The sequence below is a fragment of the Cornus florida genome, unplaced genomic scaffold (assembly GCF_030987335.1).
Source record: "Cornus florida cultivar Cherokee Brave unplaced genomic scaffold, ASM3098733v1 CherokeeBrave_3.0.0_Hap2_Chr11, whole genome shotgun sequence".
Taxonomy (NCBI): domain Eukaryota; kingdom Viridiplantae; phylum Streptophyta; class Magnoliopsida; order Cornales; family Cornaceae; genus Cornus; species Cornus florida.
In genome coordinates, this window is record NW_026775581.1 from 119976601 (window position 1) to 120087036 (window position 110436).

A 110436-nucleotide genomic window follows, 5' to 3' on the forward strand; every position below is an offset into this window, starting at 1 on the left:
GATCAGTTCCTTTGCGAAACAGAGATGTAATCTTGATCTGTACTCTTCCAATATGAAAATAACGGGAGAGAGGATTTTGCTGTCGCCATCATGCAACTTTGTCAGTATTGAGGATATTAAATCCACATCTGCCATACAAGGTGTAATCGATGGTAGTATCACCGCTGAATTGTTTAAGAATTCGTTTAGAAAAGATAAAGAATTTGGAAGTTTTGTAGACTTCTTCTTTCTTGAGCTTTTGGAGTTTAGCGAACTGAATGAGTTGTTCGTTTGTAAACTGGACTTCTTCACCAATAACACTACTTAATTTAATGTTAGAGGTTTCGTCAGGTTGCGAAGAAGTAAACTGCATCATACAGACATCTTCATCGCTATCACTGGAGTCAGAAGACTGACTAGATTGACTAGAAATTTCATAAAGAATGTCATCAGAATCGGAGAGATCACTGCCATAAACGACACAGAGATCTTCTGCGTTAAGGTGTTTGATAATTTTGGATGCACTTTTGCCTTTGTGTGTACAATTGGGTGCAATATGTCCAGGTTCATTACAAATATAACATTTGCAATCTTTTTTTATTTCGGGAGCTTTCTTGCTTTTGCGTCCTTTACGTTTAGCAGGAGAGGTAGAAGAAGATGTTGGTTTAACATACTTTTTGGATTTCTGAATAGGCTTTTTACCTTTCTTCCATTTGCGCCATTTAAACTGTTTGGGTTTCCTACGGCGTGAAGTGGTAGATCGGCTGGGTGCACAGCCAACTTTCCAAGTTTCTTAAAGAATCTTGTCACAACAACGATGTCCTTCTGGTGTATTGATGATTTGATTCTTAACCTGTTTTTTGGCTTTAGTTTCTAAACATTTTTCGTTAATCAGATGATAAATGAAATTAGTACGATAGCCAAGGTAATCAGTTCATTTGATACGGACAAGAAAGTCGAGATAGCCTTTAATGGCTAATTCATCCCAAGGACTTGGAAATTTATGGAAATATTGGGGTAACCAATGTTCCATAGCATTAGGAGGAAGACGTCTAAAATATTTACTGAATATCTTGACGTATTTTGGAAATTGGCAAATGTCGCATCATTCAATTTTTGAAAGAGCGAAATTAGCGTCATCGGAAAGAAGAAGTTCATCGGTATAGCCAACTAGTTCTTCTTTGAGGATTTTGACAAAACCACGTAAAACACCGTCTAGGTTGTCGAAGTTGTTAAGGAGCTCGTCTTTTTGTCGCTGACCTTGAGAAGTTTGATTCCATTGTCGTCGCCAGTCAAGAGCATCGCCTTGTAGGGTTGCTGAGATGTAATCGAGAAAACGATCCCGTTTCCAGCTGGCTTTTTGGTTATTAACCAGAATTGCCAATGATTGTGCCGTTCGGTCTCAATACTGCACCTCAGATATATCAAAGATGAATGGACAAAATCTTTAATGACCTTAAAGACTTTGTTGTTGTTTACATCGATGATATCTTGGTCTTCTCTAAAACAAGAGAAGAACATAAAAAACATCTCCATTATCTTTCAGAAAAACTGAGAAACCATGGAATCATCTTATCTCCAACAAAGATTTATGTTGAACAGGAATCTATTGATTTCCTTGGCTTAGTTTCAACCCAAAAAGAAATAAAACTACAGGACCATATCATTATTAAGATTCGTGATTTCCCTGATATCATTCAAGATAAAAAGCAACTACAGAGCTTTTTAGGAATCTTAAATTATGGTCACACCTTTATTAAAGATTTGTCTCAAAAGGAGCTCCATTTAATAAAGAAGCTACAAAAAGATAAAGTGTTTGATTGGACCAATAACGACACCACCGTTGTCCAACAAATCAAACGGGATTTAATCCATATTTCTGAAGTTTATTTTCCCCAAAATGGTGATAAACTTATTCTTGAAACAGACGCCTCTGACTTTTGTTGGGGTTGTGTGTTAAAAGCTATTCCACAGGACAAGTGGAAAGAAGATATTTTCACCGATCATCAGATAAGAGCACGCAAAACTCCTATCTCAAAAATACTTCAAAAGAAAGAATTGATTTGTAGATATAATTCTGGGAAATTTAAACCAAATGAACAGAATTATATTATTTATGAAAAAGAATTTCTGGCAATTAAATTAGCAATAAAAAGATTTCATATTTATCTTGCACCAGAAAATTTTATTATTCGAACTGATAATCAAGCAGTTAAAGATTTCTTTATAAACAAAAAGAATTGTTTAGATGGACGTCGATTAAAATGGTACAATGTAATTGCCCAATATTCATTTTCTATTGAACATATTAAAGGTACTAATAATTTTTTTGCAGATTTTTTGAGCAGAAATTACAATGAGATATCTAATCCAGATATGTCTGTGCCTACAGATGAGTAATCAAGGTAAAAAGCCTTGCCTTAACAAAGATGGCTGGATCACTATTGCTAAAAAGGCAATCGATACACCAACTCCATCACAGCCAAACAAATGGTTTGTAGTTTTTGCTGGTCACCAACCAGGAATTTATGCCGAATGGAACGACTGTCACAAACAGTTGCGATCTTTCCCTGGCTCATACTTCAAGGCTTATGACACACTTAAAAATGCTCATCATGTTTTCTATAACGTGGGTAAAGCCTCAAAAAAAATGTTTTCACAACTCCAGGAGCAAATAGAGATAAAAGACTTCTATGATCCCGGACTTCCAAACAATTTTTATAATGAAATTAATAATGTTTGGAAATGTCATAAAATCGGTGCTAATAAGAAATTCAGGCAACACCTGAATACTCTTACATCTCTTGTAGCTGAACAAACAGCCATGACTGATGAGCTTAAAAAACTTTGCATCCAAATCTGTCTCACAATCGACTAGGAAAAAGATTTTACTTTATCACAAATAAATTATTTTCTAAAACTTGCCCAGTTAGTTGGAGAATTAGATTTTCCACAAAATACGTTTGCAAAAATCAATTGTATATGTCTTCTTGAAAAAGTAAGAAACATTTTTCCTCCTGAACTTTTCCGAATCATCCTTTCCAAAGCATTGGATCATTCTGTCACAATAAAAAAAATTTATTTTGCAAACCATGAAGACATCAATACCTTTGATGTTATTTACAACAGGAAAAAAGTCCCAAAAATGACTTTTTTCATTGTCCCCAGTTTTCCCTGGTCAATGGAACCTGTCGATTAGGGAGTAATTAACAAAATTACTTTCTCATCTAGTGACTCTTACAAGGATTTTCCTACAATGATCAAATCAATGATCTACAAAGTCAGTTCTCAATGGCAGTACAGTCGAAATCTCACTTTTTGGATTTCTAGTACTATTGGATGGCGAGAAAAAACTCGATTCTTCCAACCCTATCAGATCTGGTTTCTGAAACTCACAGAAGCAGATGAATATGAACATACAAGGATTTTCAACTCAGAAGACATTGCCAATGGTATCCAGCCATATGAGCTTGCAATGCATAATCTTCTTGACATCCAAGACAAAGCTCGCAGAATCCTAAACGGAACCTTCAATAATTATAACCAGCTAGGTTATTGCTGTGATGAACGACGACTTTTCATCACCTCTCTGAATATGTATTATAAAGACTATTCAGAAAATAATATCTTAATCGCCCATGCACTTTTAAAAAAAATCGTGGCCAATACCATTGATATTCCTGAAGTTATCCGAAGTGGTGCTGATGATATCAATCTCGAATGGGATATCGCTGGTGCCCAATCTCCAGTTAGTACTCCTCCCCTTGTTGAAAATGAACTCCATAATCTCATCAATGCAATGGAAGGATAATCTGACGTGTCACTCTTCTTCTGATCAACTGCAGACCATCCAGCACACGATAAGAAGAGCTGTCACATCCACTATTCATCAATAGTGAAAAGTAACCGACAAACTATTCATCAACAGTGAAAGTTGCAGACCTCCACTTTAAGGAACAGTAAAAACAAAGATTTTTTCTTATTATCTCAAATACTGTTTACCTTTTGTATTGTTATTTAAACCGAGACTCCACTAAGGTTTCGGCATCTGAAGTTTTTATTTTCTGTCTTGTCTTCTCTCTCTCTTGTAAACATTCTCAGTTTTTATATTTCTTTGTAATCCGCATTTAATATCTGTAATTGGTATCAGAGCCGTACCTCGAGCTTGGACCACTATTGTAAGCTTTCCTTCTTATATTTCAGTACTATTACAGTGTTAGTATTGTGCTTTAATTACTGTTATAAATCTCATATGTTTGATTACTGTTTAAAGCCCATATCTCCCTGTTTAAGCTTATTTGTCTGTACGACTGTTCAAAAGCTTTGTCACAGGAACACACGGTTTTAGGCACCATAACAGGAATCAAATGGTCTTAAGAACCCTTAATTGTTTCTTATGGCACAAACTACCTCTGTAGGATGTCTCTGTAATATCGTAGGAAAAGACCCTAATAATTATAATCATATTCCACACTTTTTAACTTCAGAACCATCCAATTTTAACCAAATTGGAGCAGGAATGAACTTTTTAATAGACATGGTTAATGATTGGAAATACACATTTCAACTTAACCTTGACTCTACAAATTCTTAAATGAAAACCTCATTTGATAATTTGCAACAAGGAATGATTTCCTTAAATGATAAGCTTGAGACTCTTACAGAGATTAACTCGCTATCTGAAAATCAGGATACTCAAGATCTAAAAGATCAGATTCATCAGATGACTGTAGATCTGGCAAAATTTAAAAAAGCAAAGTTATCTGATCTCTACCCTCCTGATGATCCACCAGATAAGGATAAAGATAAACAATCTATTCCTCCTTCCTCCCACACAGAGGACGACAAACGATCAACTTCTACCCATACCATATATAAGGTAAAACCCCTTTTTTATGGTAATGTTGATATTAAAGTACTTAATGAGCAACCCTCATCAAGTTACAACAAAGCGGAATACGAAAGCATTGTAGATTATCTTAGTTGTCTACAAGAATTGTACATTAATCCTCAACTATCTATAGATGAAAGTACGCATATCATCAATCAGATCCGAGAAACTTCTACACAAAACGAAGCTCTCCTTACACATTTCGGATATAATTTTAATTTATCTGATAGTGATACAGAATCTGAAGAACAAATACATGTTTTCTCTGACCAATCCTCTGACTCTGAAGAATCAATAGATGAGGAAATACAAGTTGATCCACAGCCTTTTCCATCTACCTCTCAACAAAGAAAACGTGTTTCAGACACTATTCTCGATGAATCTTTTTACGGTGACTTTCCTCCAACCGAAGAAATGCATCCCGCCGAAGAAACTCATATTCCTGCCTCCGGCACACCTGCCAAAACTTCTCAAACTGCAGAACCTAAACCTACAGCTTCTGCCACTTCCTATAACTATGATTATATGACCTATCCGACCTTTATCAGGAATGATGACCTCAATAAGTTTCCGATTTCACAACACGGCACTTATCTTGATCTTACGAATGTACCTTACAAAGATCATCTCAAAACCATCGATGAATGGGCACAATCATTGGCAATTCTGGTTAATAACCAAAAAGCCAGCTGGAAACGGGATCGTTTTCTCGATTACATCTCAAAAACCCTACAAGGCGATGCTCTTAACTGGCTACAACAATGGGATCAAACTTCTCAAGGTTAGCGACAAAAAGACGAGCTCCTTAACAACTTCGACAACCTAGACGGTGTTTTACGTGGCTTTGTCAAAATCCTCAAAGAAGAACTAGTTGGCCATACCGGTGAACTTCTTCTTTCCGATGATACTAATTTCGCTCTTTCAAAAATTGAATGATGCGACATTTGCCAATTTCCAAAATACGTCAAGATATTCAGTAAATATTTTAGACGTCTTCCTCCTAATGCTATGGAACATTGGTTACCCCAATATTTCCATAAACTTCCAAGTCCTTGGGATAAATTAGCCATTAAAGGTTATCCCGACTTTGTTGTCCGTATCAAACAAACTGATAACCTTGGCTATCGTACTAATTTCATTTATCATCTGATTAACGAAAAATGTTTAGAAACTAAAGCCAAAAAATAGGTTAAGAACCAAATCAACAATACACCAGAAGGACAGCATTGTTGTGACAAGATTCTTTAAGAAACTTGGAAAGTTGGCTGTGCACCCAGCCGATCTACCACTTCACGCCGTAAGAAACCCAAACAGTTTAGATGGCGCAAATGGAAGAAAGGTAAAAAGCCTATTCAGAAATTCAAAAAGTATGTTAAACCAACATCTTTTTCAACCTCTCCTGCTAAACGTAAAAGACGCAAAAGCAAGAAAGCTCCCGAAATCAAAAAAGATTGCAAATGTTATATTTGTAATGAACCTGGACATATTGCACCCAATTGCCCACACAAAGGCAAAAGTGCATCCAAAATTATCAAACGCCTTAACGCAGAAGATCTCTGTGTCGTTTATGGCAGTGATCTCTCCGATTCTGATGACATTCTTTATGAAATTTCTAGTCAATCTAGTCAGTCTTCTGACTCCAGTGACAGCGATGAAGATGTCTGTATGATGCAGTTTACTTCTTCGCAACCTGACGAAACCTCTAACATTAAATTAAGTAGTGTTATTGGTGAAGAAGTCCAGTTTACGAACGAACAACTCATTCAGTTCGCTAAACTCCAAAAGCTCAAGAAAGAAGAAGTCTACAAAACTTCCAAATTCTCTATCTTTTCTAAACGAATTCTTGAACAATTCAGCGGTGATACTACCATCGATTACACCTCGAATGGCAGATGTGGATTTAATATCCTCAATACTGACAAAGTTGCACGATGGCGACAGCAAAATCCTCTCTCCCGTTATATTCATATTGGAAGAGTACAGATCAAGATTACATCTCTGTTTCGCAAAGGAACTGATCAACCGATCTTTGCTCTCGTTATAGATAATCGATTCCATAAACCTATTGACGCCCTCATCGGTGGCGTTCAATCCAATTTAGTCAATAACGTAATTTGGTTCAAAACCACACCAAATTATTTTGTCTCTCTCACTAATCCAAACATTGAGAAAGTTCTTCAAGTCAAACTCCAACTTTCTAATCTCAAAATGGATTTTGACTCTTCCAGCCTCGGCATACAGTGGAAAGTTCTCTATGAACTCACCCGAGAACCTGAAACAGCTACTGTTCCTACACTTGACTCTAAACTAGTCACTTTGTTTGAACCACGTCCTTTTGACTCAGTAATTGAACCAAAATTGCTCAACTGGACAGATCTTGAAATTCCTCGCAATTGGTTATTCGAAAATATCAATTCCAAACCAAAAATGAACATCACTGAGCCTATTATTACCACAATTCAGGCTTCTGGCTCAAATCTTTATATAACCAATAAAGAAAAACCACAGTTGCAAAGATCCGCCTCAGCTCGTATCACCAGCAACTCCTCTAGATGGGATAAGCTACTTCCTCCACGAACCTCTAATGTTCACCCTTCTGAGTTACCACCGCGTAGAAGGTATACATGGGCCGAAAAAGGAAAGGCTCCCATAGATGCACCTTTACTTCCTGGATCTACTCAATCCATGAAATCCGCCCGGTTTTTCCACTTTAGACAAAGAAATGACGAAATTCTTATCGCACCTTCTCAAGGAAAAAAGAGAAAGTATACCTACGTAAATGGTATACTCAACTTCAAAGGTTATAAACCATATAGCCTCTGTGTTCTCATAGATACTGGAGCAACAACCAGTTGTTGTCGTTACAACGCTATTCCAACCGAAAAATGGCGACAAATGAAACATCCCATTGGAGTACAAGGTATTGATGTTGAAGCTCCCATGAATGTCATTCAATTTAAAGCAAAAGATATTACTATCTGGTTAAATGATAAAAAATTCATCATCCCAAAATTACTATGTTTTCCATATATGTATGGTGATTTCATTCTAGGTTGTAACTTTATTTACAGTTATCTTCCTTTACAGTTAAAACAAAAAATAATTTCTTTAACTTTAAAAGACAACACAGTTGTTGAAATTTTAATTCAAGAAAATTTAGCTTCTGTTTGTAATGAAAAGTTTTCTCCCCCAAAAAGAGAAACAAATGATCTTTTTGTCTTAAACGAAACCCATTGGTTATATGCTATTTTAAGACAAAAATTTTCTGCTAATCCTTTACATCTATGGCAAAGAAGTCCTCGTTTTTACAGCCTAAAACTCAAAGACGATAAGGTCATCATTCGTGTCAAACCTATGATCTACCTTCGCAAAGATATCGACGAATTTGATGATCAACTTCAAGATCTTCTTGAAAAGAAGCTCATAGAACACACCAAAAGTCCTCATAGCAGTCCTGCTTTTATGGTCAGAAACCATAGTGAGGTAAAACGAGGTAAAGCCCGTATGGTAATAAACTATAAACGGCTAAATGAACATTTAATTTTTGATGGATATTTTATTCCTCGAAAAGATGTTCTCATTAATTAAACTCGCGGAGCAAAAATCTTCAGCAAGTTTGATTGCAAATCAGGTTTTTGGCAAATCAAATTACGAAAATATTCAAAGCCATTAACTGCTTTCAGCACCCCAAGAGGTCTTATCAGTGGACCGTAATGCCATTCGGTCTCAAAACTGTACCTCAGATATATCAAAGATGGACGGACAAAATCTTTAACGACCTTAAAGACTTTGTTGTTATTTACATCGATAATATCTTGGTCTTCTCTAAAATAAGAGAAGAACATAAAAAACATCTCCATTGTCTTTCAGAAAAACTGAAAAACCATGGAATCATCTTATCTCCAACAAAGATTGATGTTGAACAGGAATCTATTGATTTCCTTGACTTAGTTTTAACCCAAAAAGGAATAAAACTACAGGACCATATCATTATTAAGATTCGTGATTTCCCTGATATCATTCAAGATAAAAAGCAACTACAGAGCTTTTTAGGAATCTTGAATTATGGCCGCACCTTTATTAAAGATTTGTCTCAAAATGAGCTCCATTTAATAAAGAAGCTACAAAAAGATAAAGTGTTTGGTTGGACCAATAACGACACCACTGTTGCCCAACAAATCAAACGGGATTTAATCCATATTTCCGAAGTTTATTTTCCCCAAAATGGTGATAAACTTATTCTTGAAACAGACGCCTCTGACTTTTGTTGGGGTTGTGTGTTAAAAGCTATTCCACAGGACAAGTGGAAAGAAGATATTTTCGCCGATCATCAGATAAGAGCACGCAAAACTCCTATCTCAAAAATACTTCAAAAAGAATAATTGATTTGTGGATATAATTCTGGGAAATTTAAACCAAATGAACAGAATTATATTATTTATGAAAAAGAATTTCTGGCAATTAAATTAGCAATAAAAAGATTTCATATTTATCTTGCACCAGAAGATTTTATTATTCGAACTGATAATCAAGTAGTTAAAGATTTCCTTATAAACAAAAAAAATTGTTTAGATGGACGTCGATTAAAATGGTACAATGTAATTGCCCAATATTCCTTTTCTATTGAACATATTAAAGGTACTAATAATTTTATTGCAGATTTTTTGAGCAGAAATTACAATGAGATATCTAACCCAGATATGTCTTTGCCTACAGATGAGTAATCAAGGTACAAAGGCTTGCCCCGACAAAGATGGTTGGATCACTATTGCTAAAAAGGCAATCGATACACCAACTCCATCACAGCCAAACAAATGGTTTGTGGTTTTTGCTGGTCACCAACCAGGAATTTATGCCGAATGGAACGACTGTCACAAACAGTTGCGATCTTTCCCTGGCTCATGCTTCAAGGCTTATAACACACTTATAGATGCTCAACATGTTTTTTATAACGTGGGTAAAGCCCTCACAAAAAATGTTTTCACAACTCCAGGAGCAAATAGAGGTAAAAGACTTCTATGATCCCGGACTTCCAAACAATTTTTATAATGAAATTAATAATGTTTGGAAATGTCATAAAATCGGTGCTAATAAGAAATTCAGGGAACACCTGAGTACTCTTACATCTCTTGTAGCTGAACAAACAGCCATGACTGATGAGCTTAAAAAGCTTTGCATCCAAATCTGTCTCACAATCGACTGGGAAAAAGATTTTACTTTATCACAAATAAATTGTTTTTAAAAACTTGCCCAGTTAGTTGGAGACTTAGATTTTCCACAAAATACGTTTGCAAAAATCAATCGTATATGTCTTCTTGAAAAAACAAGAAACATTTTTCCTCCTGAACTTTTCCGAATCATTCTTTCCAAAGCATTGGATCATTCTGTCACAATAAAAAAAAATTATTTTGCAAACCATGAAGACATCAATACCTTTGATGTTATTTACAACAGGAAAAAAGTCTCAAAAATGACTCTTTTCATTGTCCCCGGTTTTCCCTGGTCAATGGAACCTGTCGATTGGGGAGTAATTAACAAAATTACTTTCTCATCTAGTGACTCTTACAAGGATTTTCCTGCAATGATCAAATCAATTATCTATAAAGTCAGTTCTCAATGGCAGTACAGTCGAAATCTCACTTTTTTGGATTTCTAGTACTATTGGATGGCGAGAAAAAACTCGATTCTTCCAACCCTATCAGATCTGGTTTCTGAAACTCACAGAAGTAGATGAATATGAACATACAAGGATTCTTAACTCAGAAGACATTGCCAATGGTATCCAGCCATATGAGCTTGCAATGCATAGTCTTCTTGACATCCAAGACAAAGCTCGCAGAATCCTAAACGGAACCTTCAATAATTATGACCAGTTCGGTTATTGCTGTGATGGACGACGACTTTTTATCACCTCTCTCAATATGTATTATGAAGACTATTCAGAAAATAATATCTTAATCGCCCAAGCATTTTTAAAAGAAATCGTGGCCAATACCATTGATATTCCTGAAGTTATCCGAAGTGGTACTGATGATATCAATCTCGAATGGGATATCGCTGATGCCCAATCTCCAGTCAGTGCTCCTCCCCTTGATGAAAATGAACTCCATAATCTCATCAATGCAATGGAAGGATAATCTGACGTGTCACTCTTCTTCTGATCGACTGCAGACCATCCAGCACACGATAAGAAGAGCTGTCACATCCACTATTCATCAACAGTGAAAAGTAACCGACAAACTATTCATCAACAGTGAAAGTTGCCGATCTCCACTTTAAGGAACAGTAAAAAGAAAGATTGCTTCTTATCTTCTCAAATACTGTTTACCTTTTGTATTGTTATTTAAATCGAAACTCCACTAAGGTTTCGGCATCTGAAGTTTTTATTTTCTCTGTCTTGTCTTCTCCCTCTCTTGTAAACATTCTCAGTTTTTATATTTCTTTGTAATCTGCATTTAGTATCTGTAATTGGTATCAGAGCCGTACCTCGAGCTTGGACCATTATTGTAAGCTTTCCTTCTTATATTTCAGTACTATTACAGTGTTAGTATTGTGCTTTAATTACTGTTATAAATCTCATTTATTTTATTACTGTTTAAAGCCCATATCTCCTTGTTTAAGCTTATTTGTCTGTACAATTGTTCAAAAGCTTTGTCACAGGAACACACGGTTTTAAGCACCATAACAGGAATCAAAAGGTCTTAAGAACCCTTAACTGTTTCTTATGGCACAAACTACCTCTGTAGGATGTCTTTGTAATATCGTAGGAAAAGACCCTAATAATTATAATCAGATTCCACACTTTTTCACTTCAGAACCATCCAATTTTAACCAAATTAGAGCAGGAATGAACTTCTTAATAGACATTGTTAATGATTGGAAATACATATTTCAACTTAACCTTGACTCTACAAATTCTCAAATGGAAACCTCATTTGATGATTTGCAACAAGGAATGATTTCCTTAAATGATAAGCTTGAGACTCTTACATAGATTATCTCGTTATCTGAAAATCAAGATACTCAAGATCTAAAAGATCAGATTCATCAGATGACTGTAGATCTGGCAAAATTAAAAAAAAATCAAAGTTATCTGATCTCTACCCTCCTGATGATCCACCAGATAAGGATAAAGATAAACAATCTATTCCTCCTTCCTTCCACACAGAGGACGACAAACGGTCAACTTCTACCCGTACCATATATAAGGTAAAACCCCTTTTTTATGGTAATGTTGATATTAAAGTACTTAATGAGCAACCCTCATCAAGTTACAACAAAGCGGAATACGAAAGCATTGTAGATTATCTTAGTTGTCTACAAGAATTGTACATTAATCCTCAACTATCTATCGATGAAAGTACGCATATCATCAATCAGATCCGAGAAACTTCTACACAAAACGAAGCTCTCCTTACACATTTCGGATATAATTTTAATTTATCTGATTGTGATACAGAATCAGAAGAACAAATACATGTTTTCTCTGACCAATCCTCTGACTCTGAAGAATCAATAGATGAGGAAATACAAGCTGATCCACAGCCTTTTCCATCTACCTCTCAACGAAGAAAACGTGTTTCAGACACTATCCTCGATGAATCTTTTTACGGTGACTTTCCTCCAACCGAAGAAATGCATCCCGCCGAAGAAACTCATATTCCTGCCTCCGGCACACCTGCCGAAACTTCTCAAACTGCAGAACCTAAACCTACAGCTTCTGCCACTTCCTATAACTATGATTATATGACCTATCTGACCTTTACCAGGAAGGATGACCTCAATAAGTTTCCGATTTCACAACACGGCACTTATCTTGATCTTACGAATGTAGCTTACAAAGATCATCTCAAAACCATTGATGAATGGGCACAATCATTGCCAATTAAATTAATGTTACGTCAAGCACTGAGGTTATATGTGAATCTCATGTTAACAATTATATTCTATTTCAGCACATCAAGAAAGCACTTAAACAATTATTACTTATGTTGGGTACGTTACATACATGATTTTAATTTGAGGACTGCTGCTTGTATATCAAATAAGATAACATTGGTTTGTTAAAGCTACTTGCACGGAAGCTTAGTATAAGGCAGTGGTGCGTGTATACGTGCACGTATGTGTTGCGGCCAGCACCCTACACACACAATACACCTATGCATGTGTGAGTTGAATAGTGTTAAACAAGAGATATACTGAGATTGAAAAGGAAGAAAAAAATAAATAGAAACAGAGAGGGTATTTCAGCCATAGAAGGAGAAAAGAGAGAGAACAAAGGAAAAATGAAGTGTAAGAAGAAAAGGAGTATAAAAAGAGAAGGATTTTTCCTCTCTAAAGTGTTAGTGAATTCAAGGATAGATAAGGGGTTGTATATTTAAATTATATATTGAAAGTTTGTTATTTAATCTTTTAGTAGTTAATTCAATTAACTGTTGCAGCATAGATACCATCTATTTATAGTTTTTGACTTGAATCAAAGGCTGCTTTACGTGAATTGATACCATGATTAGTTTATTGAAATTATGAAATTAGTAATTAAAGATTTGTGGTTAGAAGTGTAGTTACAATTATGTGTAAAGTGCGGGATTTAATATAATGGGTGATAATTATTATTTAATTATATTTAGAAATGAAAATAACTTGATTATAATATTGTTCAGACAAGGAGATTGAACGCACCGCATCGACAGTGCCGAAGGAAAAATAAATAATTTAAAAAGTAGTAAAGGTGAGTGTACTCACTGGAAGTTTATACTTGAATGGGTATGTTGAAGTATCGAAGATATTATTTTGATGTGAAAATGCTTATATATATTAAATAAGGTCTGTACTCTGGCCAAGAAGGAGAGTAATATATTAAATAAAGTCCATACTCTGACCAAGAAGGAGAATACTATATTATATGTGGTTCATACTCTGACCTAGAAAGAGAGTACTATTTTAAATAAGGTCCATACTCTGGCCAAGAAGGAGAGTATTATATTATATAAGGTTCATACTCTGGCTTAAAATGAGAGTACTATATTTTAATGTCTCTAAAGCTGGAAGTTATATTTGTTAATGAAGTTTAATTGAAGTTATCAGATAATATTTGTTTATATTACTCTGATGTAGTAGTGTTACATTCACTGGGTTTTAAGCTCACTCCTTCTATATCTATAATTTTGTAGGTACAAGGGTGGATAGTTACTGCCAGGTCTAGAGTCTGGAGTGTAAATGGAGAAAACAATAATGGAATGTCTTTTGTATAAAATGTAAATATTATAGTAGAATTGAATATTGTGACTTGTAATTAACGATTTAATTGATGGATTTATAGTTTTTTTTTTATTATTATTGTAAATTGTTAAGCAGGCACTCTGATATATGAAGAAATTACGTATGGATGAGGTTAATGTGGATGGTTAAATACATTTAATTGTTCAATTTATTAAATAGTATAAATTGAGTTAGAGTGTATCAGTTTAGTTTTTACCCTACTAACAATAACATCGTAATAATAATTCTATGTATGAGAAGAACCGTTAATTTGCATAAATGATGATCGCGTTTGGTTAAAAAGTTAGTGGCAAAAAACTACCGGGCGTGACTGAAGGCCTCGATCTAAGTCAGAATTTCGCAACTTCTTATTTTTAATAATCATTTTTAATTGAAATAATAACTACAACCTTTACCATTAGCTACAATAAGAGTTGAAAATGCATTAAAAGGTCGGTGCCTATAATTTCTTCATTCGGAGAAGAGGAAGGATTCAAGTCCACGTAGACAAAAGTGTATATTCTTATTTTACCATTCAAAAATAAATTAAAAATAAAAATAATGATTGAAAAGGCACGTATCAATTTTGTTAGAATTTTTAACAAATTTATTTAAATTTCACCATTTATAAATAAAAATAATAATATAAGTATTTTATAGATAGTTTGGACCAATATGAGGTCTTGTAATTGAATTTTAATTTAGGATCAATTTCATTGACACTGACCAAATTATGTAATTTAAGATTGTCATATAAAAAAAGTTTATCAAGATATATAGTATGAATTTTTCTTTGAATTTGATTTTATAAATAATAAATAATAATAATAATAAAATGACATTAAAACTATTTCTATAAGAAAGGGCAATTCTTTAAAAAAAAAAAAAAACAAGTATTACTGGAATTATGAACTCAATGAAATGTTTATTAGTAGTGGAACGCAGCTATCCGGACAGAATTTTGTCTGACTGACGAGCAATTTTTCCTTCTTTTATTAGGAAGTAAAAAATGTGATGCAAAAATGGGAGATCGAAATAGTTCACAACCAAGCTTTGTCTTAAACTACCTCGTACGAATTATTTTAAAGATTTTAAGCCCGATAAATAATTTATGACAAAACTTTCCTAATGCGAGCAACATGATAATATCATCCGTAATTTTTCATATTTGAAATGTGTGAACTTAAAAATCTCATGACACACAATTGCTCTGAGTCTCTGAGATTACTTTTGGTGAATCATGCGTGCCCGAAGCAATTGTTTCAATTTGGATGTCCATAATTTGTTTAGATTGAAAAGTATTAAAGCATCTTTTCATGGATATCTTTGAAATTTTTTTTAAAAAATTAACTTGATTATATATATATATATATTTGTAAAAATAAATATTTGATAATTTTAAACGCAGACAAAGCATTTTTTTATCTAATATTAGATAAAGCATTCACTGTTGGGTTCCTTTAAAGACTTCTACTCATCAAAAGAAACTACTAGTCTACTAGCCTACTAGTAGGAGACAAATAGTCTATATATATGTGTGTGTACAAGTTGTGATATGGCCTCGTAAAGTCAGAGATGAGTGTGGGCTCTTGGATTATGAAAGTTAGAGATGTCGTTTACATGGTACACTAATCTGCTGCACCTTTTATCTAATATTCAAATAAAATGATCAAATCCGGTAGAGGATCATCATAAAGCAGTCCAAATTAGAAAATGAATGTGATCCCAAGGAAACATATAAAAACTAAAATATGCTAGTGTCAGAATTATTATATTTCTATATATATATATATATTCGGTAAGTGGTCTAATATAATAATTCTGACACTATATATATATATTCTATATATCTATATATATTCGGTAAGTGGTCTAATATAATAATTCTGACACTAGCATATTTTAGTTTTTATATGTTTCCTTGGTGTATATATATATAGTACTCGTTATTAGAGTTCTTCATGGAGACATAATACAAGATTAAATTTTATGAATGTGGTCACTTCCAACATTTAGCAGAAACATGCACAATTAGTCATCATTGAACGCTCTTGCACGCTTTTATATCTAATCTTTTTGGTTGTTAAACGCAATTTAGAGAAATGTGGTCCCCCAAAATCATCCTGATTGATATTCTGATGTGCGAATGGATAATTAAATTCCTTATAATATTTGTCTCTTATATATATTCCTTGTAGTAATGTACATGGAAATGTAAAACTTGGGAAGTCCAAATAATCTTCATATTAAGAGAACCAAACACACACACACAATCAATTCACTATACCTCCCTTAGTACGTACACCTCAATGGTGCATGGAAGTGCAAAAATGGTTGTACATGGATGTCTACCTAGCTAGAAACACTACTCACCTGTTCAATTACCAATGAAGCCAAGTGAATCAACCAATATTACAACAATACCCAAAGAGAAAAAACATCATATCCTTACAAAGAAAATACTGAGTTCAGGTCCATTGTTCCCATCAGGGCTCAACATGTACAGTGTCTCCGAGTCCTTCGAACCCACCACCCGTTCGAAATAGGCTCGCATGTAGGCCAGCTCCCCGTCCGGTCCCTCCACCTCCGACTGCCCCGGCAGCACTCCGGCTCCCATGGACACCGCCCTGAGCAGCTCCATGATGTGCAAGTCCTCCTCGGATGCCTCCCTCTTCACACCATACCCACTCTTCTTCCCGTTACAAAACATGGTCCACAACGGCTCCTCCACCAGCTTGGTCTTGTCTTTGTCGGCCCTCTTTTCGCATTCCAACGCTATTCTCACCATCCCCATACTCATCTCCTTTTGCAATGCGTTTGTTTGCATGGCAAGTTCCAAGACCAATGTGGGAAAACATTTAGGGTTTTCCTGAATGGACAGGCTGACACGGCCTTTTCGGTACCCGAAGAGGGTTCCGGTGATTCGGGTGCCGCTGCTCCGGTGGTTGGACTCCGGGAATAAACCGCCCGCGTGGGAGGGGAGCCTGCAGGCGGGGGTGATGATGGGGAAGGACCGGAAAACGGATCGGAAGACTCGGAACACTTTGTTGGGTCTGTTTTTCTTCTTGTTGGGGGGCTGGATAAGGGAGGTAGTGTGGGCTGGTGGTGGTGACGATGAAGGAGGCCTTGGAGATGGTGGCGGTGTGGTGCTGCTGCTGGGTTGTGCCTCCCCCATTACTGGACCTTCTCAGAACCAGCAATGAGAGAGAGAGAGAGAGAGAGAGAGAGAGAGAGAGAGAGAGAGATAGTAGGGTTGGTTGTTGAGTTGAGAGTTGGTTGGAGGTATGGCTGGATCTACGAACCCTGAAATTTTGCTTGACAATTTGAGGGCAGGGCTGGGTCTTCGGACCCTGGAATTGTGGAACTCACGTAAATATGCAGTTTCATGGTTTACAATCTAGTTAATTACGTACCTAATGCTTTTACCATATATAATGTTGGAATTTCTTTATTAATGGTTTTGTTAATTGTTATAATATCTAGTGTCACTTTATATTTTTGCCCAATCTTTAAGAATGTGTTTGGATGGGATAATTTGGAGGGATAGGGAAAGAAAAGGAAAAAAAAGAATAGGGCTAAGTGTCAATAGTTTAAAATGAGATTAAGAAAAAGGATGGGGGAGATAGAGAATGATAACTATCCTCCTTATTCCTTATTTTCTTTCTATTCCTTAAAAAATGAGAAGATAAGAAGAGAAAGGTTAGCTTTTAAATAGTATTTTTATAATTCTAAAAATATCCTCAATAATTAAAAATAATAATTTATTATTTCACTCATATTCTTTCTATTTAAAATGACCTTCTTTTTTTCCCTCTATTATATTCAAATAAGAACACGGACATTTCATTTTATTTCATTTCATTTCTTTTCTATCTATTCAAATATAAATAAATATTAATGCTTTCATTTCTTTTCATTTCTCTCATAATTAATATTATCATTTTCTTTTCTTTTCTCTCTCATGTACCCACACAAAACCTAATATATATTTTTATCAATCAATTGAGATTGGCTGGCAATCTGGCATAGAAAAGTGACTTTAAATTTGATCTTTGTTGGGGGTTCATATTTCATACAACTATATACAAATTAAGTTTTGAAAGTTTTTATGAGTTTAATTTTATAAGTACTTGATTTATATATGTATAAATTTGTTTAGTACTAACTGAATTTTGAGTACTGAGTTAAGTTTATTAAAATCCTTTCATTAGTACAATATACTGTGTGTGTGTGTCTATATATATATATATATATATATATTGAATCTGAAAATCGTTTGCTTTTAATTAGCATTAATATGATTCTTATTAATTAATTACAAAATTATTTCAAACAATAGCAAATGAGAATTAATGTGAAACCAGCTTCATATAAAACCCATTTATACAATGTAAATTTTTGTGATGTGATCACATCTAGCAGAAACCTTAGCATATGCTAAGGAATAGAGAAATGATTGGAGAATAGATGGCAGTGAAGAAGAAAATTTGGAATTAAAGTGAGGGCATGATAGTCACTTTTTATTAAATGGTTTGTTTGGAGTTTTTTTTATTATTTATTATCAGAGAGTTAGGAATCAGTAGGACAAATAGGATGAGGACATTGAAGACCTCACCTTTTACCCTTCAAAGAACACCGTTACACTGTTTTTTTTTCCTCCTTCATTCATTTTGATATATAGTTTTGAGAGATTTAATTTCTAGATTTATACATGAACAACTTGTAATTTGGTGCCCGCAATTGAATATAATAGAATTAATGTCCTACTCATTTTAATTATTACTTTATTTGTTATGGCATTTAAAGTGACAATGACAATTCCTTAGGAAAAAATTCATTTCACATTTAAACCATGGAACCCACCACTGCCTTTCACTGATTATCATTCCATTCTCATTCCTCCATAGGAACCAAAATAGGCCTTAAAACTAAGTAGACCAAAATCGCAGAGTTCTTTTACTAAATATAGACTAAAAATGCTTTAAACCTATCTATAAACAATTTATAGATATAGGTAGAAACCGTAGAATTGTGACATATTTAAACACTTCCCCGATAGAATTGTGACACATTTATAGCTCTATGTGGGTGGGAAAAAAAAGTACTATATAAACAAAATTTTGCTGCATCTAAGTATCTAACCAATCTCTTTCACACCATTCTATTCATTGTCATGAATCCTTCTTTTGCAGCCAAATTCATATTTGACCAGAAATCTAAATCAAGCGAAGAACTAAGATTATAAATTAGCAAAATTTAAGATATTTTCATTCATTGACTACCGAATTAAAAATAAAATAAAAACAATTGGACACAAATCACCTTCTTTTTGTCCAATATACACATTTATATACAATCTAAAATCTTAAAACAGAGACTTGAAGAGACTTGATAAAACACAGATAGTAAATTTTCAAGCAGAGAAGAACCCATTAATGGCTGCGAGACCCATCTGGCTTTTGGGCTCCAAAACCCACTTGACCTGGTCAATCTTCTCTTCCCCAAATTTCATCTTGAACGCATCAACCCTTTGGGCAAACCCGGAAACAAAAGAGAACATGTCAATTGCTTCCCCTGAGTTCTTGACCCTCCTCTCATACTCCTCTGCAACCAACATAGCAATATCAGCCATTCTCACTTTCTCTCTCTACAATTCTTGGTGGTGGAATAATTTGTTGTGATGGACAAGACTACCTACGGAAGGATATTTATAGGAAGAGTGGATTGCTTATAGTTGTGGATAAGGTTGCACTATGATGCCCTTGTTTCGGATATTTTTGTATGGTGGTTTTTGCTGTTAGGCGGTTTTGGACATGCTTTTCCTGTGGGCTTATGGAGGAGTAGATATTAGAGTTTAGATTTATAATTTTTTTTTTTTTGAGGTATTATAATGACCAACAAGCACGTGCCCCCACCGATCTCTTGATATATATGAGTATATATATATTTTTTTAACAAAGGAGTCTCATTCATTAACATTGTTTGGTGTAGTGAAAAAGATTAAAAAAAATAACAGGAGAGAAAAAAAATTTCATTGCATCGCCTTTCCTTTCTTTTCATTTCATTACTCTCCAACCAAACTGATCTTATAAGACCCAAAAAAACTTGTAGTTTAGACAAATTGACCTAAGAAATAAGTTTAAGATTTTTTTTTTTTTTTTTTTTTTTTCTAGGGCTAAGCATTTAAAAGACCTTTAAAATTTAATTTTTGAGCAAATAACACTTCTCTCTCTTATTTTTGGTATATAACTCCCTCAATAATTTAAAAATGTTATAAAGAAGAACTTTTAGGCTGTTACCATTAAAAATGCATCGTTAAAAAAATATATGTTTGGCATATGACTAGTTAAATTTAATAAATATCAAAATTATCCTTTATTGATTCCTAAAACATCTTTTCTTTTTCTATATAAATCTCAAAAATAAATGATATAATAATAATTTTACATTAACTGAATTTTACTTTTTTATAATTGTAAGGAGGACATTTTAATATTTTTATTATTTCATTAATGGTCAATTGACGAAAATCCTTATACAAGTGTTAAATGATTGCGAACTTTTTTTTATAGTTTAATGTTTGGAGGTTAAATACTCTATACATGTCTTACAATTTTTCCTTTTCTTACAAACTAAGCTTCTATTCGTAAAATAAGAGATGAAAATAAGATTATTTTTTCTAGAAAGGGCCACTATAAGTTTAAAACTCTTCCTATAAAAAAAATTTTAAAAAAAATGCTATAACTTTATCTTAAATGTAGAAAGGGCCACTATAAGTTTAAAACTCTTCCTATAAAAAAAATTTTTAAAAAAATGCTATAACTTTATCTTAAATGGAAATTATATATGAACACTTACGAACCTATTGGTCCGGGCGGTATCTCCTTCACAAGTGAGGATTCAAGGATAGTCATTTGTAAATTGTGATTAGTTTATGAGTATGTATATAAATATAAAAACTAATAATAATAAATAAATAAAAATTACTCCGTATATTACAAGAGTATGGTCGGTGGCAACTATGGGCCATAGCAGCGGCCTCGGGCCCACAATTTACGCGCAAATGGGTAGTTTCGTAAGTCAACTGGCTATTGGACCCATTTAAGTTAGACAGCACACATGTTTTGAGCGTGGGGCAACAGGATTTTTTGGGTGACTTTAATAACTTCATAGGACACGCGTCACCTGAACATTGGTGAAGTTCGTCATCACTGAGCTCAGGTGGAAAGTAAAGCCTCTCGGTTTCTGTTAAGCAAATCATGTGTGTTGTTTTAGCCTCACGCACACGCTCACATGCAAGACGTTTGTGGACCATCTTATGCATTACAACACTTTAAAATGTTGCACTTAAAAGTATTTTTTTATTTTTTATTTTTTATTTTTAAACTATCGTACAAGTATTTTGTTCAATACTGTTGACCAGATTTGAGAATTAATGATTAGAATAAGCATCTATTTTTTTAAAAAAACATAAGAATTCTTGGACTCTATTTATTGAAATAATTACAAAAAATTCATTAATTTCTGTAATTGTACTCTGTTATTAATCAAACTTACTGGATGTCGCCCTAATTATAATTTTTTTAATTATAATTAGAAGTGTGATGTGTAACTTCAATCTGTCTTTAATAGTTGCACATGGGAGCACATGGTGGTCGGTCATTTGTGGCCAAATAACGACTGTAGTTTGATATCTTCCCTTTTGTTCTGTTTGGTTGTTGCGAAATTTGAGCAAAAGAAAGTTTATATAAAGTTTTGAATATTTACATTTTTTCCTTGTTTTAGGTGTCAAAAATGTAGGATTAACTCAAATTTTGGTTGACTTCATCTTTTTCCAGGTTTATTTAGACTTAATTGAGGTCTATAGTTTCTTAGAAGTCTCTAATGAAGTTACTTGTAAATAAATAAAAAACAGAAGTCTCTAATGAAGTCAAGGATCCAGCACTCAACTCATGATCTTAACTTTCTTCTCTAATATTCTAACAGTTCAGCCATATATAAGGCATAAAGCCCTCACGACACCCCATATCTCATTATACTAGTAATACCTTTCTTCTAATGAATTAATTATATTTTGTCTATTATATGAATTACAAAATAATTACAACTGCTCTTCTATTTATCAATACAAATTTTTTTTATATAATAGTTATATATATATATATATATATATATATATATATATATATATTAATGAATTATTTATGCTTCTTATTAATGGTCAAATAAAGACAATTTCATACCTTTTGAACTTCTTCTAATTTTTAAATTCTATTTCATATCAATACTTGTTCAAAATTTTCTACTTTTGTAATTTATTGACACTCTGTCTCGCAGATTTTCAGGCACAATTAAATTAGTATCTATTACGTTATAAGTAGTAAAAAAAAAAAATTCATTGGTATAAGTAGTAAATGGTGTCTTTATATTTCCTTGAACTTATTGCAAAAGGTAAATAGTATTTTTATATTTCATTGAGCTTATTGTATTAATCAGTGTGAGAACATCTTATCGATTTCACTTTAAGTCTCTGCATCAAACGGATCCTAACTAAAAGGAGTTGATCGATCACATGAATTAATTAAACTTTTATGTTTACTTTCTTTTGATTTTATTTGACCAAATTAAACTATCATCTTTATTCAACAAGATCATATAGTTTTGTTTTAAGATATTTTGAGTTAATTATTTTATGGTGAAACCATTTTAATGCGAGAAAATGTGATGATGTAAATTGTGTACTTTTGTACTAAATAGTAGACGTGCGAACATAAATATACACAATTACACATATAATTTTGTATATACTGGGGGTACAATTTAGACAAACTAACTATAGAACAACTTTATTTTTTACGAGCCTGGACAACCATTTTTACAAAGGTAAATTACACTCGCTCCCTGTATATATGCTTAATTACACATGGTGATTGAAAATGAGCCTAATATATCATCGTGTATCTTTCAGATTGTGCACATGCATAACAAGACCCTAGCATATATACATGCATCTCCAACATGTCTGAATTACACCCTTAGTATATATGTATATATGACACTCGTGGAATTTCCCTATCACACCTTTCTCACTCGGGGAAAGGGAAAGAAGACCATACAAAAACCATTTAAAAAAATGGGGGCTTAACGCGATGAAAGACTACGGTTAAATTCTACGAATAAGGCCAATTGAATTACAGAGTCACCACCTAACATGATTCATGGTGTGCGAGGTCACCTAAGGAACGTCTAAAAACTCATATGAATATGTCGCGACTATGTGTGCTCAAATATATGAGCCCTATATATATATGTGTGTGACTACTATCCAGTCTGTATGAACCAAATTAATGAATTGGGAAGTTTGGTTATGCAAAGTAATGTGTTTGGTTATGAATTGGGAAGTTTGATTATGAAAAGGGAGCCATTTAAAAGTGGTATGTTTGAACATAGAATTTTTTTGGAAATTTAAAGTTTTAAAATGGTACTCTCCCTATTCCAAAATAATTTGGTACTTAGGAATTGTGACTTACAAGACGGAGGGAGTATAACCAAGCCTAAGAATTACCTAGTTTGCTTACCAGAATCAAATCAAATGTAATTCAATGTGATGAATTTGGAAAGTTTTGAAAAGGAATATATGAGTTACTTGAAAAATAAAGTAGGAGTGTTTTAAGTTTATTTGAAAAAGAGATCGAGTTGAAGAGGATGGACTTATGAGCCTTGACCTCATTATGTTTAGCAATAAAAAATCTAATATTGTGTTTGGAGTACCGAGTTGGTTCTTTAAATTTGGGATTAAAATAAATTTGGTTAAAATTTGGGATTAAAATAAATTTAGTTAAAATTTTGAATTAAATTTTTTTAAATTCCAAATACAATATGCGGTGCTGCCAAACATAACATAAATGGATAGTTTGGCAACCGAGTTGTTTTGTGCTTTTGCTTTGACTGTTTTGTGCTTTTGTTTTGACCCGAAAACACTCAACTCATGATCTTAACTTTCTTCTCTAATATTCTAACAGTTCAGCCATATATAAGGCAATAAAGCCCTCAAGAGACCACATATCTCATTATATTAGTAATACATTTCTTTTAATGAATTAATTATATTTTGTCTATTATATGAATTACAAAATAATTACAACTGCTCTTCTATTTATCAATACAATTTTTTTTATATATATATTAGTTATATATATATTAATGAATTATTTATGCTTCTTATTAATTGTCAAATAAAGACAATTTCATACATTTTGAACTTCTTCTAATTTTTAAATTCTATTTCATATCAATACTTGTTCAAAATTTTATACTTTTGTAATTTATTGACACTCTTTCACGCAGATTTTCAGCACAATTAAATTACTATCTATTAAGTTATAAGTAGTAATTTTTTTTTTCATTGGTATAAGTAGTAAATATTGTCTTTATATTTCCCTGAACTTATTGCAAAAGGTAAATAGTATTTTTATATTTCATTGAGCTTATTGTATTATAATCAATGTGAGAAGGTTAGCGATTTCACTTTAGGTCTCTGCATCAAACCGATCCTAACTAAAAGCAGTTGATCGATCACATGAATCAATTAAACTTTAATGTTCACTTTCTTTTGATTTAATTTGACCAAATTAAACTATCATCTTTATTCAACAAGATCATATAGTTTTTGTTTTAAAATATTTTGAGTTAATTATTCTATCGCGAAACAGTTTTAATACGAGAAAATGTGATGATGTAAATTGTGTACTTTTGTACTAAATAGTAGACATGCCTACTTAAATATACACAATTACACGTATAATTTTGTATATACTAGGGGTACATTTTAGACGACCCAACTATAGAACAACTTTATTTTTTATAAGCTTGGACAACCATTTTTGCACAGTAAATTACACTCACTCCCTGTGTATATGCTTAATTACACACGGTGATTGAAAATAAGCCTAATATATCATCGTGTATCTTTCAGATTGTGCACATGCGTAACAAGACCCTAGCATATATACATGTATCTCCAACATGTCTGAATAACACCCTTAGTATATATGTATATATAACACTCGTGGATTTTCCCTAACGCACCTTTCTCACTCGGGAAAAAGGAAAGAAGACCATACAAAAACCATTTTAAAAAATAGTGGCTTAACATGATGAAAGACTACAGTTAGATTATACGAATAAAGCCAATTGAATTACGGAGTCACCACCTAACATGGATTTATGGTGTGCTAGGTCACCCAAGGAACGTCTAAAAACTCATATGAATATGTCTTGACTGTGTGTGCTCAAATATATGAGCCCTATAAATATATGTGACTACTATCTAGTCTGTATGAACAAAATTAAATGAATTGGAAGATTGGTTATGCAAAGTAATGTGTTAGGCATCGCACAACATTCGTGAGAATGTGAGATACAGTGATTTAATTTCTCTATGTTGTGTTATCATGCTACGAATGGGAAGTTCTCACTAAGCGTGTGATGGGTATGACCTTAATAGGGAAGTGGTTTTGAAAATGAGTATTCAAACCTAAGAGATGCGTGGTATGTTTGAATATAGAATTTTTTTGAAATTTTAAAGTTTTAAAAGGGTACTCTCTATTTTAAAATAATTGGATACTTTGAAAATTAGAACTCACAAGACTGAGTATGGATGGCAACGGGGGCGGGTTTGGCCAGGTGTACCCTCCCCCACCCCCGCAACCGTTTAAAATCCCCGCCCCCATCCCCGCCCAAAATCGCAAAGACGGGGGACTTTTCACCCGATCCCCGTAACCGTTTAACATTTTTACCCCCCGTGGGCACCCGCCCTGTGATACCCCTCGATTCTAAAGCCACGGGTGATCAAGTCCGAGCACAGATCCGAAGGATACCAAACAATTAATATGTTAAAGCGAACACAGATGACAAAATGGAATAAGAATAAATATTAAAAGCTGAAAAGAATACTAATATAAAATCTTTAACTGTTAAAACTTGATAAATCCAACTGCCAAAACCTCCATGGTTACAACTCGGAAATCCATCTCTAGTGGACCCCTAATAAAAAAATCCAGCCTGAAAAAAAAAACAACTGAAAGAAACATCCAGAAATAAATTATGGAGAGAATTCTACGTCATCAAAAGAGTGAGTAGTAGTCTCTGCTCAGCACGATCAGGTCTACGTCTGATACGGATGAGTACCTGAAAAATAGAAGTGCGTCAGACCCACGAACAAGTTCTAACCTTCTACAATCAAAGCAGATACTCGATACGCATATACATCCTAAGCTGTTTAACAATAGCTAATAGTCCTTACATAAGTATATTCACAATACAGGACTCTCACTGGACTACGGAGGGGGTCTTAACCTGAATAGAAGGCAACATGCGAAAACGCACCCAAAGGTGGGCATGAGTACCTAGACCTAATAGGGTATACCTCAACCTCTCATATCCAGCTATGCATCCTATTGCATATACGCTCCCTAACCGACGACTCTGAGACTCAAGCTTAGATCACAGTACCATAATATATATATTTAAAGTCCGTCATATCCATACAAAGTCCAGTTAGTCATTCAGCTTGTGCAGCTTCTTTGACTTAACATAACTTACGAGTAATCCGAGTAGTCATTCAGCTTATGCAACTTCTTTGACTTAATTATAAGTAGGATTTATGTTAATATCCATTCCCTTATTCCGTGTAGGTAGGATTCAGTATTTTAAAACTAATCTAAATCTAGGCATGTCACCGTCCCATACCAGTGCATGTCATCCAACATCCATCAGTTGACAATACAATTATATAAGTAATTACCAATTGTTCCAAACTATCCCGCAGTTGATGACATTAATAATGAAAAATAATTATCAACCAGTCCATAACACATACAACCAGAATTCATTACAAGTATAAAAATATGTATATGACATGCTAGTTGTCCTACTGATACATGGTTCTCCAATAACTTTAAATTACAGAGAATAGGTATAATCCATCCTATAATCCACTATGAGCATAAAATTAACAATATCAAGTTTAATATGCTCATTCAAAACCATTCCACAACATCCAGAAACTTTACATGATAAGTTACTGTGAAATTAGTAACAAAGGTCCCATTAAGCGTAATAGAGAGTTAACATACTTGTCATGCTTATTTTTCCATAATATTGTGATACGATTTAATCCATCAATTCCCCGAGGCACTTGCTAAATTAACCATGAGCAACTTGAATCATTCACCTCCATACCAATATTAACCTTTCTGAAAGGTCTCATACTGTGTCCTATATTTGCTTCCAATGGTGTGTTCTGTAATACCATACTTTCTGAGTCATTAATATGAGTCTAGACAATATTGAACCACCCCAGAACAACCCATAAACCAATCTGAAATTTTACAAAACCATCTGCAGTAGCCCAGAACCCGCAGAAAACATCAAAACTAGAAAATACACAAGGAGAGCAGGCTCCTACAAGGTGGAGCCGCCTCCACCTATCCTAGAGCAGGCTCCAAACCATGGTAGAGCCGGCTCCTAACCATGTAGAGCCGTCTCCACTTCTCCCAATCCTTTGTCTACTTGTTTCGTCTCCGTTTGACTGCACAACTTCCGTCCCTCTCTGTTACAGCTTCTAACACCTTTGTTTGTGCTCAAACCTACCCAGAGAAAACCCATCTACCCCCTTCATACATTGATTAACAGTACTTTAACAGAGCAGTTACATAGTTGAACACAAAATAAACAGTTTACAACAAGTTTCAATGCATACTGATATAATGAGTTCTAAACATACATAGTTAATTAATTCAGTCAATTAATTCCGTTTAATGTTTTCCTGGAACTACTTCGGCATACAAAGAACACGAGTAAAAAGGAAAAAGATGAGGTTCGAACTTGCCTTTAGCCTTTCCCCGTCTAAATTCTTCGGCGAAACCTTGGTTTATCTCTCTGTTTCCTCCCAGCCGTCTCTAAAACTTCTCACAACCTTACTGTGTCGTAATGGTATTCTAAAACCCTAGACAGACCCCTTAGATGAGTATTTATAGACCACCCTAACCCTAGGCTCAATTAAACCCTAATACAATTCACTCGCCCCATAAAACAACATAGGTTATAATCCAACGTCGACTGAACTGAAAACTGTAAACCTAATTTAACTATATGTGTACAACACTAAACAGACACATTACTGCAAAATAAATAATGAAATACAATTACATAAAGTCATAATTAAATAACAACTTAAACAATTAATACAATTAATTCAAATAATACTAAGTAATTCAAATAAAACAAATAATCACAATTAGGGCAACTACATAAAGCAAGTCAGGAAAATAACAATTAATCATTAAAAATTTCAAGTAAATAACAAATGAAATTCCAGGACTATCCTTTGTAAAATTAGGGGTATTATATTCTCTCTCTCTAACAAAAGGAATTCCGTCCTCGGAATTCGTTCTTACCTTCTTCCAAAATATCAGGAAACTGCGAGCGAATGCCATCCTTCCATTCCCAAGTGGACTCAGCCTCATTGTGGTGACTCCACTGAACACGAACTAATGGAATAACCTTGTTACGAAGGATGTGATCCCGACGGTCGACTATTCGACACGGCGATGCCAAATAAGTTACATCCGGCTGTAACGTAATCTCCCTCACATCGATATGCTGATACCGATCGTCATCTCGCAGAAATTTCTACAACATGGAAACATGAAACATGTTTTATACGCTATCTAAATTATCCGGAAGTGCCAACCGATAAGCGACAGCTCCAACTGGATCCGTAATCACGAATGGACCGACAACCCAGGGTGACAACTTCCCTGTCGTCCCAAAGCGCATCACACCCTTCATAGGTGACACTTTAAGTAGAACCTGATCCCCAACCTGTAACTCCAAAGCCCGAGTGCGACGATCAGCATAGCTCTTTTGCCTATTCTGAGCAATACGCATGCGATTCCTAATAAGAGTAATCTTCTCAGAAGTATCATTAATGAACTCAGAACCCAAGAATCTGCTCTCTCCAACCTCCATCAAACAAACAGGTGATCGATATGGTAAGCCGTATAAAGCCTCAAATGATGCCATCCCAATAGTCTTCTGGAAGCTATTGTTATAAACAAACTCCACAAGCGGTAAGTAATCCTCCCAGTGGCCCTTGAAATCAAGAACACACGACCGAATCATATCTTCCATGATCTGATTAACCCTCTCAGTCTGTCCATCAGTTTGAGGATGATAAGCAGGACTAAGGTGCAACTTTGTACCCAAAGCTTGCTGAAAACTCTTCCAGAATCCAGACACAAAGCTTGAATCCCTGTCCGATATAATAGACAATGGAATGCCGTGTAACTTCACAATCTTAGTAATGTAAAGTCTTGCCAACTGTTCCCAAGTGTAGTCAGTGCGAATAGGCAAGAAATGAGCTGATTTCGTCAGTCTGTCCACGATAACCCAAATGGAATTGTGATCCTTGAAGGAATTGGGCAACCCTTCCACAAAATCCATAGAAATACTCTCCCATTTCCACTCCGATATCGGTAGTGGCTATAGAGCTCCTGGCGGCCTCTGATGATCAATCTTGACCATCTGACAAGTACTACATCGTGAGACAAAAAGAGTAATATCCCTCTTCATACCTGCCCACCAAAACTGCCGCTTCATATCCTGATACATCTTGTCGCCTCCTGGATGAACAGAAAACTCAGAGTGGTGAGTCTCAGTTATCACATCCTTCCTCAAATCATCAGCAAAAGGTACCATTAACCGTCCCGTGTACCTTAAACCCCCATCAGCCCCAACATAGTAGAATGGAACCTCTCCAGAAGCTATCTCTGCAACCTTGTCAATGCACCGTTGATCTGTGAGTTGTGCCTTCAAAACCTTGTGAATGATAGAAGGTGTAACTACCATACAAGCCATAAAAGCATCCGACAACTTATCCACCGTCCTCAAAACATTCCACTCAGTAGCAAACCGAGTAGAAAAACTACTAACAGGTCGGCGATTGAGTGTATCTGCCACCACATTCGCTTTCCCTGGATGATACTGTATAAAGAAGTGATAGTCTTTCACGAATTCCAACCACCTGCGCTGTCTCATATTCAGCTCCTGCTGAGTGAACAAATACTACAAACTCTTGTGGTCGCTAAACAATCTGAAGGATTCACCCAACAGATAATGCCTCCAAATGCGTAAGGCAAAGACCACAGCTGCCAACTCCAAATCATATGTTGGATAATTAAGCTCATGAGGCTTAAGCTTCCGAGATCTATACGAAATCGGTCGCTCTTCCTGCATCAAAACATATCCAAGACCCTGCAACGAAGCATCCGTGTAGACCAGATACTCTATCCCGCTCTGTGGGGTAAACAAAACCGGTGCAGAAGTCCACTTAGTCTTCAGCTTATCAAAAGCTTTCTGACAATGTTTATCCCACACGAACCATACACCCTTCTTAGTCAGATGAGTGAGTGGTCCTGCTATCTTTGAGAACCTCTGGATAAACCCCCTGTAATATCCTGCCAGACCGAGAAACTCCGAATCTCAGTAGGTGATGTAGGCTGTCCCCACTCAACCACCGCTGAAAACTTTGGCTGGATCCACTACTATTCCTCTTTCTGACACCACGTAACCCAGAAACTTCACTTCCCGCTGCCAAAATTCACACTTCTTGAACTTGGCATACAACTGGTGCTCACGAAGCGTCTGCAAGACTATCCGAAGATGTCTGGCATGATCGTCTTCTGACCTCGAGTATATCAAAATGTCATCTATGAAGACAATGACAAATTGATCTAAGTACGCCCTAAAGACTCTATTCATCAAATCCATAAAAACCGCTGGTGCATTAGTCAACCCAAACGGCATCACCCGAAACTCATAAGATCTATGTCTAGTAAGAAACGCTGTCCTCGGAACATCCTGCTCCCGAACCCGAAGTTGATGATATTCAGACCGTAGATCAATCTTAGAGAAATAGGTAGCTCTCTTCAACTGATCAAATAAGTCATCAATCCTGGGCAAAGGAAACTTGTTACGAATCGTAACCTTGTTCAACTCCCTATAATCTATACACAGGCGGAGCGAACCATCTTTTTTCTTCGCAAATAACACTGGTGCTCCCAGGGTGAAGTACTCCGGCAAATAAAACCCTGGCTAAATAGCTGCTGAATCTGATCCCTCAGCTCGCGTATCTCTACTGGTGCTAAGTCAATTATAAAATCGATCTCGCGACTAGGCGGCAACCCTGCAATCTCCTGAAATACATCCGGAAAATCTTGTACAATTGGTATGTTATCAAATGACACACTAGTCCCCTCCTCCGTTTTCCTCCACTATATAGAACAAATAGGTGCTAGTAACCCCCCTTAGAATGTGGCAAAACGACGTACCTATCCTAACCAGGTATGGTGAACATAATAGACCCATCCAAAACAAATAACTTGAGCATGGTAGTGATAACCAATCCATCCCAAGTATCATAAGTGTGCATGTCCAGGACAAAAGATTGGCTAGAAATCTGAGTCTACCATATCTAGTGTCACAGGCACATCACTCTCATGAAAAATGACAGTATTGCCCAACAATGTAGAAATATCATGAGGTTTACTGCATACGTGTGTCACCAACCAATCCATGAAAATCCCATATTTTGAAATACTCCGTAGAGCAAAACACATAAGGTAAGACGAAATGCTCCGCAATCGTCCCATTTTTTTTTTTTTTTAGATTATGGTTTTATCCCGGGAATGCCTCCTTCTAAATCAAACCTACCATAGTGATTTACCCAAGTTCTCTTATAAACTTCTTGGTAATCAACCTGTCTCAACACAACATATTTACAAGTAATTATCTGTTTGCCTGTGCAAAAACCCAATCACTCCACTGTAATAATCACCTATTATCGCAACATACACATCCTAATAAAGTCTGATTAAACCACATGTGTATAAATACAAAAATGCTATCACAAAACACAATAAAGATAGCCAAAACCATGAGTTCACTTTATTAAGAACTTTTTCAAACCAAAACCGTCAAACAAATAACCGTAAAGTATTCTTTAACCCTAGTGTACGTGATTAAATCCGTACTACAATCTTACTAATACCTCCTCCACTACTAGTAATTATAAGTACTCTTAAAAAAAATAGTCATCCTTGAATGCCGGTGCCCTTCATCTCAGACGCTCTAGTATATTTTCCATCCTGATCTTCTTTGGGGTCTTCCTCTCTGCTTGGCTCAGCTTCGAGCACCACCGGAGTTGTGTTAGGTCCATAGTATGGTGGCCAATCCCGCACGCAATAAACTTTCCTTGACTTGTACTCCGATGCAACACCTATTGGAATCAACTCCCTGGTCTCCAATTCCGCCTTCTTGGTCGCCCTTCGTAGGGGAATCACCGGAGTAACCTTCCTCGGCCTTGGGCCCTTCTTTGCTTTCATCGCGGCCCTCATTCCCTTCCTAGTGCCAAACATTCTGCAATTACAGAATAAACTTGACATCAGTAACTTCTAAATGAACCGTAAGGAATACAACGAATCCTAAACTTAAGCTCTAATCAAGAGAAAACGCTACGCGGAAGACTTAATACGAAACGTCCTAGAGACATTTGAATCTGGAGTGCTCTGATACCAACTGTGATACCCCTCAATTCTAGAGCCATGGGTGATCAAGTCCGAGTACAGATCCGAAGGATACCAAACAATTAATATGTTAAAGCGAACACAAATGACAAAATGGAATAAGAAAAAATATTAAAAGCTGAAAAGAATACTAATATAAAATCCTCAACTGTTAAAACTTGATAAATCCAACTGCCAAAACCTCCATGGTTACAACTCGGGAATCCATCTCTAGTGGACCCCTAATAAAAAAATCCAGACTGAAAAAAAAACAACTGAAAGAAACATCCAGAAATAAACTATGGAGAGAATCCTACGTTGTCGGAAGAGTGAGTAATAGTCTCTACTCAGCACGATCAGGTCTACGTTTGATACGGACGAGTACCTGAAAAATAGAAGTGGGTTAGGCCCACGAATAAGTTTTAACCTTCTACAATCAAAGTAGATGCTCGATACGCATATACATCCTAAGCAGTTCAACAATAGCTAATAGTCCTTACATAAGTATATTCACAATACAGGACTCTCACTGGACTACGGAGGGGGTCTCAACCTGAATAGAAGGCAACATGCGAAAACACACCCAAATGTGGGCATGAGTACCTAGACCTAACAGGGTATACCTCAACCTCTCATATCCAGCTACGCATCCTATTGCATATACGCTCCCTAACTGACGACTCTGAGACTCAAGCTCAGATCGCAGTACCATAATATATGTATTTAAAGTCCGTCCTATCCATACAAAGTTTAATTAGTCATTCAGTTTGTGCAGCTTCTTTGACTTAACATAACTTATGAGTAATCCGAGTAGTCATTCAACTTATACAGCTTCTTTGACTTAATTATAAGTAGGATTTATGTTAATATCCATTCCCTTATTCCGTGTAGGTGGGATTTAGTATTTTGAAACTAATCCAAACCTAGGCATGTCACCGTCTCATACAGGTGCTTGTCATCCAATATCCACCAGTTGACAATACAATTATATAAGTAAATACCAACTGTTCCAAACTATCCTGTAGTTGATGACATTAATAATGAAAAATAATTATCAAACAGTCCATAACACATACAATCAGAATTCATTACAAGTATAAAAATATGTATATGACATGTTGGTTGCCCTACTGATACATGGTTCTCCAATAACTTTAAATTATAGAGAATAGGTATAATCCATCCTATAATCCACTATGAGCATAAAATTAACAATATCAAGTTTAATATGCTCATTCAAAACCATTCCACAACATCCAGAAACTTTACATGATAAGTTACTGTGAAATTAGCAACAAAGGTCCCATTAAGCGTAACAGAGAGTTAACATACTTGTCATGCTTATTTTTCCATAATATTGTGACACGATTTAACCCATCAATTCCCTAAGGCACTTGCTAAATTAACCATGAGCAACTTGAATCATTCACCGCTACACCAATATTAACCTTTCTGAAAGGTCTCATATTATGTCCAATATTTGCTTCCAATGGTGTGTTCTGTAATACCATACTTTCTGAGTCATTAATATGAGTCTAGACAATATTGAACCACCCCAAAACAACCCATAAACCAATCTGAAATTTTACAAAACCATCTGCAGTAGCCCAGAACCCGCAGAAAACATCAAAACTGGAAAATACACGAGGAGAGCAGGCTCCCACAAGGTGGAGCCGCCTCTACCTATACTAGAGCCAGCTCCAAACCATGGTAGAGACGGATCCTAACCATGTAGAGCTGGCTCCATGGTCTTTTAGAGCCGTCTCCACTTCTCCCTATCCTCTGTCTGCTTGTTTCGTCTTCGTTTGACTGCACTACTTCCGTCCCTCTCTGTTACAGCTTTTAACACCTTTGTTTGTGCTCAAACCTACCCTGAGAAAACCCATCTACCCCCTTCATACATTGATCAATAGTACTTTAACAGAGTAGTTACACAGTTGAACACAAGATAAACAGTTTACAACAAGTTTCAATACATACTGATATAATGAGTTCTAAATATGCATAGTTAATTAATTCAGTCAATTAATTCTGTTTAATGTTTTCCTGGAACCACTTAGGCATGCAAAGAACACGAGTAAAACGGAAAGAGATGAGGTTAGAACTTGCCTTTAGCCTTTCCCCGTCTAAATTCTTCGGCGAAACCTTGGTTTATCTTTCTGTTTCCTCCCAGCCGTCTCTAAAACTTCTCACAACCTTACTGTGTCGTAATGGTATTCAAAAACCCTAGACAGACCCCTTAGATAAGTATTTATAGACCACCTTAACCTTAGGCTCAATTAAACCCTAATACAATTCACTCGGCCCATAAAACAACCTAGGTTATAATCCAATGTCGGCTGAACTGAAAACTGTAAACCTAATTTAACTATATGTGTGCAACACTAAACAGACACGTTAATGCAAAACAAATAATGAAATACAATTAAATAACAACTTAAACAATTAATACAATTAATTCAAATAATACTAAGTAATTCAAATAAAATAAATAATCACAATTAGGGCAAATACATCAAGCAAGTCAGGAAAATAACAATTAATCATTAAAAATTTCAAGTAAATAACGAATGAAATTCCAGGACTATCCTTTGTAAAATTAGGGGTATTACACGCCCCGCCCCATTTAAAACCATAATTTTATTATTGTTAAAATGGATTTGCTCTTTTTTTTTTTTTTTTTCTCCATCTTCAATTCTTCACCATTACAACTTTCCCTTTAATAAAATTCATTTGCTACTTTAATATTGTTATATAGGGTACTTAATATATAGTGGGAAATATATATACTAATGAAATAAGGGTATTTAAGTAAATTGCCTATCTAAATGGGGCGGGGCCGGGTGACCTCTCCCCGCCCCCGCAGCAAACCTGCGCTGATTTTTATTGTATCAAACCATCCTCGCCCAAATAAGTAAAACGGTCCCCCAAAATCGACAAAAACAAGGCAGGGTGGGGCGGGTAACCGCGGGGGCGGGTCAAATTGCCATCCCTAAGACCGAGGGAGTATAACCAAGCCTAGAAATTACCTAGTTTGCTTATCAGAATCAAATCAAATGTAATTCACGTGATGAATTTGGAAAGTTTTGAAAAAGGAATATACGAGTTACATGAAAAACAAAGGAGGAGTGTTTTGAAGATGACAGGCTTAATAAAGTATATTATTTGAAAAAGAGAGTCGAAGAGGATTGATGCGACCTGAGCATGTGCACAAAATAATGCACAGCACTTTGGTTTTGGAAATGGTATCAAGCGGGCATCATGGTTTACATTTATAAATCGCTAGACACTTATACTATGTAGTATGAAGTGAGAAAGGATTGAACCAAAAAGATTAAACACGTGGTGGGATTAAACTTGATTTTAATGCTAATGAGATTGCACAAGAGAGAGAGAGAGAGAGATAGAGAGAAAGAAAAAGATTTTAGTGGAGTGATTAAACTAGAATTCAATTGAAAGCATGGAAATAGAAATGACAATGCAAGTAAATTAAACTAAGAATTAAAGAGATATGAAGAGAGTCTTAGGGTTAGGATTCACCACTAAGCTCATGTAATTAACCATTTACTTTCAATTAATAGGGAAATCATTAGTGTAATTATAGATGTAGCCACATTATCATCACAAATCACAATTGTAAGCATAGATTATCAACATCAAGAATAAGTTGTCTACTTAATGACAATTAAACTAAAATGTAGAACCCATTCAAGACTATGTCAAAACCCACCATACACATTCACAAATGTATCAAATAAGAGCACACATCAATCAAGAGAATAATACTAATTGTAATTAGAAACATGGATTAACATAATCAAGCACAAATTGCCTACTTAACTACAATTAACTAATAACAAGAAAGCTAATTTGTAGAACAACCCATTAAGATTAAGCCTTTATCCATCAAATTAATTGACAATTGTATCAAATAAGTATCATATTATGGCCATCACTAAACACAACTACAAGAAGTATTTAATGTAGAATATAATCCTAAAGCAATCACACATAGACATGCAAATTACATATAGAATTAATAAAAGAATTAAATCCCTAATTAATCATACATAGACATACAATCAATTGGAGATTTCAATGGAAGAATTCATTAATACAAACCCTAATTTATCAAATCAAGCATGTATATATAAAGAAATCACAAGGCCATATAATTTAATTACAACATAATAATTCCCCAAGAAAAGAAATACAAAGGTTAGGGTTACATGAACTTAGGGCTCATCCAAGCCCTAAGTGAAGAACTAGCTCATGGAGAAGATGATCATGGTGTCAACAAGCTCTATCTCCATCTTTTGGCTCCTTCTTCTTCTTCCTTCAATTGTAGACAAAGCCTCTGTCAAAAAATGTTCTTCAAACCCTAGCTTTTCCTTTTTCCCCAGAGAGAACGTGATATCACGGTACAGAATAAAAAATTCCTTAATAAAAAAACTTCCTAATAAAATAATAAAACTCTCTCCTAAATAAAATAAAAACTAACCCTAAACTAATGGCTCACTCGGCCTTAAGTAATAACCTTATTAAAGCTTAATAGATCACAAAATAAGCCTAAACAATAAGAAAAATCTGTAATGTTGCCAAGTCCTGGGGGATCGATCCCCCCAGAGTTGAAAATTTCCTTTAAGCCTTATTTAGCTCCATTTTGGCTTCGGGCTAATTGATTTGCTTCTTCATCTTTGGGAACATCATCAAAGGCCCGAGATTGACCGCTTTCGAAGAATAAACACACTATACAAGCAATAGGCTACGACCTCTTTTTGTCATTTTCTGAACTTTTTCTGAATATCTTTGCTTGACTCCAAAAATGCTTTAATGGACCGTTCTTAGCTCATTTTAACTTTATTGCCCTGAAATACACATAAACATAAATTAGGACTAAAACATGAAATTAAGATAGATGCAAAGACTGAAATACCCTAACTTAGGTGCTGAAATTTTAAGCACTTATCAAGGATGGACTTATAAGCCTTGAACTCATTATGTTTAGCAATAAAAAATTTAGGGTAAAGTACAGAGACACCCCCCGAGGTTTGAGGTAAGGACAAAGAGAGGAAAATTTGCCTATTTTGGAACAAAGACACCCCCTGAGATTTGATAGAGCTACCAAAGACACCCCAATGATAATGAATTGACATTTTTAACCCTCTGACTTTTATATTGACAAAATTGACTATTGAAATGACCTTTCTATCCTCAAATCCATACCCATTTTTTTCCTTCTCTCCTCTCAGTTCTCTTCTTCCTTTTACTTGAAGGTATTTTTGGATAACAAATACCTTCAAGTACGTACGTGGGTAACCAATATGCATTGAACCCATTTGCATAGTAAGGACTACCATTCAACATAAGCTGTACTCTTATGCTTCCAATGAAACCCATCATCTGCTTCTACTTGGAGAAATATCCCCAAGAAAAAAATCAAGAAAACCAAACTCCAAAGCTTCATTTCTCTCTCTTTAAATGCAAATTTCTCTCTCTAAATAAGCTCAATATTAGAATAGATCTCTCCTAATATGGGAAGCAAGCTCCCTATCTTGCAATAAAGGAGTTTATAAAGTTAATGATTGTAAATTGTTGAAACAAATGTATTAAATAATGAAATCCCCTCCTTCCTTTTTTTAGGTTAAGAAATAGTTGCATGCTTTATTCATTAATCAATGTATTCATGTTATTTGCATTCTAATATTTTATTAGATTTTTTTTACCCTTTTTTAAAAACAGTACTGACCAATTAGGACCTATTTGGTTAAGTTTTTTTTTATTATTTTTAATTGAGTTTTTAAAATATTATCAACCAAACAAATTTTGTATTATTTTTTATTCTTTTAAAATATAAATTATTTTCAGAAAATTAAACCAAATAAATGGTATACATTTCAAAGAAAACTGCACCGCTTTTATGTTAATTTATTCTTATATCAAATATTAAAATTTAAACAAGACCTTATTTTATTTTATAAAGATAAAACAAGACCTTATTGTAGATTGGAAAGGCAGCAACATTTATTTGACAAGTGCCTTCAAGTAGTCACCCACGTGGAAAGAAAAGGATTTGGGTTGGAGGGTAGAAAGGTTATTTCAAATGTCAATTTGGTCAATATAAAAGTTAGAGGGTTAAAAATGTCTATTCATTATCATTGGATGTCTTTGGTAGCTCTATCAAATTTTAGGGGGTGTCTTTGTCCCAAAATAGACAAACTTTCATTTCCTTGTCCTTACTCCAAACCTCAGGGAGTGTAAACCTCAGGGAGTGTCTTTGTACTTTATCCAAAAATCTAATATTGTGTTTGGAGTACCCAGTCGTTCTTTAAATTTGGGATTAAAATAAAATTTAGTTAAAACTTTGAACTAAAATTTCTTAAATACGAAATATAATCTGCTCGGTGCTGCCAAACATAACATAAATGGATAGTTTGACAACCAAGTTGCTTTGTGTTTTTGTTTTGACCCGAAATAGAAATAATGTTTTCGCTTTTGTTTTGTGCTTTTATTTTGACCTGAAACAAAAATAATGTTTCTGCGTTAGGTGTGTTCAACACTATTTTGAAACTTGTTTGGTAACGTAAATTTGTTACAAGATTTTTTAAAGCAAAAATATGATAGCATATTTAGTCAAAAGTGTTACAAGTTTGAAAATTTGAATAGCTTATGCTTTAGAGTGTGTCTAACACTATTTTTAAAATAAAAATATGATAACATGTTTGGTAAAAAATATTATAAGTTTAAAAGTTTGAATGGCTAATTAAAAATGTTAGGGAATAATTTAGAAATTATTATGATTATTTTTTTTAAGAGTGTTTTACTACACTATGAAAGTAATCAAAGTATTAGGCAAAAAAGCCCTCTCCATGCACCACCAGATCTCTCAACGAAGTATTGTAGAGTTTCACCTAGTCTCTGAGAAAGTCTTCTCCTCTCCCATCTGCTCTCCATACACCACCACATCTCTCTCTCTTATCCGAAGTATCTTCTCCTCTCCCCTCTCTATACACCACACACATGGCACCCACCGCAATGCCGAAGAACAAAGCCAAGAAGCGAAAGCTTGTGAAGAAAGTCGATAAGAAACTGACCAAGAAGGTCAAGATCAAAACCCTAGCAGCACTTCCGACCAAAGAAACGAACAATGAATTCGAGAACGACGCATCCAGTCCCGACTCCGAACCCGAATCTGAGTCCGAGACTATCCAGAAGCTGCTCGAACCCTACACCAAGGACCAACTCATCGAATTCCTCGTCGACGCGGCCGCAGACGATGCCGCTCTCTCCGATAGTATCCGCGAAGCCGCCGACCGCGACGTCTCGCACCGGAAGATCTTCGTCCACGGCCTTGGCTGGGACACCACTCGCGAAACCCTAGTCTCTATTTTCGAATCGTTCGGCGATATCGAGGATTGCAACGTCGTCACCGATCGAGTTACTGGTAAGGCAAAGGGGTATGGCTTCGTTGTGTTCAAGTCTCGAATTGGAGCGATGAAGGCCCTGAATGAACAGAAGAAGCGGATCGGTAGTCGAATGGCGTGGTGCCAATTGGCGTCGGTAGGGCCGGCGGCGCAGTCGCAGAGCCAGGACACGGCGGCGCGGAAGATCTATGTGAGTAACGTTCAGGCCGACGTCGATCCGGATAAATTACGTGTTTTCTTTGCGAAATTTGGGGAAATTGAGACTGGTCCTATAGGGTTCGACATGCAGACTGGTAAATCGAGGGGTTTTGCGTTGTTTTTATACAAAACTGCAGAAGGGGCAAGGAAGGTGCTTGAAGAGCCGTATAAGATGTTTGAGGGTCACCAATTGCATTGTCAGAAGGCGGCGGATGGGAAGAATAAGGCCCCAGTGGCACCGGTGATACCAACAGCGGTGCAGCCGGTGCAGGCGCCAGTTTTAGCAGCGCAGAACTTTGCGTTGTTTGGTCAAAACCCAGGTTTTAATCCGATGTACAGTGCATTGTTTGCCAATCCTAATGCTGCGTTGTTCGCGGCTGCGCATGGGGGCATGGCAACAGGGTTTGGGGGGTATGGTGCGCCCATGGCATCGCATGGATTTAATTTAGGTGGGAATTCTTCCGTGCTGGGGGCGTACGGGTCCGGTGCACCGACACTGCAGGGTCTGCAGCATTCATATCCGAATTTGCAAAATGCGCAGTCATCGTCGGCTAGGCCTAACGGGGTTGGTGGGTCTTTCATTGGCTATCCACCGTACATGTGGTATGATATTTCACATGTATTATTTGTTTGTTACTTTTTTTTTTTTCCCATTTATTTGTTTGATTTTCAAAATTTGTGTTTTTGTGAATGTTTTCTATATATTTTTTATATTTATTATTATTATTATTATTATTTGTGGAAGTATGCTTTCTATTTTTCATCTCTGTAAAACAAAATTGATGCTTTTGACTTTTGATTTTGTCATTTGAAGTTTTTTATCCTCTTATTTTATGTACAGTTATCTTTATATTGTCATTGCTCAAATATGGTTTTTGATATTTGTTTGAGACAATTCCCTGCCTTTGATTCTTTCGTGGGATGATGTATGTTTAGCTTATTTATTCAGCGTAGTCTACATTTAATCCTTATACAGATAATGGATTTCAGACAATATCTGATTTATTTTATGATTTTTTATGATATTATTTGCTAAAAGTTTATTTGAATTAGTATATTACTTGCTTAATGATGTACATTTTAAAATCAGCTCTGACCCAGCTTAGTGCTTCAAATGCTGCAAGCGGACAGGCCGAACCTGTAATCCTTTTGTAGCTGTGGTTGATGTATTTTGTGTTTTACAGCTTATTTCACACACTTATTAAAGATTTTCAACTTGTTTTACATTCTTCTTGAACAGAAGAAGATATAGGAGTCATTGCTTGATGCAATGATAAAAGACGGGCTGACAAGAGCATGCAAGTTTGGATTTACGAGTAGTTATTTTATAGATCATATTCTTCCCCTCCTAGCATGAGAAGAGACATCCAAGTAAGCTAGGAAAGTGAATAACACACTTCTCTCATTAGAACATTGGTACCATCCATCCAAAATAAAACCTGAGAATCATGGAGGTTTCCCATTAATTGCACAACTCATTAGCAACCTTCCTTTCTAATTTTACACCATCTACTTAACAATCAATGAGACAGAACTCCAACAATTGGACTTGCATTTGTCCAAGAAATGCTTGTTCTTATCATTTTTCTACCAGATACCATACCCTTTAATTTTCCTTGTGTCATAAGGAGTTACTGTAATAGTTGGATTATTTTACTCCCTATTTTTAGTATTTTCTTGTCAATATACTCCTCTATTACCATTGAAATTTGTTAGACCAACTTCAATGTTTGCATAGGCTTAGCCAAAATGACAATTCATGCAAATAGTCAATTTATACTATGATTGCTTGATTTGAGCACATAATAGTTGGTTTTGTTCATCTTCACATGGTTTGTGGCAATATAAGAAGCCTTAAAAGCTCTATGGTAATGTAGTGGATTAATGTAACAAGGGGGAGCTTGTCCCACGTCGAATCTTGATGGAAAAGTGAATGGCTATATATATGGGTTGGGTGTTAGCCCCATCTAATAGGTTAAGCTTTTGGATTGGATCGCGAAACTCCCACTCGTTATAGTTGCTATTAGAGTTCGACCCAGTCTTTGATCCGGTCACGCCAAGCGCTCGGTTCGGAGAGCGTCCGGGTCTGCACTCCGGGTAGGCAGGGTGGCCTGAGCTGCAACGAGGGCGTTGTAAATTCAGGTGGGGGAGAATGTAACAAGGGGGAGTTTGTCCCACATCGGATGCAGATGGAAAAGTGAATGGGTATATATGGGTTGGGTGTTAGCCCCACCCAGTAACTTACGCTTTTGGGTCGAATCGCGAAGCGCCCATCCGTTACAGTTGACTTTTAGAGGAGGAGATTGACGACCTTCACTAGGGTTGACCTTTTGATGGAGCATTGGTTAACTATTTTCAAAGGTCGTTCTTATTGTACATTTAATCAAATTGATCAATGATGCCATATGGTTTCTATAAACTAAACAAGAAAATGTTCTAATGTTTTTTCTTCCATTAGAGAAATTTGATTCGGTGGCCTTTGTATAAATATCTATATGATATAAGAGCATAAACAGATGCCCTTCCTGATAATCTATGCAGTGGCTTGGACTTGTGCGAGGAAGACCTTTAAGTGCGCTAGTTAGGAAAGGTGACAGTCCACATTAAGCGTAATACCAGGAGAAGAGGAAGGCCAAAGTTAATGTGGGTAGAGTTAGTAAAAAAAGATATGAAAGCATGTGGATTGACCAAGGCTATGGCCCTTGAGTAGAGCGGAATGAAAACATATGATTCATGTAGCCAACCCCAAGTAATTGGGAAAAGGCTTGGTGGTTGCTGTATGTATATATTTTTATTTTCCCGAGGGGAGTATTGTCCTTCTATCTTGCAAAAGAATTTAGTGTAGGGTTCAATTTGGATCACATTAATACTGCTATACCTCTACTGATATCGCTGGATGTTCTCTACTACAGAGGTTTTTGACTTGTGTTTACCTCCCCCAAAAAATGTAGTCACATGTAAGTATGTTCCTGTATTCGAAAATTTGGAAATCCAAAGATGATAAAGAGCCAAGTAGAATAAGCTTTTAGGCCTTATTATACTGGGAGAGCCAGTGAGGACTATTTTAAAAAAAAAATCTACAGTTATTAGCACATGGTGAATCTCTCTCTCTCTCTCTCTCACACACACACACACACACACACATACGCACAGAGAAAGCCATATATTTATTATTATGGTGTGTAGCTCTAGTATGCTTCAGCAATTTTACAATATTAATTTAATTTCTGTAGGCCGGCTATTATCTGTTGTTTTATTTTCTTGACATACTTGGGCTCTGTATATGCAGATTAAGTGCAGCTGAGCATGAGGAACAATTTCGTGCAGTTTCGGAGAACTTTTATCTAAGGGCTTATTTGGGTCAGTTGCTGGTCCTGGAAACTTTATCCATAGAGTGAAACTTTGAACTTTGATCAATTTTCTTGTAGTCCATAATTTTATGATTTGGAAAGCTCAACAAAAATTCTGTTGACAATCTTCTTGTGATGTTATTTATAATGACCTTGTATGGATTTGGCAACGTTTTCTGTTTTTACTTTAAGGTCTTTTGATAATTTTGTAATTTTGGCCACATTGTTTTATTTTCTTGTTTCTTTTTTTATTGTGTTTCTTAATGGTGAATAATGAATTTTGCCTTTTCATTTCTCACATTTCAGTGGAATACATAAGATAATGCTTATGGTTCATGGGTATGGAATTCAATATGCTGTGTGATATTTGATATCATTTTTTCTTGATTTTACGTCTTTAGTACATCAGACACTCTTGAAAATTTTCTGGAAACTTTACTTTTATGATTTATACTTGATATTTCCTAGTATTACTATTCTTTTGTTTAATTGGTATTTTACTGTTAGCTACTTAGTTTTATGGTTTATACTCTTTTATTTTTTATTATTTAAATTTTCTTTTCTTTCCTTTTTTTTCCTTTATCCCAAGTTGTATCACCTCCTTCCACGAGGGCATTGAGGGTTCTAGTACCCATGGGGGCAATAGTGAGTGTGTGCGTGTGAGAGAGTTATCTCTAAGTGGCTAAGTGTCCCAACCAAAAAAGGATAGGATTTCGGAACTCGGGGGTACAGGTATAGTACTTTCTTTTGAAGTTGTGGCATTTTGATGTTATATATATATATATTTTCTTTCAGCATAGCAATGTGTGGGACAATGTAGTTTGGAAATTACTATTTGATTAAATATCTTCGTTGTAGGGATGCTGAGCATCTTAGATTGTTTGAGCGTGTTTATAAAGGATATACCAGAATGTGTTTTAATGATGCTTAACATTCTTTTATTTATTTATTTTTCTTTTTCCTTCTGTGCAGATAAATAAGCGAACTTTGTGTTATTTATTTGACATTTTTAGAGGTAAGCTTTGGCTTTGGATTTGATGTTGTTATCACAAGTTTTATATATATATATATTATTATTTTTTTATTTTTCCTGTCATTAGACTCGGTACTTACAAAGAATCTTGTAACTTATGGTGGTAGAATGCTTGATTTTTATTTATTTCTTTTCTAGAGCGAAGCTCATCCTAACTACAGGGATGGCATAGCATAATATTAAATTTCTTAAATGAATTTATAAATTTTAGTTATAAATAATATTTTCTTTAAATGATAAATATCAACATCCTGATGTTAGTAATAGAAGGTACTCTAGTATAGTTCTTTCTTTTGAAGTTGTGGCATTTTGATGTTTTATATATATTTTTTCTTTCAGCATAGCAATGTGTGGGACAATGTAGTTTGGAAATTACTATTTGATAAAATATCTTCATTCTAGGGATGCTAAGCATCCTAGATTGTTTGAGCGTGTTTGTAAAGGATATCAGAATGTGTTTTAATGATGCTTAACATTCTTTTATTTATTTATTTATCCTTTTCCTTCTGTGCAGATAAATAAGCAAACTTTGTGTTATTTATTTGACATTTTTAGAGGTTTTGGCTTTGGATTTGATGTTGTTATCACAAGTTATATATATATATTTTATTTTTATTTTTCCTGTTATTAGACTCGGTACTTACAAAGAATCTTGTAACTTATGGAGGTAGAATGCTTGATTTTTATTTATTTCTTTTCTAGAGCAAAGCTCATCCTAACTACAGGGATGGCATAGCATAATATTGAATTTCTTAAATGAATTTATAAATTTTAGTTATAAATAATATTTTCTTTAAATGATAAATATCAACGTCTTGATGTTAGTACTACTAGAAGGTACTCTTATGTTTTGTTAGTTATGTTCAGAGCCATTAATGCGTTATGGCCTATGAGAATGAAAACTATGATGGTTTTGCAATTTATTTATTTTTTCTTATTAAAAGAAAATTTATTTATTTATTAATCCTTCTCTCATTTTTTGTTTTCTTAAATCATTTGTTTGGCTATTGTTACTTATCTTTACATCTTTAATCTCTTGGTCTACCGATGCTGAAGACATGGGATTGTGAGAGTAATTTTTTAGAATTCTAGTTGTTTATCAATTTATTTATTTATTTTAGTGTTACATTTGTGAAGGGAAGCATTTTTTGTTTTTGTGTTTTGTTTTTATATGCTTTTAGCAGTTTATGGTTTCTGTTTGAGTTTGTTTTTCAATGACATACTAATGGTCTTACCTTATTCTGGTGACTGTGGGGCGCGCGTGCGCGTGGGTGTGTGTGTGTGTGAGAGGGAGAGTTTTAAAGGGACACAGGTACTTGGTGGAAGGATTATTGTTATGACGGAAAACCTACTTGAATGGTTGTGGGAATATGGAAAGCGATGGAGTTGGTAGACACTTTTATTAGGAGAGTTACTATAATATGTTTACAGCAAAGTGCAAACTAATGGTTAGGATAGACATCTAAGGAAAATATATATATAAAGGATATAAATTATGTTTATTGGAAAAAATAAGACATGGAAATGGAGTAAGGGGTAATTGTTTATAAGCATTTGAAAGAAAATGTTGCGACTCTTATTAGATTAAAGGGTGGGATAATGTTAGTTAAATTTGTATTGGGTTGAATTGGGAGGAAATATTTTTGATATAATTAGTACTTATGCATCCAAAACAAGAATTGATGAACATATACAAACACATTTTTGGGAACATATGAATGAATGATTTAAGGAATACCAGACGAGAGGGTGGAGTGTGGTGGATATGGATATGGAAATAGGAATGATGCTAGGGAGGTTATACTAGACATTGCAGTTACAGATAATCTTATGATAGCTGTACCTATTTTAAAAAGAGAGAAACATCTAAAAACCTTTAAAAGTGAATTAAATACAAGTGTGATTGACTTTTCTCAAATTAGAAGAGTAGATTGATATACATGCAGAGTTTTTAGACTGTAAGGTTATCTGAGAGAAAAGTTAACATTGCAAAAGAGTTTGTCATTTTCAAAAGTATTTAATGAGGACACTTAAGAAAGAAATTAGAAATTAGAAACCTAAAGACCAACTGGTGGAATTTAAGGGATAATAAGGAATTGTTTAAGAAAATATGTTTAAAGAAATAATATGGAATTTAGAAGATGAAAACAATAGACTGTGGGGATAAAATGGATGGATCTATTAGAAGAATATCAAAAGAGATTCCTGGAGAACCATAAGGAAATGGACCATTAGATAAGTAAACTTGGTGGTGTAAGGAGAATGCTCAAACCATGATAAAAACAAAAGATAAAAAAAGTGTGCTATAAAGTTCTGGGAAAATTAGAAATAAAGAAATTTTTGATAAATATAAAATATGCAAAGAAAGAAGTTAAAAATGTAGTGAGAGAAGTACAAAGCATATGGCGATTTTTATTCTAATTTTAGGTACAAAGGATTGGGAGAAGAATATATATACTTGCTAAGTTAAGAGAGAACATAGTTGAATATTTCAATAATATTAAGTGCATCAAGACTTATTATACAAAGTATTAGTGAAAGATGATGAAACTAGAGGATAATGAATAAGTTACTCTGAGAAGTTGTTAGATGATAATTTTGTAGGACACTAGATTTAAAAGAATGTAATAAAGAACTTGGGAGATGATATTTTTATTTCTGAAATTAAAGCAGTGATAAGTTCTAAAATTAGAGAACTCTCTAGAATTAAGAGGGTGTTTTACATAAGTAGGATTAACACTGGATAAATGGAAGCTGACTACAAAATTAGTAATACAAGAGAAGATATGGGGAATGTTAAAAGATGCCAAAAAAGTGACCATTTTCATTATTTAGGACAATTATTTTCAGATGGGAGAAATTGGAGATGGTGTTATTCATAGAATTAAACATGGATGGTTCAAATGGAAGAGAGATTCTGCAATATTATATGAGTGATATATACATTTAAAATTGAAAGATAAATCTATAAAAGAAAGCTATATGACCATTTTTACTTTGTAAGACAGAATGTTGAGTCATTAAGGAACAATATATTCATAAAATGAATATAAATGTTGAAATGGATGTGCGACAAAAATTGAATAGAAAGTGAACATATTTGGGAGATGGTTGAAACAGCATTAGTTGAAAATAAACTGATAGAAGATTGATCAAGATATGTTATCCATATGCAGTGGATACGAATACTTGCACCAGTGAGGAAGAGCGAAGTGGTCCACGTCGAGGGTAATGTTATAGACAGAGCAGTTGAAACTAACGTGGGGTGAGTTAGTAAGGAAATATATGATAGCGTGTGGTCTTACTAAGGTTATTCCCTGGATAGAGCGGATTGGCAAAACAAGATTCATGTACACTTAGTTGAGTTCAGTTCAGTTGGGGTGGCAAGGTGTTTGGCACAGCCTAAATAACGGATAAAGGGGTGAGTTTGTATGATATCTGATGCTGGGATATCTCCTGATTTCGTCCATGGTTTTCTCATGCTTTATGGGAACAGGCATTGTAGCTGTTTTTTGGGTTCTCTAGATATGAGCTAACTACTCCAGATGCAGAATTTTTTTTTTTTTGGATAAGTAACAAGATGCGTAACTTTGATTCAGATTAATGAAGATTGGGATTGCGGATTCTGTTTTTGGGTTCTCGAGTAGTAAGCTAATGATACCAGATGCAGAACTTGGATCCAGATTAATGAGGATTGGGATTTCGAATTCTATCATTTGCGTCGAAGGTTTGTTGTACTTTGTTCTTTCGCCTGTTTTTCTTACATTTCTTTGCTCTTTGGTTTTCCTTGCAGCTTCATCACTTAAATATTTTTCTTATTAATTTTATCTCTTACAATTGCTTGTTATGATTAATTCTTGATATATTCTCCACTAAAGAGACATTGTAAATACTAATTTGCCTCTTTTTTCTTAAAAGTTTTCGTTTACACGATGAAAACCCCCGAGAATGGTGGATTATCTATGATCAGAGGATGTTGGATTCTTGCACGCCCTTATAAAACATTTATTGATGTTCAGTCTACCAGATTTTTTTTGGTTCTTGCATTCACTTTTTCTCAAGTCTCCTTTTGTAGGATTTAATGCGCTTAATGTTTATTTTTACGACTGACTCTATGAAATTTCTTTTGGAAGAAATTTTCAGTATTTTAACCAAACATTGGAAAGTAAGATGAAAATTATTAGTACTGTAAAAAAACATAACATGCAAAAAAAATTATTATAAAAAATGTTCAATGTTGAAACAAATGCAATTCAAACTTCTGAAATTACATTTGTTGGTTGTGGATCACCTAGATTCGGTGATGCCAAAGTAATATATTGTTACTTGTATGAAACCACATTTGTCCAGTGTTCCACCTACGGTTCTGGTGATGTTCGATTAAATTATTGTTACTTTTTTATTGGTGTTTAGTGCAAGGAAGATGCCAATAGTGTGTATGCAGAAGTTAGTCATTGTTTAAATCAACAATATGAATAATCTTGTTGAAGCTTCTTTTGTTTTTGTTTTGGTGAAAGTTGTTTGGTGGAAATAAACAATTCTCCATTCATGTTCCGTCAGGTCTCCCTTCATTTCCGTTCTGTCTAAATCACTCCAACCAAACTTTTAAGTGGCAACAAATGTCATTGATAGGATGGAATAAGACACATGACATGTCTATGTTATCCCGTTCACATTTAACAGCAATCTGGATCTGCTGTTAATTTTGGTATTCTCTCATATGGAACAATGAAATTTTTTTTTTTGGGGGGGAAAATATAGAATTTTCTTTTAATTGTAAATTAGAGGAATAGCAAAATTGCTTCATTAAAAAGAAATTAAAAATAAAGGAACTCATTTGCTATTAATAGTAAGTGTATAGCCGCTTGAAATTAGGTTGGCACAGGTTAGACAAGTGGGCAGGTATGGAGTACTTGTTATTGTGATGTGAGGCTAGTTTATGCTAACCTATTTGTCCGTTTTGGGCTAGGCAAACTTGGGCCATTTCTAAAAGTATGGAATAATATCAAATTTGTTCCAAGATTACTACTTGCATAAAAATAGAGGAATTAGGTCACAAATATGTTCTAAGATTACTACGTGCGTAAGAATAGAGGAATTAAGTTAAGAATTGGAGAGAAAAATCGAAATGTAATAAAACAAGGATATATCGTTTTGCTATATATATAGCAATACGTTATTCTTTTTCACACACACACACACGTGTATATATTTATCTATCTATCTATATTTTAGATTATAGATTTTAATTGGTACTACTTGAGCATAGTTATCATTTTGGGGGTGGAAATTGGAATGCCCTTAACCAACCAAAAATAAGAGAGAATGCCCATGATTGAGTTGTTACCTGACGTGAAAATTTAGTTGGGCAATTTAATTCTTTATTACTTTCTTAGTCACTGTGCCCATCTATTTTGGGACAGGAGGAGTAAAAACAAATTATGTAAGGTAAGAAGTAACGAAAATTTCATTTTTGTTGTTTCTATTTGTTTTGTAGTGTACTTCATGAGATGATTTACATTAGAAACGACTTTCAGTCTATCTTAGTGTATGTTGGTGAGTATTATATTTAAGTGTAATACTCCGTATTTCTTAAAACATATTAATATTATTCACTTCCCCTTAAAACATCTATTAATTCCAAACATCTAATTAAGAATATTAGCAACTAGCAGGAGCAAGTCTTAAAAAAAAATATATATATATATATATATATATATATAGAATCTGTGACCAATTCAAACACATATTTGGTGAACGATTAAAATCCGTTAAGTGGCCAAATTTAAATAACATAACATACTATGAATCTCGACAATTCTGCAGCTCATTGTTCTGATTAATATGCAAAGGGAATATAACAATTACTGAAAAGCATCATCCTAATAGGCCTCCTCATAAACTAACTAAGAACATAATGTCAGACAACAGGTTACATGAAACAGTACTTGGAAGAGGCTTAACTACTTTACTACGTTTACTTCTTCCTCTTCTTTGGAGGTGGGAGTGCTTCTTCTTCATCCTCCTCTTCCTCTTCTTCTTCTTCTTCCTCGACGACTTCCTCATCCTCTTCTCCACCATCGTCGTCATCGTCGTCGTCGTCATCATCATCTTGATCATCTCCATCCTCTTCGTCATCCTCCTCGTCGTCTTCACCATTCTCTTCTGCGCCACCTGCCCCTTCTTCTGGATCCTTCTTTGAGTTGCTCTTGTTGTTGTTGGGGTTGTCGCCATGTTCACCTCCATCTTCGGATGACAAGTCCTCTTCACCTTCTCCAAACCCACCATCCCCTTCATCATCATCATCACCATCATCTTCGTCGTCTTCTCCCTCAGCATCTACCGGCTTGGAATAGCATTGGGTGGAGGATTGATCACCCTTGAGTCTAGGTTGGTTGGTCAGTAAACCAAATAAATCCTGAAACCATTTTATGAAGGTCCATCAGGTACAGAGAAAGTTCCACAGGTTTTAAAACAAAGCAAATATATATACCATAGATTCCTTAGAGATTTGAGAAATTCCAAAGTAATCAAGGTATTTCCAAAAAAATAAAAATAAATAATGACTAGGTGAGCAGCTGGGAATCAATTGCTTCATCTATTTAACTAGTCACTACCGAAACTTGAAACTTCAGGGTTCTCTATAATCAGTAGTTTCATCTAGCCCTTTTTGCTACAATGCAGCATGACACGAACACAAAAAATAGAAAAGCTTAGTAATCCTATGGGACTAGACATTCGATTTATTGCACTAAAATTCTAAATTTTTATGTCCTCACCACACAAGTGCAAAAAGCTTAAAGCGGAATGCTAACAGAATTTGCTCTCAAGGGACAAGCTATAAGAGCGAGAAATGGAAGAATTGACATGGGCATACAGACAGGGCAAACCAGGCACAATTTAGACACGTTTAATTCATTTCTACCCTTTTCGTTGAAATAATTCTCATCACTCACTATATCACTAGTACTACAATAAAGTTAAGTACAGCTTTAGAACTTCACTCTAATCTTTTATACTCGACTAGAAAGACTGATAGAGCGAAAACAAATGAAGGTCGTAGGGAGAGACAGAGAGTTGTTATTTTTATTTTATGTAACTTTCCTTTCTAGACGTTGGTGAGGCAGGAAAGACAGTGAGTTGTTATTTTTATCTCTCTTTAGATATTATTCGAAATGTTTTTATTTAGTTTTTATTTAGATTCTTGTATTGCCCTTTTTTAAATAAATTTTTTTTGTTTGTTTGTTAAAAATAAATGTATTTAGACCATTGTCATATTTATGTAGATCATAATAACAATTTATGTAAATTATATTTTAATATTTTTTATTCATTTTCATACAATCCAAATTATGAAATGAGACTTTCTTATAATTTCTTGAAAAAATTTCATGCAAAGTTCATTTTTTATCATCTCATTTTCTTTTCAGTATTGATATCTATCTAACCATACGTTACCAAAGTTAAAATTTTACTGAAAATTGCAATGATCCCCGTCCTTTAATTAAACCAAAAAATGTTGTCTTCTCCAATGTTTTCAAAATTAAGCCTAGAGAATCCACAAGAGAATATTCTGACACCATGTAGGACCATTATATGTTTTTACGCTTAGGACAAAGTTGCACCTTTTTATATTCTTGTTGACTTTTGAAATTTCTTTCACCACAAAAAAAGGGAGAATATGCCGACGTGGCTCACCATCCAACCAGATGGAACCCAAATTATGCCCAAAATCACAATTAATTATTCTTTCAATTCCGGAAGATTATGCGATATGCTTAAAAAATAAAAATAAAATATGGGCACACAGTACCGACAACGAAATAATGACATATTTTACTGCAGCAAATCACTTTTGCTAACATACGCCGAAATTGGCGCAAGCCAGAATCACAGTGCTGCTGCGTTCTGAACATCAGCTTGCGCCTGCCTAAAAATATACTATTTCCTTTATGATTTTATCAATAAGAATAAAAAATACACCTACAAGTCGCAGTTAATCCCTCAAAATGGGAGGAGACTAATGCTACAGGCGCACATTAGCAAACACCACTAACGGACTAATGCGACCGACTAAATTGTAACGTGTAAACACTTTGTTTGCTAAAAGAGAAAATAAAAATACATATACAAATATATATATATATATAAAATATAATTTCTGGTAGATAAGTCTCACCTTTCCATTTGTTATACGGACTCTAAAATTTGGAGCTTACTCTTCAACTAAATCGTAAGCCATTATTGGTAAATATAAAAATAATAAAAAGAAAAGTAAAAGAAAACAAATACTAGTAGAAGTAAATGAAAAATAAATAAATTATTTTAATATATATTTTCTTAAAAATTAAGACAAAATTAAAAGAAAAATAATTATACTACCAAAAAAAAAAAAACCCCCATTTATAAATGTTTTTATGAATTTTTTTTTAGTGAAAAATTAAACAATTATGGAAATCTTACTCCCCATAAAAATTCTTCCTTTCTTCCTAGTCAAAATTCTAAAAGTAGAAAAAAAAAATTTCATTTGCTCAAATTTTCACGACTTCCCATTCCCATACGAAGAAAGCTAAGAAAAATTTAGACTAATTGGAAAAACTTTACAATTTTACAGGATTGGTTAAAATTATGAGCAGATAAATCTAAAATCACTTACCTGAGCTTGAGCCAAAAGCCGAGCTTGGAGCAGAGCCATCGCCAAAATAGCGGCTAAAGCTTCACCGGCGCACGTTAGCACACCATTGTTAAGTGTAGTGCCACTAGCTGAACCACAGTTGGTCTCCATCTGTACGGCACACGACAACCTGCAAACACGTCCAGGGTGGTTAGATTCATCTACTTCTCTGTTCAACCGTTGGATTTCAAATCAAACCAACCAGAAATTTTCTCTGTAATATAATAGAAAAATCTTGGAACAAACCAGAAAAACAAAAAGAAAAACAAAATCTCTGTACAAAATTGAGAAAACATAACTATGAAATTGGATCTCGAATACTGAAGGTGGAGCAAAAGAAGACAAAAGACTACTTTACCGAGAAAGTCAATTTTCACGGAAAGTAGAAGAGATCAAGAGAAGTTTGCCGGAAAATGAATCGAAGGTCGCCCGAATCACGAAATTTAAACAAATCGAGTATGAATTAAGCAGCAAAAAACTGAAAATTTGAACAAATCAACTGAAAAGCCTCAGATCGAGCTCTAGCTTTGAAAGAATTTTGCTAAAAGATGAACAAGATTCAAAATTGAGGGAATCGGAGAAGAGAACGTACCAGGAACGTAGATCTGAGCACAGATCAAGCAGATCTGGGATTTGGAAAAGCTAAAAACTGAGAAAACAGATATCAGAGTCTGCGTTCATCGTGGACCGTCCGATCGAGATCCTAGAGACACAGCAGAGAAATAAGAAGATATAATCAGAGGGAAGAGAGAGAGAGTCTGTGAATGTTGGGGGTGTTTCTGAGAGAGCTGCCCGTAATTCTCCAGAGGGTAACGGGCAGGACGGGCAGCGTCTTGAGCAAGAGAAATTATATGAAATATCGTTGGGTTGTGCTGCCCGTAGAAGTAGTGTGGACTAGACTTAAACAAGTGGGTTAATTAAAATTTAATCTTTTTCTTGAGTTTACCACGTCTAATTAAGTTATATTATCAGACTAATCTATTTTTTCTATGCACTATTACGCTTCACATTGATTATTATTTTATTGTTATTATATTTTTATAAGTTTTTTGAAATTGTATTAAAATAACAAATTCAGAATCATTTGAAGCATATTCCACAATCAAAATAAGATCAATAAGAAATGTTTGAAATCAACTTAGTAGTGTATATATATATATATATATATATATATAGATATCAAATTATTTTCATCAAACAACAGAAATTCTTTGCGAAGAAAAAATTAAAACATTAAGAATCATTTGATGCCTAGTATTTTAAGTTATTCGATCGAATGTAATGAATAAAGTAGAGAACAGCGTGTTTGTTAAGTTTGAATGGCCTATACCATAGTGACATAGATGCTATTAACCATGGTTAGATCCAATTGGGCCACTTAGCTTTGATTGATGTACTATGGTTAAACTGGGGTCGCTCGTGGTATATGTCAACAAACTTCTACCAATAATTTTTGGCTTTAGTGATGTCAAGACCTCGAATAAATGGATTGTACTCGGAGTGTCAAGTAATAATTGTGGAAATTGGTATTTACTAACTTCTCCCTCGAAAAAAACAAAAATAATTTGTCTATCTTAAAATCTCAATAGAATTATTATTATTATTATTTTTTTAAAATAAACTTATCAAATAGATCATTAAATGGGCTCTGAAATGCCAAATTTGAATGAATTTTGATACGAATTTAAAAGCTCATATTTTATTTTGAATGAATTTTGATACGAATTTAAATAGTTCCATCTTAATTTCTTTTCTCATTAAAACAAAAAAGACGTCTGGGTTAATATTTACGAATGATCTAAAATGTAGAGAATTTATTATGAATAATAGTTAGACAAGGTTATCGTAGCATTTTGCTTTCTAAAATATACTTTTTGAATTATTAAATAAATTTTTTTACACAATTCTTGTCATCGGGTGCCGCTCTTATGTTCGAAGGGCGCACCCACTTTCACACTCCACACGTCTTTGCTATCATTTTTATTATTTATGATTTAATTTTATCACTTTCGTATTTTCATTCTCGAATTTACCGTCACACTCCGCTTCATGTGACTAAGACCATGAGGACAAATTTTGAAGTTTCCATTTCCATTACAGCTTATTTTGAATTTGTGCAGGAAAATGATTTGTAAGCCCAATATGTATTTCGAATTTGTGTAGGAAAATGATTTATAATCCAAATATGCTATCATGTGGGACCATTTTTGGGACCACATGAAAGCATCCCATCAGCCCAACACTTTTACTATCTACAGGCCGAACTGAGTGACCACATTATAACTTCAGGCCCTAAGTTGAGCCCAAACTCAAGCAGCCCATCAGTAGACAGTGTAAAAATGGGCTAAAGTCGGTCCAATTAACATGTTACCGAGAATTTTTGAATAAATAGTGAATACCACCACCAAATATGAAAACTTCCATCGAGATTTTTCTCATCCCTTTTGCATGTAAATTTTTTTGTGATAAAAATTTCTTTCTGCTAAAAGTAATTAATATACCATAAATAAATAAATTTATAGCTCATGACATGAAATTCGAACTGTTTTATTGTGGCGACTTTGTTGGGAGAGTGCAAGAGGTACTGATTATCACACAGTTCACACTGGACAAGTTATGGGTGCATAATCCCACAATAAGGGGAATGTGAAGTGCTTATATTTGGTGATGTTATCTCAAATTGGTATGAGTTCTTTTGGAGTAAAGGCCACGAGCAAAAACGTGCGAGTTCGGAGCCAAAACAAAAATATGATACCAAATAGTAGAGTGATTTTTTTTTTTTTTTTTTTTTTTTAAAAAAAAAACATTGCAACCATTGAAAATGATCATTACTAAATTTTTTTGATAACAATCACATCTAACGATAACTATATTTGATAATAATAAATTTCTTGCTTACCAACAAGTGTATATATATATATATATATATATAGATATATATTCATATATTCCTTTTCACATCCTCTTTTTTGGTATGACAAACACACATACTTTTAAGTACATATGTTCCAAACGCAAATGCTTCCGGTGATTCCGATGGAATAATTTTTGTTGAAATCGCAATTCCAAGCATTGTTCGACTGTCTTTTCTTTGAAAAGATTTAATTCTTCATCTTTCCAATTTTTTATTTATTATTTAAAGTGTTTTGTGAATATACTTTGTTAACTAACCCCCATTGTATTTTAAAAAATGCACCATTGCCTTATATATAACATTTACATATACGTATATAAATAGTTATATATAGAAATACATGTGATGTGTTTGGTAACAGTACTAATAAAGCAAACAACACTAGCATAAGGTCTGCGCCCAATAGAGGCCACTACTTATATTCTACATGGCCATCATTATTACTCTTTTAACCCCAAATTATTTCGAAAAAGCAACCCTATTGTGAAAAATCAGATGCTATGTATATATTTGTCGTCTCATGCACACAACACATGCATGTCGTCTTCAAACAGTAACCTAACTGTGAAAAGACAATTTGACTTTAGCCAAACAGCACCCGAGTTCTGTGGAGAGTCTCAAATTCTCATCATCATGAAGAAATCACTATTTTTGTGACGCCAACATTGGCCGCTCTTAGTGGCAATGCCACTTCATATTGCACTTGCAAAAACACCCACAAATGGAAAAACAAAAAGAAAACCGAATGTTGGGTGATCATCACATACCTTTTTCGCAATTCACACACACACTGACACACACACACTCACACACACATACAATCACATATTTAAAGCCCCACCACAATTATAGTAACACATAATTGGCACCACGTAGAGCCAGTTATGATCGCAAATACTAAATAGTCTAAATATAATACAAATATTTGAACTTATCCTTTGCCTATGTTGAATTTTTGTTTAGGTGGATGAACAAACCAAATATTATATTACGTCAGCTGAAGAGTCATTGGAATTAGATGCCACTGGACGTATCTAGATATCAAATATTGTTCACACACACACACACAGATGGACATAATGTTGGGTTGGGTTGGGTTGGGTCCATTCTATATGGTGGTCTAAAGGTCTAATCATATAATATTGGAATAAAAGAAGAGGAAGGAATCATGTATGGCTTGGGAGATAAATATATAGTGGCATGCGTGATTCTTTGGCTAATGAGACTTACCAAAGGAAAAATAAAGAGACACAAAGGTAAAAAGTGGGATATTTTTGTCAAAAGCTTCTTTTTTAGCCGTTTACATTTTGGTTTTGCTCATTAAGGGCTTTTTGAGCTATACAGGAATAGAATTTCACTTTTGGTTTAATTTAAATTGAAAAATGATATACTTGTGTATGTGACGACGACACTATGGGTTATGCCATTTGGGCTTAGTCTATTAGAAACATTTAGGTAGGAATGACAATGTCCTGCTTCTGTTTTCGGCAAAAATCATTTAGCGAATATTACTCAGCATATTTTGTTTACGTTCTCTCGTATTTGGAGACTTTTCTTGTCCCGGTTTTATTTTTAACTAAAATCGTTTAGCAAATAATTAATTTTCCGCACCTTTTATTTAAGATCTCTCGTCTTGTCCCATTTAAATTTTAACTCATTTTTTTTTTTATTTTGATTTTGATTTTTTAACTCAAAATTTTAAAACTCATAAGAATATAAACTAAATAAACATTATTTCAAAAATTTATTCAGTAGTACCAAATTGACACGAAAAATATTAACATATTTCCAGCAATAGGAGTACAATTGTATACTACCTCCGTCCCATTTTAGATGTTGGTTTCGGGTTCCCGAAACCGACATATAAAATGAAACGGAAGGATTATAACGTAAAATATAAAGATCAAATATTATTTTTGTATTATAAACGATGGAGCGGGGTGACCTTCTTCGTCCTTGTTCAGCATTGTGCATGTTTTCATTATAAATTGTTCTTGTCCAAAACCATTAAATGAATTTTTTAAATTGTTTTATATGAGACAGGTTGTTTAATTTGTCTATTGTATGAGACACATGTTATATGATAGTTGAAGATATAGAATTAGACTAAGATTTTTTAAAATTTTGTCCCTTATAATTTTTTTCAATATCAACATACGATTTCCTACAAAATTAATTTCCTATTATTATTTGACAATCGAGTTTTAATAATACAAAAGAAAAGAGAAAAAGAGCATACGTATTTCTCGAGAAGAGTTTGGATACATGCTCATTATTCTCACCTAAAAAAAAAAAGAAAAAAGAATTTTTTTTACCAAAACTCAATGATTATGTACCAGGGTTGCACTCCTATGAGTTGTGTGAGTTTGCTTCTTCTTCTTTTTTTTTTTTTTTTTTTTTTTTCCTTTTCAATTTTCTCATTCTCTAGTTGGGACTCACACACACCGTTTTCTTTGAGGTTCGAATCCTTAACCTTCTTTTGAGAAGTTGAGCCTTATATCGCTAGGCCATAGACCTGTTGATCAAAAAAAATATGAGTTCAGATTGGACTCACCTTATCCCCTCCCTCTTTGTCGGGTAAAAAAATTATATATATACTAAATTAATTTCATATTTTAACATCCCAAAAAAGGGGGGAAAAAAAAATTAAGTAAAAAAGAAGCTAATAGTCTATGTTTAGACAGAGATTACTAGAGGTGGTGGGACTCAAAAGGTTCAATCAAAGCCAACTTCAAAAAGTGTTCATGACTTGGTTCACTACGCTGTATTAGGAATCAAATTTTGTGGACCATTCAAAGCAACACCAAAATCACGCACACAACTGAAAAAGAAAATTGCAATATATTCTGCGACAGTGATGAATTTGGTGTCTAGACAACTTATGGAGGGTGCGTGTGGTAGAATCTTAAAAGGAAAAGTTACATATTCCCCATTGGCAAAAATTTCAAAATGATTCTTTTTTACTGTTATTATTCTATTTCTAAGTTAAGAGTACGCTTAATTCACCGGTTCTGATGAGTTCATAGTCATCAGGATTTTAAAATATAAAAGGATGTTGAACCTACATATAGTTCTTGCCCTTTCCATACCTAAACGATGTGAGATTGTACACCTATAACTCTTCCAGTGTGGTAGTTTACCAGTACCTCACCTATCGCCACAATACATTAAATCAAGAATGCAATACATTTATATTATTGTTACATTCTTAATTTAAGATTAAGCATACGCTTAATTCCTGAATTTGAATGAGTTCATGGTCATCACGGTTTTAAAATATAGAAAGGTGTTGAACTTATATATAGCACTTGTTCTTTCCACAATTAGGCAATGTAGGATTGTATACTTATAACTCGCTCAGTGTGATAATCTACTAGTGTGTCACCTGTCGCCACAATACATTAAATAAAAAATACAATACATTTATATTATCGTTTCATTCTTAATTTAATATTATATTATTTTCGATTAATGTTATCCAGATGTTGCATTATCGTTTTAAATACACCAAAAGAATGCAAATATGCAACAAAGAGGATCCTCTACCTTTTTGGCAAGGATCCTAATCATCCTATATCAATGCTCTTAAAATAAACCATGTCTTGATCAGACCAGTGAATACACACACTATATATATATATATATATATAGATGATAGACTTACAACTTGTATATAAAGAAAGGAAATATTATGTGGCAACTTGGATATAGTTAAAGTTATCCATGGCTCTATGAGAGTACAAAAGGGGTGATTAAATTAATGAAAAGAAAAACTTTGGCGTAGTATTGGAAAGCCTAGTGGATAGAGAGTGTTGCTAGATTGCATGTGCAATATAAAGTAGAAGAAGAAGACTGTTGATATTTGTAGCAGTGACTCGCATAAAAGATTGTGAAAACGACAACTCCTTCCTTACCCAATAAAACACCTTAATTAAGAAGTCGTAGTGTGTTTGGAGTCTAATTAAGAAGTCATAGTGTGTTTGGAGTCTATTAAAGGAGGGATCCGCTAATTTAAAAATCTCAAACCTACAATACTTCGTCCAATTAGGACTTACTTTTTCTGAAATTAGGTTAAGATTGGATTAAAAGATGCGATTGTCAAATTACATTGGGTTGAGTTGAGTTCATGTTCATCAATTTAGGCTCGAATTACTAGTATTTATAATATAAGTTGGAATTTGAATTGTCTGACATTTCCGACCAACTTCAACTCGAAATTGAGGTTGGATCAAATTTTTTAAACTCAAATGGCATGCAAAAAATGGACGACGGCAAAAGGGCCAGATTGTTTATGAACAATTTGGACTTTTATGTAACCAGATTGTTTATGAACAATTTGGACTTTAATGTAACTCATTTTTGAAATAGGTTTGTTTAATAAATGAGTTAAGTTTAATTATAGATCATAACTTGACACATCAATTTAGAAGTCTGTTTATGTTCGGTAGGAGTGGAGCCAAGAATTTGATTCAAGGAGCATAATAAAAAATAAAAAAAAATCTAACCAAACAAGACAACGTACATAAGTGTAAGAAGAAGCAATTTTTAAGGGGAAAATTTATTTTTAAAAAAAGAAAAAAAAATATATATAGAGAACTATGAAGGGAAAAAAATTATAGTTTAATTTAAGAAAAGGAATGCAAATTTATTTGGAGAGAAAAAAAATTGAAAAAAGAAAGAATTAGATAAAATAATTATAGGGGGCAAAATGTAAATTTATATGCATATATTAATTAATGAAATAGGTCAAACTCAAATAATTATAGGGGGCATAATGTAAATTTATATACATATATAAATTTATATAAATATAGTAAAATGTTGTATTATGTAGAGAATATACCAATTACGTCGTATTCACGGTTAAACTAAATGCTGGATTTATTCTCCTAGTGGAGTCATCGTATAGCATTAATTATTTAAACAGTTTTTTAATCGGACAAAGAACGCGAATTTAGGTGAGGGCAGTCTTTTCATAGTAATTTCAATTACGAATTTCTACCTCATACGCAATACAGACCGTGTTAACACGCTCTACCCATAGTTCCTTTCACACAGTTCGTTTCCCGCGCTTAACCACTAAGATTTAAATCCCTTCACGGCACGCCCCTCCGTCGCGCGTGGAAATGTATCTCCGCCCAAAATCAAGATCCCTCCACCTGTCTCCACTCTCATCCGCCGTAAACGGAGGCAAACAGCCACTTTCCCTCCCGAACAGCCCACCGGTAAATGACGTCAACTGGAAACGCCACAATCAGCGGGTGAAGGTTAACGAACCGAGAGGGTGCGCAGGTTAAGAGGGAGGTGGACATGGTGCGCATATTCAAAGTGTTGTTTGATAGTGGAAATGTGACTACGCCTTAAACTTCGACTGTAGCAGACGATAAAACACTCCACCACAACAACACTATAATATAATAGTAATTATCATATTTAGTATAATATCTTTACATATATGATTGTGTATACACTTATACTACTACTACTTATCATCATACGCTATTTTGTTTCAGAACATGTCGTTTTCGCTTTCGATTCTTCTCCGCGATCAGCGAATCCGAGCTAGGGTTTTGCAGACCCCAGGGTTTCGATTTCGTGTTCCCACAGCTGGAAATTGAGCGGGAAAATTTCCTCAAACTGACTTTCAAGGTTCGACTTTGCTTATTTATTTATTTATTTTTCATCTGTTTATATTATGTTTGGTAGCCGAGAAAACTGGAAAGGAAATAAAGGGGAAAGTGAATTAGTGAAACGTTAAAATCTAAGCAGAATGGAAATTTCAATTTAGTTGAACTTGCAGAATGCTTATTTCTTAAAATTTTTGTCAGAACCGAAACAAGAATATTATCAAAATCTAACTGAATTTTCAAGAATGCTTGTTTTCCTGTTTCCTTTCTCTTCTCTGCTTTCTGATCAACCAAACTGACGTTTTAGGTCACGAGACCAAAAAAAAAAAAAACCAGAACAATGGCGCCGTCTGTGGGAATCGAACCCACGACCACATGGTTAAAAGCCATGCGCTCTACCGGCTGAGCTAAGACGGCCTACTCGGGCTAATTGTGTTTCATTAGTTATAGAGTGAATCTCGATGGTGTTTAATTTTTTTTATTTTTTATTTTGTGATGCATTCTAGGTGCAAGTATTTTTCAAGCTCAAATTCAATTTGTTTGATTTTACCATCTATGTTATGATTTGGATAGAATTTTTAAATTTAAGAGTTATAAATTCCAAATTTTAAAGAGGAAGCAATCATTTTAAGAAATGTTTTAACTGATCTATATTTTATATTGCTCTCTTGAAGTTATAATTTAAAGCATTTCCCGCATGCTCAAGCTCGTTTGAAGTTATACAGCAATCTTTTGTTGGTGTTTCTTGTCCTTATTTTCCCTTCTTCACGGAGCATTTTATTCCATGGGAATTCAATTTCTCGGGATAGTGTAACACTGAAGCTACTTCACTTTATAGATGAACTCTTTTGTCTGGAAAAATAGAGAAGTAAATTTCTGGTCCAATGGCTGCCTCTGAATCACTTGCGCTACTGAATTTCAGTTTGGATCATGTTGTGTCTGTTGAATCAATGATGTATTTCTATTTATTTGTTTACAATTTTTCATATAGAGAACTAATCCCTGTTCTCCTGAGAAAATTAACAGGTTTCTTCACTTGTTCAATATTGGATAGGGTGTATTTACACCTGCTTAATTTTTAACCTATTGTATCAAGGTATATGCTAAATCTGTGGTGGCTTTGTTTGCTCACAGAAAATGTCAACTTTTCTTCGTCTTCTACCCAAAATATGAATTCTAGGACTTAAATAATGAAATTCTATATTTTTCTGAAATGGTTTCACTTTTTATATGGTCAAAGTAGAGAGTCAATAGTTGGGTTATAATTTAACCTTTTGTACTCCCAGATGTGCTTTTGACCTCCCCAATTACCGCTAACAGGTTCTGCCCGTCATAACTGAGTCTGTGACTCAGTGCGTTTTCATTTGTTGAATACATGATCTATATGAATTTGCTTTTCCTAAGTTTCTATTGCATGTCCATCTCTTATTTAGTTTTATTTGGTGTTATAACGTGCATCAAAACTCTATAACATTGATGCTATATTGATATTGGTAAGCCATAGCATGTACTTGATCCAATTTTGCATCCACAGAAACTGTTTTATTTATGATGTGTCTTTTTCTGTTCGCACCTTAAGGAAAACAAGACATTGCTCACATTTTACTCTTAATTTGAAGTCATCCTAAATGTTGTGCCAAACAATATCAGAATACCTTTGTAAAACTCTAAAAGCGTTGAAAAAAAAGGCAGCTTGTAAAATTGTTTGAAAAGGCCACTCATTTGCGCAGCTTTCTTATTCCATTATCTTATTTACCATTCTGATTCTTATTACGCCTTCCTTTTTTCATTTCCCACTATTTCCTAAAGTGATTATCTTAACTTTGCAATTTTAGATTTTTCACTTAAATACATTTTTGTATACATCTTAATTCTTATCTTTAATTTTGTAGCTCCAATTATGTAATGTTGTTGATATCTCACTGAGTTCATCATCATCAATCCAAAGAACATGAATTCTTCATCCACCCAGTTTGACACTTCTAGAAGAATGGTTTTATACGAGCCAATCCACCAGATTAGCATGTGGGGAGAAAATTTCAGGGGTAATAGCTGTCCAGATACATCTGCATTAGCAATTCCAGCAGTGGATACAAAACTAGACAACCAGGTGAAATTCTTTAAAGTTTTATTTACTCCGAGTTTGGTATTTGTGCCACATCCTTGTGATTGCTAAACTAAAACTTAATTTTATAAGCTAATCTCTGTAGTCTGAGGATACTTCCCATGGAACGCCAGGACCTTCTAACAAGTATGACCAAGAAGCAACTAAACCTCTTGAAAAGGTAAAGGAGATTGCATTTTTTTGTTGACTTCTACTCAATTCTTTCATTACTACTTTCCAGAACTGAGCAGTGAGTGGTTTGTTCCTTTTCAACCAAAAATATTCTTCTAGAAAATTGATGAATAATTCTGGTTATGCCCTTCCCCCCTTCCTCCTCAAAAAGAGGAAAAAGTAATTTCCTCATGTATTTTGAGTTCTAGCTTTTTTCCTAAAAATAAATAGAAGCGTAAATTCAGCATATTAGTTCTACATTTTAGGATGGTGATGCTGTAATTGATTGTTTTTCTTATTTGCATTGGTCACTCAAGTCTCCTCTTTGTTGTATTTTATTTTCATGTCTTTTCATAATTTTTTCTGTTTCTTACGCTCCCTAGTTGACCAGTATTGCAACTTTTCTTGATAATTGTTTGATATATTAGATGTTTTAACCTTATTTTCCAGTTGACTAATATCTTTTGAGGATTGTACAATTGGAACTGTACTTTCCAATATACTTAAATTGTACATGCAAATCCATGGTGACCTAAATACTTTACTTATTCCATTTGTTATGCACTTCGTAGTAGTAAAAACATCCGAGGTACTTATTTTCTTTATTTATTTTTCTTCCTTTCAACATTTTGAGTTTCTTCATCACTTATAATTAATTTATAATCAATTATCCAGTGAACAACAATCAAGCCTGTAGACTTTCGACCATTAGGCTGTGTAGTGGTTATATATTTGAAATTGTCAACTTAGCAATTGGATGAGTATAAACAAACTGAGCAATAGTTACACATTTTGGATGGGTTTATGGTTCAATATAACTTCATCGTTATGCTGAGGAGACAAATTTCAAGTCTTGATCTCATACTGATCCAAAAGCAAGGCCCACCAAGAAGATGACACTGTCAGCAGGATGGCAACTGTTGCTAAATGGCATTGCTCTGGCATTATGCTAGTGATGATGTTGGCCATGATAATATGACCTATCACAACCAGGATGATGATATTGCATACAGTGTTTGGGGGAAAAAAAAATGAAGTCATATTATTGTTTAATTTTTAGACTCTAAATTTTAGACCTCAAGTCTCTATAAATGAGAAAAAAAACACACATGGTTGCTTCTTTAGACTCAGAGAATGTTCTTTTTATTTTTTATTCTGGTGAGTATTGAATCATATTTTAGGAGTCAGATATTAGTTGGATTTTATGAATGCCTATGTGATAAGGTTGTTTATGCTGTTAACATTCAGGTACTGAGACGTCTTGCACAAAACCGTGAGGCTGCTCGTAAAAGTCGTTTGCGGAAAAAGGTAGGAACAAATTATGATGCATGTTTAATCACTTTTGCAGGTGTTACTTCTTTTCTCTAATTATTATAACTTTAGCCCACTGTCATGACCTAAATTATGATATGTAGGCCTATGTTCAGCAGTTGGAAACAAGCCGTTTGAAGCTGATTCAATTGGAGCAAGAGCTTGAACGAGCTAGACATCAGGTAAGGGGAAGACGGACTTTTTTTTTTTTTTTTGAATCTTACCTAATTCTATCTTTTAATCGAACAATATACTTACTTCTTTAGCGGAGGGGTGAAGAGAAAACTAATGAAGCAATGATTGCTTTACTGTAGGGTGTGTATATAGGTGGTGGATTAGATGGAAGTCATCAAGGTTATTCTGGTGCAGCGGGCTCAGGTTCGTAATTTGATATATCACCATCATTATCATTATCCAGAATCTTTTAACTCTGAAATGTTGTTGTCACAAATTAATATAGGTAGTTGATGTATTTGAACCACATACAATACAGAAACAGCAAAGAATTTTTGTTCTTATTTAGTCATCTAAAGATATTAGATAATGCTGCCTCATTGGATTTATATGTTCATAGTTTTCTGCAACAAGCTATAAAGTTGGAAGTTCATGTGATTGTAATGGTTGTACCCATGGATTCTCTCTGTCATTTGAGCTTACTAAATTCATAATATGTTCTTATGCTGATTCTCCTATGGTTAACTATGCCCATTCCCCTGATTGAATTTTGATAATATGAATACTCAAATCAAGGGAGTAAAATTTACATCGAAACGATATACTCTACCAGGAAAGTTTCCTCACTCAAAGTAATATGCATTGTCTCTACTTGTTCTCTATTTCTTTGAAGTTAAGAGGATTTGATGTTTTTATCCCTTTAATTAGACTAATTAGTTCTTGGTAGAGAACATCAAAGTCATAAAAAAAAAAACGACAAATAGCTATTGAGAAGAAATGTAAATTTACGGATGATGTGTCTGAAGTCACTTTGATCATGAGAAATTTCCAAAATTATATACTGTGTAATATGTTTATAAATTCGTAATCGATTACTTTCTTTTTATCTTTCCAAGAAGATGACGTTCCAGGCATTGATATGCAATCATAGTGCGAACTGCGTAGTAAACTCTATTCTTTAACACTTCCACTTAAATTCTCTGGAGTGGTCTATATGATCTTTGCACTTGTGTTTCATTCTATACCTTTTTCTTTGAATATAGTTCCTGTTGTTTATTCTTTCAAGTTGTTGTATCTCACACCTGGTCACTTCTAAGGATCTTGTAGGTATTGCTGCTTTTGAGGTGGAATATGGACACTGGGTAGAAGAACAAAATAGACAAATTTATGAACTCAAGACTGCTTTGAATTCTCATGTAAATGATATAGATCTTCGCAAACTTGTGGATGTTGGCATGAGCCACTACTCCGATCTTTTCCGCATGAAAACTGTTGCTGCAAAGGCAGATGTCTTCCATCTCATGTATGGCATGTGGAGAACACCAGCTGAGCGCTTTTTGCTATGGATAGGAGGGTTTCGCCCTTCAGAGATCCTAAAGGTGATGTTGTTCAGTTCAAATAGAGTTGTTCAAAGATTATGCTTTTCCCTTTTCTTTTGTTTTGTTTTCTTTGTTCAATGGTGTGGGCTACACTAAACAGAGAAGGCAGAACCCCCGACCTCATGACCCTACCAAGATTTTAATCCTGCACCTTCCTTAGGGAAGAGTAGGAGATGTCATTTGAAGTGCATATGGTAGCCTACAGGTTGAACATTTTTTTCTTTTCTTTTTATGATAAAAAAGCTGGTTCAGAAATTTGGAAGCTGAGTTTGACCAACCAAGTACAGATGGATCCTGATAAAATTGAATCTAAGTTTTCTTGCACAAGTATTATTTAACGATACAGATATTTATGTATATTTTTTCCTTACCATGCATTTAATATAATTTGGATTGGTTTATCTAAATTTAGTTCCATTTTGATTGCAATTGGATCTTATAAACCAATTAGTAATTTGAACCATTGGATCATCTGGATCTTATTCAAATTATTGAGAGTTTACTACTTACTAGTGCTTACAGGTTATGCATGTGCTCTTTATGCTTGTTGTACTCATTTTTTGTCAATATAATTGTTTGTTCTATTCTTTTCTTTGCTAAAAGTCCTGGTTAATATATATATATATATATATATATAATATCATGTTTTAAAATTCATTTCATGCTATTTAATATGTCAACAATTATTTGTTGTCTGATATTTTTGGCCGTGTCTCTTATTCACTGTAAGGATGTCAGGTACTGATCATATGACATGTATCAGAGCAGTTTAAAAAGAATTTAACATGTCTATCTATAATTACTTCTAAAATATGCAACATAGCATGTTTAAAATTCAAAGTTATATTGACAGCTGCAACACCATCATTGTATTATTTAAAGAGGGTTGTGCACGTGGAAGAAACCAGTTGGATTATATTTTCATAGATGGACCTAGAAATACGGTGAATAGTCTAGAGCTCAACAATCCAGATTATACAAGAAAAATCTGCCCTGGAATCATCTACCAGTTGATTAATAACAATGTTCACACTAGTTCAGACTCCTCCCCGGAATCACTAGTTGCTGCTATTCAATTCATGCGACCAAACCAATGAACTATAAGCAATGTAAATGTGCTTCCCTGAGCATGACCTTTTCCATTGAAAGTCCCCTTAAATGTCCTTTCGAGTTATTTGTTGCACCTTGTAGGGTGATCATTTCAACACAAGGCACGACTATGGTGGCAAAACCATGATGGCCGCGTGTGTGAGGCACTCATCCTGTCCTCGTGACTGATAGAGGAATGCCAAATGCATCATAACCCTTCTACAGTGTGCAAGAGCTATAAAATTCGAGTTGCCAGAGGGATAGTTTTAAGAGTTTAAAAAAAAAAAAAAATTTCAAACAAAGAAAAGAATATTGTGCACAAGTGAATGACATCTACAACATAGAATCATAAAGGTGGTCTTAGTGCACATTTGATGGCAGGACTCTGCATGTTTTTATGCTTTGTTGTTGTTGTTGCTGCTGCTTTGCAAATATGTTCAGTCATAATGAATTCTGATTATGTACAACAAATAACCATGCTGATTGTTAGGGCAACCATACATGGCAGTGTCATTACTTTTTATTATCTTACAACTTGTTCTAGTACACTGAAAGCTCATGTTAAGGCTTTTTTTTTTTTTTTTTTTAAATGCTATTTCCCTAACTTCAGCATTAGAGTGAAACTGAGTGCTCTTGAGAGGGGCTCTAAACAGTTCTACTCAAATGTTTTTAGTTCGCGATGACATCTTGGAAAGATTGAGGGTACTCTCTTTAATAGTTAGTATTCAACAGCCTTGATAGGGTGGTTGAGTGGCATTTCTTTAAAATTAATGCTTTGCATGAGTCTAGTTCCAATCAAATTCTAACATCCAATACCTTGCCACATCAGAGAATGGGCCCACAAATGATGTGACCTGTTCTTAGATGTGATTATTTATCACACAATCGTGCACGCACTGGATCAATTACATATTTTGTTGAGACAACAATTGATGTTGGTAGCATATTCTTTTCCATGGGGTTCTACTTGGTGGCTGGTGCAGTGGTAAAAGTTCGATTGACAAGTGTGAGATTACGGGGTTCGAGTTTGAGAGCAGTCATTTTGTGAAGGCTTTCATGCATAGGCTGGATATACAATAAAGGGCTAACCCAATGCACGAGGCTCTCGTCATTGCAGGGTCTGAGGGTCAAACGTACAGAGCCTTACCTTCTCATGGAAAGAGACTATTTCCCATTTCAAACCCATAACCTCTAGGTTGTAATAGAGCAATCTTACTGTTGCGCCAAGACTTAACCTTAGGCTGGATATACAATGCGTAATGCAATTTTATTTTATTTTTCCATATAATCTTATTTATGTAGTGGGGATGTTGTCCGTGAGCATTTATCTGATAGGTCCTTTTATTTTTCTAAGCTGTTAATGTATAAGAATAGTACTGCGTGGATTGTATTATGCTTTTCGCTTTATGTTTAGCTAAAATTGTTTTCTTGTCGTACGTCTTAATGGCATTGTAATATATGTTTCAATGGTTATATATGAAATAGTGCTAATAAGTAATTTTATGTTCATTACAGGTTCTTTTGCCACAGTTTGACCCTTTGACGGACCAACAATATTTGGACGTTTGTAACCTTAGACAATCATGTCAGCAACTAGAAGATGCTCTGACACAAGGAATGGAAAAACTCCAGCACGATCTGGCTGAAAGTGTAGCAGCTGGTCAACTGGGGGAAGTAGGTTACGTGCCGCAGAATTCACAGATGGCTACTGCGGTGCAGTTGTTGGAAGATCTGGCGAACTTTGTGAATCGGGTAATCTAAATTTTATCATTATTCACTGGTGGTTTTTAATTCATGTCCTTAAAGTCAATGATTTGGAATCTTGAATTCTCTTTCGATTCTTTTTAATTTTTCATATGCTTGCCCATGAAATGGTTTTTTAATCAGTTTGTGGAACCTTACTTGATAGCATGAAAGTAATGAACTATATTGTGGTGAGAAAATTTTCATGAATATTTTCATTACTTTGAACCAGGAATGCTTTCTATTAAGTTGTAATCCTCTAGCTGTAAAAGGTAAGTTAGAGCTGTGATGTATAAATGAAATAGATTTGAAGGAAAGGAAATGGAACACTCCCATAAGTATGGAAGTAACTACAGATGTCTTAAAGTACCGTGTATTCTTTACCTTTCGCAAATTTAGCCTACTAAAGTTGTTCATTATTCATTACCAAAACTTGGTCTTTTGTAGAAGGCCAATTAATCACAATAGGTTACTTGTCATAGATATGGAGTATTTTCACATTATTCCAAACTTCTTATGGAGATGCATTATTGAGTTCTTGTGAACAAGGTGATTTTTTTTTTTTTTTTTTACCTGACTTTGACTCTTGAAAAGTGAATTTTGCATCTGTTTACTTTATTGTAGGTTTAGGTGGTATTGAAAGGAATGAATCATAATGCTGCAGCTGAGAGTTTTTTATTTTATTTTCTTCTTCTTCTTATTAATTTTAAATAGACCGTGCAATCAATTGGGAAAACCTTTGTTAATTAATATTATTTTGACTTCTTCACTACCAGAGAAACTCATCAAATGCTTTGTTTGGTATGAAAGATGGAAAATTGGAAAGAAAGGAAGGTAAGAGGGATGAAAAAGGCATCCCTAGGGAAGAAAATCACACTTTCCACCTTTTGATTGGTAGACCATGAAAAAAAGGAGGAAGAATTGAAAGAATTCATACTTGTTTTACTATTATTTTTTAACATATCAAAGGGATCCTGGTTCCCTTTTTCTTCCTTTCCTTCTAAGCAAACAACGAGAACTCTATCCATTTTCTCTTTTCCACCCCCCTTCCTCTTACTCTTCCCTCCTACTAAATGGATTACAAGTTTCCATTGAATCAAGAAGAAATTTTCTTTTATTATTGGTTCAAGACTCATTCCCTGTTAGAAGATGTTGAAAGAATTTTTATTGCTTTATTTTAAAAGATAAATATTTTAGTCTCGCCCTAGATAAATTCAAATTTACCAACGTGTGATTAATGAATAATTCTGGGTTTAGTATTTTGTACACTGATGAGATGAAAACCTATCATAAGCTGGGTTGCATGAACTGAACATTTTGGTTTTATTTCATTATCTGAAGGAGGATTTATGTTCGTGAACAACAAATATGGCATATTTGTTCTTCTTTGAAACTACTCAATTCTATTTCTACCTTTTGTACTACTTTTTTTAAGAAAGGATCTGTTTGTGAGCATCTCTTGGGAATATCTTCTTACATAACCAGGTATCTAGTCCATCAGTGCCCAATTGTTTAAACTCCTATGTTCGACTACTTCATTACTTAATATCTGTGCACAACTTATAATTATATGTGTGTGCACACATCAGTGGCATGTGTTCTTATTTGGGAGCATCTCATAGCACCTTGCAAAGTTTATTATTGTGTGCAATAATAAATACTACTTTTTGGTGACTAGTTGATGATTTTCATACTTAGAAAAGCAACAAAAACACAAATAAAATGCAGGCACAGCACAACAAACAGAAAGTTGCCCACAATAGGTCACATACATTATGGTGAATTTTTCTTATATAAGATTATGATTACTACTTTTTAGATGTAGTAAGAGATTGTAGCTTGACATTCTAAACATTTTACCAACATGTTATTGTTTTTTTTTCTTTCTGTGGACAGGCAGATCATCTTCGCCAAGAAACCCTGCGACGGATGTCCAGCATCCTTACTACGCGCCAAGCAGCTCGAGGCCTGCTGGCACTGGGGGAGTACTTTTCACGCCTGAGGCATTTAAGTTCGCTTTGGGCTGATCGCCTTCATGAGCCTGCCTAGTCATTCAATGGGTGTACACGTTCCCAATTCCTTGTGGAACAGTCAGTTGCCTAGAACCATGCTTCGGCAGCCACACGTACCCTCTTGTAAATGTAAATAAGCATACATGGACATAATCTTAGCAGCCGACATTTTCGAGCAGCCTCCACGATTGAGAAGCCATAACCATGATAAGATAGACTATTTATTTTATCAAGAGAAGTTTGTAATTGGATTAATTTTTAGTGTTGTACATTATATTGTCTTGGGAGGAATTTGTGAGTCTTGAATTTGAATTTGCAGATGGAATGTAAATTGTGACATACAGTGGTCTCCTTTATTCTGAGTGTTGGTGATATTTAAATGTATATTGTACAAAGTACTTCCTACATGCTTTTGAAATGAGCACATGCTCAGGAAATAATTAAAGTCAAGAGGAGCAAAAGAACTGATTTGTTTTGACGCTTTTGATCGGAAGATAGCATTTCGAATTTCATTTATCTTTTGTCGAATTTCAAATTTCATTTATCTTTTGTGGAACCTCATCCTCCAGAGTATGTTTGCAAAACATCTTTGATTGCTGCACCTCTTAAATACTGGCCTTATTTTTCATTTCATTTTATTTTATTGTAAGTATTGGGTACTGATTTTCCATGTTACTAATTTAATTTGCCAAATATTTTGAGTCCAAGAGTATGGCTTGGCAGATTTAAGTTCTTCAACCCTCCTTCCCCACTCCTAATTAACTAACCATTAGCACAGTAATTCTACATGTAACCTCTCTAATGTATATATCCAACAAAACCGAAATAGAACAACAAAGGTAAATATAATGATCATTATGAGTCTACTTTTACTCCCAGTGTTTGTTCAGTATTTGATTAAAGTTACTGATAAAAATGTATTCTTTGGAAATAGTTGGTCATTTGATTGTCACCTTGCAAGATAAAAATTGAAAAAAAGGGAGGAAGATTTCAATACATTGGAGGCTATGTATATTGTGATAATCTGAAAATCCAGAAATAAAACAATTCTGACAGAATTAGAATTTGCTTGTGCTTAAAATCATCTATCAAAACCATATCTGATTAAAACGAAGTTCCTTATATACATCCGATTTCTTTCAAATATTAGTGTCTTTTCAGTGAAGTATATAATAAGCTTGAACATTTAAATTTGCTTGTGCTTGAGAGAATATACAATACTCTAGAGGTACTTACACGTGGTACCCCCCGCCCAATGCACAGTCATAAAAACTCTCAATTTGCCCATGACTCTGCATTGGGCGGGATACAACGTGTGAAATATTCCTGGGGTATTGTTTGTGTATTGTAAGCTTCCTTCTGAGGTTAGTTTTTGTTTTTGCATTGGAATTCATCTGTTGGATTTGGTTGTTTATTTTGCTATTTACCATTTGTAATTTGGGCTGCATGCCTAGGTCAAGGCATCATCTTCTGATATTGGAATTCGTCTGTTAGGAGCAATTTAGCAATACTTGTTTTGGAACAATATCACGTGGATTTGTGTAATTAGACTGAAATACACTATTACTAGTTATGGTGCTGCAGTTCCCACTTCCCTTGGTGCCTAAAACCCTAGGTGTCATTGCCTAGACTTTCGCCTTTCCTTCACTCTAATTTTCTTTCTTCATTTTCAATCTTTTATGCCTTCTCTTTACCATCTCATACTCTTCACCATCATAGATTTCTAGGATATTTGACCAGCAAGTTTGTTTGATAGCTCAACCTTTTTTTAACCTACTAAACCTATTATGAAACTTTGATTCTAACAGAGCGTCTTTTCTTCTACCTCTTCTGGTTTGTACACTAGAAACGAGTCTCATTCCGACAACCGAATTCTGAGAAATGTAACACATTCAATTGTTTGCCTTGTCCCAATTAATGTGATCCAACTTCCAAGTTCATTTTCTCAGCAGCACATTGGTCAATAAGATGAACATACACAGTGCTACATCAGTATTTTTATTTCAGAATTGAAAATTTTTCTGCCTATTTAAATGTAATGCAGAAGAAGCTGCAGTTACTCATCTTTGGCATCAAGCTCCAGTGTCTTCATAGTGAGTTATGCCTCAGAAGATCAGCTTCTTTGCTGTGGTTGTTGTGAAAGGACTTGAAGACTTCAGAATCATTTCTGGCTCTTTGTTGGAAGATTCTCGTAACTTTGATATGACATAGCCGGCTTTTTGTGGATAGATTCTCATAACTTTGACATTGCAAAGTCTAAAGCATCGACCAAGAAATCTGAACATATGACAACATTTAAATGCTCGTAACAGATGACATTGGTTTACCAAATAATTAAATATTTGAAATTAAAAATATTGAAGCATATTAGTATATAACTTGTTCAGTAAAAGAACTGTTCTTCTTTGGAAGCCGTCTTTCTGTGATTTAGTATTATTCATTTGTGGAATTAGTTTTAGTTCTCAAGTTTGCAAAGTCAAAAGGTTTAGTTAACATTGTAAAGTGAAAAAGAATACCTGCATCGTCTTTGGTGAAACACATGGGTGGCTTTATTCTGAAAACATTTCCATGTAGGCCCCCTTTCCCGACTAGAACACCAAGCTCTATATTTATGAATGGTTAAGTGATTAATATTTTGGCAAGAAATTCTGTGCAAATTAACTAAAAGATTTGGTTTCAGTTGTCCAATAGTATTCACATACCTCTAAGTTTCTCAAACAAAACTGCAGTTTCTGCCTTGGCAGGTGTTTTCTCCTTCCTGTCAGTCACGAGTTCTATCCCCACCATTAAGCCCCTGCCTCTCACATCTCCAATGACTGAGCAACATGATTAAACATATATGAGAAGGACCATCAATTATATACCACATAATTCCAAAATAGTGGATGTTGCACAATTACTTATCGTAAGATGACAAAAAGTTCACCAATCAAAGGATAGTCAGAATCAGATGTCAGATTGTTTTAGACTTCTTTTGTCATGAAAAGTCACTGGCAAATGGCTTAGCCAAGGAAGACATTTTTGTTAAACCTAAATACTAATTAGCCTTGGCATCCCTTGATCATAGTAACATCCTTTCAGCCATATTACGGTATGCAAATAATGATTCAAGGAGCCCATAATCTACAACCTCATCCGAATATCTCACCAGTCAAGCATTGATGCTATGTGATGACACAAAGCATTATATTGCTTATGGTTCATTTAGACACAACAATAAGTGTTAAGTTCTTAGGTTCCATAGAATTGTGATACTCAAAACTGAGGACCATCCTATCTTTAAATTAGAGAATTCTGTCGCTGAGTCCTAAAAAGACACAGGTAAATAAAGAAAATCTAATTTGAAAAAAGAAGTTAGGAAACACCTCAAATCTAACAAGCCGGAGAGTAGTGCCTGAGATTCACAAATCAAAGTAAATGCATGCTAATTCTACTTGTATAAATGCAGGATGTTGTTAACATCAAGAATACTAATGAGGGATACTCCATTATGTTATGAATACGAGAAGAAATTTCAACTAGTAGGAGCGTAGAACAACTAGAACCATCACCATGCAATCTTCAGCGTGAATCAGAAAACAAAAATGTATGGAGAACCACACAATTACCAATCACTGTGAATTGCTTCCTTTGACACATTTTGAAGGTCACAGCATAACAAACTAATAAATATTCAGGAAAAAAAATTTTTTTTAAAAATCTCAAGTTAGAAAATTAATGAGAAATTACTTTCGTGTCTTTGCTGGAGATCTCTCAAACGCCCTATCAAGTGAGACCCAACATCAGCACAATGTGTTTGACGCTTCTCCTTATCAAGAACTCTGAGCACTGCAAGTCCACCAGAAGAGCATACTGGGTTTCCACCAAAGGTGTTAAACTGAATCTTCTGAGCCATTACATTTGCTATTTCCGGAGTTGTCACCACTGCTCCTAATGGTAAACCATTGCCGATACCCTGATAAGTACCATTCATGAAATTTAATGGAACTATAGTACAAGATAAATGAAGGTACCCGCCAAAAAAATAAAATACTGGTGAGACCTACGAAATACTGTATCATGCCTTGATGCTTTCCAGGATAAACAAATAAAAAACACTAAAATTAGCCCAAAATAGGAAAATACGAAATACCATATCACGCTTGAATGCTTTTCAGAATTAACAAAACTAGAAGGGATGAGTGGAGACCTTTGCCATGGTAACTATATCAGGAATGACATCTTGTGTTTCAAAACCCCAATAATGGCTTCCTGTGCGACCAAATCCAGTTTGCACTTCATCAGCGATGCAGACACCACCAGCCTTGCGTACAATATCATAAACCAGTTTCAAGTATCCAGGGGCTAATTCAACTGCTCCTCCAACTCCCTAAAGTTTCACAAAAAGAAAATGCCATATAAATATAGCATTTTCCCAATCATGCACCTGATTAGAGAAGGAATTTTACACAAACCTGAATTGTTTCAGCAATAAAACCAGCGACTTTTCCCGAAGTACCAAAATCAATATGATCTTGAACATCTTTTGCATAACAACTGGCATCAGAACCAAAGATTCCACGATATGGGTCTGGATTTATAACATGATGAATTTCGCCCTGCAAAGTCCCATAGCAATTTGAGGAAGTCAAGTCGTAAGTACTGTAAGTCTTGCTTTTTGAAGATAAACAAAGGGAATTCTAGAATAGTTGCCCTGATAAGAGAACAAAAAATGGTCCTCAGCATATGAAATTCACACTAGGGTCCAATTTTACAGCATGCCCCTTTCTGAACAGTGGGCCCAATCTCACTCCCAAAAGGTATTACATGAATAAAGGGAAAATTTTGCATACTTTAGAGAGTAGGTACTTGTGCCAATGAGATGGTTATCAGATTGATGCATAAAAAACCAGTTATTGTTTCAAGAGCAAGGAGGTGAATTTGGTAGGTAGCTAAGAAGGATCTTTTCACTTCTTAATCGTTCTACAACTATTGTATGTCACTGATAGATGGGCAGCAAATGATCAATAATATATCCAACTTCTTTTCTTGACTTCTCTCTTATTGTTAGGATAATTTTAAGAACAAGGAAAAATAATTTATGGGTTCAATAGTCAATAAGATTAAAAGTAAAAGTCAATTCGAGTAAATGTTATTGGAAATGCTGATGGCGCGTTTATTCCCAAGAGGTAGACACAAAAAGAAATAACACGTTTTACAAACAACCATCTTTCCAGTCACTATTATTTTGCCCATGAATGCAGCGTAACCCCCACAGGGTAGCTGAGTTGGCATAAGGCCTCTAAGCATATCCCAAAGGTCTTGTGTTCAACTCCCGGAGGTGTCAAGCCTCTGCCCTGGCTTATCCGATACTCCTGGTTTGGTAGTGATTGCGGGTATTCGAAGGGATTAGTCCCGCCCCCAAAGGGGACGGGGACACCCTCCATGATATACACACACACGCATATATATAAGAAAAAAGAAAAAGGAAAGGAGAATTGAAAGCTTTACAAAGCTTAATTTATTTATTTATTTTTTCATTGGCAAAAAGCTTAAAATTGTCTTAAATGAAATAACACAAAAACAGAAATAATGAAGCTCTGCTGCCATGGAGCACCCATGTGGATTTCATGGATAAAATAGTGGAACCCATGTCCATGTAACATAATGAGGGAGCTTCAGTTTGCATTTCAAAATCAAAAGGACCTAGCCTAGAATCTGGCATTTGAAGCCCACTTTAACATAGCCTTGAAACTCTATGGAAAGAACTGAACTTTCTAAGGGCAGCTGAATCACAGAAAGCATGAAAAAAAAACAAAAGATTTCATTATAGAAGTGGGAGTGCAAAAGTGTCAACAATTAGGGACGGAGCCAGCATGGTCCCAGGATACATGAGCATCAGGGAATAAACAAACCTGTGGTATCTCATACTTCCACGTGTTAAGAGCAGTCAGTCCAATTGTACCTGCACTTCCACCATGATATGCATTTCTCAAGGAAATCATACCAAGACTACCACTGTATAGACGCGCCATCAGCATTGCTAATTCATTTGCTTCTGTCCCAGAATTTACAAAATACACAACCTGCATTCCCAAGGTGAGTAGTCATGATTAGAGAAATATTCCTGATTGATAAATGCATTAACAGATAGAACTTCCAAGGAAGCATCCTATAGTTCACTAAATTGGCATTACTGCTCCATTAAATTGAAAAGGAAAAAGAAAAAGAGAGGAGAAAATTAGATAATGAAAGGGTGGAAATTGCACCCATCACCCATATAATTATAAAGGCGAATGTTTTTGCTGTGGCATATATGACTAAATAATTCTCAATATCTATAAGTTAACAATAAAATTTGAACATGTCTTCTTGTATGGTGGTACAAACTTCACATGCTCTACATTCAATAACTTTCATAACATGGTAGCTATATAAAGATTGAGATTATAGAGAATGTACCTTTAGGTTTCCAGGCATCTTAGATGCTAATGCCTCTGCAAAATCAGCTATTGCATGGTGTAAGTATATGGTTGTAGCATGCTGAAGGAGCTTGCTTTGCTCAATGATGGCATCCAAAATTTCAGGATGGCAATGACCGCAAGACACAGTTACAATCCCAGCAAATGCATCAAGATAGCGTTTTCCATTCTCATCAAACAAATATTGCATCTTCCCTTCAACAATATTGAGCTACACAAATAATGAAAACATAAAATCAGAAATTGTTTGAAAGAAGGGATTCTTATATTTGTCAAATTTACAATGTACATTGAAGTTGTCCATATCTTTTATTCTCTCTCTTTTGTCTGACGAGTTCAGTCCATATCTTAATTGAATTCAACATTCTAGATTGAGATGAAAGTACAAAAGGCAACACAAAGTTTTAGGCACAGTAACAGAAATATTTTATGTAGTATATGAATAAAAGATGTGATAATGTTTTACATTCAAGTAACACTTTTAAAGTAGAATCACATGCACTAAACAATATGAGTTTAAATAGTTTCAGGAGAACCAAACCCATTACTCAACAAAGGAGTTACGCTCATATGGGGTTTTGCCCATATCAACTTAATTAAAGTAACTAAATTTAGAGGTCCAATGTCTACAATTGAAGTCTCGCTTTGTAATAATGAACCTCAAGAAAATATAAAAATAAACCGTCTTGATATCTCTAAATAGAACAAATCATTAAAGAAGTTTCCATGCCAAACCACCAGAGTTCATGCACATCATCACGTATGCAGATGCTGGTACACACACAAAAACGAATAGAGAGGCACACACGTGCATGCACTAGCACACAGACACACATGTGCATGCACACACGGAAGGGCAGTGACATGTTAGATAAGTACTTAATAATTGTCATTCAAACTAAAATAAGACATCGGAGAAGGATTTGAACAAAGGATGCAGAAGGAAACCAAAAAATTTCATTGACAGCACGAGCAGCTAGAAAATAAAAAATTACAGTTTAATCATGGTGTGTTAGTGGTTGTCTGTAATATTCCTGCTGCAATATATAATCATGGTTCCCAAAAACAAGAAGTCAGAAACAGAGCAACTGAATAGAGATTATACAAAACATGCGACAAAATGATATGAAATTCAGAAGCTATGAAGAGAATTCTGAAAAGTAAAGCAAAACCAGATTATTATTTTATTTTTTCAGTAGCAGGTTGAAAAAGCAAAACCAGATTATTAGTTGAGAAAAATAATTTAATGTTGTTTGTACTATGGCCTAATCCCCCAAAAATTACAAAAATTGAAATCAAGACGGAACTTTTATGTACTACCATACAGAGAATAGGTGACCTAATGTGAATATAAAAAGAAATTTAGCAGCTATCAAAGAAAATCTTTAGAAAATTAAGCTTCTCATCAGAATTATTCATATTAGTGTAATATTGCACATAAATCAGAAGCAATAAAGGTACTGTTAGAAAATGACAAAATTAATCGAATATTGGTAGGGGAAAATGAGAAAAATAAATATTGAAATCTGAATCTCGGGGTACCTAAACTAAAATTGCTAGTAGTGCAAGGGCTTTGGTTACTAGAAAGAGAAGCAAATCAAATCCCCATATGAATCTCTCCGCGCAACACTTTCTGTTTCTCTTGGATCTTATTCAGAGACAGATACGGGCATAGTTTTACTCCCTCCAAAAAGTCAAGTGGAAAGAGAATACAATCTTATTTGGTTGGTGATCAATGGTCTTCAAAGCTCTGCTTTTTTATCTTCTTTAGTAATCTTCTTCAGAGTCAGCCTCTTCATCTATTTGCTTTATTATTATTATTATTATTCTATACTTTTCTCAACCATTACTATTGACTATGCTTTTTCAGTTCATACATGTGTGTATATATATGTGTGTATGTATATTTCACATATATTGTACATGGTTTTAAATTGCAGAATATACAGAATTATGCATGCAAGACCAAGTCATTGTATAGAAGAGCTGGAGAAATTATGGGTTTATTGCAGAATAGTAGTATAAAATTATAAATGCTGGGTTTTCCATTTACTGCTGTGTAAATGGGGAAACCCAGAATTTACACTGTTGTATACAACCTTAGTCCAAGATAAACCATTTACACGGCTGTTTAACAAATTCTGGGTGTATATATTTATACACATATGTATGAACTATAGAGCATAGTCAATAGTCATGGTCAGGAAAAGTATAGAATAAAAAAGAAGCAAATAGATGAAGAGGCTGATTCTGAAGAAGATTAATATAAAGCAGAGCTTTGAAGACCATTGATCATCAACCAAATAAAATTGTATTCTCTGTCCACTCGGTTTTTCGCAGGGAGTAAAACTATGCCTGTATCTGTCTCCGAATAAGATCCAAGAGAAGCAGAAAGTGTAGCACAGGGAGATTCATAAGGGGATTTGCTTTGCTTCTCTTTCTAGTAACCAAAGCCCTATCACTACTGGAAAATTTAGTTCAGGTACCCCAAGAATCAGATTTCATTATTTATTGCTTATTTTTCTCATATTCCCATACTAATACTCCAATAATTATGCCATTTTCTAATAATACCTTTATTGCTTTTGATTTTGTGCAATATTACAATATTATGAGTAATTCTGATGAGAAGTTTAATTTTCTAAAGAATTTCTTCAATAGCTGCTAAATTTCATTTTCCATTATATCAGTTCATCTATTCTCTGTAAAGTACTACATTCAGTCTTTAATTTCAATTTTTGTAATTTTTTGGGGAATCAGGCCACAGTACAAACAACGTTGGATTAATTTCCTCAATTAATAATCTGGGTTTTGCTTTACTTTTCAGAATTCTCTTAATAGCTGCTGAATTTCATATCATTTTATAGCATGCTTTGTAAAATCTCCATTCCGTGGCTCTGTTTCTGACTTCTTGTTTTTTAGGATCATGATTATATCTATTGCAGACGAACATCACAGACAACCACTAACACGACACCATACTGCAATAATCATGATGTTGATTGTTTCTTATGATTATATCAGAAGAAACATGCTCTTTAAAATACAAGAGCAATAATTTTCCAGATAAAATATTGCTTCTAATTTAGAAATATACAGACTCCCAAAAAATCAAACAACATATGCACAATTTCTCTGTCTTCTACTTTTCCTGCAATATTGATTCATCAATTAAACAACAATGATCCAAAGAAAAAACCCTACATACACTTGGATTAGAGCAATCATGTCATCATAACAGTACTGCCCATTACAACTCTTGATTTGGCGTCATTCAGCAATCAATTTCCAGAAATACTCAAAAGGCATTGAAATTTGTAATTCCTCAAACACGCACTGTATTTTTACACACACACACACATACATATATTGTAATTTGTATATAAAGAGAGATACTTACAGGCTTCTTATAGTAGTGGAAGAGAGAGGGGCCAAGAAACTTCTTGCGCTTCTGAAAGACTTCATCGGCTAACGGTCCTTTGTACAGCTTCGGCTCGTAATCGAAAGGAGGCAGCTCAGGCTGATCCGAAGAAGGCTGGGCCGAAGAAGAAGCGGATGAAAAGCTACGAAGCGAGAGACTGTACAAATACTTCTCTTTCGCTGCTTCCAAGCTTCGTCTCAGAAGACTTCTCTGCAACGCCATGGCCGATTACAGTACAGAGTTCACTCCCACAAAAGATCTCCAATACCACAAAATATATACGGAGTGTGTGAATATGTATATAGGTCTTAGTTTTGGTGACCAATGATGGGGAAATGGGGCAGAGAATGGCGTGGAATTTGCATTTGTTTAACTTATCTGAGTTGTATGCTGACTGAGCAAGTGAGCAGCGTTTGGTGACGGAAAGATTCGCTTCGCAGAGGATGTATCTTTTTTTCTTTTTTTTTTTAATGCGGGCTTCATTGTGCCTTCTAATTACAGGATTAGTCCAGGTTGTTACTTTAATTACGCAGTAATTATTGTGATTTGTGACTCTATTGTACAGAACTTATGCTATTTTCATAGCACGTTAGGTTGCAACTCAAATGGATTGTGTGAATTAGTAGGGTCTAATTCAAGTTTAAATTGATGAAATTAAAATTTTATTTTATTGTTAATGTGGAATGCGAAAGTTTGATTGTGGGAATTTTTTGTCAGGAAAAAAATAAATAAATAAAATTTAAGTTAGAAAATTTTATTTAATAATATATCAACAAGAATATATACTAATAAAAATGAAAATGTAACTCAAATCAATGTGCCCAGTTGGTCAAACTAAAGGGGCGCAACATTATGCCTTCAAACTGTCATTGTACTTAGCCCCCCTTTATTATGGAAAAAGAAAGTTTGGCGCTGGTACTAATCAAATAAGGCCAACCCTTCACGGGAACCCTACTAGGTAAAAACAAACCATTTTGTGCATTTTTGTACAAAATTTGGGAAATCAAAAGCATAAATAAATCAAAAATAAGAATGTGATTCATTTGTACTGTTTTCTCAATTAAAGTTTTTACAACCCATTTTTTTTATGATTTTATATTAAAGAAAAATACTATAAATTACACAAACATAACTCCAAGAGGGGATTCTTATAGTATATATATAGATAATAGTCACAGTAGAGCTCCTTCTCTATTATTAGTAATCTAAGCTCTATATAATTTTGATCTGACATATATATCATATGGTTTTTCCTTGTTTCACTTCTGGGAGCTTTGAAACTAGTAAGATCTGATCAATCTTGAAAAATCAAATAAGGGACAACATCAAATTTTTCTCTTATTGCATGTTTATAGTTTATCAAGTGATCACCTACTTGCCCATTCAAAGACTATTGTGTAATCGAAAAAATCATTTAATATATAACATAAATTTATTCTAAAAACGAATTTAGCATTCTACATATCTACCCAAATGGGGAAACAAATTCTGCCAAGTGCATGCATTGTGTCAATGAAAACAAATGAGAATTTTATCCGTAAAACAGTTGAATGTATAAGAAATTAATCCTCTAAAATCAACCCAGAAATTCAGAAACCAGCTGGAAAGCCACCCTTTCTTGGGTCGCTCACTGCCATAAGTTTCCCCAATTTTGAAGGCTCCAAGTCTTGAACTACAAACTGGCAAATAGTTCCACCAGCAAGGCTTTGTAGGACATGGCCCTTCTTTTGTAGGGCTGCCCTTGTCTCTGCAGGAAGTTCGAAGTGGTCACCAATAACAGTTGTCCAGTTCTCATACTGTACCACATTTGGAATCAGCTGCAGGTACCACAATATTGTGCCAGATTAGAAACTTCAACGGCTATTTTAAAATTTAATTAAAAAAAAAAAAATGCTCTAGTAAATGAGTTTTTGATAGTGACCTGATGATAGAATCTTGGAGCCATGACAGAAGAGAATGGATCCATTCTCTTGGCAAAATGATTCAAGAATACCTCTGTAGTCCCAGCAATTATCATGCTGCCTCCACTTGCGCCTATAACAGCTTTCAGGATTCCACCCTGTAAAGGCATAAACAAGACACAGAAAAAGTTTGAATGGAACAATAAACATAATACTCTCGAGAGAGAGAGACCATACAATCATAACTATGATGCCAGATAAATATTCCAACACAATATTTCCTTGTTAGACAGAGCACGATATTGGCTTTCAAAGTTTCAGGAAGGTATTGGGCACCAGTCACCAATTAACGGAAAGGAGCAATAAATGTTACCCTTAGGACAATAGTGGGTGACATAGATGACAGTGGCCTTTTGGATGGACGGATAAAATTGGCTGGTGCTGGTGGTCGGACATCTGCAGAAGCTTTTGCAGGGATGGAGAAATCGTCCATTTCATTGTTAAGGACTATCCCGGTACTTGGTGACAGAAATTGTGCTCCGAAGTATGCATTTACAGTGGTAGTCATTGAAACAGCATTTTTCTCACTATCTACAATGGACAGATGACTGGTGCCATGATCATGGATCAGATTCCACCTGTTAAGAAGCAGAGTTTCAACAAAAAGTGATTAGCGAGCATAATAAAAGGGGCACACTAGGCATATTATAGTTACTATGAAGTGAAACAACTCTTCCAAGAAGACCTCATAGAAAAGAGGACATAAAAAAAAAAAAAAAGTGATTGCAGAACTTTCTGTAGAAATTTGCCGCAAACTTTCAGTGGCTCAAAAGAAAAGAATAAATAACTTGGGAGACGATATCCTATTGTTTTGGAATTTGACCTAGAATAACACATGGGATTACTGAAGGGCAAATAAAGATAAGTCCCTTACTCCACAAACACTCTGTGCTGGTTGTGTGTGCTTTATTGGTCATATTGATATTTATGCTTAAAATTTACCATATATTCATAATCAAGAAGAGATTAGGCTGATTGGCACACAAGCACATCAGTCTTGCTCACCATCCAAGATGCAACAATAATTCAATAGTCAATAATCATTTGAATATAAGTTTGAAATCAGAATTTACTTCAACAAAAAGAATGACAATGCTACATGTTCTTTTCCTTTTTTTAAATCAAAATACGTGCAAACACAATAGCCATTTATAATATGATTCCTCTAAAATATCACTGTAGTCTTCTCACTGGAATGACTGAAGCAATCAAAATTGCCATGATTTGACAATGAATTGGCTCAATATGGTCATTCTATGTTACATGAAACCTCTAAGCAGCATCCATCAAATTTAAACTCTATGCATACAAACACATGCATGCACAAGTTCCTTTATTCAGACACACCATCTCAAATAAATAAATAAATGATAGCTATATATCGGATGATCAATTTTATTAGCAATAAAGGTGCTTACCTGCCACCATAATGACCTGGACTGAAAGTCATATTATCATTTATGGTTTTCTTAAACTCTGCTGCAAACTTTGGAGATAGCATATCAGATAAAACCTCATTAATATTAACAAAATCAGGATCACCAAGACTCATTCTGACAGCAAATGCATGCTTCAATGCTTCAATCGTTCGATGGACCCCGAGGGGGCCAGAAACACCCACAGGAAATCCATATTGAGCAAGAATATTCAGTATCTGTGGCAGTACATGCAAATGGGGAGCGTCGTGTGAGCCTTTTTATAAAGCATTCCACTCAAAAACCAAGGGAAAAAGGGAATGAAGAGATACACTTACAAGTACCATTGCTGCACCACCAGAAGAAGGAGGAGGAAAACCGAGTATTTTGAACCCCAGAATGTCTGCAAAGATTGGTTTTCTCAGTTTAACTTGATACTGCCTCAAGTCCTCCATTGTCAGTATCCCTCCTGCTTTCCTGACATCTCTAATCAAATTGAGTCCTATTGTTCCATTATAAAAGACTTTCAATCCATATTTTGAAACTGCTCTGAGTGTTTGTGCTAATTTTTTATTGTAGCAGATATCGCCTGGTTTCAAGAGGGTCCCGTTTGACGTGAATATGTGGCGAAGTCCCTCGTCTGCAATGACACCCGACTCTGTTCTTACCATCTGCATATGGAGATATGGTGATATTTTGAATCCCTTCTGTGCAAGCTGCTCAGCTGGCCTTACAAGCCTCTCCCATGGAAGCTTTCCATATTGTTTCCAAGCTTTGTGAAGGCCTGCAAGTTCCCCTGGAACTGCTACGGAAAGGGCACCACTAGCTTTCAGAGCTGCATTTCCCGCGTACATATTCTAAAAAGGAATGGTATGGAAAATGATTGACTTGAGAATATTTTAGGTAGTTGGATAAGCACTATAAAAAATAAGATCAATAACCAAGAGAAGTTGCAAGGTAAAAGCCATTGCTAAAATGTTGGTCTTGCCTAAGTGGTTTGCAGGGGAAGGGTGGACTGGGGAGAAGCCTAATCTTTGGAATATTTTGCATAACTGCTCTTAGACTTGAATTCGCAATCTCATGTTTGTTGGCCTGATCATTTCACCATTGCACGAAGCAATGGCCCCTAAAAGGCAGTGATCCTATATATATTATTAGTACCAGAGGCACTCACTTGAGTATTACAAACATGTATCAGCTATCACTTAATGTCAATGTTTTTTGAATCCCATATAACCAGAAAGGTGTTTGAAGTATTCCTTCCTTCATATAGGAAAACATTCAGAAAATGTCATCTTTGATAATCAATGCAGCCAATGTGCAGAAATAGACGGATAATTGCTTTATAAATATAAGATAACAAAATTTTGTCCAAATTAATAATAATTTTGCTTCACTTTACATACCTTATGCCAAAATCTGCCCACTCATTTCCTTTTTTTCTTGGGGTTGGGGGGCATGGATTAGGCTCAACTGGCACTAACAAAGATGCATCCAAACCAAAAGATAGTATGGGACTTAACCATTGGATTATATTCAGTAAATGGATAAGCATGGTAAGCAGTTAAATGAAATGGTCACAACGATAGAGTCATACAACCAGGCTAACTTGATTAGGTGGATCTTCCAGGTCAAAGCCTTTGTCCACTGAGATCTTCCACTGCTAAGGTACACATGTATTGAAAGAGAGTTGTAGATTGAATAAACAGATTCATGATGACCCTGCAGAGTATTTCCCTGATGAACATTGGACTGGGTATACAAGAAATTGTTGTTTTGATTTGGCGGGAAAAAAGGAGATAATATCATAGAATAACAACTAAAGATCTGATGGTCTGCGAATTTGGTACCGATCACCTCCAAAAGAGATTATTCTTTAATTTATTATCCTTCATAATAACCAATTAAACACGTAAATATGGCACCTCAAAGATCATGTATTTAGACTCATTTGTGAAACCAAATGAAAGGAAGGAAGACATTAATCAATCTGAGTACCTGAGAAGCTAGCATTGGAGCAGTTTCTCTCATATCAAAGGCTTGTACCTTCCCACTGGTTGATCTGACAAGCATAAACGCACCTCCACCAATGCCACTAGAAGCTGGGCTCACAACGCCCAAGCAAAGAGCGGCAGCCACTGACGCATCAACAGCGTGACCTCCTTCCCGAAGGACATCCCTACCAATTCTGGAACATCGGCCATCATCAGTGGCAACAACACCATGATTTGCTGTAATAACCTCGCGTCTGGATTTGGTTGGAGCATCATTAAGGCTTGAAGTGGAAGACAACAGTGAAAATAACAGAACTGTAAAGATGGACCAAGACATGAACAGAGCTGCAAGCAATAGTTCGGTGGTACTCAGTGAAACAACAGCCCAAAAGTGGATCAAGAGCTTCAATAAATGATTAAAATACTACATTAGGCAACTTCAAGAACGAACAAAATTGACTTTAACAGGATAGCTTTTGCAGATTATTCCAACTACGACGGTTCAGCTGGAGCCTGGAAAAGAAAAGTATATTGTAGCATTGCATGGCCACACTTCATTTACTTTACTCACACACACACACACACACACGAACACATAAAAAGGGGGGTCGGGGTATCTTTGACATTTAGAATAGTGAATAGAAAGGTGCAAGGACCATTTGCTTCTATATCAAAACATCAGTACCCTCTCAATTCCATAATCAATGACTAAATTATGCGATTAACATCGTATTTCACATACTTTTGGCTACTTACTCAACATTTATCAAATTGTTTGACATCATCATATACATGCATTCTACATACTCCATCCCACAATTTAAATATTCCATAGCACGAAATACGGTGGGATAGTGAAGAACCTTGTATCCCATACTTGTTAACCATAGGCAAACATCATGACATTGCCATTTGCCAAAAGCGGAAAGAAGACCAATCTTAGTTAAACGGAGAAACTAACATCTTTTCCCTCCAGATGATGTGACCTCCTCATTGAGCAGGGTAACAGATTACCAATGTTTAAGGCTATGCTTGAGTCCAATCATATATATTACCAATGTGCTCCCAAATGCGTTTTCTTGTTCTTTTTTAAGGTCAGATATCTGTTTGAATCATTGAATTGCATCAAGATCAATAACCTTATTTAAATTTCACAACCTTCAGGTCCTGCACTAGACTTAACACTATTTTTTCAAAAGAAAAAAGAAAGAAAAAGAAAACATCATACCCATCACTTCAGTAATTGATTAAATCATAAAATCTATGTACAGGGAGGACCAACATTGACTTAGTAAACAATGAAGAGAAAGGAAAAAAAGATTCTTCCACCACTAACATCACATGAAAAGGACTGATTACCATAGAAATACTTTACCAACTTTCACCAACAACAAAAAAAAAATAACAAAAAAAGGATGAAGAAAGAAATAAAAGGCCAAAGAGCAAATTTAATTTGTGAAAATCAACACAATTAAAAGACTGAACTCCAAATAACCAAAAATTGTCATTAATATTCACAACATTGATTTGATTGTAGTTGCAAAATGGAATGAGACACAGTTATGGTAAATGATTCAATTACCACAAGTATCATAAATGATGGTATCTTTCGAAAAAAAAAGTATCATAAATGATGGGTATTGTGGAGCTGAGAGATATTATGCATGATATTGTAGACCATGCCTGAATTTTTTTGAGGGGTATTCCGGTAATTTCTCACAGTGAAATCCCTACAACTTAGTCCTAATTTTTGGGTCAACTGGATATGTGTGTTCTTGACTTCTTCTTCTTGTGTGTATGTTTGATTTACTTTTCTGTTTAATGAGCAACAATAAACACATTCTCTCTCTCTCTATATATATATCTATCGTCTGATCTCAAAGTCCATCTTATATGATGTGGCTCTTTTAACTCTGAACCAAAAATGTGAACCCAACATTTTCTGAGTCAGTTGTAAAACTCTTTCCGTCGCATGAAATACCCATTAATCTATACTACCACACCACTATACATCATGAACTAAAAACGCAATTGAATTCATTACTATCAAACCAAAAAAGAACAGAAAAAAAATCACTCACATGGCATTATCTTCTTCTTCTTCTTCTTCTTCTTCTTCTTCTTCCTCCTCCTCCTCCTCCTTTCCTTTCCTGCAGAATGTTAGATTAGAGACTTGTTTTTCTCTTTCTAGGTGGACACAACCACTTTTATCACAAGTTGAGATTCTTCTCCAACAACCTGATTGAGTACAATTACTTGGTCAACTAAACATTCTGGAGTGGCATTTATGATTCTGGTACTCCTCCTATGGTCTAAGAGAACCTCCAATGCTAAAAGCTAAAGTTCGAATGACAAATTTATATTTTGACACATCATCTTTCTTTTGACAGATATTAGAGTGTCAATGCTATATTTTAGCAATTTTATTCTGATACATTTTATATGAAAAATGTTATTTTTTGACACAACCATCATTCTTTTTTAACTATCATTTTCACCATTCATATTTGTATCAGTAATATTAATATTAGGCACATTTCAAGTCAAGTTGTACACATTAGAAGAAAACTAAAATTAAACCTAATTAAAAAGAAGCAAAAATCTAAAATATTTGATCAAAAAAAGACAAAAAAATAATTTTTTTATAATTTTTTTACCACTATTTGTGAATTAATTTTTTTATATATATGTTTTTTCTTTTTCAGAAATTTATATATATATATAATATATATATATATGTATATTATATATATTTGATTATATAATTATTAAAAATATATATATATTTTTAGGGCAAATCATTTCAACCTCCCCAATCGCCTCTATCTCGTTCTCCAGTATGAGAACTTGCCCTCTCTCTCTCTCTTTCTGCAACTGCAAACTACAAAATCTACAAGAATCATAAGTTCAAAACCCATATATTTCAGTTTATCTATCTGTCTGCAAGATCCAAAGTTCAAAACCTATTACCTATATAAAAACCCATATCGGCGTATCATTTTAGATTGTTCAAAAAATCAAAACCCATATCTTTCAGTTTCCATCGTCCGCTGTTCTAGTTCGGGTTCGCCGTTCGCAAGCTTCAGCTGTTATCTCTCAACTCTCAAGCTTGCCCCTATCTCTCTCTACAATTGTTAATCAAGGTCTGTAGGGGAAAAGAAAATACAAAAATCAAACAATAGAAGTGCCGATCGCCATCAATAATGGCCGGTCGTTGCAGATGGATGAGAGAGAGAGAGATGGTCGTTGCAGACTTTGGCAGAGCGAGAGAGAGACGGTGGGTTGCAGATTTTGGCAGAGAGAGAGAGAGACTACAGGCAACAAAATAAGGCAAATAGCTATTGCTATTTGTTTTGCTAGATTTGACACTAAAAATGGCAAAGCCAAATTTTGGCAGGTGATATAGCAGCCCATTGGAGAGCTTAATTTTAACCCATCTGCTATATTTTAAATTGGTAGTCCATATGGCAGGTGGGTTGGAGATGCTCTAAGATGACGACTGACGAGAGAGAGAGAGAGAGAGAGAGGGAACAGAGAATTTAGGTTGTCACAAATTGTTCAATTAAATTTGGCCACAAGCATTTACTTTGGATAGTACTAGTATATAAATAAAAAACTGTGCTTTTTGGACCCAAAAGCCTAAACCTAAGCATGGAGGTTGGGTCCCTTCTCTCACCGTATGAGGGAAAGGGAGCCGAGTCGTTAACAATAACGGCCGAGCAAAAATAACTCTCGGTGGGACCCGAAAAAATTTTTTTGTTTGTTTTTTGGCAAACAGGCAAATTACATAAAATCAAACAACATTACAATCCTCCTTGAGGGCGTTCAACAACCAAAGGGGCCAAACATCCTAATCAAAATCCCTTTTTCCTTGAGCAGCCTATTTGCTTAAACCATGGGCTACCTCATTACATTCTCTAGGACACCAAAACAAAAAACACTGAGAGAATTGTTGCATTAAGAACTGAATATCATTACATACAGGAGCCGACAAACCATTAGTAGGATTTAGAGACATTATCTGTTTACAGTCTCCTTCAATCTCAACTAAATCAATGTAGCCCCATTTTAGCACGAGCTTCAAACCTTCCTTAAGAATAATGGCCTCCACAGCTTCAGCATTACCAATGTTGTGGAAACAAACAGTAGCAACTTTTAAAGCTCTCCCACGCACCATAATCTTGTAACACCATACCACCCCCACATACTTTAGACTTTGGGCAAAAAGATGCACCCACATTAAGCTTCAAAACACCCATAGCCGGAGTTTTCCAATGCCCAAAAACCGGTTAAATAGCAAGATTAGTCAAGTGGATAGAAGTTTTTTGTATCACCAAGCCTTGTATCATAACTCTGTCCAAAATTGCAGAAGGGTGCCATGTCTTCCTGCTGTAATAACCAATCATTCCTACACTTCCACAACTGCCAACAAATAAAGGATCCCAAAGAGAAGTGGTCAGCAACATTCGCTAAAGTCGACCCCCAAATCATGGAGGAAAATCCATACCTACTGCATTGTAAGTTGTCTATCACACCCGAAATCAACCCGTAATGGACACGTTTTCCATACAAATTTAGCAGTGGGGTAAAAGCATAACAGATGAGAAACCGATTATGCTCGATTACCACATAACGGGCACCAATCGTTTGCAACCACACCCCGCACCTTTAAATTACTAAGAACCGATAACTTTTCATGGCAGCACTACCATATGAACCGTTGAATCTTCCTTCGGACTTTAAGCTTCCAAATAGTCTTTTATAGAGTAGAGAACTCTTGATCACAGCTAACAAAAGTCTTCTCAAAAGTTAATGGAGGGTAGCGATACGTTCGCATTGCCAACCTGTAAGCACTTCGCACTGTGACTTTTCCATTAGAGGAAGCACCCAGACTTTTTGGTCACCATTCACCAATTCTGAAATAGGAATCTGAAAAATTAAATCGGCATCACGATGGTTAAAAATACTTCAAATCAAAGACTAATTCCAAGTCTTGTTGGATGAGATAATCAAATCAGAACTTGCGAGACACCATTATGATAACTGGGGGTAGTAACACGAGGATAAAAAGGATCAGGAAGCCAATTAGGACTCCAAACATTGACGTTTTCCCCATTACCTATACGCCAACTTAAACCCTTGGAAATAAGCTCTTTAGTCGACACAATACTTCGCCAAACCCAACTGGACCGAGAAGGACAGGTGGAGTCAAGGAAATCCACACGAGGAAATTATTTCTGTTTAAAAATCCTCATAAATAAAGAATCATCACCCACTTCTAATCGCCAAGCAACTTTTGCTAAGAGTGCCAAGTTGAACACCTCCAAATTTCTCAACCCCAAACCTCCAACATTTTTTATGAGTGTTAATCCGATCCCATTTAATCCAGCAGATTTTTGACTTTTCCATTGAACCACTCCACCAAATTTTGATAAATTGGCTCCGAATCTGGTCGCAAATATTTACTGGTAACTTGAAACAATGCACTACATATAAAGGCAGTGAAGACTAAACAGATTTTAACAAAACTTCTCTGCCTGTTTTGGAAAGGAGTTCTCCTTTAAGTGTCTGCACTTTGGCGCCAATTTTCTCAAACAGGAATTTGAAAGAGGTTGATTTAAATTGGTCAAAAATAACAGATAACCCTAAATATTTATTCACCCATGCTAATTCTTAGAATATTCCTTATTTGAAAAAGAGTGTCTCGTGGTGTTTTTAAAAAGACTCTTTTGGGAGGAATCAGTCACAGTTTTTGAAAATATATATATTTTGATAAGCATAATTCTGACATGGCAATAATAAAGTGATCCTATTGTTTTAGCACATTTCAAATAAAAAGAACATTTAGGCGGCTCAATGCAATTAAAAATGAATCACGGGACCCATTTGATTAACCGAAGCACTTGCTGCATGTGCCGCGAGTGTTTTGGCCAGCATGCTTGTGAGCCCACCTTTTAACAAGGCGAGGCAGCATTTTAGAGTTGGTACAGGCATATTTTATCATTTTTGTACTATAATTAAAAAAATAATATTATTGATTACTTTAATTTTCTAACTTTATAAAGTAAATGAATATACACGGTATCATAGTTAGTAAAATACGATACGAAAAAAATACAATATAAAAACATACGAATATAATTCAATATTTTTTAACAAATATGTTCTAAAAATTCGTTTAAAAAAAACAAAAACGTAAAAATACGAATGTATAGGTGTATAATACGTTATATGTATTAAAAATTCGGAACAAAAAAATCGGCTATACGAATCTTATTATTTTCTTATATATTTGTGAGGACAATGAAGAATATGTAATAAATAATAAAATAAATATATTATAATTAACACTATCACAATAATCATAAAAGAAACAAACTATCTAAACATAATTAATCAATAATCATATGTCCATAATATGATCAATTCATCACAAAATTAATGATTTTTTTTTTTAATTCAATTAATTAACTATGTTGCCTAAATTAAAAATAAAATGCAGCTGCTTGAACCCTAAAGGTACTTTTGAACAAATTTTCAATATGTCTACATTTTATTCTGGATAAATGTGATTCGACTATTGAAATACCTCCATGATAGTTAGAGTTTTGTTCAACATGATCCCAAAATGCATCATTTTTTTCTTTTTTTTTTCATCTTTTTTTGATAACCTATATATTTATAATAAATGCATAAGTATATGATGTGATACTTGTGAAAATGTCTACAAACATCAATAAAAATTTATAATTCTTCATAATTTTAGTGTTCCACAAGGTATATATATGTTTTTCATTATTTTATGATAGTAGAACAACTGAGTGGTCACAACCTTTTTCGAGATTGCATAACAAATAGTATTATTTTGATGATGTGAAAGAAAAGGACTATACCAAACAAAAGACAGTAATTTGAATTAAGAATGTGTATTTGAGAAAAATATATTATTAAAAACAACGTGAACAAAATAAAAAAAACAATTAAATTATCCTAAAATATAAATATGAATTAAACCAGACAATCAAAATGAATAAACGAATAAACATCTTGTACGCGTTTAATTTGCATGACATACTTGAATTTACAAACTAGACACTGTACATCTATATGACTATTTTCCTTTACATATATAGTCCTATACTGTACGTCTCAACTTTTCGAATACCATTTTTCTTATTAAAAAACTAAAAGGACCTTCAGCCCTGTCATCCACTACTCTCTCCTATGATATTGTCGGACAACTCATACACCACTGAGGCACATGATGTTCACACCATACCGGCAATTGCTACTCCGTCATTCTTATCCTTTTAATCTTAATTTCTCGGTGCTGTCAATTGAGAATAAATTTCTTTGTCATGTATAGATATATATATATATATATATATATATTAAGAATAAGGAAAAAATAATAATTACGACAGCAATTGAGCATATTTTTTATAAAAAGGAATAAAATCATCTATGAGTCACCGTTAAAACCACAAATAAACTTTTAGTCTGGAACGAAAAATGTACCAACAAGATACTTGGAGAAAAGTTCATTGAAACCTTCAATTGGAGTTTACCAGAATGAACCCCAAAAAAAGTCCAAACAGTTGCTACAATCTGAAACTGTAATAGAGGACGCTCCTAAAAAGACCCAATAAAAAATGTTGTATTTTTTAAAATATATGTATATATATCTTGACCAAAAAAAAAAAATATCCCTCAAACTATACCCTGTTCATAATGCTCTGAACTATTTTTGACAACGGAACTATTTTTGACAACGAGTTCTCTCCTGAACTATAAAAAAATAAGCAAAATGTCCCTTTAAAGGCTACACTGCAAGCTAATTTCCGACAAATTAAAAAACACAATTACTAATTTATCCTTACTTTTTAATTTATTATAAAAAATCAAAATATATGTTATCATAAAATGACCACTTTGTCCCTATCTTCTTTCCCCTTCCATTTTTGTTTTTTTCTCTGCGTTTTCTTTTCATCTCTCTCCTCTCTCTCTCTCTCACTTCCTTCTGCCGCCACCCACCATTGCCACCACCCCTCCTCTCTCTTCTCCACTGATGTCGCCACCCATCATCTCCACCACCTATATAGGAAAAGGAAAATGCTAATCTGGTGCAACCCTCTTATCTCTCTCCCTTCTCTTTCCTGCGGAGTGATGGATGCCAGTGATGTCTGTGTGCACTGATTCCTGGTGTGATCAGCGTCAGTGAAGTGGAGGACAGGAGTGAGGACGTCGATGTGTTCCGGTGGGAATTGGTGTTGCCGAATGAATCTCAGAATCGCGAAATCACAATTACTAATCCTAGCAAAACCTAAATCTAATTAATCAACTCCAATCTCGCCGGAGGAAAGGGAAAGCCGGCAGCGACCGAGCCGGTGGTATTACTTCTTTGCCAACAATATGAAGAGAAAGGGAAAAAGAAAAATAAAGGGTAAAGTGGTCATTTCATAAAAGTATATATTTTATTTTTTTTATAATAAATTAAAAAGTAAGAGTAAATTAGTAATTGTGCTTTTCAGTTGGTCAAAAATTAACTTTCAGTGGCTTTAAGAGGGCAATTTGCTTGCATTTTGGTTAGTGATATGTTGTGTGTGTGTGTGTGTGATTTGTGAGAAAGAAGCTGAAGAAATGTCAAATGAGTTTGCCGGTTAGGTGAAGGGAGAAAGTTATTTATTTATTTTCTTTTTACCATTTCGACGAAACGTACTCCAAAGTCCCATAATTTTTTTTAATTTCTATGGAAATGTGACTCCCAAAATTTACAATTTCAAAGACAGAGTTCTGGCTTTAGGAAATTTCCCATAATTGGTCAATTATGGACACCACCATCCCAAAAAAAAAAAAAAATGAAAAAGAAAATAAAAGAGAGACCACACAGCACTATAGTCTAAATATCAAAAGAGGGACAAGATCAAATTTTCCTCTTATTGCATTTTTATACAAATGAGAATTTTATCCGTAAAACAGTTCATGTATAGGAAATTAATCCCCTAAATCACCCCATAAATTCAAAAACCAGCTGGAAACCCACCCTTTCTTGGGTCGCTCACTGCCACAAGTCTCCCCAGTTTTGAAGGCTCTAACTCTTGAACTACAAATTGGCAAATAGTTCCACCAGCAAGGTTTTGTAGGACATGGCCCTTCTTTTGCAGGGCAGCCCTTGTCTGTGCAGGAAGTTCAAAGTGGTCACCAATAACAGCTGTCCAGTTCTCATACTGTACCACATTTGGAATCAGCTGCATGTACAACAATACTGTGCCACATTAGAAACTTCAACATCAAATTTAAAAAAAAAAAAAAAAATTTGCTCTAGTAAATGCGTTTTCGATGGTGACCTGATGATAGAATCTTGTAGCCATGGCAGAAGAGAATGGGTCCATTCCCTTGGCAAAATGATTCAAGAATACCTCTGTAGTCCCAGCAATTATCATGGGTCCTCCACTCGCGCCAAGAACACCTTTCAGGATTCCATCCTGTAAAAAAAAAAAACACCCACACACACACACTGACCAATAAGTATCATACTCTCTGAGAGAGACCATAAAGTCACAAGACTCATAACTATCAGGCCTTCTTATACCTATCAATTAACTGTCGTTTGAGAAAGGGACTAATCTCAACTGAGAAAAGATTAAACTCGAAGCTAGAAGTGAGCAATAAATGTTACCTTTAATTACAACAATAGTAGGTGACATAGATGACAGTGGTCTTTTTGATGGACGAATAAAATTGGCAGGTGCCGGTGGGGGAACGCCTACAGAAGCATTTGTAGGGATGGAGAAATCATCCATTTCATTATTAAGGAGTATCCCAGTACTTGGTGACAGAAATTGTGCTCCGAAGAATGTGTTTACTGTACAAGTAATGGAAACAGCATTTCGTTCACTTTCTACAATGGACATGTCACTAGTGCCATAAACATGGATCTGATTCCATCTTTTAAGAAGCATAGATTCAACGAAAAGAATCAGAGTCCCCTAAAATCAGACGCTTGTTGAAGGCAGAAATTACTTCAATAAAAAGAAAGACAATGCTACATGTTCTTTTTCTTCTTTGAAATCAAAATATGTGCAATCGCAATAGCCATTTATAATATGAGTCCTCTAACTGAAGAAACCGAAAATCGCCATGATTTGCCAATGAATTGGCTCAATATGATTGTTACATTCAACCTAATTTAAACTCTATGCATACAAAACACATGCATGCACAAGTTTCTTCATTCAAAAATTAGATTTACATTAAAGAACACAAATAAGTAAATAAATCATAGCTACATGCTAGTTAATGGTGATAAAGGGATATACTACATCAGATCATCTTTATTAGTAAAAAAGGTGCCTACTTGCCCAATGAATTGGGATTTCCCTATTGGTCCAGGTCATTTCGGGTGGACTGAAGGTTATATTATCATATATGGTTTTCTTCAACTCTGCTGCGCGCAAACTTTGGAGATAGCATATCAGATAAAACCTCATTAATATTAACAAAATCAGGATCACCAAGATTCATTCTCACAGCAAACGCGTGTTTCAATGCTTCAATCGTACGATGGACCCTAAGGGGACCAGAAACACCCACAGAAAATCCATATTGAGCAAGGATATTCAGTATCTGTGGCAGTACAAGCAATTGGGGAGCGACGTGTGAGCCTTTATATGTATAAAGCATTGCACTCGAAAACTAAGGGGAAAGGGAAGTGAAGAGACACACTTACAAGTACCATTGCTGCACCACCAGAAGGTGGAGGAGGAAAACCGAGTATTTTAAGCCCCAGAATGTCTGCAAAGATTGGTTTTCTCAGTTTAACTTGATAGTCCCTCAAGTCCTGCATTGTCAGTATCCCTCCTGCTTTCCTAACATCTCTGATCAAATTGAGTCCGATTGTTCCATTATAAAAGGGTTCCTTCCATATTGTTTCCAAGCTTTGTGAAGGCCTGCAAGTTCCCCTGGAACTGCAATGGATAGGGCACCACTAGCTTTCAGAGAAACATTTCCGGCGTACATATTTTAAAAAGGAACACGATGGAAAAGGATTGTCCAAGATTATGCATTTTAGACTCAATTGTGAAGCCAAATGAAAGGAAGGAAGACATGATTTATCAATTTGAGTACCTGAGAAGCTAGCATGGGAGCAGTTTCTCTCATATCAAAGGCTTGTAACTTCCCACTGGTTGATCTGACAAGCATAAACGCACCTCCACCAATGCCACTAGATGCTGGGCTAACAACGCCTAAGCAAAGAGGAGCAGCCACTGATGCATCAACAGCGCGACCTCCTTAGCGAAGGACATCCCTACCAATTCTGGAACATCGGCCATCATCAGTGGCAACAACACCATGATTTGCTGTAACAACCTCGCGTCTGGATTTGGTACCAGCATTGTTAAGGCTTGAAGTGGAAGACAACAGTGAAAAGAAACAGAACTGTAATGATGGACCAAGACAAGAACAGAGCTGCAAGCAATAGTTCAGTGTTATTCAGTGAAATAACAACCCAAAACTGGACTGCTCCGGCATCAGAAAAATTTAATTGTGCCCGTTACATCGTGAACATCGGGGGACTATATATGTCCAGGCGGATAATAAATGGTTGGATGCATGCAACGGGCATAATGAAGGTTTTTCCCCTAAATAAATGATTAAAGAACTACATTAGGCAGCTTAATAAATTGACTCTAACAGGATAGCTTTTAGACTAAACTTTAGTTAAGTTTATCTATAGCTTTAGTTTATTTATAGATTATTCCAAAATAGAAAGAGACATGGTTATGCGAAATGAAAATTTTCAATTACCAAAAGTATCATAAACACATTCTCTCTCCATATGAATAAAAAATGTGACCCCATCATTTTCTTAGTCAGTTCTAAAACTCCTTCCATGGCATGAAACATCATTTTTGAATATCAATGGAAAAATAAAAAATACCCATTCTATAATACCAAACAAGTGTACATTATGAACTAAAACATTAATTTAATTCATTACTATCAAACCAAAAAAAGAAAAACAAATAAAGAAAATCACTCACATGGCATTATCTTCATCTTCTTCTACTTTTTCTGTCAAATTTTAGAATAGAAACTTTTTTATCTCTTCCTAAGCCGTACCACAACCACTTTTTTTTCTTTTTTTCGAAATTTACCACAACCACTTTATATAAGTTGAGATTCTTCTTCAACAATAAAAATTAGCGGGCTTCTTCCAATCTTTTTCATCTCCTGAAACATCAATTTAATCAAGCGAAAGGTGGCTTTTAATAACAACAAAATAAAAAATATTATAAATGCAGTAGTGAGGTTTTTTCGTAATTTAATGGGGGCAATTTTAAAATTTTATAAGAATAAAAAATATAAAAAAAAATCAGTGGGGCAATTTACCCGCTGAATTCCAAATAGATCCGTGCGTGCATCTTCAATCTTTGTCAAAATGATGGCTTTGTGTTTAGAGGGTTTAGCCCAACCACGGCACTAGAATAAATTATTGTATATTTTATGTAACGTTCCAGTCTTGAATATCTAAAATTAAAAAAAATAATTTCGAGTTTGTGAGTACATGGGAGGAGTTAGAGGACCCATTATAGCACAGTGTAACAGAGGTCATTTGTTCTTCCATTGAAATCGGATTGAAAAGTGATTGGGTATAAATGGGTGAATATGCAATATTACCCAATAGTTTAAGTTTTTTAGTAAATGGGTAAGCGCCCAACCATTACAGTTGGTATCAGAGTCAGACACAAGTGCTCGGTCCGGAAGACGTCCTGGTTAGCACCCCAGGTAGACAGGATGGCCCGAACTTCAATGAGGGCATTGCAAGTTTGGATGAGAGAGAATGTAACAAGGATCATTTGTCCCACGTTAAAATTGAATGAGAAAGTGATTGAGTACGCAACATTATCAAATATTTTATTTTAAAATAGTTAGGTACTTCGCGTGTCCAATTATTTTAAGACGGGAATTAATTTAAAAAAAAAAAACATTTAACATTGAGCAGTTTAGATTTGGGCCTAAAACTTTTGACATATAGAGGGAAACTTTTGAAAGAGACCAAAATTCCAAAAAATTTAAAAGTTCACATCAGATTTTGAGTCGCTACCACAAAACAAGTCTCGTGCTCATTTTCTATCTCCGGCGAATTCACGCAGCAAGCTCCGGTGATCGGAGGCAATTGTCGATCGAAGATTGTTATATATACATACATATTTTCTGGTAAGTTTTTTTACATAGATATTGCTTGATAAAATCTGCTTCAACAATCGTCCATTGATGACGTTAAATACACTTGTAAGTTTGTTTTCTAGATATTGCTTGACAAACATCAGCATTTGAATATCTTCATTTTGATAGGAAAACTCAAACAGCTATAATTTCTGTATCTCTTTGAAGCATTACTCTCGAACAACGGAATTAGGGTTTTTTTTGCTTGATAGTTAATTTGTGGATGTCAATTGATAGTGAAGTTTATGCTTGCATTGATATATTTTCATAATCACACACAGATACACACACACACACACACACACACACACATATACTCGTGTTGATATGGTTTTGGTAAATGCTTATAGCGATTCTTGTTAGGGCCGCTTGAGAGACTGTATTGATTGTTACACAAAGGCAGACAATATTGTACTGATACACTTGTTTTAATCCCATTATCACAAAAATTGGATTTTAATTCAAAGATATTTTTTTAGGGCCCTAAATTTATATTGAATTTTATGCCACTGTCTGATGAAAAAGCTTAATGATTTCTAATTTTGGCTACTTTTATGACCAAATGTGCACTTAAACATGAAAATAAATTTAAATTCAGTATAATTAGACTTTAAAAATTAGTTATTTGTGAATTGAGTGCAAATAACTATTTGAAGATGCCTTTTATAAGTTTCATGCTGATTGAATCTAGTTCTTAAAGAAAAATAATTTAATGTTAGCCTCTATAATTGAGGATTAACATACATGTGTACCAAAATAAACTCAAATACTCATAAAAAGCACAGATATATTGGGTTATGGAAGTAATAATCAAATTTTTGAATTTTTTTTCACAATTACCAATCAGTTAAATAAACAAGACTGTCATCTTTTTCTTGTCAAACTTAAAGTAAATTCTGTTCCCTTCTCAACTCCCATAACAAACCTTGTAGCAGACTCTTCACTAATAGCCTCTACCACCATTAAATCTCTATCCGACTGCCTCCAAATAAAGCAAATGGCAACCATCAATCTGTGTTTCCCAAACTTAAACTACCACCGATCTCTTAGATCTAACATTAACTAATAAATAAATTCAAAGTCTATCCTAAATCAAATGAAATGAATATTTTCAAAAATATTTTAAACCTATGATTAAATGAAATGTCCCAAGCTTTTGGTTTAAGATCCAAGTTATGCTTGTGGTTTATAACTTTCTAGTGTTAGGGTGTACTTCAGTGGGTTTAGAAGCTGAAATTGTAAAAACAAGACTCATATTTGTAACAGATTTTTAGTTTAGGTGATTGTAGTTGAGACAAACGCAATTAGTTAAGACCCATATTTCGAGCTACTTAATTGGAAAGCTGGAATTGATGATTTATTTAACAGAACCAAATCAATACCACCTCTGCACCGTGATTTAACTGTTTCTTGCATCACTCAGTATGTTGCTAGCACCTAGTCTGATCAGCATACCATCCTCACTGCACTTCAAGTGTTGTCTCCACCTAGATTGCACTTTGTGCATACATCTTCTATGCCACATTTTTGCCACATAAACCATAACATCTAAAAAAGCAAGCATTAAAGGAAAGTCTCCTTCCCACCATCCTCTCCCTCTCCCTTCTTTTAGATTTCTGCCACATAAACCACATTTTTGCCACATAAACCACATTTTTGCCACATTTTTTCCATTTCTAAAGACCTATTTAACTTGATTAGGGATTTCTGCTGCTTTTGAAGTCCTTTTGTCCATATTGTTCTACATTGGTGTATCCTTTTAAGCCAACTACCAAGGGTGATTTAGGAACATATTTTCTGTGCCCGACAAACTTGTTTAGGTGTTACCATCAATTGACATATTTAAACTGGTTTTCTTTTGGCATCTATGTTGATATTTACTCATATGATTACTAAATATGTTACCTCGGGTCAGGTGTGAAAACTCTTGTTCAGGACGTCCTTATACCGGTCCACTTAAATAAGGAGATTTTTCTGCTGATGGTAACACATTTAAATTTAAGTTTTTCCAAGATTACATTTTCTTAATCAATGGCAAGACGAAGAGTTAAGAGAGCTGTCAAACCACCTGCTTCATCTGATGCAAGCGACAAAGATGGTGCTGGTCCAAAGGAGTTTGAAAAGAAAGAAGACACAATCAGAGACCAGGAAAGTATGCATTTCATTACGTGTTTCTTCTCATTTATTTACACGCTGTCTATTTCTAATATGAAAAACTAAGTGCCATCTTTTCTCCAAGTGGTTGCTTCTCTCATCATTTTTCTAATTCAATTGATTTTTTTTTTTCCAAAATGACACAGATTTTTGTAAAGGGATTCCCATAAGATTTCTCAGACAAGTCTTTTCATTTGCTATTTTGTAATTATTGTTGGTAATGAATAGTGGAATTGTTTGATAAAAATATTTTCAGATCTTTTTATTTTAGTTTTATTACATTATCCATTTATTATATATTGACCATAGTATGAATTCTAAATTTGTGAGACGCCAATGCATTGTTGAATTTGAACACTTTTGAGGCATTAATTTTTTATTGATCTATGTATTGGGATAAAAATTCGGATAAAGGGCAGTATGTCTCTTGTTGGCTGATATAAGTGCAACTTGAGTGGGTTGACCAGGTTCTCAGACAGGCTCGCAGTGCTCTTTTATTGTTACTTGAGCTGGATTGGATTGAACTTTCTCAATTGGATCATAATTTTGGTCGGGCTTGGATAGAGGTGTCGGGTGTCCAACTTGGATTCAAGTTGTAGTATTATTAGTAACAGTATTGTTTAAAAAATTTGTAATTTGAGCCTGGTCCGACTGATTTGAGGTTGCTCCAACTAATCCGACCAACCCATGGAATATAAGCTCCGATTGAGAGCTTTTTGTTGGGTTGAGGGTTTTATAATTGGTTGAGCTCGGGTTACCCCTCAACCCATCTGAGTTGCAAACTCATTGGCTGATACCATACACTGGTTGCTAACTATTGCAAGTTCCCCTATAGATAACTCCCTGGTCCACACTGGTTATTCTCCTGTAGTCTCTTTTACTGGAAAACAGATACTTCTACGATTCATGTTGCATCTATCCATCTATCTCTATCTGTTCTTTTTTCAATCAGCTCTGAATTTCAAATTTAATGGCATATATTTTGATGCTAGCTCGCAACTGCATATTTATGTACATATTGAAATTTTATTTTGACTAGTCTGATACACATTTTAGATTGTAGTTTTGAGGTACAATATTCTCTTCATTTTAGTACCAAAAACCAATTGGGTAATTCTGTTATTTATAGCATTTTGCTTTTATATTGGCTAGTATGTGTTTTATGTATGTTAAAAGCACTAACATATGTAGTACAAATCCATGGCAATCACACAGATCCTCATGCTTTGATCAATGTGTTTTACTGTTTTGGCCTCCCTTTGCTCCCAAACTAGGTTTCTTGATTAGTGTTCATGTGGTTTGACTGCATGTGTGGTGTTGGCAATCTGCCATCAGGCCCTCCTTTTTTAGGATTGGGATTTTTCATGTGGAGTAGAGAAACAGTGGCTGGGTTATGCACTGTCTGTATTTTCTTCGTCATGTTTTGTATTATAAGATCTTCCTCATATATGACGAAGTGCATTTGTGGTCAATGTTTATTCCCTTTCTTTTTGTTAATTTTTTACCTTTTTTAAAAATCTTTCACAGTTGAACATCGAAGTGCTGCAATTAGGGCCATTCATGATATGGAGATTGAACATTTGCTTACTGGGTTGCACTTGCTTCGCTCATACTTTAAGAAGGAACAGCTGGAGACTCCTGTACTGCAATTTTTCGAGGAAAACCTTCCAAATCTGTCTGTTCTTAAACATGGAAAATATGGACAGCACGAAGTGCAATGGAAGGATAGAGATGGTAACTTAACAATGAACCAAGCTGATGGAAGAAGCATACATTCTTCTCTTCTACATCGGATGTCCATAGTTTATCCTGATTGTTCTACTGCAATGCCATCTTTTGGTGGCTTTGAATTTTCAACCGAAGCAGGTATTGATAAATCTCTTTTGACATATTAGAATTTGAGTTTCTTGCTGTGCTTGTACCTTACACGAGTTATCTGATTGGTGGCAGTTAAGGCAAGCCTCCTTGGTGCTGATAATTTGCATATCAAGGATACTGTACGTTCTTACGTTATTTCTGTCGTGGTTGTGTTGTTTGAGGATGGGTGGGGGGCTTTTGGATTTTGGATGGGACAAATTTTCTTATTAGACAATGCTCTTCTGGAGTGTTGTGTAGTGGAAGATAACAATATTTTTTGAAATAGTATGTTGCAACTGTTTCCAAGGTTTAATCACAAGGGATATTGAGTGTTTTTTTTTTTTTTTTTTTTTTTTTTTTTTTTTTTTTTTTTTTTTTTTGTTCCAGATGGCAACATATAAAATAATGCTTTGATGACACAATCTGAAAATTCTGTTTCCTTCCTCACTTTCTGCTTCAAATTTTTCCTCTTGTAGGTTTTGGAGGAACCGTCTGGTACTCAAATGCTTGGTTTGCAAGATGGTTTTCAAACTCCAGGGGTTTGTCTTCTTGGTCATTTCTGGATGGTTCTATTTTAGCTGAGCTTTGTTCTTTATTACTTTTCTACAGATCTTTACTTTTTAGGAATTTAATAAAATTCAAAATCATGTTTCATTTGCCAAAGTAGATTGAAGGGTTCTAAAAATTAACTGGATTTACACCAACGGCCAGTGGGCCAGCGGTACCAAGCCCCTACTTCTCAAAGGGAGGTTAGGGTTCAAGCCTCAGTGGAGGCATGGGTGTGTGAGTACCAACTAAGAAAAAAAAAATATAATAATTAACTGGATTGCACAAAGTGAGTTCAGAAATTTACTACTAGTTCTCGGGAAAAATAAAATATAAAATCAATGGGATGCAATATCAATGACAATCTGCTGAAGAAGCTTAGGTGAAATTGCATTGTATTCTTGATGGTTCTGTTATACTGCTAAAAAGGGGAGTGCCTGTTGCATGCCCATTGCAATATGATGTAGGGTTCTGGAGTTAGACGTATGAGGATTTTGACAGCAAGATTCATATCATTAATTTGTTAAGACTAAAATGTGCTATATCATTAATGATATGGCTTTGCAATTTATTTAATTGAATAAATGAAAAGGAAAATTGTATGAGAGGTTGTTGGTTAAAGTAGTTAAATAGAATGACAATTCTTTAACAATGTGCTACTAGTTAAAAGCTAAAGAAGCATTAGGATGGTTGTTATGTTTGTTTTTTGTGGTAAAAGAGTTGCTGGAAATGACTATAGTACCTATAATTATAATTGCAGGTGAGTAGCCACAGGTTGTCTGTTGGAATGACACCCAAAACTCTAAGGCTTCCTAAACATGGGGAGATGCTTCTATCCGTCCATGGTTCACCTCTTGGTGTTTACAAGGAAGACAACATGGAGGCCATACGTGGTATGCTTCTCTTTTTTATTAAGATTCTGTATCCCATTCTTTGCAATGTGTATATTGTAAGGAGGTGATCCTTCGTTAATTAATTAAAAATAGGGAAATATTTTGGATTGTCCCCTTGCTTTCCTGTTCTCTCACTGCCATCTTTTTACTAAACTGAAAAAAGGTTCCTACAACTTTATATTAGAGTGGAAAACTTGTCATTAATCTGGAACCGACCATCAGTCTCATTATTTTTTGATTTGTTGCAGAGTCGGATGAAGATTGAATGGCTGAATTTGCAATACTATCCAACTTGAGGGTGCTCTAAATTTACTTGTGGCGTTGTATTATCAGTATAATTGTGCTTATATCCATAGGCACCAATTGATTTAGAATGTTTTTGGGGCATCTATGTTTCCGAAAAGGCTGGGATGAGTTTTTAATGGTTCTGCTTGCATCAAGATTCTTTAAACGAAGCATCAACTTGATCATCATTTCAGGGCTGAGCAAAAGCTCTCCAAAGGATTTTGTATGTCAAATGTTATGCCTACATCATTTTTTAAAATAGCCAAGATCTTTAGCCAAAGCCGGCTTTGTGTCTGGAGCGGAGCTGAACAGTGATGAGTGCACTGTATACAGCAGTGTCAGGCTTGCTACACATCTCTGAGACGGGCCACATGGATAGCTGATTTGGGCCTCTCTTTCCTATAACTGATACTGTTATTAACTGTGTAAACCCAATTATCAGCTATATACCACCCTTGTTTTTGTATCCACCCGACTACCTAAATTAAGATACACACACACACACACATATATGTATGGGATTTTATTTATGGGAGGCTATATTTGCACTACATTTTTCAACAATTACACTACACTTTTAAAATAAATGACACTTTTATCCTTCATTTTATAAATAAATAAATAAATATATATATATATATATATATATCACAAATACCCTTTTAGTTATGGAAAGAAATATGTGTCTCCCTCTCTCTCACCAAATTCCCAAGTAACCTTTTAGATCACTTCCAGCCTCTCTGGCAATTCTTTCTATTAAATATCTCCTTTTTCTCTCTCCCTCTCCTTAGGGTTTAGGATTTATATTTGTAAGTAACAATAGAACTTATTGAAAATCTTATACATGAAGACATGGTAGAGTTGAACAAAGTAATTGATCTTGTTACTGTGGGAAGTATGGCTGAATTATCAAATCTTTATAAACCATTATAATTGATCTTGTTAGTATGGGAAGCATGGATGAAGTATCAAATCTTCATAAGCCATTCAACTCCATTGATAATAATGGTGATGATATATTTTTTTTCTTTTGTTATTGTAGGCCATATACAAGGAAATCATATTATCTTCTTAAAAAATTCAATTAAAAAGAATAAAAGGATGAAACCAAAATCACAATAACGAGGGACGGAAAAAGAAGGAAGAGAATGAAGCCAAAATCAATGAAAAAACTAAGTCTATGTTTGATTATTATCTTCTTCTTTTTTTCTAATTCATAAGTCCAAGATATCCATTTATCAATACTTGAAAAGTAAAAACTATAATAATACCAAGTTTAATACTAGGATTTAAGAAAAATGGAAATGTAAAGAAAAATTAGTTTTTTTTTGGCGTGGTCCCTTCCTTTTAATGATTTATTTGGGTATTTTAAATTCTTAAAATAACTTAAAATAATTAAGTATAATTATTCAAAAGGAAAAAAAAGAAAATAGTATACATGAATGTAATTAGGGCAATAGTATTGAATTTGTGGGCGTTGGAAGGGAAATTGATGAGTTTTGACTTTCTTTATGTTAAAATCATGGTGGGTTGTAACTAATTCCCCAAAATACAGGACAACACATGGTACATATGAATGTAAGTAGGGCAATAGTATTGAATTTGTGAACTATAGAAGACAACGATGTTAAGAATATGATGCAAGTATAATTTGACAAATGAATGTGACGACAACAGCTCTGACTAATATGTGGTGTTGTGTATATAGTATTAAGTTTCCATACAAAAGACTCAAATCATCATGAAATGACCATAATGGGCATGGTATAATGAATTTAAAAAAAAGAAAGAAAAGAAATTGAACCCTACGTGAATCGAACACGCAACCTTCTGATCTGGAGTCAGACGCGCTACCATTGCGCCAAGGATCCACTGTCATGTTTCTTCCAGTAAAAAAGCAATATCAATATAATCCATAACCCATATATTAGGGTGTGTCCAGTAATCCAAAACATTTTCTGTTTTCTGTTATCAATCCTTAAAAAAGAGAAACAAACACAAAAATTATGTTTAATAATTTGTTTTTGTTTCTTCTTAATGAAAAACATTTCTCATTTTTGTGAAAGAAAGAGAAAACATCAAAATGATGTTTTCTGTATTTTTTCTCTGTAGCAGAGGAAACGTTTTCACCACTGTTTCCCTCGTTTTTACACAATAATTGACATTACTCTCCCATTAATACACAACTACTGACATTACTCCATTAGTACTTTCTTCTTCTCTTTACTCTTCCATTAATACTTCTTCATTGTTCTCTCTTCATCACAGGGCTCACGTCTCTCTTTCTCTCTTCTCAGAAAAGGTATGTCCTCGTATCTCATTCTCTTTCCTCTATTCAACAGATCTAAGACTTGAATGGTATCTTGCCCGTAATTTTTTTTTATTTTTTAATTGTTGTACATGTATGGGTTGTAGATTTAATAGTTTTTTGTTTCAGAGTAGGAGGAGAATCAGTCTTACTAGTATCTTGCCTTGTATTTTTTTTTTTCCTTTTTTTGATTGTTATACATGTATGGGTTGTGGTTTGTTTTCAGATTTTTTGTTAATATATATGTATATATAAAATCTATTTTTATATTCTATATATATACATTATACAATTGTACGCCATGTATTTATTTATTTATTAATTGTTATACATGTATGGGTTGTGGTTTGTTTCAGATTTCCAAAAAAAAAAAAATTTTTGTAACAAATGTTTTACTAAACACTGCTTTTTGTTTTTTGTTATTAAAATTGTGGCAACAGCAAAGATTACTAAAAGTTATTTTTGCTTTATGTTTTTACTTCAAAAAACAAAATTATGTTTCTGTTTCTTTGCGACTGCAAAAACAGAAAACGAAAACATTACTAAACGCATCCTTAATTCCAACCTCTACCATCGAGCAAAATTATTTAATCCCTATTTCTACTCCTGGTTTAGAACAGTCAATACATTCAAATTTGCATGATAATTAATTAAAAGCTAGCATGAATGCTACCAAAAAAATATCATTAATTTTTAGTTTCTTCCTTAGGCTGTGTTTGTTTGATTCCTGTGTGTTCCAGCAATGTGTTCTAATTAACCTTTACTTACCCATAAACGTCCACCCCTTCAAATGGTGTTGAGTAACAATTCCCTACCCATAAACATCCCCACCCATTCCATTCAAGCAGATTTTGCTTTCCTATCCATAAACTTACCCAACTATTCTCTCTCTAAGAGGATATATATATTTGTACCCGGTCGGTTATGATGAATACAGATCAACATAATATTAATGCAACCTTCAACTCAAGATATGAAGTGCTCTGCAACAGTTCTAATCATCTTCATGCTTCTTATCTCAATCCATGCTGGTACGTACAATACTTCTAATTATCTTCATTTATATATACGTGTACGTATCTGTTCGATTAATTTACATTAAGCAATGTGGTATATATATTAATATATATCATTGATGACATATATGCATGAACAGGTGAAAGTTACAAATTGACACTAATCTGCAAGGATGAAAAGCTGTGTGGGCCACCACCCTTCTCCTGCAGTCGGTCCCTCTGTGATAAGCTTTGCGCAAAGTATTTTTCTACTGGATGGGGAAAATGCAAAGACAATCACCCCTATGTTTGCCAGTGTTTCTATATTTGCTACAAAGATATTTCTCTTCCCGAACCTACTAACCCTACCCTTAACCTGCCTTCTGTGATCGTGGCTTCTTCTACTTCCAAACCATAGTGTGGGACATGACATGTATATTGACATCTTATGATATTTGGATAGAAATCAATATTTGTGGTTAAAATAAGATATATATATTTAATGGGCAGGGCATTTTGGTCTACTTTTGGTTCATTTGCACTGACTTCATAAAACATTACTATTATGCTATGAAGAACGGACACTACTCCCAGGGATTCCGTACCCGTGTCAGATACTTTTCGGACACCGACACCCGTGTCCGATACTTCTGTAAAGTGTCCAAATATTATTTTTTATTGGACACGCGTGTCCGAGGCTCGGACACACGGTCAGACACTTCTGTAAAGTGTCCAAAATTTATTTTTTCTCACTCCTCTCAATCTCTCCTCTTCTTCAATTATCTCTCTTCATGAATAAGATATATATATATATATATATATATATATATATATATATTTAAGTTACATGAACAAAATTTTGTGAAAGACTAAAAGTATATATGTTTATTCATATACATATTTAGTTCGTTATAGTTATGTCTTTTCTGCACATCTTCGTTTGGAATTTGGATCAA

The 110436-nt window shown here is 34.6% G+C and overlaps 7 protein-coding genes, 2 non-coding genes and 1 pseudogene across 13 annotated transcripts; 3 read left to right on the top strand and 7 right to left on the bottom strand.

Moving 5' to 3' along the window:
- Positions 1 to 16399: 16399 nt before the first annotated feature.
- Positions 16400 to 17313, bottom strand: LOC132286516 (protein MIZU-KUSSEI 1-like). Its single transcript, XM_059788869.1, has one exon. The coding sequence runs from the start codon at positions 17304 to 17306 to the stop codon at positions 16572 to 16574; it is 735 nt and encodes a 244-aa protein (XP_059644852.1). The 5' UTR covers positions 17307 to 17313; the 3' UTR covers positions 16400 to 16571.
- A 22299-nt stretch (positions 17314 to 39612) lies between these two features.
- On the top strand, positions 39613 to 48898 carry LOC132286942 (UBP1-associated protein 2B-like). Of its 3 annotated transcripts, XR_009472900.1 has the most exons (4): positions 39613 to 40982; positions 43669 to 43739; positions 44702 to 44744; positions 48362 to 48898. XR_009472900.1 is itself a non-coding variant. In XM_059789383.1 (2 exons), coding segments are annotated over exons 1-2 (1206 nt in total). In that variant the 5' UTR covers positions 39613 to 39777; the 3' UTR covers positions 43670 to 43941. The 3 variants fall into 3 exon arrangements, 1 of the variants encoding a protein (XP_059645366.1); XR_009472901.1 differs by lacking the exon at positions 44702 to 44744; XM_059789383.1 differs by lacking the exons at positions 44702 to 44744; positions 48362 to 48898 and having other exon boundaries at positions 43669 to 43941.
- A 1640-nt stretch (positions 48899 to 50538) lies between these two features.
- On the bottom strand, positions 50539 to 54294 carry LOC132286944 (uncharacterized). Of its 2 annotated transcripts, XM_059789385.1 has the most exons (4): positions 54029 to 54294; positions 53795 to 53914; positions 53419 to 53566; positions 50539 to 51180 (listed from the first exon to the last, which is right to left on the bottom strand). In XM_059789385.1, the coding sequence occupies exons 3-4, from the start codon at positions 53545 to 53547 to the stop codon at positions 50740 to 50742; spliced, it is 570 nt and encodes a 189-aa protein (XP_059645368.1). In that variant the 5' UTR covers positions 53548 to 53566; positions 53795 to 53914; positions 54029 to 54294; the 3' UTR covers positions 50539 to 50739. The 2 variants fall into 2 exon arrangements, with proteins under 2 accessions (XP_059645368.1, XP_059645367.1); XM_059789384.1 differs by lacking the exon at positions 53795 to 53914 and having other exon boundaries at positions 54029 to 54291.
- Positions 54295 to 61648: 7354 nt separating this feature from the next.
- LOC132284251 (transcription factor TGA1-like) lies at positions 61649 to 72453 on the top strand. 2 transcript variants are annotated; one of them, XM_059786339.1, is made up of 10 exons: positions 61649 to 61770; positions 61864 to 61999; positions 63870 to 64087; positions 64188 to 64262; positions 65501 to 65560; positions 65668 to 65745; positions 65878 to 65941; positions 66845 to 67116; positions 69721 to 69957; positions 71845 to 72453. In XM_059786339.1, exons 3-10 carry the CDS (start codon positions 63929 to 63931, stop codon positions 71995 to 71997), a joined length of 1098 nt encoding a protein of 365 aa, XP_059642322.1. In that variant the 5' UTR covers positions 61649 to 61770; positions 61864 to 61999; positions 63870 to 63928; the 3' UTR covers positions 71998 to 72453. The 2 variants fall into 2 exon arrangements, with proteins under 2 accessions (XP_059642322.1, XP_059642321.1); XM_059786338.1 differs by lacking the exon at positions 61649 to 61770 and having other exon boundaries at positions 61786 to 61999.
- Positions 62322 to 62394, bottom strand: TRNAK-UUU (transfer RNA lysine (anticodon UUU)). The gene has a single exon. It is a non-coding gene; the product is annotated as a tRNA-Lys (tRNA).
- A 1379-nt stretch (positions 72454 to 73832) lies between the features above and the next one.
- LOC132283485 (alanine--glyoxylate aminotransferase 2 homolog 1, mitochondrial) lies at positions 73833 to 82197 on the bottom strand. The gene is made up of 9 exons (XM_059785431.1): positions 81822 to 82197; positions 78402 to 78632; positions 77855 to 78025; positions 76415 to 76558; positions 76150 to 76329; positions 75690 to 75915; positions 74663 to 74776; positions 74477 to 74563; positions 73833 to 74237 (listed from the first exon to the last, which is right to left on the bottom strand). The coding sequence occupies exons 1-9, from the start codon at positions 82062 to 82064 to the stop codon at positions 74194 to 74196; spliced, it is 1440 nt and encodes a 479-aa protein (XP_059641414.1). The 5' UTR covers positions 82065 to 82197; the 3' UTR covers positions 73833 to 74193.
- A 1038-nt stretch (positions 82198 to 83235) lies between these two features.
- LOC132285222 (glutathione hydrolase 1-like) lies at positions 83236 to 89541 on the bottom strand. Its single transcript, XM_059787391.1, has 7 exons — positions 89294 to 89541; positions 87217 to 87557; positions 85557 to 86075; positions 85222 to 85457; positions 84117 to 84381; positions 83764 to 83901; positions 83236 to 83659 (listed from the first exon to the last, which is right to left on the bottom strand). The coding sequence occupies exons 1-7, from the start codon at positions 89298 to 89300 to the stop codon at positions 83432 to 83434; spliced, it is 1734 nt and encodes a 577-aa protein (XP_059643374.1). The 5' UTR covers positions 89301 to 89541; the 3' UTR covers positions 83236 to 83431.
- Positions 89542 to 95817: 6276 nt separating this feature from the next.
- Positions 95818 to 97751, bottom strand: LOC132285054 (putative inactive glutathione hydrolase 4; annotated as a pseudogene).
- Positions 97752 to 100221: 2470 nt separating this feature from the next.
- LOC132285258 (uncharacterized) lies at positions 100222 to 106707 on the top strand. The gene is made up of 7 exons (XM_059787427.1): positions 100222 to 100433; positions 102358 to 102594; positions 104124 to 104462; positions 104547 to 104593; positions 104930 to 104992; positions 105760 to 105892; positions 106141 to 106707. Exons 2-7 carry the CDS (start codon positions 102474 to 102476, stop codon positions 106155 to 106157), a joined length of 720 nt encoding a protein of 239 aa, XP_059643410.1. The 5' UTR covers positions 100222 to 100433; positions 102358 to 102473; the 3' UTR covers positions 106158 to 106707.
- Positions 106708 to 107976: 1269 nt separating this feature from the next.
- On the bottom strand, positions 107977 to 108048 carry TRNAW-CCA (transfer RNA tryptophan (anticodon CCA)). Its single transcript has one exon. It is a non-coding gene; the product is annotated as a tRNA-Trp (tRNA).
- Positions 108049 to 110436: the final 2388 nt, after the last annotated feature.

What these genes read in the sequence shown, in the direction of transcription:
- LOC132286516 (XM_059788869.1), bottom strand. Translation starts at nt 17,306, where the DNA reads ATGGGGGAGGCACAACCCAGCAGCAGCACCACACCGCCACCATCTCCA.
- LOC132286942 (XM_059789383.1), top strand. Translation starts at nt 39,778, where the DNA reads ATGGCACCCACCGCAATGCCGAAGAACAAAGCCAAGAAGCGAAAGCTT.
- LOC132286944 (XM_059789385.1), bottom strand. Translation starts at nt 53,547, where the DNA reads ATGGAGACCAACTGTGGTTCAGCTAGTGGCACTACACTTAACAATGGT. An exon ending in GGCTTTTGGCTCAAGCTCAG is followed by an intron (nt 51,181 to 53,418) that starts GTAAGTGATTTT and finishes AAATGGTTTCAG; the next exon opens with GATTTATTTGGTTTACTGAC.
- LOC132284251 (XM_059786339.1), top strand. Translation starts at nt 63,929, where the DNA reads ATGAATTCTTCATCCACCCAGTTTGACACTTCTAGAAGAATGGTTTTA. An exon ending in TTGAACGAGCTAGACATCAG is followed by an intron (nt 65,746 to 65,877) that starts GTAAGGGGAAGA and finishes GCTTTACTGTAG; the next exon opens with GGTGTGTATATAGGTGGTGG. An exon ending in TGGCGAACTTTGTGAATCGG is followed by an intron (nt 69,958 to 71,844) that starts GTAATCTAAATT and finishes TTCTGTGGACAG; the next exon opens with GCAGATCATCTTCGCCAAGA.
- LOC132283485 (XM_059785431.1), bottom strand. Translation starts at nt 82,064, where the DNA reads ATGGCGTTGCAGAGAAGTCTTCTGAGACGAAGCTTGGAAGCAGCGAAA. An exon ending in TCCACTACTATAAGAAGCCT is followed by an intron (nt 78,633 to 81,821) that starts GTAAGTATCTCT and finishes TTATTTGTGTAG; the next exon opens with CTCAATATTGTTGAAGGGAA. An exon ending in AGATGCCTGGAAACCTAAAG is followed by an intron (nt 78,026 to 78,401) that starts GTACATTCTCTA and finishes TTGGGAATGCAG; the next exon opens with GTTGTGTATTTTGTAAATTC.
- LOC132285222 (XM_059787391.1), bottom strand. An exon ending in GTGGTGCAGCAATGGTACTT is followed by an intron (nt 85,458 to 85,556) that starts GTAAGTGTATCT and finishes GTACTGCCACAG; the next exon opens with ATACTGAATATTCTTGCTCA. An exon ending in CCAGGTCATTATGGTGGCAG is followed by an intron (nt 84,382 to 85,221) that starts GTAAGCACCTTT and finishes GCTTCTTAACAG; the next exon opens with GTGGAATCTGATCCATGATC.
- LOC132285258 (XM_059787427.1), top strand. Translation starts at nt 102,474, where the DNA reads ATGGCAAGACGAAGAGTTAAGAGAGCTGTCAAACCACCTGCTTCATCT. An exon ending in ATTTGCATATCAAGGATACT is followed by an intron (nt 104,594 to 104,929) that starts GTACGTTCTTAC and finishes TTCCTCTTGTAG; the next exon opens with GTTTTGGAGGAACCGTCTGG. An exon ending in ATGGTTTTCAAACTCCAGGG is followed by an intron (nt 104,993 to 105,759) that starts GTTTGTCTTCTT and finishes TTATAATTGCAG; the next exon opens with GTGAGTAGCCACAGGTTGTC.